Raw genomic sequence first — 105,258 nt, forward strand, 5'->3', positions numbered from 1 at the left:
ACTGTCCAACTACATGGAGAAGAGACTCGGGCTCAGAGACAATCAGCTAAAAAGTAGTATCCACGGGCATCACTGAGGAAGGCACGAAGCAATGATTTCTGAGTTTTCACTTTGGGGGTTTAATTTGGGGTTTTGGGGGGTTGTGGTTTCCAAGCAACGCCCACTCTGATCAGGAGGCCAGAGAGATCAAAGTTTAGTCCCAGGTATGCAGTGCTGCTCAGGTCCAGCAGTGTTTGGGGGCCAGGGCAACTATACCAGGTGGTTCTGGGTGGGGCGGGGTGGCACAGAGTACATGAGATAGAACCAAGGCATGTTCTCCAGCTCTCGAAGCTATTGCCCCAGCTTTTTCTGATTATATCAAATCTGCTTGGATAAGACTAAAATGTCAGAGGACTAAGAGATCTTGTGTCTTCTTGTGTCTTCCCAAGAAAGAGAGACCTTGCCCATTAAGCATCCATTATACTTTGCTGTAATCATACTGGTTTTAGGAGATGTGTCTGAACAATCATTTTCTGGCTCTCCTTACCCACCTGAGGAAGTAATCAGAATACAAACCCCTTCTGTCATTTGCAGCCAAGTTTTATTAATACAGAAAAGACCTCACCATTCTTTTTCTCTCACTTCAGGGAGTTTAGACCCTGTTTCAGTCAAGTTTAGCCCAGCACCATCCATGTTATATTCCAGGAATTTGATCACAAGGTGAAAGATTGAGGAGACACTGGTATTCACTACCATGAATATCAATATCTCCTCCCTGGAGACAAGTCCTTCACATCCAGAAAGGCTCAAACATACAAACCTGAAAATATGTCACGACATCTTACAATAAGACTCAAGTTTATTTTGTAAAATATGCCTTAAAATATACTGTCTCTCCTTCTCTTGATTCTCCAGCGATCAGAGATCAGCGTTTTTTTCCTTCATCAGTATTTTCAGTCACTTTCCGAGCACTTCCTCCTTGGTCCTCTTCTGGAGCAGAGCCCGAATCAGAGCAGATGCTGAGGCGAAACTTACAAGGTCGCCTGCTCCACAGCCCGCTTGTGCAGGCCCTGGAAGTGGCCCTCGCCACTGGGGGGTGCCTCCTTTGGTAGGCGGACCATGCTGGATTTTCTAGCACTTTCGATCCAGGGGTGCTGAAGAACTTGGTGGGCTGTGTAGCGCTTTTTGGGATCTACCACCAGCAACCGGCTCACCAGATCTTTGGCAGCTGTAGGGGTGAGAGGAGAGTGACATGAGAGGAGTGCAGAAGCTCTGACCTTCCCAGTCCCAAATTAAGGAAAAACATTCACACCAGCATCGCTTGCAACACTAGCCGGGCTGTGCCACGATTTATGGTGATGGAAACTTTTCAAATCTGCACTATCCACATGGGAGTCCTGAGCAGAGGAAATGTGCAGCTAACGTATCTGGGGAACCGAAAGTAGATTGTACTGATATGAATGCATTTGAATTTAAATAGCAAGGAATGCCAACAGGCTACCACATTAGTCAGGGCAGGCTGAGGAGATGTTTGCTCATTTCTCTAGGGTCCCAAGACCCACCACTTCCACACCAGACGCTCGCAGGAGAAAAACAAACACAGGCCACATGCTACACGTCTACAGAGTTAAAAAAAAATTAATGAAATTATCAAGCTTCCAAATAAAATATATTCAACCTTCCTAAGTTGATATATATATATGCCTTCAAACTGACTAAGCTAAAACACATGAGTCCTTAACGGTCATGATCCCAGAGACACACAAAAGAATCTCAGAATTGAGTAGCTTTTAGCAGAAATGCCTCTGGACTTTGCGTTAGGCCACCTTCACTGGGCCACCCCAGATGGGAGCAGGTGCTGTCCCTCCACCTGTTCCCTGGGAAGCCTGGCATCTGCCATCTTCTAGAACACATTGGAAAATTTAGGCATGGGCCAACAGAGATGACACATGCCTGGCCTCATGGGACAGGGGAGGAGCCGGTCCTTCTCCTCCCCGCCCCCCATCCCGACAGGACCCTGAGATGCTGCCCACAAACAGCCCCCGGCTACTTATTAAGCAGCTTAATGGTCATAATCCCAGAGACACACAAACAAATCTCAGAACCAAGTTACTCTTGGTAGAAATCTCTCTAGACCCAATTATTAAAAAATTTTGGAATTCCAAGATCGCACAGCCACTCTTACAGCTGTGCGACATCATGTGTTATTCATGACCAGCAATAGAAAACAAATTATCTAACATTGCCTTTTCAGGAGGCCTGAGTGTTGGGGGGAAATTCCAAATAATAATGGTGGGACTGGTGTCAAAATATTGAATGTTATCAAAGTAGAGAGAGAGAGTAACGTGGAAATTATTTGCCACACAGGCAGGGGCAGGGGTGGGATGGGGGGTATAGTGGTGTTGTTGGTGATGGAAAATGTGCACTGGTGAAGGGATGGGTGTTTGATCATTGTACGATGGAGATTCAAACACGAAAGCTTTGTAACTGTTCTCACGGTGACTCAATAAATAAATTTAAATAAATAAAAAATAAAACACATGAGTAAAGAAATTTAAGCAATCTAATAGCACACATTCAAAATAAATTTTGTTTTCTGCCCAAGACCATGACTGATGAGAGACTCGGTGGCAAATGGTGGACCGGGGCCCTCTGGCAATCCCAGGCCAACTCCCTGAGCCCCTTCTGCAACCACTCGAGCAGGTACAGGAACAAAGCACCCACATTACCTACATCTAAAGATACACCCACCTGTCACCCTTCCCTTTCCTGCCACCTGGCTACCTCATGAACAGCTACCTCCTGCCCTGCCTAGGATTCACAGGATTCCTCCAAGCGTACCCTGTTTAAACTCTACCACAAAGGCCCCAGCCCCTACCCCAAGAGCACTGCATGGGGAGAGGGTCAGATGGGAATGATGCTCAGGCTTGCATGTCCACAAAGAAATAACTGGTCCCCCTGCCAATGTGTCCCCTTAAGTGATGATTTCCTGGCCACTCTTTGGCACTTCAGGGGGGAGAGTGAGATGGGGATAAAAGAGGGAAAGTGGAAAAATCACTTCAACCTGAAATTTTGGGTTTCCAGTTAAGGGGGAACCCTGGCACAGAGGAACTCACGCCCTGAGACCTGTAAGTCTCCTGACTCCTGGACCAGGACAAGCTCTCTAAGGCAAGGGGCCTGGGGCAGCTGAGACTTCCACAAACTTTACAGAACCATTTCCAAACCAAAGCCCCCTCCCCACATTGCCACTGTCGTGATCAGCTCAGGACCCTCATGCACTGAGTTACTCCTTCCCCACCCCTTATTTCAGGAAAAAACTGATGCTTTTTAACCTTCTTTTTCTCACACACGCACACACATACATGCATACACAAAGGCTGGGGTTGCAGGCAATGCAATAACTGGTCTTAAGTGATATATTTATGAGAAGTGGATAGGATCAAAGACTTCAAACCCCCAATTATCTAGCTCTCAATTTCGTAGCGGTGAGGCAGACAAATCCATTAAAATAAGAGGCCAGAATCCCATTGTAAAAAGGTCCCAAAGCAGGAAGCCGCAGGCTTCTGTTGCTCTGAAAATCAGTGGGCCTTCATCCCTCACTTTCCAGAGCCCCTGCGGATCTCCACTGTGCCCCTTCCAGGACCCTGATTATTTACGTGCAGTAGATGAGGTCCAGCTGCCCCATCCACAGACACAAATATGACAGCTCCGACCTTCCCAAACAAGGGTTATTAACGCTCTGGTTTTTTTTTTTTTTTTTGGTTCTGTTGCTCTTCCCTTGCCTTAAGTCATTTCCCTGGTGAGTCATTTCATGGAGTCTCAAAGCAAGTCGTGTTTCCAAGTGCTCCAAAACCCCAGCAGGAAAGAAAGGAGGGAGCAGGGCCTGGCCACAGAGACCCTCCATGTCTGCTTGTCCCAGCACCCAGGGAGGCTCCCGCCTTCCCTCCCCTCCCGTCCCGCCAAGGAAGGCTGGATCTCACCGTCAGAGATATTGTCCCAGTAAGGGGCCAGGAACTCGAAGTGGCCCTGCTGGATGATGTTGAAGAGCTCATCCTGATCCCTCTCGGGGCTGCGGAAGGGGGGGAAGCCGCACAGGAGGATGTACAGGATCACGCCCGCAGCCCACAGGTCCACCTCCAGCCCGTAACCTGTGCCAAAGGAGGCAGACACGGGTAAGAATGAAAGCCACATGTGATGGGACCGATGGAGGGAAATGTTAGGTGCAGGTCACAGGGATGGCCGCTCTCAGAAGGATCCACTGTCAAAACTAGTCCTAGTGTCCAGCTCCTGCAAATGTGGTGCCTACTCCCGTGTAGACTGATCCCAGGACTACTTGACTTCCTTATGATGGGAGTCTGTTCAAACAAGCTCAGAAATGAAGAGTACGCAATTGGACATGGCCATAAGCTCCCACTGTGGGATCATCAGCTGCATCTCCCTGAGCACCACAGAGCTGATGAAAGAAACATTCTCAGGTACTGAAATCCTCCTTTGAATATTCCATTAATGTCCACGTGCAAACGCAGTACAAACTCACTTACTCAGATCTAGGACAGTTCCTTATTGAAAAAATAGCAACTACGAAAGGTCAGATATCTGCCACTGAAAGAGCCAGCATCCCACAGAGGATTGGCAACTCACCTTTCTCAGAAAGAATTTCAGGAGCCACGTAGGTCGGGGTTCCGCACACAGTAAATATAGGTCTCACCACATGTTTTGCAAGGCCAAAATCGGCCAGCTTCAAGGTGGTAGATTTATCCTCATTTCGCTGAACCTGGAAGAAAACAAAATTCTCAAACCACTGAGACTTGTGAAGAGAACAAAGAAGACTTGTTTCCCCACCCAAAGCTCTGTCTCTGTCAGGGAGAGGAGCAAGTTTCTCTCCGAGCACAAACTGAACCATTGAACCCACCAGCGCACAGAGCGGGTGGAAAGATACATTCTGCAACCGTGGCAGCATTGACGGCCTGCAGGGTCATCTGTCTCCTGCAAAAGGGGCAGCTTGGCCAATTCCACAGTCAAATCCAGTCGCATGCTCTTCCTAAGGAAAAGGACCACGCTGGGACTCCCAGGGGTCTCAAGCTGGAGGAGATTCTAGTCCCAGCAGAGTTCCTGACCGTGGGTCTGAACTGAACGATGATGCTCAGCTTGAGTGAGGGGGCAGGTGAGGGAGCAGCATTTGGCCTCCAGAATCCTGGTCAGAGCCTCTTTCTCCCTCCGGGTCCGGGCTGGCCTGAGACAGAAGCTGAGTTTCAGGTACAAATGCAAATGGGGAAAGAGCAACCGAGGAAGGCAGAAGCAATTTCCCCCCACAGAAACCTTTCCCTAGTAGCGGGTGAGCTTGCAGCCTGCAAGTCTGGCCAGCGCGCTCACAGAACTAAAGTGTAGAGACCTCTTGCCACCTCTTCTACTTTCTCCCCCGGCACATGGCCTGGCCTGAAGGGCAGGGAGGGAGAAGGGGATGATCAGAAGCAAAGGAGTAGAACAGAGGGCACTGAGGATCATGTGACACGGAACATAAGTTCCCTACTAAAGAAACCCATGATAGGTACCGTATTGTACCATGTAGATGTGGAATCTAGAAAAAAAAAAGAGTGAAGTTTATAGAAACAGAAAAGATCAGTGGTGGGAGAGGGAGCGGGAAAAGGAAGGGAGAGAGCCTGGTCAGAGGCCTCGTATGTTGGGTAAATGGTGGACAATGTCTGGGGCTGGGTAACAGTGCAATAGTTAGGGCATATGCTCAGTGAGCGGCTCCATTCTTGGCACCACGTGGTCCCTGAGCATCACCAGGTGTGACCCTGGAGGCCCCCCAGGCACCACCAGGGTACCCCCACACACAGGGCCTGAGCAGCACCACATCCTCTGGCCCTTGCAGTGAACCTCTGACTCTGTTGGTTGAGACTCACCAGGGGAGGGACCCTGAAGTACTCAGGGGTGAGGACCTCTTAGAAGTCCCTCCAAAAACATTAATATATATATATGAAAACTTCTGAGAAACTAATATACTACATGAAGCTATACTACTACTACTATAGGCATAAACTTTTCTAAGACTGTAGCTTTTTTTTTTTAATTTTTATTAGTGAAACACCATGAGGTAGAGTTGTAGACTTACAAAGTTTTGTGCTTGGGTTTCAATTATGCAATGATCAAGTACCCATCCCTCTACCAGTGCCCATTTTCCATCACCACTGATCCCAGTCTCCCTCTCAGCCCCAATCCCTCCCCCTCCCCCCGCCAAGAATGTAGCTCTTAAGCACTGGGGGGAAAAATGAGGTAAGAGAGAGATGATCCACGTTCCACACCCATGAAATCAAATCAAATCATCCCCATGCAAATTTCAATGTGGTGGAATACTGCCAATTATACCACATAGAGCTGAAGGGGGAGAGAAATTAACGGATCGCTAAAAAACATAAGCCTGGTTAAATAAGAATTAAATTAATTTCCACTACCACCCAGGAAAGTTCTCAAAACCTTTACCTTCCACTAAATTAACAAAAACTGGAAGCAGCCAGCGGCAGCCTCTATTGCTGCCTTTATCTTGAATCCAACCTGGACTTTGAGGAAGAAACTCCACAACACCCAGAGGGACCATTCCTGGAGATGCTGGCATTGCCCGGGGAGCCACGCACTTTTTAGAATGAAGAGGAGAATCCAGGTGCCAGGGCCTGCTTGGGCACTGCAGGTGGCCCACCTCTCTGGCCCACCCTCCTCTGGTCCCTTGGAGACATCTGGAAGAAACCTCCTTCCTTCTTCCAAAGGAACCAGCCCTTGACTAGAAGACCCAGTCACAGATCCCCGTTACCAGCACAGACTCTTGGGGTCAGAGAGATAGTACAGCAGGTAAGGCGCCTGCTTTGCACGCGGTATAACCTGGTTCAGTCTGCATCCATCTGGTCTCCTGAGCCCCACCAGGAGTGACTCTTAAGCACAGAGGCAGGAGTAAGCCCTGAGCATCCGTGGGTGTGGCTTCCAAACAAAACAACAAGCAATGAGCTCCCTTCACCGTAGAACCTGCAAGCACATGCCAGCTCTGTGCCTCAGTTCCCTTCGCTGCCATGTTGGCATGTGATTGACCCTCTAGGCCTGTTGGGAGGACTCAATGAGTAAACACTCGTTAGGCATTTTCAGGAGTGCCTGGCACCTAAGAGGCATGACCTGAGTGTTAAGTAAACTGCATTAGTTCAGCCTCCCCTCTGAAGGGCAGGGTGACTATCAAGGAAAGTGAGAAGGACAGCCAAGTGAGTGCTGGTCACTTTCTGCTCCTGCTTTAAGAGCACCTCACTGGGCCCCTCCTCATCAGACCCTCTATCAAGCCTGACCTGGTCCCACCTATACTGGCAATGCCTGATCTCTGCCCTACTCTCACCTGCCACATCCTGTTCCAAGATTTATAGCAACGAATGATGGAGAAACTTCATTGCTACAGAAAGCAGAGCACAGGTTCCCAATGCTCCCAACAGCCACCAGGGGAAAAGGTGGGGGGACTCAGCTTCTCCCTGTGCCCCAGATGGTCAATGAGCACTGAGATACCCCAATACGGCAGGTGCCCCCATTCTCCAGTCTTCTCTGAGTAGAGTATCCCTCAAAATGTGATTCCCGTCAGGAGCTTACCCCTCTGGAAGCAGAACATGTTTTAATTCCTGAGCCTGGGTCACCGCCAAGCTATCGAATCACATCTCCATAATTAACCGAACCCACATGGAATCCCATCGATTCCGTTTTGGTCTGCGCGTAGAGACAGACACCACCCAATAGGAAACAGGGGAGGTAATTAACAAATAATTTAGACTAGAAAGTCTAGTTGGGAGGGAAAGGACAGAAAAAAAAACATAGTGTGGTGCCTAGAATCTCCAGATGGATCATCTGCATTCATTGCATTTTCTGGGTAATTGCTGAGAAAAAAATAAGTCCCTCACAAATATTTGCAAATATGAAGCACTTGGCTGATTTAATACACCAATATAAATTGTGCATTGCTGTGTGAAATAGTTAACTACTCACTCCCTTCCTCACAGACCCTCCAACCCCCCCCACCTCTCTCTCTCTCTCTCTCTCTCTCTCTCTCTCTCTCTCTTTTCCAAAATCTGCAGGGAGGCAGCAGCAGTTGAAACATGGCAGAAACCCAACCTTTTATCTCTGAAATGAGTTTATGTCCAAAGGCCAGCTACTGATGGATGCATTTTCAAATATCAAATATGCCAACCTGCTGCTTCTGTTCTATGGGGGTTGAGACTGCAGAGTTCAGTCTGGCAGGAGGAAGGCAGACAGCAGGTCTGCACCCAGCAGGATAGCAGGCGGGAGGCAGTGCCAGGGGTAACTTGGGGTGTCCCTCGAACACTCTCTCTTCAGTCCCCAAATCCTTGGATCAAATGGTTCTGTGGCCTTTATGAATCAGAGGACCCCTCTCCACAGTCTAGCATTTCTCACTAAGCCACGACTGTGCCCAAGGCACCACTGACCAAAGAAAAGAACCCAGCAGGTAGAATCCTCAAAGAGCCCTTCCAGAAGCTTTCTGGCAATTCATTTCTCTGCCTACAGCCTCTCCTACCAGGACTTCGATGACTTTCCTCAGTGCTGACATTGTGACTCAGGGTGAGTGAGTGTGTGTGTGTGTGTGTGTATGGGCGGGAGAGGAGAGAATATGAGGTGTGTGTGTGTGTGTGTGTGTGTGTGTGGTGAGTGTGAGTATGGAGTGAGTATGTGTGTGTAAGTGTGTGAGGAGGTGTATGTGAGGGGAGGGCTGTGTGAGAGTATGTGTGATTGTGTGTATTAATGTGTGAGTGTGGAGGGGGTGTGGTGTGAGTGTATATATGTGTGTGAGTGGTGTGTGTGAATGTGTGAGTGTATATGTGTCAATGTGTGAGTGTGGAGGGGGTGTGGTATGTGTGAGTATATGTATGTGTGTGAGTGGTGGTGTGTGTGTGTGGAGTATGTGTGTGTCAGTCTGTATGTGTACAGAAGGGAGTTCATCATCTATCTCAGTCACATCAGCAATATCTCGTTATTTCAAGTCCCGTACTGACTATGGTTTGTTTAACAGGCACCTCACATTCTTGGCTTCTGAACTTCCTCTTCCTCTGAGAAATCAAGCAAGTGGTCTATTTCTGGAACAATTCTTCCTTCTAGAATCTGTGGGACTTTTTAACTCATCCCAGTGGAACCTCCACCCAAAAGGGCAGCTTCTGTCAGACATCCTGCACCAGACTCAGGTGGTCTCAGAGGGGCAGCTTGTGAGGAAGGCCGCCCCATGCCCTGCGGCCACCACCCCATGACCAATAGCTGGACCTGAGCATCGCACTAGTCGTATGCGGGTTCAGAATACTATCCCACTCCTGTTCCCCAAGTCCTCCCTGAGGGTGACATCAAATAAGGACACAAGGATGGGGAACAGCTGCATGACCCACCGGGCCACCTAGGGGGCTCTCGAAGCTCACACTGGAGAAGCTGCCGCCTCACTCACCTCCAATGCTCTGCCCACTCTCCTGCCAGGGCGCTGCTCTGGGCTCCCTCTCTCCCTCTCGCTGAAGGTCCCAGGGAACATGTGCAGTAAAGCTGCAAATGTGCAGTAAATGTCATAGTAAAGCTGTATTCACCTCCCCCTTTCCCAGTGACACCACGGTGCCCTGCTTTGAGTCCAGAAAAACCCAAATCATTTACATGATTTTTTTTTTTGGACATCTGGACGGCCTCAACACTTTAAGAGAACATTCAGTTCCTTGTCTCCACCAAGGAACAGAAGAGCGACTTAAATGTGATCATGCCCTTTTCAACTCTGAGCAGTAGAGGGCAGCAGAGTACAGGCAAGGAACATTCAGCTGGGTCAAGATTTGTTTATCTTGATCAGCTTCTCCCGTGATCCTGCAGGGTTCCCCTGGCCTTTACGTTTTGGTGCAGTTTGGGAGGTTGGGTCACACTTCCCACCAGTGCTCAGGGACCACGCCTTTCAGTGCTCTCAGGATTATGTGGTGCTGGGACGGAACCAAACTTAGCCACATGCAAGGCAAGCACCTGATCCCCTGATCTTTCTCTCCAGCTCTTTCTCTGGTCTTTACCCAGAAAAATTCCTCTTTTATTATTTTTTTAATTAACTTTCCTTTATAAGCCCAAGCTGTACTAAACGTTCATGGGCCCAAGCCCTGTTGTACATTAGGGCCCTGAGTCTAAGGTACTGCTTGGTCCCTGCAGTGCTAGGACCACCAGGGTCATCCCAGTGATGCTCAGGGGCTTGGGCTATACACTCAGCAATGCTAACACAGGGGAACTGGGGCTGTGGTGCAGGGCATCAAACCAAGGACTGCACAGGCAAGGTCAGAACACTAACTCCTTTACTATCTCCAGCCCCACCCCAAGATTTTATGTTTAACTGGCTATGAGGACTGAACGGAACTCAGTAAACAATTCACATTAAAAAGTCAATGTCGAATTCCAACAGGTACAGCCCGCCCCCAAGGGCCCGGGTTCCTCTCTGGGCACGCGCAGCTAGAAACAGCCCCGAGACAGCCGGTTTTCAACCCCTGAGCCGCGTGGGACGGGCACAGAGGCCCAGCTCTGGGCAACAAAGCTGAACGGCTCCAATTCCAACAGGTACAGCCCGCCCCCAAGGGCCCGGGTTCCTCTCTGGGCACGCGCAGCTAGAAACAGCCCCGAGACAGCCGGTTTTCAACCCCTGAGCCGCGTGGGACGGGCACAGAGGCCCAGCTCTGGGCAACAAAGCTGAACGGCTCCAATTCCAACAGGTACAGCCCGCCCCCAAGGGCCCGGGTTCCTCTCTGGGCACGCGCAGCTAGAAACAGCCCCGAGACAGCCGGTTTTCAACCCCTGAGCCGCGTGGGACGGGCACAGAGGCCCAGCTCTGGGCAACAAAGCTGAACGGCTCCAATTCCAACAGGTACAGCCCGCCCCCAAGGGCCCGGGTTCCTCTCTGGGCACGCGCAGCTAGAAACAGCCCCGAGACAGCCGGTTTTCAACCCCTGAGCCGCGTGGGACGGGCACAGAGGCCCAGCTCTGGGCAACAAAGCTGAACGGCTCCAATTCCAACAGGTACAGCCCGCCCCCAAGGGCCCGGGTTCCTCTCTGGGCACGCGCAGCTAGAAACAGCCCCGAGACAGCCGGTTTTCAACCCCTGAGCCGCGTGGGACGGGCACAGAGGCCCAGCTCTGGGCAACAAAGCTGAACGGCTCCAATTCCAACAGGTACAGCCCGCCCCCAAGGGCCCGGGTTCCTCTCTGGGCACGCGCAGCTAGAAACAGCCCCGAGACAGCCGGTTTTCAACCCCTGAGCCGCGTGGGACGGGCACAGAGGCCCAGCTCTGGGCAACAAAGCTGAACGGCTCCAATTCCAACAGGTACAGCCCGCCCCCAAGGGCCCGGGTTCCTCTCTGGGCACGCGCAGCTAGAAACAGCCCCGAGACAGCCGGTTTTCAACCCCTGAGCCGCGTGGGACGGGCACAGAGGCCCAGCTCTGGGCAACAAAGCTGAACGGCTCCAATTCCAACAGGTACAGCCCGCCCCCAAGGGCCCGGGTTCCTCTCTGGGCACGCGCAGCTAGAAACAGCCCCGAGACAGCCGGTTTTCAACCCCTGAGCCGCGTGGGACGGGCACAGAGGCCCAGCTCTGGGCAACAAAGCTGAACGGCTCCAATTCCAACAGGTACAGCCCGCCCCCAAGGGCCCGGGTTCCTCTCTGGGCACGCGCAGCTAGAAACAGCCCCGAGACAGCCGGTTTTCAACCCCTGAGCCGCGTGGGACGGGCACAGAGGCCCAGCTCTGGGCAACAAAGCTGAACGGCTCCAATTCCAACAGGTACAGCCCGCCCCCAAGGGCCCGGGTTCCTCTCTGGGCACGCGCAGCTAGAAACAGCCCCGAGACAGCCGGTTTTCAACCCCTGAGCCGCGTGGGACGGGCACAGAGGCCCAGCTCTGGGCAACAAAGCTGAACGGCTCCAATTCCAACAGGTACAGCCCGCCCCCAAGGGCCCGGGTTCCTCTCTGGGCACGCGCAGCTAGAAACAGCCCCGAGACAGCCGGTTTTCAACCCCTGAGCCGCGTGGGACGGGCACAGAGGCCCAGCTCTGGGCAACAAAGCTGAACGGCTCCAATTCCAACAGGTACAGCCCGCCCCCAAGGGCCCGGGTTCCTCTCTGGGCACGCGCAGCTAGAAACAGCCCCGAGACAGCCGGTTTTCAACCCCTGAGCCGCGTGGGACGGGCACAGAGGCCCAGCTCTGGGCAACAAAGCTGAACGGCTCCAATTCCAACAGGTACAGCCCGCCCCCAAGGGCCCGGGTTCCTCTCTGGGCACGCGCAGCTAGAAACAGCCCCGAGACAGCCGGTTTTCAACCCCTGAGCCGCGTGGGACGGGCACAGAGGCCCAGCTCTGGGCAACAAAGCTGAACGGCTCCAATTCCAACAGGTACAGCCCGCCCCCAAGGGCCCGGGTTCCTCTCTGGGCACGCGCAGCTAGAAACAGCCCCGAGACAGCCGGTTTTCAACCCCTGAGCCGCGTGGGACGGGCACAGAGGCCCAGCTCTGGGCAACAAAGCTGAACGGCTCCAATTCCAACAGGTACAGCCCGCCCCCAAGGGCCCGGGTTCCTCTCTGGGCACGCGCAGCTAGAAACAGCCCCGAGACAGCCGGTTTTCAACCCCTGAGCCGCGTGGGACGGGCACAGAGGCCCAGCTCTGGGCAACAAAGCTGAACGGCTCCAATTCCAACAGGTACAGCCCGCCCCCAAGGGCCCGGGTTCCTCTCTGGGCACGCGCAGCTAGAAACAGCCCCGAGACAGCCGGTTTTCAACCCCTGAGCCGCGTGGGACGGGCACAGAGGCCCAGCTCTGGGCAACAAAGCTGAACGGCTCCAATTCCAACAGGTACAGCCCGCCCCCAAGGGCCCGGGTTCCTCTCTGGGCACGCGCAGCTAGAAACAGCCCCGAGACAGCCGGTTTTCAACCCCTGAGCCGCGTGGGACGGGCACAGAGGCCCAGCTCTGGGCAACAAAGCTGAACGGCTCCAATTCCAACAGGTACAGCCCGCCCCCAAGGGCCCGGGTTCCTCTCTGGGCACGCGCAGCTAGAAACAGCCCCGAGACAGCCGGTTTTCAACCCCTGAGCCGCGTGGGACGGGCACAGAGGCCCAGCTCTGGGCAACAAAGCTGAACGGCTCCAATTCCAACAGGTACAGCCCGCCCCCAAGGGCCCGGGTTCCTCTCTGGGCACGCGCAGCTAGAAACAGCCCCGAGACAGCCGGTTTTCAACCCCTGAGCCGCGTGGGACGGGCACAGAGGCCCAGCTCTGGGCAACAAAGCTGAACGGCTCCAATTCCAACAGGTACAGCCCGCCCCCAAGGGCCCGGGTTCCTCTCTGGGCACGCGCAGCTAGAAACAGCCCCGAGACAGCCGGTTTTCAACCCCTGAGCCGCGTGGGACGGGCACAGAGGCCCAGCTCTGGGCAACAAAGCTGAACGGCTCCAATTCCAACAGGTACAGCCCGCCCCCAAGGGCCCGGGTTCCTCTCTGGGCACGCGCAGCTAGAAACAGCCCCGAGACAGCCGGTTTTCAACCCCTGAGCCGCGTGGGACGGGCACAGAGGCCCAGCTCTGGGCAACAAAGCTGAACGGCTCCAATTCCAACAGGTACAGCCCGCCCCCAAGGGCCCGGGTTCCTCTCTGGGCACGCGCAGCTAGAAACAGCCCCGAGACAGCCGGTTTTCAACCCCTGAGCCGCGTGGGACGGGCACAGAGGCCCAGCTCTGGGCAACAAAGCTGAACGGCTCCAATTCCAACAGGTACAGCCCGCCCCCAAGGGCCCGGGTTCCTCTCTGGGCACGCGCAGCTAGAAACAGCCCCGAGACAGCCGGTTTTCAACCCCTGAGCCGCGTGGGACGGGCACAGAGGCCCAGCTCTGGGCAACAAAGCTGAACGGCTCCAATTCCAACAGGTACAGCCCGCCCCCAAGGGCCCGGGTTCCTCTCTGGGCACGCGCAGCTAGAAACAGCCCCGAGACAGCCGGTTTTCAACCCCTGAGCCGCGTGGGACGGGCACAGAGGCCCAGCTCTGGGCAACAAAGCTGAACGGCTCCAACTCCAACAGGTACAGCCCGCCCCCAAGGGCCCGGGTTCCTCTCTGGGCACGCGCAGCTAGAAACAGCCCCGAGACAGCCGGTTTTCAACCCCTGAGCCGCGTGGGACGGGCACAGAGGCCCAGCTCTGGGCAACAAAGCTGGACGGCTCCAATTCCAACAGGTACAGCCCGCCCCCAAGGGCCTGGGTTCCTCTCTGGGCACGCGCAGCTAGAAACAGCCCCGAGACAGCCGGTTTTCAACCCCTGAGCCGCGTGGGACGGGCACAGAGGCCCATCTCTGGGCAACAAAGCTGGACGGCTCCAATTCCAACAGGTACAGCCCGCCCCCAAGGGCCCGGGTTCCTCTCTGGGCACGCGCAGCTAGAAACAGCCCCGAGACAGCCGGTTTTCAACCCCTGAGCCGCGTGGGACGGGCACAGAGGCCCAGCTCTGGGCAACAAAGCTGAACGGCTCCAATTCCAACAGGTACAGCCCGCCCCCAAGGGCCCGGGTTCCTCTCTGGGCACGCGCAGCTAGAAACAGCCCCGAGACAGCCGGTTTTCAACCCCTGAGCCGCGTGGGACGGGCACAGAGGCCCAGCTCTGGGCAACAAAGCTGAACGGCTCCAATTCCAACAGGTACAGCCCGCCCCCAAGGGCCCGGGTTCCTCTCTGGGCACGCGCAGCTAGAAACAGCCCCGAGACAGCCGGTTTTCAACCCCTGAGCCGCGTGGGACGGGCACAGAGGCCCAGCTCTGGGCAACAAAGCTGAACGGCTCCAATTCCAACAGGTACAGCCCGCCCCCAAGGGCCCGGGTTCCTCTCTGGGCACGCGCAGCTAGAAACAGCCCCGAGACAGCCGGTTTTCAACCCCTGAGCCGCGTGGGACGGGCACAGAGGCCCAGCTCTGGGCAACAAAGCTGAACGGCTCCAATTCCAACAGGTACAGCCCGCCCCCAAGGGCCCGGGTTCCTCTCTGGGCACGCGCAGCTAGAAACAGCCCCGAGACAGCCGGTTTTCAACCCCTGAGCCGCGTGGGACGGGCACAGAGGCCCAGCTCTGGGCAACAAAGCTGAACGGCTCCAATTCCAACAGGTACAGCCCGCCCCCAAGGGCCCGGGTTCCTCTCTGGGCACGCGCAGCTAGAAACAGCCCCGAGACAGCCGGTTTTCAACCCCTGAGCCGCGTGGGACGGGCACAGAGGCCCAGCTCTGGGCAACAAAGCTGAACGGCTCCAATTCCAACAGGTACAGCCCGCCCCCAAGGGCCCGGGTTCCTCTCTGGGCACGCGCAGCTAGAAACAGCCCCGAGACAGCCGGTTTTCAACCCCTGAGCCGCGTGGGACGGGCACAGAGGCCCAGCTCTGGGCAACAAAGCTGAACGGCTCCAATTCCAACAGGTACAGCCCGCCCCCAAGGGCCCGGGTTCCTCTCTGGGCACGCGCAGCTAGAAACAGCCCCGAGACAGCCGGTTTTCAACCCCTGAGCCGCGTGGGACGGGCACAGAGGCCCAGCTCTGGGCAACAAAGCTGAACGGCTCCAATTCCAACAGGTACAGCCCGCCCCCAAGGGCCCGGGTTCCTCTCTGGGCACGCGCAGCTAGAAACAGCCCCGAGACAGCCGGTTTTCAACCCCTGAGCCGCGTGGGACGGGCACAGAGGCCCAGCTCTGGGCAACAAAGCTGAACGGCTCCAATTCCAACAGGTACAGCCCGCCCCCAAGGGCCCGGGTTCCTCTCTGGGCACGCGCAGCTAGAAACAGCCCCGAGACAGCCGGTTTTCAACCCCTGAGCCGCGTGGGACGGGCACAGAGGCCCAGCTCTGGGCAACAAAGCTGAACGGCTCCAATTCCAACAGGTACAGCCCGCCCCCAAGGGCCCGGGTTCCTCTCTGGGCACGCGCAGCTAGAAACAGCCCCGAGACAGCCGGTTTTCAACCCCTGAGCCGCGTGGGACGGGCACAGAGGCCCAGCTCTGGGCAACAAAGCTGAACGGCTCCAATTCCAACAGGTACAGCCCGCCCCCAAGGGCCCGGGTTCCTCTCTGGGCACGCGCAGCTAGAAACAGCCCCGAGACAGCCGGTTTTCAACCCCTGAGCCGCGTGGGACGGGCACAGAGGCCCAGCTCTGGGCAACAAAGCTGAACGGCTCCAATTCCAACAGGTACAGCCCGCCCCCAAGGGCCCGGGTTCCTCTCTGGGCACGCGCAGCTAGAAACAGCCCCGAGACAGCCGGTTTTCAACCCCTGAGCCGCGTGGGACGGGCACAGAGGCCCAGCTCTGGGCAACAAAGCTGAACGGCTCCAATTCCAACAGGTACAGCCCGCCCCCAAGGGCCCGGGTTCCTCTCTGGGCACGCGCAGCTAGAAACAGCCCCGAGACAGCCGGTTTTCAACCCCTGAGCCGCGTGGGACGGGCACAGAGGCCCAGCTCTGGGCAACAAAGCTGAACGGCTCCAATTCCAACAGGTACAGCCCGCCCCCAAGGGCCCGGGTTCCTCTCTGGGCACGCGCAGCTAGAAACAGCCCCGAGACAGCCGGTTTTCAACCCCTGAGCCGCGTGGGACGGGCACAGAGGCCCAGCTCTGGGCAACAAAGCTGAACGGCTCCAATTCCAACAGGTACAGCCCGCCCCCAAGGGCCCGGGTTCCTCTCTGGGCACGCGCAGCTAGAAACAGCCCCGAGACAGCCGGTTTTCAACCCCTGAGCCGCGTGGGACGGGCACAGAGGCCCAGCTCTGGGCAACAAAGCTGAACGGCTCCAATTCCAACAGGTACAGCCCGCCCCCAAGGGCCCGGGTTCCTCTCTGGGCACGCGCAGCTAGAAACAGCCCCGAGACAGCCGGTTTTCAACCCCTGAGCCGCGTGGGACGGGCACAGAGGCCCAGCTCTGGGCAACAAAGCTGAACGGCTCCAATTCCAACAGGTACAGCCCGCCCCCAAGGGCCCGGGTTCCTCTCTGGGCACGCGCAGCTAGAAACAGCCCCGAGACAGCCGGTTTTCAACCCCTGAGCCGCGTGGGACGGGCACAGAGGCCCAGCTCTGGGCAACAAAGCTGAACGGCTCCAATTCCAACAGGTACAGCCCGCCCCCAAGGGCCCGGGTTCCTCTCTGGGCACGCGCAGCTAGAAACAGCCCCGAGACAGCCGGTTTTCAACCCCTGAGCCGCGTGGGACGGGCACAGAGGCCCAGCTCTGGGCAACAAAGCTGAACGGCTCCAATTCCAAACAGGAGACATTCCCAACTCCTCGCCCAGTGCCAGGGACTCTTTCCGGAGCCGCGGCCGCTAACGCGGCCGCGAAATATTTTCCCACTACATATGCCATAGGAACCATAAGCTAACTTCTTAGATGGAAACTTCTCTATTTTAGCTCAGCCACTAGAAATACAGTTGCCAATAACTCATAAGCCTATCTTAACTCACACTGCATATCAAGCAGAATAGTAACACTGAACGTGAAGGACTAAACCACACCTCTCACAATGGTAAAGCAACGCAAAAGCCCACCAAACATTCATATTGAAGAGTCTAGCCCAGATGACACCAACAGTACTGTAGTGTTAGACAACCTCTCTGACAAGGAATTCAGAAGGGAGCTACTTAGGATGCTTAGGGAATTAAAAGAAACAATGGAAACCAATGCCAATAGAAGACAAGAGGATCTGAAGGCAGAAATGAGGAAAATGCAATCAGAAATGTCAGACCTGAAAAATCTCGTAGGCGAATTGAAAAGCTCAGTGGAAGGCCTCAGCAGCAGAGTAACAGCGGCTGAGAACAGAATCAGTGAGCTCGAAGATGAAGTTCAGAGACTCTCCAGAAAAGAGCAGAAAATGGAAAAGAGACTCACAATTCGGGAACAGATGGCAAGAGAAGATCGTGATGAAGCCAAGAGGGGTAACATAAGAATTATTGGAGTCCCAGAGGGACAGGAAGAAAACCTCGATGAAGAAGAAACTGTCAAAGACATCATTGCTACAACATTTCCAGAGCTGAAGAAAACTTGTGACCACATTCAGGAGGCCCGAAGGGTACCAGCTAGAAGAAATCCGAATAAAAATACCCCAAGACACATTCTGATCAAAATGACCAAAACCTTAGACAGAGACAAAATTCTGAAAGCAGCAAGATCGAAGAAAGAAATCTCTTACAAAGGAGCATCCTTAAAATTCACAGCTGATTTTTCTGATGAAACCCTCATGGCCCGAAAACAGTGGTGGGACATAGTAAAAAAACTCAATGAAATAAATGCCTCCCCCAAAATACTTTTCCCAGCAAGACTCTCATTCATAATAGAAGGAACAACACACAGTTTCACAGACAAACAACAGCTCAGGAACTTCATAGACTCAAAACCATGGTTACAAGAACAACTAAATGGGCTACTTTAAGGCAAGAAAGGCCCCTCAAATACACCCAATTTTAACAGAACAATGGGACAAAATCCCATAACAATAATCTCTCTCAATGTCAATGGGCTAAACGCACCAATTAAAAGACATAGAGTGGCAGGATGGATTAGAAAATTGAACCCAACATTCTGCTGCCTGCAAGAAACGCATCTCAATAGTCAAAGCAAACACAGACTCAGAGTCAAAGGCTGGAAAACAATCCTACAGGCAAACAGCTCCCATAAAAAAGCTGGGGTAGCCATCCTTATATCAGACCACATTGATTTCAGAGTGAGGAAGGTCATAAGAGACAGTGAAGGCCATTACTTATTGATCAGAGGATCTGTACAACAGGAAGAACTTACAATAATAAATGTATATGCACCTAATGAGAGACCAGCAAAGTACTTAAAACAACTACTCATAGATTTGGAAAAAGACATCAATAGCAACACAATACTAGTGGGAGACTTCAACACTGCTTTGTCACCTCTTGATAGATCAACCAGACTCAAGCTTAGCAAGGACATACTTCATTTGAGGGAAACAATGGAAGAAAGGGACTTAGTAGATATATACAGGACACTTCATCCACAAAAAGCTGAATACACATTCTTCTCAAGCGTACATGGAACATTCTCCAAGATAGACCACATGCTGAGCCACAAAACATGCCTCCATAAAATTAAGAAGGTAGAGACTGTATCAACAATCTTCTCAGACCATAATGCGCTGAAATTAGAAGTAAATCACACACAAAAACAGAAAACTAAATCAAACACCTGGAAATTAAACAGTGCACTATTGAACAACGAGTGGATTAGGCAGGAAATCAAAGAGGAAATCAAAAGATTCCTAGAAACGAATGAAAATGAGAACACGAGTTACCAAAACTTATGGGACACAGCAAAGGCTGTGTTAAGAGGAAAGTTTATAGCTCTACAAGCATTCCTCAGGAAGGAGGAGCGAGCACACATAAGTAACCTAACCTCACAGCTTAAGAGCTTGGAGAAGGACCAAAAAAAGGAGCACAACCCGAACAGGAGAAAGGAAATAATAAAACTCAGAGCAGAGATTAACGAGATGGAAACCCAAAAAACAATCCGAAAGATCAATGAAACCAAGAGCTGGTTCTTTGAGAAAACTAACAAGATCGATAAGCCTCTAGCAAAACTCACAAAGAAAGGGAGAGAGAAAACCCTAATAAACCGAATCAGAAATGAAAAGGGGGTCATTACAACAGAAACCACAGAAATTCAGAGGATCCTCAGGGAGTACTTTGAGAAGCTTTATGCCACGGAACATCAAAACCTCGAGGAAATGGATAAATTCCTAGACTCCTACAGACTCCCAAGGCTGAACCAAGAAGACCTGGAATACCTGAACAGACCTATCACAATCAAGGAAATTGAAATGGTAATAAAAAGTCTCCCCAAGCACAAAAGTCCTGGCCCGGATGGATTCACTAGTGAATTCTTCCAAATCTTTAAAGAGGACTTACTCCCAATACTCTTTAAGCTTTTCCACGAAATTGAAATATCAAAAACACTTCCAAACAGTTTCTACGAAGCAAATATCACACTGATACCAAAAGCAGACAGAGATACCACAAAGAAAGAGAATTACAGGCCGATATCCCTGATGAACACAGATGCAAAGATCCTCAACAAACTACTAGCAAATAGAATCCAACTACTCATCAAAAAGATCATACACCATGACCAAGTAGGATTCATCCCAGGGATGCAAGGATGGTTCAACATTCGGAAATCAATCAACATAATCCACCATATCAACAAAAGAAAAGATAAAAAGCATATGATCATATCAATAGATGCAGAGAAAGCATTTGATAAGATCCAGCACCCCTTTATGATGAAAACCCTAGCCAAAATGGGTATAGAGGGGACCTTCCTCAACATAATTAAAGCCATCTACAACAAGCCTACAGCAAGCATCATCCTCAATGGGGAAAAACTGAGAGCCTTCCCTCTAAGATCAGGGACGAGACAGGGATGCCCACTCTCTCCACTGCTGTTCAATATAGTACTGGAAGTACTTGCAATAGCGATTAGGCAGGAAAAAGATATTAAGGGCATTCAGGTAGGAAAGGAAGAAATCAAGCTCTCACTATTCGCAGATGATATGATACTCTACTTAGAGAACCCAATAACTTCCACCAAAAAACTCTTAGAAACAATAGACTCGTATAGTAAAGTTGCAGGTTATAAAATCAATACCCAAAAGTCCATGGCTTTCCTATACGCAAACAGTGAGAGAGAAGAAAGCAACATGAAAAAAACAATCCCATTCACAATTGTGCCCCAGAAAATCAAGTACCTAGGAATCAGCTTAACTAAGGAAGTAAAGGACCTGTACAAAGAAAACTACAAAACGCTACTTCAGGAAATAAAAGAGGACATGAGGAAATGGAAAGATATCCCCTGCTCATGGGTCGGGAGACTTAACATTGTCAAAATGGCAATACTACCGAAAGCATTGTATAAATTTAATGCAATCCCTATAAGGATACCCATGACATTCTTCAAAGAAATGGAGCAAACACTCTTGAAATTTATATGGAACAATAAGCCCCCACGAATAGCTAAAGCAATTCTTGGGAAAAAGAAAATGGGAGGAATCAACCTCCCGAACTTCAAACTGTACTACAAAGCAGTAATAATTAAAACAGCATGGTACTGGAACAAAGGCAGAACTGCAGACCAATGGAACAGGGTTGAATACACTGACATCTCTCCTCAATCATATGCTCATCTAATCTTTGATAAAGGTGCAAGTAATGTGAAGTGGAGTAAGGAAAGCCTCTTTAATAAATTGTGTTGGCATCACTGGACGGCTACATGCAAAAAAATAGGCTCAGAACTCTGCCTAACACCATGTACAAAAGTAAGATCAAAATGGATTAAAGACCTCAACATCAGACCAGAAACCATAAGGTACATTGAAGATAAAGTTGGCAAAACCCTCCATGACATTGAAGCTAATGGTATCTTCAAAGATGCCACGCCACTGGCCGAGCAAGTGAAAACAGAGATAGATAAATGGGACTATCTTAAACTAAGAAGCTTCTGCACCTCCAAAGAAACAGTGACCAAAATACAAAGACAGTCTACAGAATGGGAAAGGATATTCACCGAATACACATCTGACAAGGGGTTGATATCCAGGATATACAAAATACTGGCTAAACTCCACAAGAAGAAAACATCCAACCCCATCCAAAAATGGGGCAATGAAATGAACAGAAACTTTCTCAAAGAAGAAATCCGAATGGCAAAAAAGCACATGAGAAAATGCTCTACATCATTAATCATCAGGGAGATGCAGATCAAAACCACAATGAGATACCATCTCACACCTCAGAGACTGGCCCACATTCAAAAGAACAAAAGCAACCGATGCTGGCGTGGATGTGGCGAGAAAGGGACACTCCTTCACTGTTGGTGGGAATGTCCACTGGTTCAGCCCTTCTGGAAAACAGTATGGACGATTCTCAAAAAATTAGAAATTGAGCTCCCATTTGACCCAGCAATACCACTCTTGGGAATATATCCCAGAGAGGCAAAAATGTATAGTCGAAGTGACATCTGCACTTGTTTGTTCATTGCAGCCCTCTTTACAATAGCCAGAAACTGGAAGAAACCTGAATGCCCAAGAACAGATGACTGGTTAAAGAAACTTTGGTACATCTACACAATGGAGTACTATGTAGCTCTTAGAAAAGATGAAGTCATGAAATTTACATACAAGTGGTACAATATGGAAAGTATCATGCTAAGCGAAATGAGTCAGAAAGAGAGGGATAGACATAGAAAGATTGCATTCATCTGGGGGATATAAAGTAACAAAGTATGAGATTAATACCCAAGAATAGCTGAGATCAGCACCAGGAGGATTACTCCATAACTTAGAGGCCAGTCTGGTATCCTAGAGGAAAGGGCTATTCAGATAGAGAAGGGAGCACCAAATAAAGGATGTTTGGAGGATCCTCCCAGGAGGGGAGATGCATGTCGAAAGTAGACTATGGACTGAACATGTTTGCCACTCAATGCCTCTTTTGCAGACCACAACACCCAAAAGGAGAGAGAGAACACAGGGGATTGCCCTGCCACAGAGACGGGGGGATGGGGGTGGGAGGGATATTATCCTTGGTGGTGGAAAATGGGCACTGGTGGAGGGATGGGTATCTGATCATTGTATAATTGAAACCAAAGCACAAAAAATTGTAAACCTACAACTTTAAAAAAAATAAAATAAAATAAAGGGGAAAAAAAAAAAAAAAGTCAATGTCTCCACCATGGCAAAGATAGCTGGAAATGATCACTCTGGATAATAACTGTGTGCTGAGGGGCCACAGCAATAGGGTGTAGGGTGTTTGCCTTGCATCCAGTCGACCCATATTTAATAAATTCCTGGCACCCCATATGGTTGCCCAAGCACCACCAAGAGCAATTCCTGAGTCAGATCCAGGAATAACCTCTGAACATCCAGCGCTAGGTGTGACCCAAAAAGCAAAAAAAGGAGAACTGCGTGCTGAAAACTGGTAAAGGAATATACATGATTACCTCTCCGTACCTGAGGAGAGAGACAGAGACAGAGATAGACAGAGAGACAGTGACAGAGACAGGAGCAAGGAAAATTGGGACATTGGTGGTAGAAATGTACACTGGTGGAGGGATGGAACATGGTATGACTGAAACCTGACCTTGATCAGCTTTGTAACTGTTTCTCACAGTGACTAAAAAAAATAATAAAGTTTAAAAAATTAAAAACAAAAATTTTAAAAAGTCAGTGTTTGAAATCAATTTACTTTTTAACAGCAAAAGACACCATAACAGAAAAGACTGGGAAAAATCAGCAGGGACAAGCCTTCCCTGGGAGCTGTCCCAGGATAGGCCCATGAGAGCCTTTGTTATCTACTGGGACAGTTTTTTTCCCTTTTTTAGAGTTTCATATTCATTTAGCCAACAATCGATGATTATCAGGTGCCACCTTAGGCTAAATTAGGCAAACCCAAAAGACAAGCACTGAATGTCTATTAGATGTGAAATTAGATGCTTGCCTCGCACGCGGCCGACCCAAATTCAATTCCTCCGCCCTCTTGGAGAGTCCAGCAAGCTACCGAGAGTATCCCGCCCACACGGCAGAGCCTGGCAAGCTCCCTGTGGCTTATTCAATATGCCAAAAACAGTAACAACAAGTCTCACAATGTCGACATTATTGGTACCCGCTCGAGCAAATCGATGAACAATGGGAGGACAGTGCTACAGTGCTACAGGTGTGAAATGTAAAAGGTTCTGAACACGGGAGAATGAGGTGTGCCTCATTTGTGGATTATAGTGCTACAGTGCTATGGTGTGCTATCGCTCCAGCCCTTGTGGATTATAAAATAACATAATATGAATCTAACACCCAAGGGCAGAAGAGACAAGGGCCAGGAGGATTGATCCGCGGTTTGGAAGCCTGCCTTGTGTGCTGGAGGATAAGGCAGTTGGAATAGAGAAGGGACCACTAAGTAAATAATGGTTGGAGGGATCACTCGGGATAGGTGATGTGTGGGTAAAGGATTAAACATGATGGTCTCTCAGTATCTATATTGCAAACCATGACGCCCAAAGTAGAGGAAAAGAAAAAAGGTGCCTGTCACAGAGGCAGGGGGTGGGATGGGATGGGGGGGCGGGGAGGGGGCGGGAGGGAAACCAGGGATATTGGTGGTGGAAAATGCACACTGGTGGAGGGATGGGTGTTCGATCCTTGTATGACTGAAACTCAACTATGAAAGCTTTGTAACTGTATCTTAAGGTGATTCAATAAAAAAGAATTGTTTAAAAAAGAATGAGGGGTACCAAGTTAAGACTGATGCTGTTTAAGGAGGCAAACTTGCAAAGAACAGCACTTCTGCCTGTATCTGGACGGGAATGCAGTGGCTGGAGCCGGCAATGCAATGCCCTGTGGTACACTGTGATGGAGGTGGCTCCTGAAGCAACTTCATCCCAAATACAGATGGGCTGGGGAGACACAAATACATCCAATACAGCCAGTGAAGGATGCCAAAACGACATGAAAGCCCAGTCCAGAGATGCTCAGACAGGGTCCAGGATCTCATGGGTGAGAGCACAGGGGAAAGAATCACTGTGACAGTCCCTAAGGACAGACCAAGGTCCCCCACTGGACACAAAACTCACTCTTACTGCAACCCAGAGGCCTTACCTGGGAGCTGACGGAAAATGCAGCATCTCAGGCCCTCCCCAGACCGACTCAATCCATAGCTACACATGAGCAAGAGTCCAGGTTATTCCAGTACACACACAAGTCTCTGGACATTGACTTACAGGGCTCTTTCCGGGACCCGCTGCCACCGTTCTCTCACCCTCCCAAGACTCTCCCCAGCCAGCCCTGCAAACTCCTTCTGCTGCCTTGGAAGCAGGAACTGCCCATCTCTTCACGGGTGGCAGCTTGATATTCCAGTTTCCAACTCCCTCCTGGGGAAGTCAACGAACCTGCACAAACACCAAGCCCATAATTACACGATCATGCATGTAATTTGTCACAACTCCCAAGGCCAAGGTGCTCCCCAGTAAAGTAATAAATAGAACTATTTGGGTCATCATTTACTCTTCATGAGTCTCCACTGGAGTCTAAGATCTGAGAAGTTTTAAGCATCAGACAGGAGGTTCCAAGAGGGGAAATTTACCGTCTCAAGCGAGTATCCTGGGCCAAAGGTCCAGGGCTAAACTCACACAAGATACTTAGATTTTTCTAATTTTCTTTTGGCCTTATTCTAGCTGACTGAAACTCTATCTAATTTTAAGAGTTTTGTCTAAAGTAGAGGGAGTATCCTTGCCAAAAATGGTACGGTAGAAATTCAGGATCGGGGAAAAGTGAGGATTATATCCAGGTCGACAGAGAATGTCCACTTCTACTGCCCACCATCAGAAAGCAATGGGAATATTGCAATCCATTTGACGATGAGTAAAAACCAACGCTGAACCCCTCCTTTCCTTCTTCCTTTTATCCTTCATCCTTCCCTCCCTCCCTCCCTTCCTTCCTTCTCGACACCTTACATAATCCGTAACATGTGGGATGTCTGAAAACAGAAAGGGGGCACGTTTGTGGTATTTCAGTTGAACAACTATTAATTAGACAGTTGTGGCTTCAATTACACAATTTAGGCCTTGAAAATATCTTGAAGAGATTAACTGATATTCCTTCTTTCAAATGACAGGCATTTTGAAAATACTTTTGAAAAACAAACCTCGAGGGACAGGGGATGTGGCTCAGTGGTAGTACCTGCCTTGCGTGCATGGAAGGAAGGAATTAAGAAATTACTTTAACCCTCGACCTTCAACAAACTCTCAGAAATACACTCTCTTAGAGAGGTGACAACACCCATACAGTCAGCAAGAGAACAGCAGGAAAATGCTGTTACTTGCCTTTACTAACAAGGAAGGAAAATTTAAAGCATTATTTACACATACCATACTTGGTTCTTTTAGGGAAAAAAATCTCTTTCGAGATTTATTTGAGTCTCTGGAACAAGGCCAGTAGATGAGCTTACATGGTGGCAGTGGTGGAGTGTGGGCGTGGCTGCCAGGGCTTCTGAGGTAGAGGGAAGTAGGGGGGAGGTGGCCCATCCCAATTCTGAGAGTGTCTGGAGTACTCAACCATCACGACAGCCAGCGTACCTGAAGCTTTCAGCAGACCAGGTTCTCCAAGGGGCTCAGTCCTGCGGCAAGGGTTTCTACCAGAGGCATGGCAGCGGCTTTGGAGTGTGGGAGCGGCTGTTGGGACTTTGTTTGGGCCAGACTTTCTGAGTATCTTCTAAACGTATGACTTCATTCCCCCAGGGAGTCCCTGAACTTTTGGACATCTTGGGGAAACAGAGTCACAACATTGGAAGAGATTCAACAAGTTCAGGAAGTATGCTTGAAAGTTGACTTTCTTGTCCACTGGACACAGATGGGGATTATCAGACATCTACCTTTTTGGAGAACTGTCCAAAATAAACTAACAGAACAAGGAAAAAAATCTAAATTACCACGATAACTCAGTATTGAGAATTTTGACCACACACCCCATCCACCACTTCCCCTCCATTCCGAGATCTCTGTTCCAAGCTCTCGAGCTCTAGTGCCTGGAGGGGCAGGTGGGAGATCTGGGGGGGGATCGCCCTGTATGCCCAGGCATGGAGCAGCCACCTGCTCCCCCTCTACTCCACCAGTCCTATTTCCAGAGAGGGAACGTATCTCTTCTCAGCCCCCATGTTCAGAGAGACAATTTTTTGTTTCCCTCTGAATCTTCACTCGGGTGTGAACTCTCTTCCATCTCATCCCCCGTTGCATGCCCCCAGGTCTCTTTGCTGTACACAGCATCTCAGCCCACTAGCTGTCCTTCACCTAGCCACTCCACACCCATCCTGTTTGGGTAGATCTCTCGGGGTCCCTCTGCCCAGGGCCCAGCCACCACACAGCACACTGCAACCCCACCAAGGGAGCAATGACTGGCAGCCAAAGCAATTAATGCCGGTATTTCTGCAAGCTAAAAATTCTCATAATTAAAACTTCTTTTTACAAGATCTCAGGAGTCCAAATAACCCGAAGGGAAGAGAAGTGCTACTGTCTTATCAGGAAATGTGATGCAAAGAAATAGAAAAACTCAGCAATAGAGACCTAAAATTTTACTCTGGGGCCCAATTATCAGATACAAATATTTATTTTGAGTAAAATAACATGATAAGCTTGCTATGTTCATTAAGAGCTCTAGCACATTTTAAAAGTCTCCCAAATCCCAACAGTTGCAATCAGCCATGTCATCGAAATTTAGTTTTAATATCATCACTTTCCTGAGCTTAGCAATGACAGAACTTAATCCAGACAACTGCCATCCATTAAAGGAAGAAACAATTACTTCACAACAGAAAGATTAACACAAGTGCTAAACACAAAAATTAAAGGCAAATGAAGAACAGTCATTGGGGAGGACAGCGGTCACTATGGTGACGTTTACTGATGGTGAATCTCACAAGACTGAGGAGACTGCAGAGTGACTATCATATCACAAGTTTTCGCAATGTCAGCTTTCAAAACCCAGATAATGAGCCTTTTGTCCAATCCAGATCTTGGTCTGAAAAACTAGTGTTCTGACATTAGATAACATTTAGATAACATAACAAAATATTGAACTCTACTCACCCAGATTTTTTTTAAAAAGTAAAAAACAAAGGCTGATTATTAATAAATGCAAGTTGGCAAATTATTTGCCAGAGAAAAGATATATGTAGCTCTTCCGAGGCTCCGAAGGAGACATACTACCACAAAATAAATTTTCTCTTTATTGAAGTGGGATTATTTAAAGTGAGAAAAAATATAAGGAGGGTATCAGTTACAAACTGCACCAATAAGCTAAGGTATCTGGGCTGGAAAATCAGACCTACTCTACAGTCTCTCTCTCTCTCTCTCTCTCTCTCTCTCTCTCTCTCTCTCTCTCTCTCTCTCTCTCTCATGCTGCCATTTAAATCCAGAGTTGCCAAATGACTGAACAGAGGCAGGTAGCTTGACCACACTGAATGTATTCATTGCGCTTTTTCTCATTCCTCAAAGTTCTTTTTTTTTTAATTTTATTGAATCACCATGAGATAGTTACAAGCTTTCATGTTTGGGTTATAATCACACAATGATCAAACACCCATTCCTCCACCAGTGCACATTCCCCACCACCAATATGCCCAGTATACTCTTTTCACCCTCCCCCTGCCTCCAAGGTTGATAATATTCCCCATACACTCTCTCTCTACTTTTGGGCATTATAGTTTGCAATAGAGACACTGAGAGTCATCATGTTTGGTCCTTTATCTACTTTGTGCCCACATCTCCCATTCCGACTGTTTCCTCAAGCCATCATTTTCTTAGTGATCTCTTCTCTATTCCAGCTGCCTTCTCCCCTTTGCTCAGGAGGCAGGCTTCCAACTATGGAGCAATCTCAAAGTTCTCCATGCAATCAAAACCAGTGCTGATTTTCTCCATTAAAAAACAAAATTTCCAAGACTGTCTTAACACTAGGGAGAGCCTGAGGTCCAAGTGAGCAGGCTGTCCAAGCTGCTCCACAGACTGGTTCCAGGATCTCATGGAGAAAACCAGAGTCAGCTGGAGTGATTGTATAGCACGTACCTGCCTTGCACACAGCCAACCCGGGTTCAATCCCCCACATCCCGTCTGGTCCTCCAGCACTGCCAGGAGTAATTCTTGAGTTCAGAGCTAGGAGTACTCCTCAGCATCACCAGATGTAAAAGCCACCCCCCCACCAACACTACCACCAAAAAGCCAAAAACAAAAACAAAATTCTGTTCAGAAAACCAGAGTTAGCCTGCCGCCCCTCAAAGAAAATGATCCGAGAGCATATATGATCTCATTCCACACACTGGCATGATGACTGCTCAAAGCCTTCTGAGACACACACCCCAGGTGTTCAATCATGAGGCCTACACATACATCCCACCTGCTTAGATAATTCAGGGAAACATCAGAAGTTAGGGAAGGACTTTCTCTGGAGGCTGGAGAGAGAATACAGCGGGTTAGGTGCTGGCTTTGCAAGCGACCAACCAGGGTTTGATCCCCAGCATCCATTAAGGTACCCCCCGAATACCTCCAGGAGGGATCCTGAAGTGCAAAGCCAGGAGTAACCCCTGAACACTGCCAGGTGGGGCCCCCAAAAGAAAACAAACAAGAAAAAGGACCCTACACTGCTGCAGTTCCCAGGCGGCCATAATAAGCAGCACACACAGAGAAATTTGGGGTGGGCATCCCAATGATAGAAACAATTTGAAAACGAGGGAAGAGAAAAAGAGAAGGGAGGAATGCACAGCTTACACCCAAAGGAGCTCTTCAAAAGGAGCACTGCTGAATGGTAATTCAGGCTACCCAGAAGACAAGCAGTTGCTTCTGCAGGTCTGTGAATTTGAGCAATAATTTGAGCAGGTTGCTTGACTCTGTGATCAAGGCAGGCCTCATTTCAGCACCTGATGAGCTTGACTCACTCAGGGTTTCATCCTGCTTTCAGGCCACTGAATGCACTGGCATGATGTCTCCAGGCTGAGTCACAGCCTCAGGAAGGAAAAAGACTTTTCCCTCCTTCCTCCAAGCCTCCCCCAACACAGGGCTCTCCCATCAAAACCACTGCCTCGGGTCATTACTGTTCCATCAAGCACTGGCTTAAGTGCTTCCTGTAGATATCCACCTTAAGATCAGAGTTTTTTCCTAATGTGATCAGAGTAATAATAAAGTGCCTTTGCTAATGGAATGCTTGCTCTGTCCTGGCGGCAATGCTGGGGTCTAGATTTGCTCATTCGTTCACCCAACAAGTATCTACTGAATCTCCAAGCTTGTGGAAGAACCGATTTTAGGTTTCAGGGCACAGTGGGAATAAAGCAAACTCGGGTCTGTTGTAGAACTGTCTGCCCTGGGAAAGAAGAAAGAAGTTAGAACCATCAATTTGGAGTGTGTGCTATTTGGGACTGAGACTAAGAACAGTCAGGCTCACAGGGTGACCATGGGGAGTGTTCTCTACAAGCAAAGCCCACGTTTGAATTCAGGAACATGTTGGATTTTGCTCTGAACTGGATGGTGTCAGGGAGAGGAGAGAATTCTGTGACTGAATTTTTCCTCTAGAAGATTTTTCCTCTAGAAGATAGGAGAAATGAAGTGAGGAAGACACTATACAAGCCAGAAGGGGGCTTATGGTTGTATTTTGGGGGTTTGGATAATCTTATTCTGACCTGCATTTGGACCTGACTATCGAGGGGCCTTGTTTTAATCTTGATCCATCATGGTCAGAGAAACTGAGAGGTTCTTGTTGATTCAGCAGGGGACTTAAAGCCACACCTGAGGTGCCAAACGTGTCCCACTGGCCATCTGGGGCTGCTTCTCCCTTTCCCAGGGTCAGTCCTCACTCACCCTTCCAGGAAAGATCTCGCTGCTATTTCTCATCCACAAATGAGAAAGTGAGATCTAGTGAGGGGAAGGACTTATGTTAGAGTAAGCAACTAAAAGTCCAAGGATTCTAACTCAAACGATCTGCTTCCACAGCTAGCCTCTTCGCCAGACTACACACCCGGGGGAGCCTTTGGAATTCCCTGGACAAGACCTCCCTAACCCAAGGGCTAGAACAGATCTCAGGGAAGATGGATATGAAGCCCCCAAGGGAAGTAGCTGCCCACAGACATCCCTGTCACCTAAACCAGAGGCGGGGCTGATGCCCCCAGAAACCAGACCCATCTGGTCCTGTCAAGGTGGAAGCTCTTTTGCCTCACGTGGGATACACATTATCCAGTGGCTGTAAGGCAGTTTTCTTTCTCCCAACTCCCATCTTCCCGTGACCACTTACAAATGATGACCAGAATGTTTTTGTTTTTGTTTTGACTTTTTGGGTGACACCGGCGATGCGCAGGGGTTATTACTCCTGGATTTGCATCCAGGAATTACTCTTGGAGGTGCTCAGGGGACCATATGGGATGCTGGGAATGAAACCCGGGTCGGCCGTGTGCAAAGCAAATGCCCTACCCACTATACTATCGCTCCAGCCCCGATGACCAGAATTTAAAGAGTGGGAACTGCATCCCACCACCACAGAAGAAACGTCAGAGGCCCTTCTACTTCTCAGGCACCCCTCGCCCCCAGCAGCAGATCCGGCGCTTACCAGCAGGTTCTCCGGCTTGAGATCGCGGTGGACGATGCCCTTGTCGTGCATGTGGACGAGCGCCTGACACAAGTCCAGGAGCATGAGGGCGGCCTCGCGCTCGGGGAACTTGACGCTCTCCATGATGGCATCAAAGAGGTCCCCGCCCTGCACGTACTCCATGATCAGGTAAATTTCCTTCTCCGTCTCGTACACCTGGTGCAGCTTCACAATGTTGGGGTGCGAGAGGCTCTGGATGATGGAGATCTCGCTGTCCACGATGTCCTCCTTGCCCCGGAGCTTGGCCTTGTCGATGATCTTCATGGCGTAGGCCTGCTGGGTCTCCCGGTGCCGGCACTCCTTCACCACGGCGAAGTTCCCGTCACCGATGACCTTGCCCGTGTCGTAGTGCTTCTCCACGTCGGCCGCGATGATGCCACCGGGCCTTGGCTTGCGCCCGCTCGGCCGCTCAGCCTTGCTCTCCTCGGGCCGGGGCCGGGGCTCCTTCTCGGCCTTGGCGGGCTGCTCCTCCTCCCGGGATGCTGCGGTGGCTCTCCTCCCTCCGGAGGCCGCAGGCCGCTTCTCCTTCTCGGCCTCCAGCTCCTCCTCCCGGGGTCTAGGTGGCTTCTCGGCCTCAGCCTGCTGCTCCCTTAGCAGCCAGGTGCTAGGGCGGCTGCGTGCAGCAGCGCTCCGGGGCTCCTTCCTGCCCTCCCTCAGACCCTCCTCTCGCACGGGCCGGGCTTCCCCGGGATCCTTCTTCACCTTGGTGGCACCAGGGACAGGGACACCCCCTTCCGCAGCCTCCAGCTCTCTGTCCTCTTTCTTCCCCGAGCTCCTGCCGGGCCTCCGCAGCTCCAGCGCGGGATTCCTGCCCCGGGGCCCGTCCTCCGTGGTCGCCGCCTCCGGCGACCGCCTGCAGCTCCTCGTCCTCACCAGTTTCTCCACCTCGTAGCTGTGGCGGGTGCCCAGGTCCAGCTCGCTGGTGCCCAGGGACAGCCGCTCCCTCTGCAGGCCCTGCTGCTGCAGCTCCCGCTCCCTCTTGCACTTCTCACAGCGGATGATCTCCCCCGACGTCTTCTCGATCTCCAGGCCCAGGTGCTTCTCCCCGCTGGCGTGCCTCTCCTCCAGCGTGGCTTCCCGGGGCAGCTCGGGCTCCCACTTGCCCCTCACCCACTTCTTCTGGACCCGGGTCCTGTCCTCCGAGGCCGGCCCCAGAGGGCTCTTGCCCTCCTGTCTGACGGTGGCCGTGGGCCCGGCTGCCTCGCTGCTGCTCTTGAGGGTCTCGGCATCCCCGCAGTGGTGGCCCCATCTCAAGGCCCGGCTGTAGAGGCGGCTCCTCAGCCTGGGAGACGGTACCCGGTTATGCTGGGTGAGCGTCAGCGAGCGGCCCTTGCTGGGGTACAGGGCCTCGGCGGCCACCTGCATGCTCTTCAGCGTCAGCGGGTCTTTGCCCATGGCGATGAAGGCGTCCCCTTCGCGGAAGAAGTCAGACACGCTCCTGATCTCCCGTCCCTTGAGGGTGAAGAGCTTCCTCACCCGGTCATTCTTCCATCGCGGGAAGCCCAGGGCCTCGGAGATGTCGGCCAGGAGCTGCTCGAAGGTCTGCACGGAGCGTCTGTTGAGCAGCAGAGTGATCTTGCGAAGGGGGTGCGCCCCCAGCTTCACCACTGTCACCACCCGGGGCTTCAGCGGGCTGCTGTCGGGGTGCACGGGGTGAAGGCCGTGCTGGGGGCTGAACACGGGCATGACGGCGCCTCGGGGGCCCGGGAATGGTTTCTCCAGAGTCCCTCGGCCCGCGGGCAGCCAGGAGCCCTGCAGCTTCCGCTCCGTGATCCTGGAGCTGAGGTATTTGAGAGAATGGTCACACAGGCCTCGGTGTCCTGCAACGGGAAAGCAAGAGGGCAGAGTGTTAGACCAAAACGTGGCCTCAAGAGCGCCCCCTCTAGCCTTCATCAGAATGTTACAAAAAATGATTGGTCTTGTGACAGGTTTTGTTTTGTTTTGTTTTTGCAGGGGTTACTCCTGAATTTACACTCAGGAATTACTCCTGGTGGTGCTCAGGGGACCATATGGGATGCTGGGAATCGAACCCGGCTAGGCTGCGTGCAAGGCAAACGCCCTACCCGCTGTACTATGGCTCCAACCCTGATCTTGTGACAGTTTATGCATGGGATCTCCCGTGGATCATCCTGAGCCCACAACACCTTTCGATCTAATCATCACATAGTGGGACTCCTCTGTGAGAAACCAGGAGAGCAGAACAGTTCCCCCATGGGCCTGCAGGGGCTACTCTCAACTTCCTGGCCACTGCTCCCAGGATGGGCCATGCCTCAGGGCTCCTTTCTCAGAGAGACCCGACCCTCTCAAGAACACAGCCCTAGCTACCCTACTCTTAGCCAGCTTTCAAAGATCTGCAACTAAGAAGATTTGCTGTCCAGAAAATACTAACAAGAGGGCAAAACATTCTGGAACATTGAAGAACCCAAACCATTTCCATTTCTTTGCCAAGTTTTCTCAGTTCAACTTTTAATCTACTCAAGGTGAGACAATATATGAAGAGGTTACAATCAGAGAGCTGAATTGGAATTCTCCCAGGGCCTCTATTTGTGTAAACCTGGGTAAATTACATTTCCGCGTTTTTCATTTGCGTGGTGGTCATGATAACACCTTGCGGGGGTTTCTGTGAAGCATAATGAGAAAATAATTACAGTTCACTCAGCAGAGTGAATTCGCCAACCCTGACAGCACAATCAGTGAGGGCACAGTAATTACCAGTTATTCACTCTGTCTTTAAGATCTTCGAATCTCTTTTGTATTATAATTTCATTGTGGTCATAATGTAAGCTATTGATAAAGTAGAATGCTATTGTGCAGAGCTTTATCATCTGATGTCAAAAGACCTTGCAGACCTACGCTGGCTATTCTTATTTTATTTTTTTAAATTCTGATGGAGCTGCTCTTGCCAGAGAAAATTGAAGATCACAGAGTTCAGGCACAGAAATGTTCTCCAATAGTTTTTCCTTTCTTTATCACAAAAGGGAAAGAAAGAACGAGGCCATCGTAATGAAATGTTCAGAGCTTTAATAATGAGAGTGCGTGCACTTTCACTGCACTCCCTGATAAACTGCATAAATGAGTAAAACCAGATCAGCTGCACACAGCCAGAATAAAGGAGCAAAAGCAAGAGGCCAGGAGACAGCACAGTGCTTAGGGGTATATGCTGTACATGCACCAGGACCCAAATCCAAACCCAGTCCCATAGCCCTCCCTGCCCCAAGCACCCCCAGGAGTGGTCCTGGTGATCCCCAAGAGCCGCTAGGTTGTCCAAGTGGCCCCCACCACTGCTGGCCCCAAGTAAGATCACAGTAGTGGGCCTGAACATGGAACTGTCTGGCCTGGTGGCCGAGTATTGTCAGGGGTGGCCTGGGCACACTGGGCTTTGCTTGGGAGCCCCCACCCCCAACACACACACACACACACACACACACACACACACACACACACGGGGGCAAACTGATCCACTTTCTATTTCTGCTCAGATCAGAAAAGGAAAGGGGAGAATGACAGGAGAGTGAACCAGGGGATGAGAGAGGGTTGGGTATCATTAAAGTTACCTTCACAAGGTCCACATTTCCTGCCCCCCACAAGAATCCATCACATGCTTCCTTTGAAAGGCTTCAGAGAGGTCCAGTAAGGTGTACTGGTGGATGTAGCATGGTCACATAGAACCATGACCCCAATAAAGATATAGTCCAGTGGGGAAGGCGCCTGCCTTGCACATGGTCAGTCTGGGTTCAAGTCCTGCTACCACATATGGTCCCCTGAGCCCCACCAGGAGTGGCCCCTGAGCGCTGTCAGGTGTGCGTAAAAACCAAACAAATAGCATTTCATTGCCTTTCATAGCCAAGATTAGTTTGTTATCAGCTCCTTTAAAAGAGATTTGCTCAACTCAGAATTCCCAATTAGACCTGTATACAAAGGCTACCCATGCAAAAAAAATGAAAACTCATCACAGGAAGGGGCTCAAGGGAGAGTGCAATAGCATCAAGTGCTTGCCACCGGCATAAAGCGCGAGACAGCGACTTCAATCCTCGGGTCAGCCCACGGGTTCCATGCACGGGCACTGACACCACCACTAAGAAGTGTGTGCCCCCAAGTAAACACTGTGAAGAATGCACAATCTCCTGAGAGCACTTGCCTGAGCATCAGAGACCCCCTGCCCCCACCCCCACGCCGGCCCCTGCCTCCTTGTCGCTGTGCCAGGAACACTGTCACCACAACACACACTGCACAACAAGAAGGTAGTGGGACCCCCCACCCCACCCACCTTGAGTACTGCAGCCAGAGGGGCAACCTCAGCGACTGCCACAGGTCCCTGGCCAGGCATGTGTGTGAGTCCCAGCATCACACTGGGCAGGGCTGGGGGATGATGACACGCTACCTAGCCCCCTCTTTTGAAGGTAAAAGGAAGTTAAAAATAGCTGCCTCCAGCACCCTGGGAGGGTGCCAGCCGGGCAATGTGGCCCAGCGTATTTGCACACAGACGTCCCTGCTTTTCAATCACGTCGCGCAATCTGTTCTGAGATGATTCTCCTCTAGACGCAGGTGTCTAGATGAGATGGCAAGGGAGGCCGCTCCCGCACCAACACAGGGGCCAACACAGGGGCCTCACCATCACCAGCAAGATCACCGGCTAGGCTACCTCTCAGCTCCTTCTTCACTCACAGTCATCGGCCACTCCTTTCCTTCTAAGTCCAACTGATGGGAGAGGGGCCCAGGGGCCACCACAGTACTTCCCGTTGGGGCTTCCATGCCAAAACTGAGGGAGAGAGCCCAGGAGGCGACTTTCAAACACTCGTGGGTCCAAGGGGGCATCTGCTATTCTTTCTTTCTCTTCTGGGACTTTTATCCAAGGAGAACCCCCTCTCCCCCCACACACACACCCCTATACAGCATGCCAGGCCTAAGCCAAGAGGAGCCAAGGTGGGCTCCGAGAAAGGGATGCTGGCTGGTCGCCCAGGATGAGGGAGGGCAAGGGTCGGAGAGGGCAAGGCCCCAGAGAGTGACCACTGCTGAGGTCAGAGACGCCGGATCTGCCAGGAGATGTGAGAGGCGGCAAGAGGCACACAGTAGCTGTGGGCCAGGTCTCTCCCAGAAGCGGCAGGCCAGGTCAGGAGTGAGCACAGCTGCTTTGGGCACTGGGCTCAGATGGGCTTCCAGCTGGGTGAGCTGCGGAGCCGCCAGTCTACAGAGATCAGTGAAGTCTGGGGCGGGCAGGGTGGGCTGTCCAAAGGGAGAGTGAGGTGGCCACAGCTGACAGCTAATGCTCCGGAGTAGAGAAAGCCACCATCGTGTGGGGGCAATGACTGTGCTAGTCACTAGAAGCCAGAGCCGTGCCAGGGCTGCCGAGAGCTGCCCCCTGAGGTATCTGCTGCAGGAGAAAGACCAGAGAAGCTCAACTCTGAGCCCGGCCTCGAAGAGCCACAGCTCTGGCAATGGGGCTACTCTACTCCCGGGGCAGGGAGAGGAGCAGAGGAGAGCCAGGAGGACAGAGGCATCAGATGATGCCATAAGGGAGTCAGGAGGGTCCCGGAGCCAAGTTCCGTATGGGCATCAGGGAGGCACAGAGCAATTATGAGCAGAGCTCGTAAGGACAGTGGGATCCACTTGTGGTGCGGTGACCCACAATGGCAGCAGAGCCTCAAGCTCCCACACAGGGAATGCTTAGAGGATGATTTCCTCCCCAAGGGATACAGAAACCAGCGGGACAGAGAGAGAGAGAGAGAGAGAGAGAGAGAGAGAGAGAGAGAGAGAGAGAGAGAGAGAAAGAGAGAGAGTGCAGGTGGGGGGCACCTTCTGGTCAGGGCCTCTGTGTGGCTGTGTCCAGCCACACTCCAGCCTCCAGCTGTCTCCCTCTGACATTGCCTACTTCCTCGGGCAGAGGGGGGGTGCCATCTGGGGGAGGCCCCTCCCTCAATCCAGGAGAAGCCCAGTGACCGAGGTCTCTGGGCAACACACATAAGCCACAGACTCTGTTGCATCTCCCTCAAACACACTTGGACGCCCAGGCTCTCATTCTACACCCCCATGGTCTAGGATAGGATCCCATCTCTCCAGAGTAACTTGGAGCTATAGAACTTGGGGTTCTAGCTGCATCACACTTACTGGGGAACATCAAGGAAACAACCTGCAGATGTGAGTGGGGAGAGGAAGGGCTGTGTTCAGGGAACCTATAACCCTGTGTTCGGGGGCCAGGCCTCCAGATGAAACAATGCAATCCAGCCCTTCAAACCTCAACTCCAGATGCAAATATTTTTTTTCTCCTCTTCTACCAACTCTATAGCCTCCTTTAATATTCTTGGTGCAGAGCTGGAGAGAAAGTCCAGGGGTTAATAAGGCACTTGCCTTTTTTTTAAATCCAACCTGGGTTCAATCCCCAGCACTGTCTATTGGTCCTCCAAGCCCAACAGGAGTGACCCCTGAGGACAGGGACAGGAATAAGCCCTGAGCACAGTCAGGTGTAGCCCCCCTGCAAAGGAAAAATAAATAAAATACAATTCTTGGGCCAGAGGAAAAATGTTTACCTTCAAAGGTAAATAAAAAGCTCCTTAGACTGAGTGACTGGTAGAGACTCAGGGAGGATGGGTGGGGCACAGAATTGCTCTCAAATGAAAGGCTCCATCGCCAGGACTCATCAGAGAGCAAAGCCTCACACCTGCACCAAGCTCGAAAGCGAGCAGTGCTCCCCTGTCTGGGCCCCGATCCACCCGCCACGGCAGCCAAAGGCCAGCCCACACCCACTCAGCTACAATAAGGCTGAAATGTTTCCTGGCATGGAGCCCTGTGGGATTATCAAGAGCTCTGTGCCAGCTACTGAAACACGGAGACCATGTGTGGTTCAACCTACCGTCTAGGTTAAAGGCCCCACTCTCCTGTAGATCCACATCACAAGTTCATGAAGGCCTAACACTTCACTCTGTTTATTTCTAATAAAAATTAAACATTCTGATGCCCTGTCCTCAGTCACTATGCCAGCAGATTCCCCTCAAAAAGGACACAAAGAAAGACCCTCTTGGCACCTGTTTTTTGGCTCACTTCTTCCTGGACTTGTCTACACGAACACTTGGCCTCATACACAGCCCAAAGAGAAATGCTCTGGTACAGGAGTTTTGTTCCAGTACCAATCTATCCTTCCACACAGAACAGGCTCTGTTTTTTGAGTTGTTCTTCTGGTCAGGATGGGTCCCTATTACCATGCTTGAGGGCTAAATTGAACTTCTCAGTTGGATCCTTAAGGTCTCCATAGTCCAGAGGTCCTGCCCATCCCAATCCCATGCCACTTACCCATCCCTTACCTTAGCCCCACACCTGCCACCAAACTTTCCCTGCCCTCACAAAGTGACAGTGATAACCGCCTCCCCTGAAGCCCACACTCAACATAGGCTTGATGAGCATGGCCACTTGAGTCCAATATCAGCACTGGCCACACATCACCTGAGCTCCACCTTTAACCCACCTCATTGTAACATCATCTTCATAGGTGTAAATATTTTCCTCTTAGTTAAATGATGGACTATGCAAAGTTCTCTACCTAAAGAGAGCACAGGACACTGGCAAAGTACATCATTGTAAAACATATCTATCAAGTCTGAGCCTTCCAACTCTTGTAAATAACAGAATGGAATGGCAAAGCCTGGCAAGCTACCCAAACACGTATTCAATATGCCAAACACAGTAACAAGTGTCACAATGGAGACGTTACTGGGCCCACTCGAGCAAACTGATGAACAATGAGAGGACAATGACAGTGACAGTGACTACTTGCAACACTGGTAAACACCACACAACAGGCCTCCTAAATAGATGAAATCACTGAGGAGAAAGAAAACATGATCAGAGACCTTCGTTTTCTATGAGAAAATCTGCCAAAATGGCATGTGTAAAGAAGGACTGTTCCGTGGAGTAATGGTGTTGAGACTGGTGTTGGAACACTAAATGTAATAACTCATTATGAACAACTTTAAAGAAAAAAGTAAATTTTTAAAAAAGAATATCCCATCTTCTACCACATCAAGTCACCATGTTTTTAATGTTTACTCACAAGAATTTTGTGCACCGTCGTGTGGCACCATGGCAATTTACTAACAACTGATTCTTAAGTAATACTTACGCTATCTTGCTAAGTGTCATATAATAGTAGCACCCCACTTCTTTGCAAATAAAACAAACAAACAAAAATAACTGGCACTAAATAAGAGTAAGCCAGACCAGATAGTAGAGCGGTGAGGGCACTTGCCTTGCATGTGATCTACCCAGATTCAATCCCTGGCACCACATATGATTCCCAAGCCCTTCCAGGAGTGATCCCTGAGAACAGATTCCTGAGCATTACCAGGTGTGGCCCTAAAACAACCCAAAACCTCTTCAAGAATCATGTGGTAATATAGGCGTAAGGCGGGGAGGCAGGGAGTATACAGATCTTTGTCTTGCGAAAGATTAATTTTAGAATTCCATGAAGGGAATACTGGATGCCAGGTGAAAGGCTTAATATATTATTAACATAGCTATTTTCTTTTCCCCTTCTCTTTGTTTTTTTCTGTGATGAGGGTAGGAGGAGTGGGGGAAGGGAGGTCCACGCACTTTTGGCTGTAGAACTCCACAGAGGTCACACACTTAGTTATGAAGTTATACATGTTTCCACCTGGTCCAGGTATGCTGGAGATGGTGCATCTTGTACAGCCACCGACAGGATGGCATTCTGCATATGGGGAGGTGCAGGAGAACTCAGGGCCTCGTGCCCATCAGGCCCCTGTGGAGATCTCATTTAAACCCTAGTTACGGTCCACTCTGATTAGCTTCGAGCTGGGAATGTGCTCTGATGTGCTCGGAATCTTGGTTTCTGCAGCTGTAGGGAGGAGGCCCCACACAGGGTGGGCACTCAAACCATTTTCTTTAGAAAAGAAAACGGGTCTTCGAACCTTGGATTCCTCCCAGTCCTGTGCATCTCTCAAGGCAGAAGAGCATGCAGGGATGTCGAATTGGACTCTGCAGGGAGACTCTGGCGCTCAAGTAACAGATGAAATGGGAAGCTGGCAGGTACAGGATAATAAGAGAGGCACTCGTGCAAATCCAAGCACGCGGCTCCTCTGGGGAGATAAACTGACACACGGCTCTCTGATCCTTGGATTCTCAGGCCGCGCCAATAACCTCAGTGACTACAGCATACTCTGCTGTTATTACCTCTAATGGGTCTGCCTCCAAGCGGCTCGGCCTACTGTCTGCTGCCACAATTCAGATGAATTAATACAATCCGGTCCCACAATAGTCAGTGCCACGGTTTACTATTCTGAAAAGCCTTCCCAAATGATTAGATAGCCCTCTCCTGTCTAATTAGGCAACTGAATGTCAAATCTAGGATTTAAAAAAAAAAAAACATAAACTGCTAAAATTAGTATTTTACTAATCTCAGCACTGAGATCATACCTTTTTCTTTCTTTTTTGAAATTCAGAATCCACATGTCTAATTAAAACACAAAGAAAATCTGCCTGATATCAGCAATGATTTTGAAATTATCTCCACAGCTCCTAGAAAGCTATAATAAAACACTAGAAGAGGAAAGGGAAGAATCATATCCAAATCACTAGAGGACACAGTTATACATAATCACGCTTTAAGCATTTACAAATTATCCATATAAAAGAAATGGAAATTGGTGTTTTATAATGTCTAGTAATAGGCAATACAACACACACACACACACACACACACACACACACACACAAAAATAGAAAATAAAAATCTCTGCTTCTAATGGTATGTGATCTCTTCTTTCGGGCAGGGAAGCAACCCTTGAAATTTTTTAGCAGCATCACAGCTCTTGGTGGATCAGCCAGATTGATCACTTGCGGTCTCTGTGGGTGGTGCTGAGAGCCCACTTCTTCACTGCTTGGAAGCTGGGGAGAAACTGGCGAGAATTCTTTTTCATGTCTCTGAGTAATCCTTTGCGATGGGGGTTTTCCAGGGGCTGTTTGGGAACAAATGCGTTTTGATCGTATGCAGATAGTAGGCAGGAGAAACATTTTTCGAGCTTACATTTAAGGACGCAAACATCCCAAGGAGAGTTTCTAAACGAATCAGGAAAAAAAAAAATTGGCACGCAGCCACTCACTAGGCTTCAAAATCTAACCATTTCATAACTCAGAAGCCAGGCCCAGGCCTGTGATCAAAGCTGGAGAAGTTAAAAAGGGCGAGCTGTTACCATGAAACTGTCTGGCTCCTGTCATATGCCGGTCTTTAATTAACACCGTCCCTACCTAATCTCCGCTGCCAACAGGACACCAACCCAGAGAGAAACAGTCATTAAAAAGACCTTTCCCTGGGGTCTGAGAGATAGTTTGAGGGTTGGGGCATAGGCCTTATGTGCAGTTGACTGCAGTTTAATGCGGAGTACCACATGGTCCGCTGAAGACTCCCAGCTGAGCCTAGAGGTCCTCAGCACCTCCAGGGTAATCTCTAGCACCACAGGGCCCAAACAACATGACATCCTTGGATCCTAGAACTAAACAGCAGCCTGGCTGGCTGGGAGTCACCAGGTGGGGCCTCCAGGCACCTGAGACCACCCAGAAGACGCCCCTACCCCCCAGTAAAAAATACCTTGACCTTCTCTCATCTCAAAAGTGCCCCTGTAGGAGCCAGAGCGATAGTACAGCGGGTAGAGCGTTTGCCTTGCACATGGCCAACCCAAGTTCGATCCCCAGCATCCCATATGGTCCCCAAGTGCCACAGGAGTAATTCCTGAGTGCAGTCAGGAATAACCCCTGGGCATTGCTGGATGTGAAACCCTACCCCCACCCCACCCCCCAAAAAAGAAAAAAAAAAGGTGCCCCTGTTTAGGGCTGTCTTTTTTTTTTTTTGGCTTTTGCTTTTTGGGTCACACCTGGCAATGCACAGGGGTTACTCCTGGCACTGCACTCAGGAATTACTCCTCGCGGTGTTGGGGGACCATATGTGATGCTGGGAATCGAATCTGGTCGGCCACGTGCAAGGCAAACGCCCTACCCACTGTGCTATCACTCCAGCCCCTGAGGGTTATCTTTCGTCTGCTCAACTCCTCACGCACACTATTTTCTAGAGTGCAGGCTATCTGCCCGCCCTCCTTCCAGCACACCTGACGGGTACCTCATACTTCTACCCAGCTCTGCTGACTTAAACATGACTATCCGAGTCACTTGTGAGAAGCCATGACTTGGGGTCCTTACGAATAAAACTACATGGCACCGGAGCATGTAAGATTAGTGTGTAGTACAAGAAGTTCCCCCTTCATGGTCCAGTTCTGTTCTTCACTCACTCATCTCCTTTGTCCCAGTGACCCCTCCGCAGTCATCCTCTCCCCCATACACTCCTCCACTGCTGACAAGAGCACCTGAAAACCCATCCCCAGAGAACTTACCACCTTGGCCTCAGGTCAGGACCCCTGCAAAGCGAGCCTGGCACCCCAGACCAGACCTCAGCTCAACTTGGAAGGCCCAAGCTAGGCCTCAGGGGGCCCCATGCCCCCCGGTCCTAAGAACTCAGAGTGTCTAGGAAGTAACCAAGAAGCTGCACTTAACAATTGCCATTTCGCCCCCAGAGAGGACCTTGTGAAGTGAGTCTGCCACTAAGATGGCCGTGCATTTCTTAATACTTCATACCTGACAGCAAGCATACAAGGACATCTTGGCCCTACTCACCTAACCACACTACAGCGCATAACACCTCCTCCAAACTCTAAAAGTCCCAAGAGGGAAGTAACACAGAACTCCACCACACTTACTGAGAGAAGATGGCAGCCCCAAAGACCCAGCCAGAAATTACCAGCTATGTAATCTTTCTGATAAGGTCTTTAGAGAGGAAATGTTGAAGATGTTTAGGGAGCACAAAGAAACAAGGGAACAGACAGTAAAACACAAGAGTAGAAATTAGAAAATTATATGCAGAAATGACAGAACTAAACAATTTGGTAGGTGAAATGAAAAACTCACTTGACGGCCTCAGCAGCAGAGTAACAGCAGCTGAGGACAGAATCAGTGAGTTCCAAGATAAGATGCAGAAAGCCTTTGGGTAACAGCAGAAGATGGGGGGGGGAACCCAATATAAATGAACAGCAGACAAGAGAACTAACCGTGGGATGTATTCACGAGGAACAATATAATAATAACCAGGGTCCCAGAGGGCCAGGAAGACAATCCCAATGAAGTAGCAACAGTGAAAACCTTAACCCTGCCCCTCAATAATTCTCCCTCTCTTCCCCAGTCTCCCACTTAGCCATCTAATCTCGTACCTGCTACCCTTTATCACTCATCCTGCTCCACATCCTCCTACCCCTTTGGCACCTTTCCTTCTATCTGAAGGACTTTCGTGCTCCATTCAAGTCAGAAAGTGTTTTCCTTTCTGCCTGACATCTGAGGACAGCCACAACAAAAAGGAAGGATGGATTACCAGGAGTGAACTTTTCCCTGCTATCACTGTCAGTGCCTTTTTTGGGGGGTGTTCTGAGGGCCCAACTTCCAATAAAATATGGATTCTGCCAGGCTAATAAACATACACCCTGCTGGGGAAAAGTTGGAGGAGGAGTGGTAAATGGAAGTGCTGACTCCATCAGCCAGGACCAGGGCCTGAGATCCTACATACCTCACAATGTCCCAAGCCCTCCAACAAGATGCTCCCAAGCATCCTTTCTGGAGTGAGGGTCACCTACAAGCAAGTTCAAACAAACCAGTTCCTTCATGTTGGAACAAACAATGTCTTGATTTCACAAGGAGAATATGAGACATGCCATCAAAACACTGTATGACCAGTCCGGTGTGGTTAAAAAGTCCAGTCACGACTCCCTGCCAACATAGGGTTTTCTTATAAGAAATGCAGGGAGGTGGGGTCTAGAAATTGATTTCTGAGTTCTGGGTCAGAGAGCTGGCTAGAGCAGTGGGTAAGACACTTGCTTTGCACACGACCAACCCCAATTTGATCCTTGCACCCAGTATGATTTCCTAAGCACTGTGAGGCATGATCCCTGAGCACAGAGCCTGGAGTGAACCCTGAGTACAGTCAGAAGTGGTCCTCAAGTACCAAAACACACATACACACACACACACACACACACACACACGCATGCACATCCCTAGTGAGGCTCTGGGGCCTGAGGGACAGGTGTAACTGAGAATAGAGGACAGGTCCCTGGGCCCCAGGTAGCTCCAAAAGAAGAGGGCCACGTGGGGCCTTGGGGACACACTGACAGCCAGGGGACAGTGGCGGGGGGGGGGGGCGGGGGGGGGAGAGAAGTGACGTAAGGACTGGAGGAACAGGAGCCAGATGTACTGGGGCACAGGTGACATCCTGCCCTGGGGACTCTGAGGACACTGGCTCAGGTCCTGGTGTGCAGGTGGGGGCCACTGGAACTCCGAGCTGGGCATGAATATTAACTGTGGCCTTGTTTGCTCCTGCGGCTGGCAAGGCCTTGAAGGTTGCACTCCAGAGAGCCATCGCATTTTCCTCCCAAGGCTTCCCTGTCAGGTGAACCCTCCCGCTTACCCAGGATTTCGTCACCCGCCCCCTGACCCCCTTCCCCTGAGGCTCGGTGCACAAGGAGGGCATCCTCTCCAGAGACTGCGCTAGACCTCCTTGCCCTTTGTGACATCTGATGCCGCTTTGCTTTGCCCCAGTCTTCCCCAGGGACACTTCTTGTTCCATCTCAGCCCTGGGTTTACTGTTTCCTGACAACACATTCCCCGCCTCCCCCTCCCCAAGGTAGCCACCATCTCATCCCTGGGGTATCACTGCTTACTCGGTAACATTCCAAGAGGGCCCAGGCTGGGCTGTTGTTTCCTCTGACCTGAATCTTGAATCCCAATTGCCCGCAGTCACTAAGGGACACACAGTAACCTTGATTTTCTTGAAGCCGAGTTCAGCTTCTCTCTGTGCTGTTCCGGGAAGCTCTTTGGTGTGTTCTTTTGGAACAGGGGTGGGGTGGGAGGGGGCAGTAAAGTGCAGCCCTCCTTGGGAACAGTGTCTGATGGACTTGGTGCTCATACGACTTCACTTGTCTAGAGATGGCGGCCCCGGGCTTCCAAGCACTGTCATGACATGAATAAATCACACTGGGCAAGAAAGGTGATCACTCTATACCAGCCTCAAGGTGAGGCTGCAGAAATTAGGCTAAAAGCCAAACTCCTCCTTCTGCTCATGTCTAGAAGGTTGGAGCACACCCACTTCTACAGCCCCACACATGAGTTTACAGAGAGCTGAGACTGGGGCCGAAATGACAGTACTGTGGGTAGGGCCTTTTCCTTACATGCAGCCAACCCAGAATCAATCCCTGGCACCTAATATGGTTCCCAAAGCACTGCCAGGAGTTATCTCTGAGCACAGAGCCAAGAGTTAGCCCTGAGCATGGCTAAGTGTGGTCCAAAAACCAAAAACTTAAAAAAGGAAGAGAGAAAGAGAGCTGAGACTGACATAAAGACACTTGGGGTATTTGAACCATCTGGCAGAGACTGGTCCTGAAGTCAGATGCTTATCTCAGGGGTGAAGGAGAACCCCACTTCTTCGGTACTGAACAAGGCAGAGGAGGCACAGAGTGTGGGGGCCCTTTGGAAAGCAATTCTGAAACAATTCTGACTACTTGTCTAGCCAACCTCCATGTATAACATATCATTAAATGGCAAACTAGTCAGATAATTTAAGCGGAAATGTTTCTCCCAAATACATAGCTTTCATTCATGTTGAAGAGATGACACATTTTAAAAACATAGACTATTTATGTAAAATAAGAAGGAAACGCTATGAATAATTCTGTGTCAATAAATAAGGCAACACAAATAGAACGGATGGAACCCATGAAAGATACACCTTACCCAGATCTAGAGGAAAAATCTAAATTGCTCCATGGGGCACTTTATGAGATACAGGTATCTCAGACTAAGAAAGACCTTTCCATAAATATTTGAGACTTGGTCATTCATGTGATAACTGGATTTACAGCTAAAAAGCTCACAAATTACTTGTGTTGGAATCGGCATTCTTCACAAACACAAGTCATTGCCATAACTCTAATCTAAGAAGGATGCAAACAAAGATCAGTGTGTTTGGATGCAAAAACTCTATGGGTAGATATCATTATGCGTTAGAACTGAAAGCACCAGGGGTCCAGCATCCTCAATTTTCAGAAACAACGATACACCAGAAGTGGAAAGCGAATAAATAACCCAAGGCACCGCATATCAGTGACAAATGAAATCCGCAATCAAGCTGAGTTCACAAGATCAGCCAGAAGAAACAGGACTCAGGCGAGGACACCATGGCAGGATGGACTCCGCTCAGGGCTGCCTGACTGTGTAGCTAGCCAACATCCCAACTGGGCAAAGTACAGTCGCATAGTGTTCCTGCAATGGCAGTAAACAAGCAAATGTTCCTCCCAGATCCCTGGAGACCGGATGATCTAAAAAAAAATCAGGTCCCCAAAGTATATTAAGATTCCAAACAAAGAAGAGCGATCTTGGGGGAAAGTAGAAGAAGGTGTCAACTTTTCTTCTTTCAGGGAATTCAGACTGGATCTGGTTTTCCTCTAGAACAAAAAGTAGCCCCAAGGACAGTAGAGACAAGGGCCAGGGGATTGGTCCATGGTTGAAAGCCTGCCCCAACTGCTGGGGGAGAGAGCAGTTGGGGTAAAGAGGTACCATTAAGTCAATAATGGTTGGAGGGATCGCTCGGGAAGGGAGAAGTATGCTGAAAGTAGACAAAGAACCAAACATGACGACCTCTCAGTATCTGTGTTTCAAAATGCCCAAAAGGAGAGACATTATGGAGGAAAGTACCTTCCATAGAGGCGGGGGTAGGGGTGGTGGGGAATGGGGGTGGTGGGAGGGATACTCGGGATATTGGTGGTGGGAACTGTATACTGGTAAAGGGATGGGTGTTGGAACATTGTATGACTGACAATCACAAAAGCTTTGGTACTGCATCTTACAGTGATTCAATTAAAAAAAAAGAAGGGCTGTCATGCTACCAAGTCCTTGCCTTGAAGAGGGATCCCGCTGGCACAAATACCCACTCTGGGTACCAGAGGCAAGAGGGGCTTGCCTAACACTCTGCTGGCTGTGCCTGGTAGTCCTCACTGCCCTCAAAGCCTGCATGACCACCCACAGTCCACTCTGCCAGGGGGGCTGCAAGAACCAAAGCATGGTCACCTGCATATGGCAGGCACTGAGCACACAGGACCGAGTCAAGTCAGACTGACAACAGTGGCACCAGGCAAACCTGCTCTTCTGCTGAAAAGCCGAACGTTGCACGTGTCCCTCCAACAGCCCAGCCACTGCGTCGAGCCCTCTTGGGAGCGTCGTGCTGCAATGTGCTAACCAAGACTGCTGTCTTCAGAGCCTCGACAGGCTTCAGCCTCTCTCAGGGCTGAAGCTGGGCTGAGGGTGCCCACAAGGAAGGGCACTACTTTCCCCTGGCTGCTGGCTACCGGAAGAGTATGCCCCACCGGTCATGGCACGGTCCCCCCAGGATAAAGTCAACCCTGTGACCACCTCTGAGAGGGTGCCCATCCCGGCTATTGGTCAGCTCAAGACTCTGCCACTGGTCGGAGACCACCAGTAAACCTTGAGACAGAAGGTCCCCACCTCAGGTACTGAGGGGCAGTGGGGACCAGCCAGCACAGGAGCTCCAGGATGGAGCAGAGGCAGGTTGGGGTGGTAAGGGTGGCAGGGAGAAGGCCGGGTGCTGGTCTCTGAAGGTGCCTCCTGGACCTCTGGGGGTATTTCTGTTTTGCCAAGACTGTGTCCACCTCCCAAAGTCTGACTGGGCCCAGAGCCATCCTTCTTGGTGTCCAGGGATGCCACGCCTGCTCCCATTCTACAGGTGAGGGACCCAAGACCCAGGGGGTGGAGTCCCAACCCTGCTTCCCACTCAATGTGGGGTTTTCATCCCACACCCAATGATGCTCAGGGGCTACTCTTGGCTCTGAGCTCAGAAATCACTTCTGGTGGAGCTCAGGGGACCATATAGGATGCTGGGGATTGAACCTGGGTCGACTGTGTACAAGGCAAGTGCCCTACCCGCCGTGCTATTACTTCAGCCTCACCTCCACCCTCCCTCCCCTCCCCACCCCGTCAGTGTGAGTATTCTGCCAGTGTGGGTACACTTCTCTCCTACAGGGACTCGGGGCAAGAGCCTTAAACACTTACCCACCTTTTCTATGTGGAGATTATTAGAATCCTGAGTCTGATAACATCCTTCTTCATTTTATTTTGAAATGCTGTCTCTTGTTGTTGTCCCAAAAAAGGTCTATAATTTGAAGTGTTCCCAGTAAATGGATCTTGCTTGGCAAGATTCCAAATAAAGACTTAATGTCAGGCACACTTAAGGCTGGCTGGCCCACCCAGATGCTGCATGGAAGAACTCAGAAAACCTTTAGCCATGTGGATGGAAAGAGCAATCCGTTGGGCTTGAAGTCCCTGGAATATGCTGAGTGATAGAGCAACGCTGTATGTAGAACTTCTGCTTCTGTCTCCCACTCCTAAGGCTTTAGCACTATTCAGCCATCAGAGCCCACGGGCTGGCACAGAGAGGGATGCCCTGCCCCAGGACGTGGTTCTACCCAACCCACTCCTAGGAATACTGGCTCACTTCTCCCAAGAACTACCCTCTGGGGTTTCTGCCCCAGGTCAGACCCTCCACCCCCACCCCAGCTCTTATCATTTGCTGATCTAGTGCTGCCTGGAGTGCAGAACTGCCAGCCTGGGACGGGGAGGCTCCTTCCTGAGGAGGAAGCACCCCCGCCCTGTGGGGCAATGTGTGTGCCAGCCCACCACCCACTCCTTCCCTGCACCCCTCCCACACCTCTGAGCTCAGGCTGAAGTGCGGATCCAAAAGAACCCACATCCTGGCTTGGATACATCCAGTGTGCTTTGTTCCCCAAACTCTCTTCCAAGGACAGTTCTCCCCAAAAACTCCCAGGCACAAGAATGTCTACTCTGATAGAGGGATGTGGTCACTCGGACAAGGACTGGGTGCTGAAAAGAGGTAAAGTGATATGTATGATGCCCTACCAGGAAGAGTATTGTAAACCACAGTGCCGAGAAGGGAAAAAAGCAAAACAATGTCTGCCAGAGAGGCAGGCTGTGGTGGAGGAGGGAAACTGGGCGCATTGGTGTTGGGAAGCGGAAACTGGTGAAGAGGTTGAGGTTTGAATATTGTATCCTGAAACTCAATCATGAATAACTGGAACTAAGTAATTCACAGTGTTTTAAAAAAATGCTTCTAGGGAACGTGGGATCAAACCACTGGCCCCAAATTAGGAAAGTCCTTCCATGTCTTTGAATAAGAACGAGCACTGGCCACGTGGTGATTTGATTCAACAGGAGCCTCACCCAGCAATGCTAGGGTGTGGGAGAGAGCAATGAGGTGCTGGTGAATGAACTTGGGGTCTTTTACTTCTGGGTGTGTTCTCTACCATCTGGCTAGCTCCTTGAGTTGTTTTTGTTTGGGGGCCACACCCGGCAGTGCTGAGGGCAGACTCCTGGCTCTGTACTCAGAAATCACTCCTGATGGTGCTCAGGGGACCATATGGGATGCTGGGGATCGAACCTGGGTCAGAGGTGAGCACCCTACCTGCTGCTCCACCGCTCCAGCCCCTTGAGTTGTATCTTAGTAGATAGAAAGAAAGGATTCCATCTCTCATGATTCATTCAGAACTAAAGTCCACTCAGTGATGCCTGGAGTGTTTAAAGTGCTTCCCTCATACCCACCCATTCTACCTTTGATCGGGCCTAGAGTGATCCTAACATTAAGTCACCAAATGGCTTTTTCCTGACTCTAGAACCACTCTTGTCTTCTCGCTTGCCATCCCTGCTTCTTCCTTTCCTCCAGAGCACTTACCAAGACTGTATTTGCCTGATGCTTTGATCTCAGTCTCCTGAGTCTGATACCATCGCCTCAAGCTTACATGTGTTTTGTGTGTGTGTGTGTGTGTGTGTGTGTGTGTGTGTGTGTGTGTGTGTGAATTCATTAAGATGGCCACAACTATCACATGAGGCACACAGTAGACACTCATTAACATGTGTAAGTGAATCCAAGAACAATTCAGGTACTTGGTGATTTCCTAATATCCCATTGTGTGGCTTTTACACTGAAAATGGGTATTCTCATGAGCTGAGGAAAAAAAGGGTCTTTGAGAAAAAGTTCCATAAGAAGCTATCAAAGGATGTAACTATTGTTGGTTGAATTTTCAGTGGCTGCTAGTTCACTGTAGGGTTAAACAACACTATGCCAACCTCCAGATGGAGACAGCTAGTTAGCCAAAAACTCTTGAGTTTTTGACAATCATTCAAAAGCAACATGGAAAATTAAAAAAAGAAACAAACAAGTAAAGAAATACAAAACACTCTCCTTATACCACCCTCTCAACAGAATAAAAATCCAACACATATGGTCTTGTTTTTGGGGGTTTTTTGGGGGGGAGGGGGAGGCTAGAAGAGTCAGTGTCTCCTAAGTGATGCTCAAAGGATCCAGGAAGCCCCTTCAGGAAATGCTTGGTCAGTGCAAAGATCCAAAGATGCAATGTTGCCTGGGCTCCTGCCACAGTCAGGGATTACCTAGGTCCTCCAAGCAGTGCTCAGGAACCTCTGGGTCCCACATGCTGGTGAATGGGGACTTCTGGGGGCTTCCCCAGCAGTGCTTGAGGGAACCATCAGACCTACTGGGTTTGATCCCCTGTACTTTGAGCCCATGCAAAGCATGCTCAGGACTGACTCCTGGTTCTGTGCTCATGGGTCATTCCTTGTGGTGCTCAAGGGGCCATAGGCAGTGCTAGGGATCGAACCCAGCTTAATAACATGCTAGGCAAGCACCTGACCACTCTGCTGTGCTATGCTACAGCATATCCCACCAACTTTGATTTTTTTTCTTAATTAACCCCCTCACGTAAGACTAATAGAGGGCTGGAGAGAGTTCAGTTGGCACCACATGGTCCCCAAGTACTGCCAGGAGTAACTCCCAAACACCAAAAGAGAGATACTGATCTGGGTGGGGAGAGAGCTCAGGAGTGGAGTACAGCCTGGAACAAGCAAGACCCTGCATTCCATCGCCAACACCACCAAGCACTGAACTATAAGAGGGTACCAATGAGCTCAGTTCTCTGGGCATGAGTCTGATATTTGATAACTGTTTTATGATTGGCGGGGGGCATACACAACAGTTTTCAAAGCTTACTCCTGGCTCTGCACTCAGGGATCACTTCTGGCGGTGCCTGGGGAACCATATGTAGTACCAACCTCAAACCCAGACTGGCAGCATGCCAGACAAGCATCTTTATTTCCTGCATTATCTCCCAGGTCCTTCTGTTTTTTTAAAAAATATAGAGAGAAGAAAGAATTACCAGACTATCTCCTTATCCTCCATAAAACCCCAACCAATAACACTACTTTCCCTTCTGCAGAAACAGCTTAACAGGGACACCTGCTTTGTACAAATGATTAAGAAAGCACAAATAACAAAACACAAAAGAGAAGCAGGCAGCTACTGCTGTCTTTGCTTTGTAATATAGACAAAGCAACTGGGAGAACGCAGATAACTAATAAATGTTCCTGACACCATGGGAACCACAGGCTCTGTCAGTAGGTTCTAGGAAGTGGTTTTTTTTCCCTGTTGTTCTTTTTTTTTTTAATTCCCTATTTCTTTTCATCTTATCTTATCAGGACATCTTTTATGACATCTTATTATCTCATTCCTACTTTGGACAAACTTGCAGGCTATCGAATGTAGCCTGCCCACAGGGCAGAGTCTGGCAAACTCCTCGTGGAGTACCAAATATGCCAAATACCAGTAACAATGATGGGTCTCATTCTCCTAAAGAGCCTTGAATATAATCTCAGGGTTAGGATGAAAGAGACGTTACTGGGGCCTGCTCGAGGCAATCGACGAATAACAGGATGATGAAATGAAATGAAAAAATGAAAATTTCTTTTCATGGGAGTTGTGGGCCACTGCTCTGACACGGTATCTTTGCAAAGTACCATATTTAAAACAAGTCAAACAACCTTAGCTAAGCCATTTTTTTAGAGACAGTGATGAGGTCCTTGGAATTCTAAGTGAAAATACTGCATTATGGAGTAATCATCACGCTCAAGGACTCAGCATAATACATACTTAGTACTTTCAACACTTCCCATAGTTAGGTGACTGGGGAAGCCTGCAACCCTTAAGCACCAGCTGATCCCAAATTCCAAAAGACTCTAGTGCTCTTGGTTTCTTAAGTTTTATTAAATTAATAGGCCCAGGAGTTTCAGTTTCTTAACCTACAGACAGGGTAGGCCTCTGATGTCCTTTTATTTCATTGCAGGTGAACCAGTTCGCCCTGCCAGACCTGTCTTCTGCATCACAGAAAAGCTGGAGTCCTCTGACATAATCTTTTATCATCCAGACTCAAAAGACAAACACATTATTACTAACATGTGACAGTCACTTTAGGGAAGAGTTTGATGTGGGGGCTAGTAATGACTAGGACTGGAGGTGCCGACAAGAAAGCTTTTGATTTGTGAAAGATTATTCTGGAGTAAACATGATGAGCCCCAGCTGTTTTCAGGGCTTCTGGAACTCTGCTCTATGAGAATGGGAATCTTACCCAGGAGTTCAACATTTCTGTGGACACCTTCTCTCTATATCCTCCTGCCCACCATCCAGAATTTAATTCTAGATTGTATCTGTGTATTATGAGACACCTAGAAAAGAAATTAGAGCACAGGAGATCTCATGGAATGTATATGTGTTTTCTTTATCTATTTTCACTTCAAAATACAGTATTTATCACATATATAGTTTGTGTATATATATATATATATATATACATATATATCTCCCAGTTTTTCTATATAACAATTAGCAGGTGGGAAAATATAATTTAAAGAGTAATTACTTTATAATGTCAACATATGGGAGATTCCTAAGAATAACTTTAACCTTCAAAAAGTATGTGATCATCATTAAGAAAGACTACAAAATGAAGAAAGAGAAGATCCATTTAAATACACAAGCCATTCCATTATGGGAAGTTCTAACAAATTAAACCTATCAATTTGTCTCCTATCAGAGAAATTTTATCGTAGCAGTGCTCAGGGGAGACTCTGAGCTTAGAGCTCTGGGGTCACTCCTGGTCTGGTGCTGATGGGTGAGGGTGGGTTTAAAGGGATGGGGGTCTAAGCCTGATCTCCTGCATACAAGAGATCCAACCCTCTGAGTCATCTCCTCAGCCCAATCCTTCCCTATAATAATTTATCAGTTTGATGCCATTTAGACACTGGGGGGAAGGGGTTTGGAGGGAAGACAAGCGAGAGAAAGAGTAATGAGTAATCAAGATAGTAAAATATATTACTGAGCTATAATTACAATGGCTTGGTATTTATGCAAGAATAGCTGGATTTAAGGAAAAAGAAAACAGACGTCCCAAAATAGAGACTATACACTTGAAGATTTAAAGGACCATCACAGTGGCCACGAAGATAGCTCATGGGCAAGAGCACTTGTCTTGAATGCAGGAGTCCAGGTCCAATCCCTGGAGCCGCATGGTGCACTGGACCCAGTTGGGAGCCACCTCCAAGCACAGAGCCAGGAGTATTCCCTGAGCACTGCTGGCCCCAAAACAAAAAAAGAAAAAAAAGAAAAGATCATTACAAACTGAATAGGAGGGTCAAAATAATTTTATTTAACATTGTCACAATAAGTTCATCATTGGGAAACAAAATGAATTTGCATGGTTATAAGTATCAGAAAGATTAATTAAATAAGTCACAGAAAAACATAAAAATAAATGGTACTTTGATACTGACCCAACCTCAGAAGAAATGGCAAAGCCTTAAAGTCGGAAATGCAAAACATTAAAGGAGACCACAGAACAAAGACCACCCCCCCACCCCCCGGGGCTCTGGGGAGGTCTGGGGGAGGTTGGACTGAGAACTGACCCCAGGGCATCCACAGGGATGAGTGACAGTGTGGACACAAAGGCGGGTGTCTCCAGTCATCCGTGTCCAAGTGCTGGGTTTCCTTTCACTCTGCCTGCAGCAGGCCCAGCCACCCAGCTCCACCCTGGCTCCTCCAGCTGCATCCGGAAGCTTCCAAGGCTACCAAGTAACAAATGGGCACAAAGGCAGTGCTCTCAGGGACCAGTGATGGCAAGGGACCCGCACTGTTCCCAGGGTCCAGGGGCCCCAGCAACAACCCCCGCCCCAGGGTCTGCTGGATCGGATGCTCCCCCAAGGCAGAGCCTGGGGCAAAGATCTGCATTTGTAAGGTCATCACAGGAAATACTGCAAAGGGTGAAGAAAGGAGGCATTGTCCGAGCTAGCTTCTTGCATGGGCGCCCAGGCACCCTCAAAGAGAATGGGGAGAACATGCCACCACAGGGGCAAGGAGACGGTGACACCCCCCTCCCCGTCAGCAATGACGGCTGCTCCCAAGGTACAGAGATGCCCCCACACTTCTGGCTTTCCTCCAAGAGGCAAACAGAGCGCTGCAGCAGAAGTGAGCTGCAAGAAGGAGGAGAGCTCAGGGGTGATGGACTTGGGCCGCCCGCACCTGCCCCAAGGGGGCAGAGGGGTGGAAGTGGGTGGCAGTGGTATGAGGTCGGGAGGTGAGGGAGCACCTGCTCTCTCTCTCAGCTCCAGATTCCGGAAATTCTGCCTCAGAACTCACCTGAGCCACTTGCTTCCTGCTCCCCATTTCTGGATGACACACTCTGGAAACCACAGCAGAGAGATCTGCCCTTCCATCCCATCAGCCCTTGACACAGGGGGTCCCTGGACTCATGTGCGGGTGCAGAAATGGCCATTAGCAAAAACACTCCCCTTGTTTGAGGGGAACTCTGAGCTGAAAAGTCCCCAGGATGCAGTGTGTGTTGGGATGGTGGATGTGCCCTCTCTGACACACCCATCACACACTTCCACAAGAGTCGGGATCCCCGGGGAAACACACACTTCCCTGGTCAGTGGAGCCATCTCCACTATGGGGCAGAGATGCCTTGGAGCAGGGCCAGGAGTCAAGGAGAAATCTGTCAGGATGGGAAGACACAGAGCCACACCACTTCCGGCAGCGTGCTCAGGCCCCGGCCATCTGCTGGCACATGAGGTTAATAGTCTTTCCTGGCAGAAGGACCGGGCTACCTTTCTGGATGTTTGAATGTCCCGAACTTCACAACTTCAGGGATTTGTGTTCTGTGTGTGACACTTCTATCTGTTTGGATGGTTTCATGTTCTCCACCCTCCCCTTCTTCAAAGCGCCAAAGTTTCCACGTGCCCTGTTAAGTAACTACCTAGAGATCATTTAACCTGCCCCAGACCTGCTCGCTCCTCAGAGACCTTTGAGCTTCTCTATCCAAAAAAAAAAAAAAAAAAAAAAAACAGGGTCAGGGAGGTGAGACTAAAGCAAAAACACAGTGGAGAGTTGGATTACTTTAAATTTTAATTCTTAAAAACTGAAGGCAGTAGGCCAGAGAGACAGTACAGGGGTAAGACACTTGCCTTCCATGGAGGTGACCCTGGTTAGATCCCTGGCACCACATATGGTCCCCCAAGCACTCCCAGGAGTAACCCTTGAGCACAGAGCCAGGAGTCATCCCTGAGAGACGTTAGGGGTGGCCCCAAAATACCCACTAAAAGAAAAACCGAAGGCAGATAATGAACCGACCACCTTCTGGTATGACACCTACCTCAGAACTAGCTACAATTTTCTCCTTTCAATTTCCCCTTTTTCAAACATGGAGAAGGCCAACAGATGAAAGAAAAGAAGAAAAAGAAAAGAAACCATGTGCTTAATTATGTAAAGTGCTGCCAGAACCCTTCTAGCAGGTCAGAAGCAGCAGGCACAGAAGAAAGGCCAACAGAGCCGCTGGCATCATTGAAATGACACTAATTAAATAAACTGGAGAGGAAAAAAAAATAAACACAAGACACAACAGCTCTGGGGGGAACAGGCTGAGGAAGCTCCCGTTGGATAGACAAGGGGATGATGCCAAGCAAAGGGCTGCACACGCGGCTGGAGCTCCTCACCGCCTCCTGTGGAGATGTGAGCATCCGGACCCCAGGATGAAGATCTTGATCCTCTCCCTACCCTGTCCCCCACACCCAGTCAGCCTCTAATTGCCCAGTGGACTCGACCTCCTAAATGTCTCCCTACTGGGCTGATCTCCTGTTCCCACATTTGCACCAGCTCCTGCACCAGCCCTGGGAATCTCCACTCCCTCCCATCTTTGCCCACCTGCCTGGACAAAGAAAACCTAAGCTATGAGGGTCTCTGCCCTCCACTTGTTAAACATTCCCATTTCGCAAACCCTAGGGGAGCTTCAAGCAGATTCAAGGAGACTCACAAATTCTTTTTTTTCCTTTCGGTTTTTGGTTCTGGGGGCACATCAACAATGCTCAAAGGTAAATCCTGGCTCTACACTCAAGAATCCCTCCTGGAGGGCTTGCGGGACCATATGGGAGGCCAGGGATGGAACCCAGTAAATTTTATTACAATAAAAATAATTTAAGCTACCACCCGGAACCTGAAAAACTTCAGTTCCTTTAAAAGAATTAATCTCCTACTCTCATTGGAGAGACCCTGGCCTGCAGGATGAGGCTTAACTCGGTAACAACCATTTGTGGGTGAGGCAGTGAAGTTCTCTGATCTGCCCACCCACACAGGCCCCTTCCCGTCCCAGCCCTCACAGTAAGCTCTAGTCAATGGGCCGGAGGGCAAGCAGCACTGCCCATGCAGTGCCAGCCGAGCATAAATCAGAGCCCAAGAGCAACATTCCCACCATCTCCTCCACCATCTCCTTCTATGCTGGTGGCAACAAAAGCAACACTGTCCAAATGGCACAGCTGCAAGCAGGGAGTGATCTGTCCCTTCAGCCCTCCACCCACCTGAAAGAGAAACAGTGTGAGCAAGAGTAAATCTTTGTTGGGGTAAGTGCCTCAGATTAATAAATAAAGTGAACTTGTTACCGAAGTTCCACTTCGCCTATCCTGATGTCTTCCAATACCGAGTTCTCCTTCCCCACCATACTCCAGGCTTCAAATAATTCTTAACTCATTGGTCTGAACACATCCAGCTACCTCGTGACACTTCCACTTTGCACACAAACCAGTGGTTTTCAACATTTTTGCAAAACTTGGAGCTGGAGGGCCTGATTGTGCATCAGTCAGGGTGCAAGATTAGCTTGCATCCGACCTGGGTTCTACCCCCAGCACCACATGGTCCCCGAGCATCACTGGGTAAAACCCAGAGGCCCCCAGGTACTGCCAATGTAGTCATGGGAATTTCTGGCACCAGAGGGCCTGTGCAGCAAATCTGTTCTGTCACCCCAGAATGCCATTTCCTGAACCCTTTTGCCCTCTCCCCAGCCCTCTAGCCCAACTACTGTGATTCTTCCTTTAAAACTCAATTCTGATATAACGGTCACCAGGAAGCTGTGCTACCCTTCCCCAACCCTCCCATTCCTATTACCCATGAACTCCACAAAACGCAGAACTCACGAATAATCATCACACATGGCTGGGCTTGACCCCTCCCCACCCACCATCACAGTGTTGGGATGAAGGGCTTCTTCCTTTCTGCACCTCCTCGGCCAGCCTGCAGAAGTGGACTGCATCTGGCCAGGTGGCCGGAGGAGCTTCCTGCAGGGGTCTGTCCTAGTGCCTCTGAAGGAGGCTGAGTTAGTGCCAGGATTATCCTTGGGGAGCACACCCAACAAAACCCAGCACCCCCCCCCCGCCCCAGGCTATCTCCCCCAGGCACAGCGCTCCTCAGCCCCCACTACAGATTATGAGTTTATACTCAGACTATAGTCCCCACACAGCAATACCCACAGAACTTTCTGAGAAAAGCAGAGCGTCAGAAACACCTAAACTAGCATCTGCATTCTAATAAGATCCCCAAAGGAGTCATATCCCCAAGAATAAAGGAGATAGCCCCCACCCATGGCATCCCAACAGATTCTCTTCAACCTTCAGGGTAACTGGAATGAATAGCGTTGATAATGACATCTGCTAAGTGCTTTCTGCAGAGGTACTCAACCTTTTATGCCTGTAACTGGCATGAGTCTGCACACACTCTACAGACCACACAGTGGAAAATCACCGAGACAAACCAACGGCTTTCAATATTTTTGCAAAAAATGGAGTTGAAGGACCTGATGATCACCATATAGCAGTTAGGATGCAAGAGTAGCACACAACCGACCTGAGTTCTATCCCAACATCACAGGGTTCCCGAGCATCACTGGGTACAGCCCGAGAGGTTCCCAAGCACTGCTAGTGTGGTCCAGGAAATTCCCGGCACCAGAGGGCCCGAGCAGCTTCGCATCCTCAGACCTCTGAACTGAAGTGCCTGCCCGGTTTGCCAGAGAACTGCCATAAGTTCACAGAGCCCCCTGAGTACCACTCGGGAGGCCCAAAATAAATAAACAGGAGCACTTGGGCTCTGGCAGGTGCTATTTGGGGGGGACCCTAAATTAGCAAGGATTGAGTTCAAGATGTCCCACATGCTATGCTATGTGCTCTACCCCTTGAGCTGTCTTTTTACATATTTTCAACCTTCTTATATAGCGAAGTGGCAGCAAGCCTCAGATCAGAAGTTGAAAACCACTGCTCTGCATTACTGAATCCTCAGAACAACTTGATCCCATTTTACCAATGAGGAAACTAAGCTCAGAGCGGCTAGGTAGCTTGCTCAGAATCATACAGTTCTGATGGACTCCAGGGCCACAAGCCCCCACACACCATAATGCATCCTGCCTCCTGCAGCCTTCTGAAAACACTCATTCAGCCTTCCCATCTACTCGGCCAGCTCCAGACACCTTCCACCCTTTCAGACAGCCGCTGACCGGGTGCTTCTCTAATTCCACCCCTTACTCCACACAACACCACCTTTCCACTTACACCCCATCCCCAAGAGATTACCAAGAGCCACTCGGTAATCTTATGGGCTTGCTCAATCGTTGTTTGACGTGTCAATGAGAGTATTTCCCTTCTGATCATCAAACACCCAGCTGAGGTGGGTGGGACAGCTGTGATGAAGTAAAGAAGGTGAGAAGATGGAGGTTCCCAGCTAAGGTCAGCACCAGACCGCACGCAGGCACCAAGAAGCCTAGGCATACAAACGGATTCCTGGACTCCCAGTGCAGATCTCCTCCCCCCCCCATCCTCCCATTCTCCCCATCTTTCCTGCCTTGGACCTCTACTACCAGGCACTTCATAAAAGCGTTACTTTCATATAACTCCCCGCAATAGGCATTTTCAAAAGGGGTTCTTCTCGGCTACCAGATTGGCCAAAGAAAAAGGTAAGGGGGAGGGTGGTCTGCACACCAGCTCCACTGGGACCCCGGAGTTCAAGGAAAGGCCCTGCAAGAGTCTTGATGACCGAAGCTGGTCCAAGCACTCACAGTCCAAGCCAGGAAGGCCCAGCAGCTGGAGAAGCACCCATACTTCTGCCCAGGAACACCTGACCCTGCAACCAGCAGCCCTGTTTCCACTGCTCAAGACAGCTTTTCCCTTCCTTTTCCTGGTCTTAGCACAAAGCTTAAGGCTTTGAGCCAGTGGAGGAATAGGTCGGGATGGGAGATGTGTGCAGAAAGTAGATAAAGGACCAAACATGATAACCTCTCAGGTCTGTATTGCAAACCATAATGACCAAAAGTAGAGAGAGAATATGGGAAATCATGTCTGCCATGGAGGCAGAGGGAGGGTGGGAAAGGGGGGTTATACCGGGGATATTGGTGGTGGGGAATGTGCACTGGTGGAGGGATGGGTGCTTGATCATTGTGTGATTGTAACCCAAACATGAAAGCTTATAACTATCTCACGGTGATTCAATAAAATTAAAAAAAAAAAAAGACCTTGAGCCAGCTCCACAAAGGAAAGCTGAGCTTGAAATGTGCAAATGGAGGGTGGGGGAGGGGAGGTCTATTTCCCTCCCATGAGAAAGGCAGAGTCCAGAAATGAGATGCTCAGCCCTATCAGCAACTCTCCTGCCTGGTTCTGCTTTCCTGAGACACCCAAGCGCCATGCCACCCCTTCTTTGGGCACTGTGTGTGCTGCCCAGTCCCCCCAGGACTGGGGGCCTGACTGCAAAGTGCGGTTTGCTAACACCACAGAAGGAAGCCCCGGGCATACGGATCCCAGGCACATTCGGGGCCAGCACAGGCTGCTGGCGCTGATGGCATCAGAACCGGAAAGGGAAATGGTGGTGCCAGTGAGAAGAGAATCGCTTTAAGGAAAACCTGGTTAACGGAAGGAAGCCAGACATCACAGGGCAACAAGGGGCTGGGGAGATGGCTTAAGGGGCTGGACTTCATACTCTCTGCATGCGGGTGCCCTGAGTTCCATCCCGAACATCAACAGGACTGACTCTGGAGCACCAAGGCAAGAGTAAACCTCGAGCATCACGGAGGTGTGGCCCAGAAACCCTCCCCCCAAAGTGCCTTCAAATAAAATATTAAGAAAAATATCAAATGAGAAAAATGCGCCAAGCACGGTGCAGTGGAGGTCATCGTGCCACGCCACCATGTGAATCTCAGGAGACAATGAATGTCACGCCCCGAGTGTCTCCATCAAGGACAAGGGAACGGACTATTTATACTCAGGCCAGTGGCTCTCAGTCACGGGAATAAGTGCTCCCAGGCAGACACTTCTCAGCTCAGCTGCCGAAGCTCTGTCCTCTGAAGAACAGCGGCTGGCAGCTGGGAGAGAAAGACTCCTGAGCACCAACGTGCACAACGGCAACGGGGTCCTAGGGGCCTCTGCACAGTCCTGCAGTCCTGCCGCCCCTGTGTCCTTCCACAGCTGCCTTTGTACCCAAAGTCCAGCCCTGCCCCACTAACACACCTCACCAGCCCTTAGGCTGCCTGGAGTCCTCAGCACCTCTTTCCTTCCTCCTTTTAGTTCCCCATTAAAAAAAATTATATATATATATATATATATATATATATATATATATATATGCTCCAAAGACCTTTGCAGCCTACTAAGAATGGCTGGCTAAGACTCTTGCAGAAACCGTTTTCTGCTGCTCCCCCACCCCCACCCCCAAACACACAAGCGTCTTCTGCCCCCGCCCTCCCCCCACCCCCCAGCCATCCACACGGTACACCGAAAGGCTTTTCTGCAGTGGGGCTGCCCTCTCCTTTTCCCCTTCTGAGGTCTCTGCTTCTTGCTACCTTGGCCCTTTGAGGACAAACCCCATGTCCAGATGCCTCATTCTCAGTGATCCAGATTGTGAGCCCCAAGCCCCGTTCTCCGTAAGCAGCAGCAGGGACCGACTTCACAGCACCCAAAACACTCCTCCGCGCAGAGACCGCCTAGTGGCAAGCCGCGTCCTAAAAGACGGGGGCTGCGGGGGTGTTGACAGGTCCAAGGTGAGAGCAGTCGCCTCGGGCAAGGCATCGTCAAATAATGAAGGGGAATGGGATGCACAGGGATGGGGGAGTGACCGTGGTCGGGAGGCAAAAACAACTGAGTTCCCTCCACAACTTCTCCTCGCCCCCCAGTCCCAGAAGCCCGATACTCTCGCAAGCGGAGGGCGGGGTGTGTCTCCGGAGAGTCTGCCCAGCACCGAGACTGTGTCCTCCCCGCCTGCTCAACACCTGCCCCGGGCCGGGAGCGCACGGCGCCCCTGCGACGCGACCTCAGAGAACCAGCGGACCGGCGAGTTCACCAACTCCTGTCTCCGGGGCTCCGCGGCTGGCGCCTGACCCTGCGTTTTATTCCAGGCGTCTCCTGGGGTCTGCGGGGTGGTGGGGGGCAGGGGGTGGCTCCCTACGACTCCTCCGACCGCGCCTAGCGACCACCCACGAGGAGGGGGAGCTCAGGCTCCGACCCCCGCTCTCGACAGGTGCGCGCGCGCGGAAGACGCGGCGGGGGCCCGACCCGGGACACGCGGCCCCCCGGGAAAGCCCGCACCCACGCCGGCTGGACGCCCCCGCGTCTGCCCGGCCAGCAGCCGCTCGGCTCTGCGAGTTCCGCAGGTGTAGACACACATACACACACGCACACGAACCGGGAGGCACCGACAGCCACGCACACACGGCGACCCCGAACGGACGCTCCGCACTTACCCGGGGCGGCACGCGCGGGGCCGCCGGGGAGCGGCCGGGCCGGGGGCGCCGGCGGCGGCGGCGGCTGCGGCGGGCGCGGGGCGGGCGCGGCGGCGGGCATGGTGCGGGCGGCAGCGCCGGGCGCCGGGCTCGACGGCGAGAGGCGGGGCAGGCGCGCGCGGGGCCGAGACGGCGCCTCCCTCCGGGCCCGCCCGGGGACGTGTCCGGGGGCGCGGGCTTAGCAACCGCACGGTCGCCCCGCCTCGCCCCGCCCCGCCGCCAGCCGCGCGCGCCGCGCGGGCCCCCGGAGTCGGGGCGGGGCCCGCTGCAACCTGCGTGGGCGCCCACCGCTCCGCCCCGCGCCCGGAGCGACCCCCCCGGGGCGGGGACCGTCGGGGATCCGGCTCCGACCCCTGCCGCAGCAGCCCAGCTGCCAGTCCTACCTTCCCAGATCCCGCAGGGCTCACGCCTCCCCGCAGGTGCACGCTGGAGCCCGCGGGGATGGAGTTTGAACATCCCTGGACCTGAGCGCCGCTCCTGGCAGGTCAAAACTCGGGCTCTTTCCCTGTCCCTCTACTATTTCCCCCCTTCCCGCTCACGCATCCCCGCATCCTTGGGACCCCGAGATCCCCAGCTCCCCGTGTGCTTGAGGAGCCTCCAGGTCCGCAAGCCCCGTGTCCAGGACCCCGCGCGATTCGCTTGATTCCTCTTAAAGGTCCCCTGAAGACCCAGCCTCTTTTCAGGTTTCCAAGCAGCGTCTCCGACTCTGCCGCCTCTTTCTCCTCCCAAAGGTTGCAGAATGGCCGCGGCATCCTCCTGAAGCCACTGTGTGGAAAAGCTTCAAGCTGGTTTGATGATCAGACAACTAGGGTGATCAGGTTGAACAAAGTGTACAATAAAATGCCCCCAAGTCACCTCTAGAGTGAAGAAAGACAGATCTTGACACTATCAAAAATGGTGGGGAAAAGGGGGAAGGAGGAAAACGAAGCCAAGAAGGGGAAATGGAGAATATTGTTATTTTAAGTTGGGAGTCAGGGATGGTCTCCTGGGCAGGATGACATTGAAGCAAAAGCCCACCGAAAGGGCTTATTTGGAAATTAATCTTGGGGTTAGTATCTCCCGCTACTGAAGTGCTTGCCCGTTTGGCTGGGAGCACACTAGACGGTGCTCAGGGCTTGCTCCTGGCTGGGTACCTGGTCAAGGGTCACTCCTGGCGGTGCTCAGTGACCATCTGTGGTGCCAGGAGTAGAACCTGGCTCTGCCGATTGCAAGGCAAGCACCTTAGCCTGTATACTATCTCGCCAGACCTGAAATGTATTAAGAAGACTTTTCCAGACACTCTCTCTGGCCTAATCATTTACATCTTTTTTTAATTTTTATTTTATTTTATTAGTGAAGCACCATGAGGTACAGTTGTAGATTTACAAATCTTTGTGCTTAGGTTTCGGTCATACCATTTACATCTTAAGAACAAATAAAACTTAAACTGCTTTTTTGTAAAAGAATTATTAGTAGAGTTAAAATGGAGTGACTTATATTTTCTTTCTTTCACAAGCTGCAGACAAGAGGTATTTAATTACTAACCGGTTTATCATCATTTAAATGTGCTTAGAGGGGTCTGGAGAGATCATATCGACTTAAGGCCTTTGCCTTGCACATGGCCCACCCAGATCCTAGTTGACACAGCACATGGAGTAAACCCTGAACACCTTAGGGGTGCCCCCTCCCCCTAAATAAATGCTAATTACATACACAAGGTGAATGCAAAGAACAACTTGTTTAAGTAACCAGATTACCTGACAGCAGTGAGAGGTCATTGTGAAGCAATATATAGGAGCACCTGAAAGAAATGTCTAGTCACAGACAGAATACCTCATTTCCCTTTCTGACCTGGTAATGGTGCTCAGGGGGTTCAAGCCCCTGTCCCACTTCCCCATCCCAGTAATTTTCGGTCATCCCAGCTGGTGACTCAGTGCAAGGATGTGCTGCTGTGCTAGGGATACCTGAGCCACACCCAGGGGTGCTCAGGGGGGCTTGAGGGCTACATCCTGCCATGTTCAGGGGACCATATAGTGCCAGGAATCAAATCCGGGCCAGGTACATGCTTCTTAATGCTGTACTATCACCTATCCAGATTGCAGTATTTATCTCAACACACAGCAACTGGAATAAAAAACATATTTCTTAGCTTTTCCTGCAGGCAGGAAAGCCAGTGAAGTTTCAACTCAATGAAGTAGAACTAGAATTGTGGAAAGTTTCAGAAGGGGTCCTTAAAAATGCAGATGAGTGGGGCCAGCGAGGAAATGCACTGAGGGTTAAGGCACTTTCCTTGCATGTGGCCAGCACCGCATATGGTCCTTGAACACCAAGGAATGACTTGGGCACAGAGCCAGGAATAATCCCTGAGCACCGCCAGGTGTGACCTAAAAATAAAAAAAATTAATAAAAATAACTAAAACAATTTAAATGCTGATAAGTGCATTTCTTTTTCCCTTCTTTGAGTCTCTGGGATTCAGACAAGATGTCTGAGGTAGTTTAAATTGCTACTTTCAACACTTCACTCCACCTCTGGAAAAAAAAAAGAACATCTTTTGTGATACCTTTGTGATACATGTAGTATGTATCTCTGACCTTGGCTCTAGATATGGCTGACTTACTTTGGCTTATGGATACTCTTGGACATCATGTGAACAGAGCCTCGGAATGTAGAAAGGTGGTTTTTATAAAGGCTTGTCTCCTGCCAGTATCAGAGTCTTACTGGTCTGAGAAGAAGCAGGAGAAACACTCAGCTGACAGGAGTATACAGCTGCAACTAAATCCAGCCATCCTGTAGCCTGATGCACAGCCACACCATCTATGGGTGAAATAAGTATCCACTGTTAGAAGCTGCAGAGATGGGGCTGTCTTATTTCTCAGACTTATTGGAGCAAGAGCTAGCTAACATGGTGGACTGTGGCTCCCGGAGCCAGTTTGGCAATCTTGAAGGCAGAAGTCAAGTCCTCAAGTTGGCAGGGCCAGAGAAGTCTGAGTTCCATCTGATCTTCAGTTCACAACTTTGGACTTCTCTTTTAAGAGAGAGAAATTCTTTGTATATTTCCACTATTGGAGTCAGTCTCCTACGATTCCTTGTTCTAAGATGTTTTGAAGCACTGTCTATGAAAAAGCACTTCTTTTTCATATTAAGCAAGACATCAATCCCACACATTTGCAGTACTTTAAGGTAAAATGTGAGACTGAAAAGAAACTCCTGCTTGTAAACTGAGCCGCTGTACAGGCAACTCATGCTGCAAAGCTGAAGCCTGGGCAGTCCAGCCCAAGTGTCAGAGCTCTTTGAGGTTGCAAGTGAGCAAAATTCACTCAAGCAGGCCAGGTTGATTGTCAGGCAGCACAGGGTATTTTAAGAATCGCTAAAGAAATCCCCCAGACATCTGAAAATAGATTGGCTACCACCTGAGACATTATTCCTCCACAAATGTCCCCCACCGTCACTCTTAATCTAGTTTCCCAGGGAGAGGATGTATTAGATTCTAAGCAGCCCACGTCAAAGCCTGGCCAGCCACTGGAGTAGATGCTTTGGGGAACTGTCCTTTCTCTGGACTGAGAGCCCTGGCTCCGTGGGAAAGAGGCTAGAAGAAATGAACTTGAAGCCTGGTACTCTGAGGCTATGCATAGGACATTGGCTGCTGGGGGAGGGGGGGGAGAATTACTTATGGATGACAGCGAAATTGGCGTATCCAGGACAGTTAGGTAAACTTTGTTGAGGGGGCTGGCAAGATTTTTCAGAGCTGGAATCTAGATAGACTATCACGGGGGGGGGGGGGGGGGGGGGGGTTAGCAGAGGCTTGGAGAATTGTAAAAGGATGATGGAAACATCAAGAGAAACTCCCTGTGATTAGCAGTAGCAGAGATAACTCCAGGCAGATCTAAGGAGACACATCATCATTCTTAACAAATTCGCAATGTGTTTTACTCAGTGACACTTTTCATTTCTTCCCATCATATTATGAGAACATTTCTCCATGCCTGTCTGCCACCCTGTTGTCTACATGTCTCCCCTTCTTTCCCCAGCTAGGCCTCTTGAGAAAATGTCTTACATTTCCTTTCCTCTGTGGAGCTTCCCAGGATCTTGCTTGTTTCCTTCCTGCAATGCTAATGACCTCTTATCTTCCAGAGTCTGGGAGGGTAATCCAGTGTTTGCTTTCCTTCATCTTACTCCAGCCTGTGACTAATCTTCATATGCTCCTTGGAATTCCTTCCTCTCCTGACTTCTATAGCACTAGTTGTACTTGAGTCTACTTCATCTTTTTGAAGCAAACATTTACATTGCTTTATGGGTCTGCCTTCTTTTTTGACTAGACTTCAGTTGTGTTTTCTCAGGGCTTTCTTATCGTCTTCATAAGGCACTCCCTGGTTGATGTTATCCTGTCCCTTGGATTCCAGTCGTGATGGGTTTTCTCTCATTGTTGCCAATAGACAACTCCTCTCAGACCTCTCCAAGGCGCCTCTTTCAACGTCTAAAACAAAACACATCATCTTTCCTCACAGATTTGTTCCTCCTGCTACATTCTAGGTATTTTTTTTTAACTCACCCGCACAAGTCATAAAGTCTGGGATGAATGTCAATTCCATATCTGACATACCATATATTTGGAATGTCAATTCCAAATCTTCCTTCTCCTCTTCCTTTCTCCCCAACTCTCAACCCTTGTTTGAAGTTTCACAATCAAAGCATCTCCCCCTTACATGATTACATTCTATCCATCCTTACTCCTGCTTCATTAGCCTTGCTGGAATAAAGGAAGTATTTCTCCATATTTATCTAGATGATTTAAAAATTTTTGGTATTTAAAACCCTTCAGTGACTTCAGGTTTCCTGCAAATTTAAAGGATTTAAATCTAAATACTTTAGAATGATCCTCGGCTTCTGATTCTTTACACTTGTCCACTCTCGTATCCATCCATTCCCCCATGAGTGGATGCTCTGGGTTTCAGCAAGTGCAGATTCCACACTTTAACTTGGCCATCATCTCCTTCCAGATACTGCCCTCCCCACCCCCCACTCCCAGCCCCTAAGCAACTCTTGGTCCAGCATCACCTCCTGGTAGTCAGTAAGTTGCTAAGCAACCATTCAAGCCCTGCCTATTCTGCTCTCTCTCCCAGCAGAAAATTAGGAAAGTAGAGTTTGGAAATGACTAAATTGTGACCAGTCTGATCAGCTACCAGTGCTAACAACTAACCCTCTCAGTATCGTACTAGCCATTCTAGCCTGTGATTTGTATCAACATTGAAGGCAATCAAAATGCCTCCATCCGGTTTAAAAGACCCAAGTCCACACTAGTTAGGTAAAGGTAAAGGTAAAGGCCCTCCCGTTGATCGTCGATTTGCTCGAGCGGGCCCAGTAACGTCTCCATTGGAGACCTTGTTGTTACTGTGTTTGGCATATCGAATACTCTCGGTAGCTTGCCGGGCTCTCCGAGAGGGGCGGAGGAATCGAACTCGGGTCGGCCATGTTGGCCATGTTGGCCGCTTGTAAGGCGAACGCCCTACCCGCAACAGCGATAACACTAGTTAAAGAAAAGAAAATTTCTATCTATAAGGGAAAAAGGAAAAAACAAGATTTCCCCAGTGTCTGTCATGAGGGAGTCACCAATCCATGGAATCTCTCTTCTCTGACTCAGATGACTATCAGCTCTGGAAAGACACAGTTTAAGGAATGAATTGAAAACACATTACACTCTTTCTGGATACAAGCTCCTGCTTTTAAATGAATCTGTTTAGTTCCAGTGTCTTCTGAAGCTGCCATCTGGGCCCTCCTGATGCCTATCAATATGGCACCTGTGTTCTACAAACCACATTCAGATCACTGGTTCTATGTGAGCACAGCAAAACAAACGTGTTTACACAGCTGCTGGTCATGTTCGGAAAATAATGCGAAGAAACTCCTAAATATTCTTAAACCCTTTCAATGATAGAATAGTAGATTCCAGACAAGAGTTCAAGTATCATGGGATACTGTGTTACTTAGAAAACTTGATCAGCATTTCTCAAAACACTGCCTATAATTAGTATAATTGCTAGAAATTATATCTAATCTCAGAAGCTGAGATTATATCTAAAAAAACTAGACTATCATGCAAAAATATTTCTCGTCTCTACTGAACATGCCAAACTTGCCCTCAAAAGGAAAAAAAAGGAAAAGAATTAAGTAAATGGTATCTAATCCTGAGATTTCAAAATAAGACATGGCTATGTTGTAATCTTTAAGTTGGATGTTATTATTTAGTAGCATGATCTTAAACATTCAATTTTTCTAATGCTTATTAAAAACTGGAAGTTTATTCTTCAGCTCAGAACATCATAAATTTCTAATAGGAACTTTAGTTCTTTCAGAGATGGTCATTTTATTTCTTTCCACTGAATGTTCACAGTCATATAAAACCTCTAAGAGAAGCCTAAAAGTGGCAGAGAGAATAGTATCACCATATTCAACCATATACTCATTGCTACATCACCACCACCCCCATTTTTTTGGTCCAAATCTCATTTTCAACCCTTTATCCTGTAAACATTGCGTAATATAATTCTGTTTGTCCTGCCACTTAAAAGTAAACAGCAATAACAGATACACTAGTGACATTTGGATGTACATTTGTCTTCTTGAGTACTGAGAGCCTAGAATTTTCCAGTGTACATCCACTGTCGGTCTATAGAAAACAAATCCTTGAAAGAGCACTTGTGCCTTTTCTCCAAATGAGCAGATGAGGAGAGGCAATCTCCAGTTGATGCCTGATGGAAATACTAAGCTCTGTCCTTGGAAGTGTTGTGCTTGAGAGTAATTAAAAGTCTCCATATTACACAAAAGAGTCATGTAAAGCTTCAAAAAGATGATGGTTAGAATGTAGTAGATATATCTAAAGATGACAGAGTAACCACATCTTACATTCCTGGTGCTGAGGACAGGCACCAGATTACAAATCCAATGTGGGCGGTGCAGAATCTCCCAACAAAGATAATTCGATTTTGAGAATCTGGACTCTGAAACATTTTAGTACATTTAATCAACTTGTATGTTGACTCTTTTTACCAGACTGGAAATTTTAGCTAAATTGTCACAAAAAAAACTATCACAAAGAATTGATGAACTGTCTATTTGAATTATCTGATTTTAATGTATATTAACAGGTATCTTGCACCAATAAAGCTTAGAATAAATTATCTTTTGAGTAATACCTACACATTTTTACAGTTTCACATAATTGTCACACCCCACTGTTTTAATCTGCAACAAATATGTAGATAAATATGGTATAAACATTGCAGCTTTTTAAATATTTTTAATGTAAAAAAATGAAGAAGATTCTAGTAGAAGTAGAAATGTGACATGTGGTTTCACATAAGAGGATATTGTTTATTTCAAAAAGCAAGTGGGAGTTTCCACAGTGAAGATATGAAATCTGAAGTTCAGTGGATCAGTCATCTACTGGATCCTGTACTCAGACAATTTCTCTCTTGAAACCATCAAACCAAGCTGGAAGTCATCTCTGCTTTTCATCATTTTCCAACTAAACACAATTCCAGATTCACAGCTAAAAATAGAAACAATGCCACAATGCCTCCTCCTTGGAAGAAATCATGTGTTCCTGCATAAAACTGATATTCACTAATGGCCGAAAAAGTCAAAGGCTACAGGTATGTCACTTCCATATTGGACTCCATACAGCAGAAGCCTCTTATAAAACCAGCCACGACCATCAAGATTAAATAATGCCTACCAAAAAGGCAGAAAGGGTTATTGGCCAAAGCCTCTTATTCAGTGATAAGCTATGTGGTCACATCAGATCCTTGGAGCAAGGTAGGAAAGAGCCATCCATTACATGCATGTACATAATAAAATTGACTGCAGTTTAGATTTGCACAAAGCACTGTAAAATATAGCCCACTCTTGTTACATGTCCTCCATAGGTGAGAGGGAGTCATGCTCAGTGATTTTCATGCTCCAGGAATAGAGCTTTCAGCAGCTGTTGTAAACTATAAACAATGTTTCCCCACAACTGAAACTAGGAAGACTATCCCTGTAGCTAAAGACTTGCTCCCGTAGGCTGCCCCACACTGCCTTGTGGGCAGAGAACAGTCCAGCTGGGCGATCACTGGTGTGCCAGAGAAGCCAGTGAGAGTCAGCAATATGCTCAGATCCCAAGGACTCGGGTCTGTCTTCTCAGCAGGCTGCACAAAAACAGCTCTGCATTTCCCACACTCGAGTATGATTACAATCAAGAAGTCAAATGACATTAAATTAAGGAGATGTGGAGGAGATTATAAAAATGGGTTTTTCATGACAGTGATTATATATTTTAAAAAAAAAAAGACCTGTGACTCCAAGGAGTGTCAGTGACATTCAGTATTAAAGAGATTGAGCTTCTAACTTGAAGGCTAATCTGTCACAATTGTAAATGGTGTAGATGAGATATCCATTTCATAAGGAAGTTGAGCTGTGGGTCAGATGATTCCATCAGTGAATAGAGCAGTTTTAAAAGCTACATTTCAATACTACACCAGATAGTAAGAAATTCTTTATTGGGCCCAATCAACCATGTGCAGAATAGATATGTAAGTAAGGTTTTCTTCCAAGTTCAACATTCATACTTCTGGATTTTGAACACAATCATTCAGCCTGACAGATTTGAAAGTGGGCTTCCATCAGAAATTTCTCTTAGAGTTCAAAGAGATAGACAGAAGTTCAGACACTTGCCTTGCATGTAGCCAACCCACATTTGATCTCTGATACCATATGCAATCCCTTGAGCCCCATCAGGAATGATCCCCCAGCCCAGAGTCAGGAGTAAACCCTGAGCACAGCAAGGTAGAAAATGCTCTCAAATTCTAGGTGATCATTTAATTCAATGTCCAAACCAACAGTGCTTTCAAATGTCTGCTGGCATCCTGAGTGCCTGTACATGTGACCAGAAAAGAAAACTGAGGGTGCCTGACCTATGTTCAAACTTGCAGAGACAGAGATCCTAGTGAAGAACAAAACAAAACATTTCTCTTAGATGACCTGGAGCTACCATTGTTACACTGACGTTTTTTAATGCCAAGTTTTCAGTAGTTGAACTGCACGATTTTTTGAACCTGAAGTTGGTTAATTGCATGATCCGAACCCCCAGAAGTGGTCTAAATTGAAAAGTAATGCAAATGAGCATGTTAAGATAAAATGTAGTTGCAGCGCAACTGTGCTTTGCAATATGAAAGCAAGACAGCCAAGGGCTGGGTTTTGAGACGTGTTGTCTTTTGTATGTAGTCCTTGTCTTTGTCTTTTATTCTTGCATAGAGTCTTTCTGGTTTGAAATTTCAAGAATTTTGCAAGTGTTCCATGAATCTTTAGACTATCCCACTTACACTGAGAGTGGGTGGAAAGCATGAGACGCAGAGAAATGAAACAGCCTCTTCTGTGTCACAGGAGAGAATAAGAATTATATGCATGTATATATGTGTGTGTGAGTGTCCTGACTTTATTTATGATACCTTTTCTTGTATATTTTAGCTACAGGAAAACTGGACAACACACACACAACCCCCCTCAAATCATTCCTGAGTTTCAGAGAGGGTAAGAATGTAGATTTATTTTTTAAAAAGCTAATTTTCAAGAAGGTATTTAAAAAGCACAATTATCTAACAAAGTCAAACTGATAATTATATAATTCCAAAGCACTTGACTGCAGGAAGAAACTACCTTTGTTTAAAGGAATGGGTGGGACTTGCTTTTTTTCCTTCTTGTCTGCTGAGTTTTGTGCCTTCAATCTCTAGAGCTCTCTAGAACAAAACAACGAGGTTATCTATCATCAATCAAATGTCTTACAGGGACAGATGCTACTTAGTCTTTAGAAAAACAGGAGTTGAAGAGTGCAAATGGAAGTTACTAGTGATGAAAGTGTCAAGATACAATTTTAGGAATATTTCCTCTGAAATAAAATGGAAGCAGGCAGTAACCAAAAATCATGGCTCCCAGAATGATGGCACTTCATACACCTTGAACTTTAAGAGAGTAACACCTTAGGATATCTGAGAACCTCAATTAAAGAGCACCTCTTCTGTCCTAAACTCTAGGCTCTGACTTTATAGGAATTGTTTTACTTCTCACACCTGTTATGTGGAAATCACGATGTCCTGTTTGTAAATTAATCAGATGAACTGACACTCCAAGAGCATTGAGCTAATGAGCAACAAAGATAGGATCTGAACCCAGGTCTGCCTGACACCAAAGTCTATTTTCTTTTACTCTGTGATGTTGTTGCCAGCTGGGAAATAAGGTAGTAATTAGTGTTTTACTGCATAATAGGCAACACCCAACTGTAGTGACTTTAAAAAAATCATAACCACTTATTACTTTTATTTCTGGGTGTTTTGAGGTCACACCCAGTGGTGATCAGGAAAGTGCTCTGGGGACAATATGTGGTACTGGGGATTGAACTCAGGTTAGCCACACAAGACTCATGCCTCACATGGGCAGCTCAGTTTGTCTTGGCTGTGCTACTTCATGCACCTGCATGATCAGTTGGCTGAGGGCATATGGTGGAGGGTGGCCTTGGCTGGCATAACTGGGCTTTTCTCTAGCCTTCTTAAATAGGTTCACTTGTGTCTGGACCCACGGTAATAGGGCTGTGTAGCAAGAGAAGCTGCAGGTGTAATACCTTTCAAAACCCAACCTCCAAATCAGCTTAACAGTATCTCCATCATATTCTGTGGTCCACAGTGTGTCACAAGACCAGAACAGATTCAAGTGAGGAAGATGCAGGCTTCATCTCTGGAAGAGAGGGGCTGCAATGCTACCCGCACATCTACATTGTGATTTTCTTCTCTGAAAGAACCTTCCCGCTCACTCTAACCAGGCTTTAACACTTCGGAGAAATCCACTGAAACCTGACATGCTCTTCAAAAGTCCCAAGATTGTGGAAGATCAGGAAGGACTAAGGAATCCTTGTAGTGGGAAAGGGTCAATGCAGGGGTCGTGACAACTAAACATAATTCTGGATTATGAAATGGATTCTGAGGCAGGACATTGGTGGAAAGCCTAGTGAACGCCACGGATTGTCAAGGAAATTAAAAGTCAGAATAGCAGTAAAATGCCACCTCACACCAGTGTGATTGGTCTGAATCAAAAAGAACCACCAGGGCCTGAGTAACAGTACAGTGAGTATGGGGCTTGCCTTTCATGAAGCCAAGCTGGGTTCAATCTCTGGCACATTGCATGGTACCCCAGAGTCCTGCCGATTGTGATTCCTGAGCACAAAGTAGGGAATAAGCCCTGAGCACCACCAGGTATGACCCCAAATCGAAAACAAAACAAAGAACCACAGTGCTAATGGGACTGTGATGAAAAGGGAGCTTTCATTCACTATTCAATATTCACTTTCATTCACTATGTGTATAGATTATAGTCAATGAAAACAAATCCTGAGATATTGCCAATACAACCGATCTTGCCACCCAGCAGGGTGGATGGGGGAGTGAGTAGGGATAGAGGACAGTGATGGAGCAGTTGGCTCTTTAGTGGTGTATACAGTATAGTAATATCACATGCCTACAGAACCAACATCAGCATTAAAATATTGATAATACTATAAACAGTATTTATAATACTATTATAAAGCATGATGCCTCAATGGGGGAAAAAACAGAAAATTGAGGGATATTGTGAGAGAGACTTACACATGTGAAGTTGAGTTTTGATATCATTTTGTTTTTACATAGGCTATGATGTAAGATTAGGGCTGGAGCAATAGCACAGAGGGTAGGGCATTTGCCTTGCATGCAGCTGACCCGGCTGACCCAAGTTCGATTCTTCCACCTCTCTCGGAGAGCCCAGCGAGCTACCGAGAGTATCTCGCCCACACAGAAAAGCCTCGCAAGCTACCCGTGACAATATTCAATATGCTAAACACAGTAACAACAAGTCTCGCGATGTTACTGGGCGCGATCGAGCAAATCCATGACCAACGGGAGGACAGTGCAGTGCTACAGTTCTATGGTGTAAGATTAAGTAAGAGAGTTTTGTTTTGTTTTCAGCATTTTGGGGATGGAAGGGAAGATTTGGGCCATACTTTACTGTACTCTGGGCTGACTCCTGACTCTGCACCCAGGGATCTCTCCTACCAGGACTTGAGGACCATATTGAACTTAGGGGATCAAACCTAGGTCTGCTGTAGGCAAGTACATTTTTAGCATTTAAAAGTATACTTTATACTTTAATATGACTGTGTATGGGTCAGAGGGGTAGTATAGAGGGTAGGTCACTTGCCTTGCTTGGCAGGCCCAGGTTTGATCCCAGTATCTCAGATGGTCCCCAAAGCCCATCAGAAGTGATTCTTGAGTGCAGAGTAACCCCTGAGTAACCCCTGAGCACTGCCAAGTATGGTCCCCAAACCAATAACATATACATAAATATATAAATATAATATATATGATTATGCAAACAGACTAGTGCAATATCTCCAAAAACAATTTTTGTTTTAATATTTAATAGGCTAAGCAGTGAAAAGCACTAACTATATGTAAAATTTGTTTTGGTTTTGGCCCCAAAATAGAAATCTCTTTGATAGAGAGATAGCACAACAGGTAAAACACTTGCCTTGCATGAGGTTGACCTGGGTTCTATTCTTGGCACCCCATATGGTTTCTGAGCCCCACCAAAAAAGATCCCTGAGCACAGAAACAGGAGTAAGCCCTTAGCTTACCAAGAGTGACCCAAAAACCAAAAAAAGAAAAAGAAACAGCTGAGTGCGGAAGAAGTAAAACTCTCATTTTTAAACAAATACTGGGTCAGAAAAGCAGTACAATCAAAGAAATGCACTCTTCTTTCCTATATATGGAATGTGTAGTAAGCCCTCCCAGCTGTGAGCAATTGGGTTGCATCTGCACCTGCTCAGATGGATTATCCTCATTGTCTAATTCTTCCCAGAAGGGAGATCCCTCTGTAATTGGACAAAGATATTTGATTGTTTTTTTAAATTATTACAATACACTGTCCTCCCCTTGTTTATCCATTTGCTTGAGTGGGCCTAGTAACGTCTCCATTTTGAGACTTGTTACTGTATTTGGCATATTGAATACGTTACAGGTAGCTTGCCAGGCTTTGTGGAGCGGGCGAGATACTCTCGGTAGCTTGCTGGGCTCTCTGAAAGGGGCGGAGGAATCGAACCCGGCTCGGCTGGGCTGGCTGCACACAAGGCAAATGCCCTACTGCTGTGCTATCGCTTCAACCCTTTAAATTATTATTATAGTTTAATAGTTGGAAATGATCATGCTGGACAAGAACTGAATGTTAAAAGTAGGTAAAGGGATAAACATAACCTTTTAGTGTCTGTATTACAAACCACAATGACCAAAAGTTAGGGAGGAGAGAGAGAGAGAAAGAAAGAGACAGACAGACAGACAGAGACAGAGACAGAGACAGAGAAAGAAAGAGAGAAGAAAAGTGCCTACCATAGAGGCAGGCTGAGGTGGGATGGGGGTGATGGGAAGGACATTGGTCCTGGGAAATGTACACTGGTGGAGAGATGGGTGTTGGAACACTGTATGACTGAAATCTAATCATTAACAACTTTGTAAGGATCTATCTCACAGTGATAGAATAAAGTGCCTAGAACCTTCAACCACTGTCCTTGTGTTAGTTTCCTGCCTGATCTGTCATTCATTTCCTCATTGGTTGTTAATAGACTCTGTGATTGAAGGATTTGTTATAATTTGTTATAATTGTTATAAGCCAAGGATTTGTTATAAATCAATATTGTCTATCACCTTGTTTTGTCTCTCTAGATTCTATAGATGAGATCTTTCAGTATTTGTTCTTCTCCCTCTGATTTATTTTGCTTAAGATGATACCCTCAAATTCTATCCAAATTGCAGCAAACTGCATAATTTCATCTTTCCTTAGAGCTGCATTATATACAATTGTGCCCATACACCACAACTTCTTTATCCATTCATCTGTCATTGGGATGTTTTTTCTTATCCCGGTTATTGTGTTAAGCACTACAGTAAATGTAGGTGTGTGCATATATGTTTCTAAATGAATGGTTTTGTGTTTGGGGGAATAGATGCCAAGAAGTGAATTCCTGGTGCCGATGGGGGAACTCTCTTGTTCTGTACTGCTGAAGTGAATGATTAGTATCCCCTACATACATAGGGCTTTTCACAGCAAGGGCCAAAGGAATGGTATTTGTGGAAGGATGAAATTTCTGCAATTTCATTTGTCTCCAGGAATTTATATTGCAAAATGCTATCTCTTTTAATGGAAGGATAAAGTATTATACAAGTCCCAGAAGCCGAAAGGCGATGTGTCCCAGTATAATATACAGAAGGGGGGTAAGCTCGTTAAGTATCATGTGTCAAAAAGCAAAGGGAAAATGTTCAAGTACAACTGCTATTGAATCTATGCAATGCAGTAAGAAACAATGCAAGAGTAGACAGAAACTCTTTCTCCCCAAAGAACTCAGTGCTGCAATTATGTAGGGAACTGGATACTCATAAACCTTGTTCTGATCGGGGCATGATTCGGAAAAGTAGCTTCTCAAGTCTATAAAAAAATGTTTATTTTCTTTTTCTTAGTCATTTCCTTTCTAAGCTTCTGTTGGAGGAAAATAATTTTAGATAAGAAAACAAAAGATGAGAACTACTCAGATATTATTCTAGGGGGTTGGGACATTAAAAAAAACTGTGAGTTTGATATAAAATAGGTAATGATAATTACACTACTGCAACATCCAGGTAACGTTTTACATATCGGGGCTGGAGTGATAGCACAACGGGTAGGGCATTTGTCTTGCATGCAACCAACCGGGTTACATTCCCAGCATCCCATATGGTCCCCTGAGCACCACCAGTAGTAATTCCTGAGTGCAAAGCCAGGAGTAACCCTGTGCATAGCTGGGTGCGACCAAAAAAGAAAAAAAAATTTATATATCATACTGAGACATTGGAGTCCTGCTTTTTCAAACTCTGAAGACCTATTCTGTGTTGAAGTATTTTTCTTTCTTTTTGCTGGTGGTGTTGGGGAGGGGGTTTCTCCAGAGCATTGATAAGGAGGTGCCTCCCAGGACCCTTCCTGGTCTTTCCTGCAACCAAGCTGGCAGTTTAATGTGAGGACCTGAGGATACAGTGTTGCTACTCAGACTCTGTGACGCTGAGAATTACTTGAAGCAGGGGAGCTCCAAGGTTTTCAGGGCCACACCTAGTAGTGCTCAGGGGAATGTGCAGTGCTGGGAATTGAACCAAAGTCCATCACATGCAAGGCAAGTGCCTTCACTTTTACGCTGACTCACAATTTCTTGATGATTAAGAATTTTGTACTCAAAATGACCAAATTCTTCATATTTCTTATACACCATTCTATTTCATTCCCTTCACCTACAATGACAATGGCTGAGACCAAGTGAGAATTTGAGGTTTTAAGAAACACAACATAAACCCTCCACTAGAAAATCATGATTAGATTCTAAACAAATGTCATCAGATGAAATGTTTCCTGCTTTACATTTGGGACATGGCTAAACAGCCAGTTCAAACAGGAAATTCCAAAGGAAACCTCAGGATGTAAGTGTGGGAGGGAGTGCACTGTGAAATTCCCAGTGAAATAGACCATCTTTCAGGGCCTAAAAGACAGATGTCAGTGCCCCTTGGGAATTGCCCGCCAGAAATCAATTTAATGGGAAAAATGTGTCGAGATACATAAAAATAATGCTACTCTATTAATAGTCACCAGCAACTCCTTTGAGACCCAAATCATGACACATTCAACATAACGGAGGGACATTCTAGGGAATAGCTGAACATCCCAAATCCACTTCTTTCTGCCTACTCTGGTGAGCAATCTGGTTTAATCATGCCTTACGAAGAAGGTGGTGCCCTCAAGAAAGGGAAACAAGGACAGAATTCACAGATGGTGGCTGTCATGAAACATCCTTCCACCAGGGACTCTATAGACAAAAGAAAATAGTAATTTGGGGCTCGTTAAAAAGAAATAAAAATGTGAAGCAAAGTTACAGCCACTCACAATCATAACCTGTTGAAGCCTTTACCAAGAGTCAAGCTTCTTGTGCTCTTCTTTTTTCCCCACTTTAAACACCACGGTTTACCAAGTTGTTCATGTTGATTTGTTTTAGGCATTCAATACCAATCCCAACACCTTCCCACCACCACTATCTCCATTTCCCCAACCACCCCACAAGCCTACCCCTACAGCAGGCCCACAGTGATTTATTTTGTAGTGGTCATTACCACTAAATGGCTAATGGAATGATCCCAAAATATTTCCGCAGAACAAAAATTGTGAAAATTATTGTATCTCACCATAGGGACATTGTCTGAGGGTTCACTAAGCTGTTGTTGCAAGTTTAGTAAGCTAAGCCTTCTGTTGTAATGTTGTCATTAGTCAAGATGGTTTTCATTACTCGAGATTGGTTGTCTTCTGCATTGCATCCCATCCAATATGGTGTGCTCCTACTGGAACGTCAGTGTCGTAGAGTTTGGAGATGTTGCTCCAGAAAATCCAGAATATTCAACTGGTCAGGGGTATGGCAGTGGCTTTGGGGTGTGGAAGTAGCTACCAGGACTTTGTTTGGGTGGAGGTTGGCCTGCTTCCTCCAAGATCACCCAGGAGGCCCCAGCCAGGAATGGTAGTCTGAGAAATTTTTGCAGCTAGTTGATCTCTTTCAAGATTTATTTATGAGGCTCTGGAACAAGGCCAATAGATGTGCTTATATGGCGGCAGCAGGGGTGGGATCTTTCTTTCCCTAGTTTTCTGCACTTTCCCTTACTGTACTTCAGGACTAAGGCCCCCTTCAGCCCTGCCAACTTTGGACCAGGGTTTTCTCGAGATGGTTGAATTTAAGCTCCTTTGAATTCCCATAAGATCCACATCCTATCGAAAAGTTATGAAAATGTGAGTCTAAAGGCGTATGAAATGCTTAGCCCACCAGTCAACCCTCTCCAAAGGTCTGTCTGTGTTTAGAATTCTCTCACCAACAACAGTCTTGTTTTGTTCTATTTCTGAGTCATCTGAAATCTAATTCAGAAACAGTGGTGAATAAGAAAGAAGCCAGACAAAAGATGAAAAATTAAAAGGTTGCACTCAATTATCATATTAATTATTTTTCTTTCTCCAATTAAAAATTTCTTTAGTCTTTTGAAAACAACAAAGAACATCCTGATGGAAAACAATTTATATAATTATAGCAACCTAAATTCAGAACAGAAAAAAATTGTGGATTCACCAGAAATATATCACAATTTTTTATTCCTCTCCATTTCTCAGTTCCCCATGTAATCTACAGATTATATGAGATATAAAACAAATGCACGAAATCCAAAATCTGTTATACCCCTTAAGTAGCTCATATTTATGTACAAATTTCCATCTTAACTATCACCATCCTCATTCAAGCTATCATCAAAGACTTTTAGACTATAACCATAATCTCCTAATCTTACTTTTATTTGGAATCTTGCTTTTCACCTGTTTATTCTACACCAGTAACTAGAGGGGATTTCTGAGAATGCAAATATTATCTCACAGTACTCTTACATAAAAGTCCGCAGTGGCCAATAAACATTTGGAAAAATGTTCCCCTCGCTACTCATGCAAAAATGTAATTAAAAAACACAGTGTGATGTCTCTATAAAACAACCAGAATAGATACTTAAAACTAAAACTATGCAAGGTACCAAGTATAGGTGAGTATGTAGAGACTGTATTTCTCATACTTTACTGGTGAGGAGGGGAAATAGAACTACTACTTTGGAAAATAATTTTATGATATCTGCTTTTTATTCTTTTCTTACAGACACATCTTCCACCCATCTGTGATCTTACAATAGTACCATTGTCTTTATCCCTACAGAAATGCATAAGTATCTAGATATGTTCCCCACAGTAAGATTATAACAGATAAAACTAGATACTTCTCAATCATTATTTGTATTTGTATGAATAAGCCAATTAGGATAAGATCATGCAATGAGAATGAACAATCTTTAACTATAAGAACAGAAAATGGATCTTTACTCATTATCTTCGGTGGAAGAAGTTACATACCATCATATTTATCTTTTAATTCCATGTCCATCATGTACAAAACCAAGAAAACATACATATTATGAAAAGTCAAGCTGGTGCTCACTCTTAGAAGGAAAATCAGAAGGAGGTGCCGCCAAGCCTTCTTGGTTTCTGACAATGTTTAATTTTCTGATCTAGATGCTTCCTCTTATAGATGCTCAGTCTGCAAAAGTTTCAGTTTGTGTCTTTATGCTCTACATACAGCGTTTTTAAAGGACCACACCCAGCAGTGGGGTCAGTGTTGAAACCACCGCTAGAAATACCCTGCCTGGTAATGTGGGCCTGCTGATTTTCTGACATCAGTCCAGCGGTGCTGGTGTCCACCAGGGCTATACAAGGTGGTGCTTGAGAGGCTATGTGACATCAGGGATAAAACTTGGTATCTTATACATGTCAGGCATGTATCTCATGGAGTCATATCTCCAGCCCTTCAAGTATTTTTGAAGTTACAACAAAAGAATTTATTTATTTTTCTGTTTCTCACAGATGCTAATAAAGGGTCTCATATAAATAAAAAGTTATAGAAAAGGTTTACTAGCAACCTTATTTATCGCAAAAGCACTCACTTCTTTGGAAATATATCAATATGATTTGAATAAAAAAACTTCTCTCAAAATCCAAACATTTTGTGTTTTTTTTTCTTTTCTTTCTTTTTTTTTTTGACTTGGGCTGCACCAGGTGGTGCTCATGGCTCACTGGTTTTTTGGCTCTGTGTTCAGGGATTACTCTGACCAGGCAGTGCTCTGGGGACCATATGGAATGCCTGGCTTCAAACTAGGGTGGCTGCATGCAGGACAAGCACCTAAACCCCTGTACTATCTCTTTGGCCTGAACAACTCAATATTTTGTATCTTTATTATTTTTAGAATTATTAAAGTTTAAAGGGTTTTTTTTTTTTTAATAATGTAGGAGTGGGTTGGACAGATAGCACAGCACAGCAGGTAGAGCATTTGTCTTGCACACGGCCGACCCAGATTAGGTTTCTCCGTCCCTCTAGGAGAGCCCGGCAAGCTACCAAGAGTATGCCGCCTGCACAGCAGAGCCTGGCAAGCTCCCTGTGGCGTATTCGATATGTCAAAAACAGTAACAACAAGTCTCACAATGGAGATGTTACTGGTGCCAGCTTGAGCAAATCAATGAGCAACGGGAGGACAGTGCTACAGTGCTATTAAAGTGGTTTTGTTTTTTGTTTTTTGCTTTTTATGTAGGAGTACTGCTATTTAGTCAGCCACTGATTAGGCTGATTGAATTATGCATTAACTCCACCTTACTTTTTTTTTCCATTTTTAATAAATTTATTTACTGAATCACTGTGAGAGCAGTTACAAAGCTTTCGGGTTTAAGTCTCGGTCATACAATGAAACACCCATACCTTCACCAGTGCCCATTCTCCACCACCAAAAACCCCAGTATATCCCCATCCCACACCCTCCCCCTACCTGTGGGGCAGATGATTTCCAAATTACTCTCTCTCTACTTCGATTACATTCAATATTTTGACACCACACCTACCATTATTATTTGGGATTTTACCCCAACACTCAGATCTGCCGAAAAGGCAACAATAGACAATTTGTTTTCTAATGCTGGTTATGAATAACGTATGATGTCACGTGGCCGCAGTAGTGGCTGTGCGATTTTGAAATTCCAAACACTGTCCACTGTCCTCCCGTTGTTCATCGATTTTGCTTGAGTAGGCCCAGTAATGTCTCCATTTTGAGACTTTTTGTTACTGTGATTGGCATATTGAATACATCACGGGTAGCTTGCCAGGCTTTGCTGTGCAGGCGAGATACTCTAGGTAGCTTGCCGGGCTCTCCGAGAGGGACGGAGAAATCTAATCTGGGTCGGCCGTGTGCAAGACAAATTCCCTACCCGCTGTGCTATCTGTCCAACCCACTCCTATGTTATTAAAAAAAAAAACTTTAAACTTTAATAAAGTTTAATAAAGGGGCAGAGGAATTGAACCCGGCTTGGCCGGGCTGGCTGAGCACAAAGCAAATGCCCTACCACTGTGCAAATTCCAAAATTTTAACAATTAAATCTGGAGGGATTTCTTGCCAAGACCTGGTGGGTTCAGAGATTTGTTCCTGAGTCTCTATGATCACGGCCATTAAGCAGCTTGATCACGAGCCAGAGAGGTCGTTTGTGGGAGGAGACTTGGGGTCTCAATGGGACAGGGAAGAAAGGACCAGCTCCACCCCTATACCATGAGGCCCCGCGTGTCTCATCATTGCGGGCCCAAACTTGATTGTCCATTGGGCTCTAGCAGATGGGGGCCACCGAGCCGCCAAGGGGGAGCAGGCAGAGAGATAGCACCCTTTCCCTTATGGGGTGGCCCAGCAACAGTTACCTACTGCGAGGTCCAGACGCATTTTTGCCAAAAGCAGCTGGGTTTCGAGATTTGTTTCTGAATCTCTGGGATCATGGCCATTAAGTAGCTTGATCAGAAGCCAGAGAGGTCGTTTGTGGGTGGCTACCTGAGATCTCATTGGGTTGGGGAGGAAAGGGCCGGCTCTACCCCCATCCTGTGAGGCCCTACGTGTCTTGTCACTGTGGGCCCAAACCTAACTATCCAATGACCTCTGGAATATGGCGGCCACCGAGCCACCTAGGGGAAGCAGGCAGAAGTACTATTAAAGTTTAAAATGTGTCTGGCTGACAATTATTTGAAGGTACACAATAAATTAAATTATGTAATTATATGTGATCAGTTACTATATCAGCCAATCAGCACAAATGTATCGAATTTGTAAGCCTGCCTGATAATCAGAAAGGAAACTCGATCCTAGAGAAATGCTTTTGGATATTTTGAAGCAGAAAACAAACACAGTTTAATCATAATTATGAATAAATACATTCTTATAAACTTGTATTTTAAAGTGATCACACATAAATACCAAAAGCATTTAAATTATGCAATGATCCATTAAGAGAAAAGTCTCAACTCCTTCACATGGGTCCCACATCACCTAGCACCAGCCTGCATTTTCTTCCTTGCTTAAAACCACTTTCCCAAAGTCCAGTATACTGACCCTGCCTCAGTCCCTGGGTTGAACCTCATTCTTTCCCACTTCAGTGCTTTTGTACCTGTTCTTCCCAAGGCCTAGAATAGCATGGACAGAAAACTAGACAGCCTAGAGGCCAATCCTGCCTGCCACTCATTTTTTGTAAACCGCATCTATTGGAATGCAGTCATGCTTATTGATCAGGAGTTGTCTTTAGAAGCTTTGTTAACACAACTACCACAGACTGCATGGCCCACAAAATAGGAAATATTTACTCTCTGGCCCTTCATAGAAAAAAATTGCCAACTCCCACCCTAGAACATTCTGACACACTAACTATCCCCATCTGTTTGACTCCTGCTCGGATTTTAGAATCCAACAAAAGCTTGCCTTTCATTCGAGGAAACCTAGGTCTATATTTGTGTATTCCTGGGCCTTCTTTTGATGTCTCTCCCTGACTTCAAATCATCGAATGACTTCCTTTGCTTTGGGGATAAAACACAAAATTTTTTTAGAGTCAGAAGCCCCTGTGTGATGTAGACCACTAAGTATCTCTATAAATACCTCCCTTGCCTTTTCTCCTGTACTTGGCTTGTTTTGTCTCTGGGCCAAAATCTCAGTGGTGTTCTTCTACACGGCCTTTGCCTGTTCTGAATCTTATACCTCACAGACTCTTTTCCAACTCATATCTGGGGAACACTCGTTCCTTCATCACGATAGCTAAAGATTATGCAGCAAGGGGCTGGAGTGATAGTACAGTAGGTAGGGCATTTGCCTTGCATGCAATAGACCCAGATCCCAAGCATCCCATATGTTCCCCCAAGCCCTGCTAGGAGTGATTCCTGAGTGAAGAGCCAGAAGCAAGCCCTGATAACCACCAGCTGTGGACCTCTCAAAAATCACCCAATAAAAAAAATAAATAATAATAACAATAATAATATTACACAGCAATAACCAAAACTAGATGAAGAGAAATCTAACAAAGAGTCATGAAGGGTGAAGGGTCTTCCTCAGGAGAATGGCGATAGTCTATCTCTTGACCGCAGAGGTGGTCATAAATGGGAGATATTTATCAGCCTCACCCAATTCACGCACACCTCAATGAGCTAGATTGTGCTGCATGTAAATTATATCTCAATAACCCACAGTTTTTTCAAAGGCAAAGGAAGAAATATGGGGTAGAAGAAGAAATGCTGGTTTATTCCTTCCAGCAAGTAGGTCTTTTGCAAGAAGGGTCTTGTTTATTATAGATCTATGAAACTGGACTTCATACTTACCCCTCTAATGAAAGCAGTAAAGGGAAGAAGTGGGCCTTGCTGCATCACTTCAAAGTAGCAGTAGCAAGTGAGACTAGAGACTGGGCTAGTTCTCTGTGCCGGACAACTGTGGACCTTCAATGGAGCCTCAGGCTTAACTGATGTTTCCTAAATGCCAGCCCTCCCCCAACACCCCTCCCCCAAGATCTCTCTCTCTCTCTCTCTCTCTCTCTCTCTCTCTCTCTCTCTCTCTCTCTCTCACACACACACACACACACACACACACACACACACACACACACACCATGAGTCTCTATCAACTGTTAACTACATAGCAGCATTGTGGAAATTAGAAAACAAAGCTTGAAAAATGGTGAAGAACTTGAAGGAAACACATTTTGAGGCTGAAGCAAAGATATCTTTCGTGTGGTTGGTTTTCTTACACCAATCCAAAGTTAATCAGAAGACAGTGGTTAACTCTGAATGATGAGGCAGTTCTCTCTTTCCTGGGGGGCCAGGAGAGAGGTGTACCTAGTGATGCTAAAGGGCTAGTCTAGGGGACCTGGGAGTGCTGGGGATGCTAGCCACCTGCTCCAGTCCTTTGAATTATCTCCCTAGCTCAAGTGAAGGGATTCTTATCTAGATCAGAAAACAAACATATTGAACTACATAGGGGCACGAAAATATTCTTAGGCTCTAATCTAAATTTTTTAATGAAGGGAAATGTTTCATTAACAAAGACATGATAAAATTGACTGTTAAATGTGTTGTTGTTTTTTAAAAAAAAACACAGTTCACCAGGTGTTTAACAAACATGGCTAACATAAAAATGAATTGCAGGGAACAGTTATTCCTTAATGGTTATAGCAATAACCATCTTTACAAGAAGAGAGTAATAAAACTAGATACTGTGGATGGCTTCTCAATATTGTGGGTATATGTAATAACACATAACTGTGCTTTTAAAATGGAGTAGCTGGCAAATTTTGTTACATATTTTGCTACAGTTGTTTTAATGGAAGGAAAATCAATAGCAAGTTACCATATTGGACAGATCATTTGGTATTATCTGGTAAAAGTGAAATGAATATATGAAAACTATGATGAAGCACTTCTACTATATATAGCTAACAGAAATATACACGCACATACATTCACTAAGAGATATGTACAAAATATCTATAAACCATACTATTCAATAGTAATAGCCCACCATGCTATAAACTAACCAAATGCCCATGAAATAGACTGGGCTTAATAGATTCTAATGTGTTTATGAACCTTCATGCAAATGAGTTATTTACAGGACCAAGTAGCATATGTAGAAAACTCACAAATGCAAGAAGGAGCAAAAAGAAACTAGCTACAAGAGAGTGCTATATCCTGAGTTCATTTACATGAGGCAGAATTAATTAATTTCACTTATACAGGCAGAATAATTCAGGAAGCTAGAGGCTGAGACAGGAGCTGTCAGCAGGGGATCTGGGCCCAGCAGGGATCACAAAACTGCTTCTGGGGTGCTGATCACCTTCAGATTCTTCACCTGGCATGCCTGGTTTGTACAGATACATTGAAGACATGCTCCCATCTCTGTATGGTATGTCTGAAATGAATAGTTCCCCTTCTCAGCTGAGCAAAAACTGAATCTTATAAGAAATAAAACATCACTGAGGCAATCAGAATATGCCTCCCTTCAATAAGCCACTTGCACATAAGGGTTATTTTGAGCTGAAGTCAACGAGAGAACAGATACAAAGGATGCCCCCTGCCTCCCCCGCCCCATCCTCCCAGAGGCAGGAGTAGAAATTTCCCTTTGTAAAGGCACATAAATTTCCATCCTTAATGGGGGTTCCATCTCTCCTACCAGGAAGAGGAGCTTGACGCTTAGTTCTTAATCACCACCTCTGATCAATAGGCACTGCCCTGGTCTGCATAACAAATCTTGCTAAATAATCCTTATCTCCCAAGTGTTTCCCCCATATAGTTACCGCCCCCAAAGAGAACAGTTAAGGGAAGAAAGAACAAAAGCCACCACTCACCTCACCCTGGAGAACCCAGGGAGGCCCCTCCAGCTGAGCTGGGAAGCAGAGAATCCTGCAGGGAACCAAACAATAGTTTCCAAATTAAAATCTGGGCAGCTGACAGAAGAGCCTGGGACAGCGCTGGCAGCCTTGGAACTGAAGGAACCAGCATGGTGAGCGGGCTGCCTGGAGGTGGTGTGGCCAGAGATCTTGCTAGCAGGCAAAGACGATGACAAAGGAAAGACTGTGGCAGGTACTTTGGTATGTACTAAGAATCCACAGAGGACTGATACTGATGTCGGTGGGCCCTACGGGTGACTTATGTGAAGCGGGGAGGAGAAAGACAGTCACTTTCTCCCCACCCTCCTCTGCCACTCGGGACCCAGGGTTGCTGGGTTCTTGTCTCACCTCGCAGAAAGGAATTTCAGGAGTAGACAAGCAGTGAAGTAAATAGATTTTATTTGGAGGATTTTTAGGTATGGAGGGAGGGAGAGAGAGTGAGAGAGTAAAGTTAGACACGAAAGCATGAAAGTACACATCTCAAGAGGGGAGATGCGGGCGACACATGTGCTCGGGAACCACATGTGCTCGGCCACGTGGGCGCAAGCAGCACATGGGCTCGGGCAGCAAATGCGCGCGCTTCCTTTGTTCAAGGTGGCCTTTATAGGGTTCCTCCAACCTGCCCACGTGGGGCTTCTTCCCAGGTAAATGTCCCGTTGCTAAGGAGGTTGCCAGGGAGGATGGGAGTGGTGATGGTCTTCTTTGAAATTCCTTTCCTGGCCTTTTGTTCCTAGAGGAGCTTCTTTGGGTCTGTTGCTGGAGCCAGGTGAGGGTCTTATCAAGCCTTAGTTCCTGTTTTCCTGTTTTCTGCAGGGCTGGCTTTTGTCATTGCCCAGGAGGGGGCCCTCCCTGTCTACCTGCCTACATCAATACGAAGAGCTGGTATTTTGTTCGAAAAGATGCCTTGGTAGTCAGGTACAGGAGGGGCTGAGACGAATAAAAGCAGTAAGTGTCGGAGCGAACACAGGGTTCTTAATCCTTAAGCAGCAGAATTGGAAGCAGATTGGAAGCAGGAGACCGGGGACAAAATGGCAAAATTCTGGAAGAGATTTTTATTCAACAGAAAGAGAAGGCGGAAAGAAGGCAGAGAAGAAACTCCTGAATTATGGGAGGGGTATCTCCTGAGGCAGGATTCCAGAGAAAATCAGAAGCCACTTTTCCCCTTTTCTACTATTTTAACAAAGGGGGGCAGGGGTGAGCACTTCCCCCTGAGCAGGCAGGCAACTTCGGCAGGGACAGGACTCTGGGACGAATGTCTGACATCTTTTGGTGTCAGCCAGGTCATTCAGACCTGGGTGACATTCCATAGCAGTAGTCTCTTCCTCGGGGCATATTTCTCACCTTCCCTGTCCTTTCCCCTTGGTCCCTGTCATGCCTTTAGGTGGCAGACAAGTGACAAAGCTGAAGATGCAGAGACACTGTGTCACCATAACAGGGCAGCCAGGAGTGATGCGGGGAGCTGTCCCACCTCGGTCCAGCGCCTCCTGGTCTGTCTGAAAATCTGGTGGAGAGAGCTGTGTGTCTGCCGGGCTCCACAAAGAGGGAACATGCCCGTCTCTGGGTTTTCTGGTGGGTTCACTGAGCACATGGACCCCCTGGACCATCCCACCACTTTCTGCTTATTCATCAATGTGTGTTTCTTCTTTACCTTTGCAAAGAGGATTTCTGGGTTAGACGATCTGGTGTTTAATCTGCTGTCCCCAGCATGTGATAGTGGGGTGGGGGGGGGGCAGGAATGAAGCAGGCCCTTCTCTCCCACCCCCCATGTGTTCTTCTCCCTTCAGGTTGACTGAATCCAAGTTTGCAGAGTGGCTGGCTGGGAAGACATGTTTTGCTCCGATGCACTCAGCCACACGGAGAACAGGGAACGGTTTGAATTGGGGGTGGTGCAAAAACCCAGAAATATTAATTTCCACCAAAGTGACAAGAAAAGAAAAAGGAACTTAAGCTTCTAGAAGCAGCAAATTGTGGAAGGGAAAACAATGAGAGAGAACATTGCTTGCTCTGGTCTGCAGAGGTGGGCCCTCCATGGGCTGATGAGAATCTGGAGTTGTATCTAGGGATTATCCTCTGTTATTCCTGGAGAAAGGGGAACAAAGGTGTGTTCTGCTTGTAGACACTAGAGGATGGCAGAGTCTAAAGGCATTTGCTTCTTCTCAATTGCCCTCAGTGCTAATGAATCCTTCATCCACATGACCGATTTGGGAATGGCAAATTGGAACACCCTTTCCCTGGACACTGCAGGAGACTGAGTTCACCAATCGCACTGGTAAGCAGACTTGCTTGAGAAGTTTATGTGTGCCCAAGTGGACAGTAGCTTGTCCTGAGAAGGGAAGTCTTTATTTGTGTTTGTTTGTTTTTTATTGAATCACTGTGACACACAGTTGAAAAGCTGTTCATGATTGGGTTTCAGTCATACAATGTTCTATCACCTCTATCCCTTCACCAGTCTCTCTCTCTCTCTCTCTCTCTCTCTCTCTCTCTCTCTCTCTCTCTCTCTCTCTCTCTCTCTCTCTCTCCCCCTTCAGGAATTATGGTTTGCAATACAGGTACTGAGAGGTTACCATGTTTGGTCCTTTACCTAATTTCAGCATACAATTCTTACTCAGAGTGTCCATTTCTGACTATCATTGTCAAAGTGGTCCCATCTTTATCTCAACTGCCTTCTCTCCCAGTACTTGAGGCAGGCTTCCAGCTATTTACCAATCCTCCTGGCCCTTTTTTCTGCTGTCCCTGGGTATTAGTCTCATACTGTGTTTTTTTTATATTCCATAAATGAATGTAATCATTCTATGTCTGTCTCTCTCCTTCTGACTCATTTCACTCAGCATGATACCTCCATGTCCATCCATTTATAAACAAATTTCATGACTTCATTTTTCAAGACGGGAACTCTTTGCTCAAATGAGCAAGCAACTGAAAAAAGTCAGTTTCAGGAATTTCCAGAAGCAAACAACAGACTTATTTGATAGTGCATGATCTTAATTTCACAAGGATAGTATGCTGGCATAAATGGGTGGCCTCAGGATTCTGTCTTAATTGCTGAGCTCTGAGGACACCTGGGATTTCGGTTCTAGAAAGGAGAACAGTTCCACTTGAGCTTTCAGTCTGGCTAGGTAGTGGTCCCAGAGACCAAAACTGAATCTAGAATGCCCAGGAATGAAGGCAGGGACAATGAAACAGGAAAATCACCACTCTGGGCATCACTGCATCTCACCTAGGCCAGTTATGGCTGTATCTGTGCTGACTGGTTTTATCCTGCTTCTCTGGGTAATTTCTCCGTTGACCAAGCTCTCAATAAAACACTCATCTTTCTTTCCCCACCCCATGCAAGTATGCAGGAATGGTCAGGGCTGGCAGCAAGGGGCGGGAGGGGGGGGTTCCAGGACAAACCTCATTTTCCAGAAATGACAGAGCAACACATCCTGAAAGCTTTCTGGATTGATCCACATCGTCCTTCTGAACAATCGCTATGCGAACAGCCAATGAAAGCAGTTTCCAAACACATGCCTCTCCGCAGTCTGCATATATGTGCTTGCTCAGGTCTCGTGCTCCCTTTACAAGTTCTCACAAGCTCTGTTAAAACAAGAAATTTGGGGAGTTTGTTCTATCTTGAATGAAGACCTGCTGGGAGGAACGTGAAAGAACCATGAAAGGAAGAGTTAGGGTATTTGCGGGGAGAAACTAACAATATAAACCCAGAGATTTGAATTCAAGTAACAAGTTGAAACAGTTAATTTGGGGAATGAATCAGAGATTCTGGGAAACAAATTAGCAGAAACTCAAACTTTTCAAGACATTCCTTTTTTCAGGAAAGTCAGCATTTCTCTACCTCTGCCCCTTCATTGTCATGGGGGGACAACCAGGTATCACACACTTTCATTGCAGGGCTCAGCAGTGCTGGTGACACCCAGAGGGTCAAAGAAGGTAGAGTTTCCGGGATCACGTGTCATGTAGGAGGGTGCTGGGGATCGAACTTGTGTCCTCTTGCCTGCCAGGCTGTTGGTCCACCACTAAGCTATCCCCAAGTTCCTCCTTCCAACTTTTAGAAATGGCCACATGCATTCTGCCTGGAGCTTGCCTAGTGCAGTCTTTCAGCCCAGGTAAGGAATTTGGGTCTCATTTTGCAGGAAGGGAGAGCAGAATTCTTACTCTTAGTGGAGCAGAGAACCTAAGACGGAATCATTTTGTCATCACAACAGTGTCTACTGAGTTTTTTCATTAGCATCAGCATTGAGTTAAACCAGTCTAGAAACAGTCTCCATTGATAGGACTGGTCTACCAGTATCTGTCCCAGTTTCTCAAAGAACGGCCTATAAGAGGAATTGGAGTCCTTGTAGATGGGAGGGGAGATGGCCATGCTTGGCTCCCAAACAGAGAGACTCTTTCCTGTAGAGTTTGTTTGTTCATTCATTTATTCATTTATCCAAGGAGTGTTTAGTGAGAGGTGAAGATATGAAGAAAATCAACAAAATCCCAATTCAAGGAATTTACAATTTTCTAAAGAGTTTTTCTTTGGTGGGGGTGGGGGGGGGGCGGAGGGGGCGTTTAGACCATACTCAGGTCATCCTGGATCTATACTTAGGTGACCATGCAATGCCATGGGTCAGGGGATCAAATCCAGCTCTCCAACAGGCACTGTAGCACTGTCCACTGTAGTACTGTCCTCCCGTTGTTCATCAATTTGCTCGAGTGGGCACCAGTAACGTCTCCATTGTGAGACTTGTTAATGTTTTTGGCATATGCCACAGGTAGCTTGCCAGGCTCTGCTATGCTGGCGGGATACTCTTGGTAGGTTGCTGGGCTCTCCGAGAAGGATGGAGGAATCGAACCCGGGTCAGCCACATGCAAGGCAAACGCCCTACCTGCTGTTCTATCGCTCTGTCCCTCCAACAGGCAAAATAATAATAATGATAATGATAACTTAACCCTTTGAGCTATCTCTCCAGCCCCAAATTTGTATTTTATGGGAGGAAGGGGTGGGAGGAGAAAAACAGTAAGAAGCAAACAAGATAACTTCATTTGAGTAAACCCCAGAAAGTGAAGAAAACTGTAGAGTGACTGCAGAAGGGGGAGCCTCTCAATGCTTCAGGCCAGCATGGTCTTAGCAAACAAAAACCATGATCCTCAATCTCCCAGGGAAAAGAAAGAAGTCCCTTGAGGGTGTGGGGGTGGGATGTGGGGTGGATGGATCAATCTGTCATTTCAACAGATTGTTGTCATTTCAGCTCTGTTGCCTGGCAACCCAGCCCCGCCACAGGCAAACCTGGCAGAGTTGGGAACGCAGGTAAGCAGAGGCATTTCTGCTAAGCAGAAAAGCAGCCACCAAAACCTCTTAGAGTCGTGTGGTCTCACTGAGAAGGCTCTGGAAGGAGAGGAGGAAGAGGAGATGTGGGGAGTCAGAGCCGCCGTCCTAACTCTTGACCCACAGACAACACTAGACTCAGGGTGTAGACTCAACACTAGTCTGCATCCCTCCCTCTCAGCTAATTGGTCTTTGTTTTCACTGGGTAACTTGGCCCCAGTACTCCTCCTGATAACTGATACCAGGTGGAAGAGGTGCTTTACTACAGGGGCTTTCCCTGGTGACCCTGTTGCCCTAGGCTGGGAGACTTGTATTGAGCAGGAGGGATGCACCCCTGCCTGCTCTTCTATTCTGACTCTTCTGAATCATGAACATCTTGGAAACAAGTGTTCAGCCTCAGTAGAAGAACATGCAGGTTTTGCAGGTTTTTACCACTCGGAGACTCTCTTCCTACTTGTGATCTGCCTGGCCAGCCTTGTGGGGTGCTTGCTGATGGCAGCCTTCTCCACACTTCTCATCTCCCCTGGGAGTGAGCACCTTGAGGTCATGTGACTTGACCATCTGTCCTAGCTCCTTGGACCCATATGTAGTTCTGCTGATTGTGCAGCACAGCTTAAATTTGAAAATAGGAGAAATTAATGGCTGAGTCTCCATTGGAGATTTTGTTGTTACTGTGTTTGGCATATCGAATACATCACGGGTGGCTTGCCAGGCTCTGCCATGTGGGCGAGATACTCTCGGGAGCTTGCCATGCTTTCCGAGAGGGGCGGAGGAATCGAACTCGGGTCGGCCATGTTGGCTGCGTGCAAGGCAAATGCCCTACCGCTGTGCTATCGCTCCAGTGGAGACATTACTGGGCCCGCTCGAGCAAATCGACGAACAACGGGAGGGCCTTTACTTTTACTTACTTTACTAATGGCTGAGTACATGGCCAGATCTCTGAGATAGGATGGGAGCTCCAAATATGGGGCCCCTCTTCTTTAGGTGGCAGATGCCAATTCCAGAAGGCCTGCCTACCTTCTTCTCTCCCTCCCGCCTTCCTTCTCTTCCTTCCTTCCAGTTTTGCACCTCAATCAGTGGTGCTCAGAACTTACTCCGGGCTCTGCACTCAGGGATCACTTCTGGCACGACTCAGGTGTGCCAGAGATCAAACTCAGGTAACCAGGAGTGAGGCAAGCACCTTGGCTCCTGTTGCCATTCTTTTTGTCTTCTGTTGATAATTCCACCCCACCCCCACCCCCAACTATAAGACTGATTATAAGATATGTCGATAAGGTGTTTCTTGGATTGTTTTGTGGGTTTTGTTAGTGTTAGTTTGTGTACACTTGGTTTTCACTGACTTTTTTTCCTTTTGATGGAGGGAGGGGCAACACTCAGCAGTGCTCTGAGCTTACTCCTGGCTCTGTGCTCAGAGATCCTGGCATGGCTCAAGGACCGTATGTAGTGCTGTAGATCGAACTGGGTGGGCTGCATGGAGGGCATCCTCAGCCCTGTATTATTTTTCTAGTCCCAGGTTTAACTGACCTTTTTGAGTCCATGGGCACCACCTGTGTCCCAGGGCTGCTGGGAAGATGGACTTCAGGACAGCCATTGGCTACTTGGCCCAAATGCTGCTTGGTGGATGAAGTAGATTCAGACCCTGATGCAATGCTTGATTAGCTCATGAACTATGTTTACTTTTCACTTTTGTACCACATCTGGCAGTGTTCAAGCTTTCATCCTGGCTCTGTGCTCAAGGATCACACCTGACAGTGCCGAGGGACCATGTGTGGTACCAGGGATTAAACCCAGGTCGGCTATGTGTGAAGCAAGTCCCCTACCCACTGTACTTGCTTTCTGACCCTCTGGACATTCTTTTTGGTTTTTCTTTGCTTGTTTTTGTTTTGGGGCCACATCCAGCAATGCTCAGGGCTCTGCACTCAGAAATCACTCCTGGCAGTGCTTGGGACCATATGAGATGCTGGGGATTGAACTCGGGTTGGCCGCACGCAAGACAAACAAGCACCCTCCCTGCTGCACGATCTTTCCGCCCTTTATGAACTTTTTTTTAAATTGAATTACTGTTAGATACACAGTTACAAAAGTTGTTTATGACTGGGCTTGGGTTTCAGTCATACAATGTTCCAATACTCATCAGTCCACCAGTGTACATTTCCCACCACCAATGTCCCCAGTTTCCTCCTGCCACACCCCTCCTAGCCTTACTCTACTCTATGGCAGACACTTTTTTTCTCTGTCATGTTCTCTCTGTCAAGTGCTCCCCCCCCCCTCTCTCTGCTTTTAGGCATTATGATTTATAAAGGTTATCATCATGTATATCCCTTACTTTCTTTCAGCACTTAATTCTTGTCCAGAGTGATCATTTCCAACTATCATTGTCATAGCGGTCCCTCCTTTGTCCTAACTGCCTTCCCCACCCCACCACACCCACCTCCACTTGAGGCAGGCTTCCAACCGTGGACCAGTCCTCCTGGCCCTTGTTTCTACTGTCCACACGGTAGGGCGTTCGCCTTACAAGTGGCCAACATGACCGACCCAAGTTCGATTCCTCCGCCCCTCTCGGAGAGCCCGGCAAGCTACCGAGAGTCTTCGATATGCCAGACACAGTAACAACAAAGTCTCCAATGGAGATGTTACTGGGCCCGCTCGAGCAAATCGATGATCAACGGGAGGGCCTTTACTTACTTACTTACTTACTATTTTTTTATATCTCTTAAATGAGCACAATTGTTCTATGTCTGTCCCTCTCCCTCTAACTCATTTCACTCAGCATGATACTCTCCATGTCCATCCATTTATAAGCAAATTTCATTAACATTCTCAATGGGAAAAGGAAGAGTGTCCACTTTGAAGTGAGTAGATTGATTTCCAGGTGTACATATCATCTTGTGATATTAATTTCTGGAAGCATTTAGTGGCAAGGCCATGAGCATGATGAGGGAAGTGCTGTACCATTCCAGATTTGAGCTGGACAGAGCTGGGAGCCTGCCCTCACCCCACGGCCCTGTTTGTTGGCTTTCCTGGAGAAACCAGCACTGCTGCTGCAGGAAGGCGGCTGTGTCTGAGACTGGCAGAACCTGGCCCTCTCCTCTCGCATCAGTCCCTGGTCAATGTCTACCATCAGAGGCTAGCTCAGGGTGACAGCGCTGGGGTGAATTCAGCTGTGTAGAGCAGGAAATGAAGAGAACAGCACTCAAACACCGCAACCATCAAGATACACATACTCACTCAGGACACACACACAAGGCTCAGCTTCTGTGTGAGCTAAAATGTATTCAGAATAGCAACTAGCGGGCTGGAGCAATAGCACAGCGGGTAGGGCGTTTGCCTTGCACACGGCCGACCCAGGTTCAATTCCCAGCATCCCATATGGTCCCCCAGCACCACCAGAAGTAATTCTTAAGTGCAAAGCCAAAAGTACCCCCTGTGCATCGCTGATTATGACCCAAAAAGAAAAAAATAAAAACAGAATAGCAACTGGCTACACCCTACACACACACACACACACACACACACACACACACACACATGCACGCACTCAATACACATCACAATCACAATCAATCACAACCATCCTGTTATTCGTTGATTGCCTCAAGCAGGCCCCAGTAACGTCTCTTCATCCTAGCCCTGAGATTTTTTTTTTTTAAAGTGCCATATTCAAGGTTCTTTCAGAGTTAGGAGAATGAGACCCTTCTTTGTTACTGGTATTTGGCATATTGGGTACGCCACAGGGAGTTTGCCAGACTCTGCTGTGTGGGCAGGTTACATTCCATAGCCTGCCGGTTTGTCTAAAGTAGGAATGAGATGATAAGATAAACTTCCGGGAGCTGGGTTTTATAGTCTCTGAATCTTGGCCGCTGATGGGATTACACGGCGCCAGGGGGCCAATTGGTGGGTGTGACACCCCCCCCCCCGCCCCGCCTACTGGAATTTGGAGGATCTGGGTGGAGGATGCTCAGCCCCAATCCGAGTAGGCTTGGAGATCTCGGCCCCGGAACCCGCGTGGTTTTGTCCCTCTACCGATACCTTCATGTGTGCGGAGAGTGGTCTCAGCATGGTGGTGACTGGTCCTGGAGGTCTTCGGCTGCCGGAGCCCTGGTCGGGGCAGGTAGGAAAACTGAACCGGCATCTAATTTAATTTAATTCATAAGCTTGTTTTGAGGTCCTTAGTCTAGAATATTTGGTTAAAATATTCCAGACTCAATACACATAAACACACACAATATATTCATGCATTTTCATATACACTTACACACATACACAAATTCACACACACATTCGTATACACTCATATACCCACACATTCACACATACATCCACACATACAGCATACACATACACTCACATATACACACATATTCACATACATACTCACACACATATATGCTCTCACACACATTCATACATACACTCTCATATTCATACACACTCGTATACACACACTTGCACACTCATACACACAAACACACCCTGCCAGCCTTGGCAAACTGGGTGCTGAACTCCATCCCCCACCCCCCATCTTCCCTCTGCCCCTCAAGGGAAGTTTTCCTGAAATCTCCAAGTTTGCTTGTTTGTTTTGGTTGTCATACTTCCTCTATCAGGTGTTCAATCCTTCTGATGGGACACACCCGAGCTCAGTGCCAGAACTGACACCCAGTTGCTCTCAAGTCTGGAGCAGGGCTACCCAATAGAATATTCTGACAACGGAAACGTTTTCTGCCTGTGCAGACCCAGCAGGCACAGGTGGCTACAGAGCATGAAAACTGCCGCTAGCAAGCCTGAGGATTAGCACTTTGTGTTATATTTCACTTCCGTTTCATTAATTTTAATTTCGTCCATTTTAATTTGAACCTGGCAACTGCTATGGTGGTGGGTGCCGCCTAGAAGAAGCAGACACATGCGCAGACACCCACCTTCCCTTGTGAAGTGCTGTCCTAGAGGCACGGAAACCCCATCTGGGGAGCAGAGTGTCTGCCCCCAGCCCCTCAAAAACGCTGGTTAATTTCTACAGGAGAATTAAGGAAGACTTCTTGGAGGTGGTGGCTGGGAGAATAGAATTCAAGGAGGGAAAGGATTGCAATGGTGACTTAGGATGGACTAGAGATTTGCAGGTGGAAATGAGCACTGAGCAAGGTGCAAGGCTTTAAAGGTAATCATGGATGTGAGGAGAGGAGCAGAGGAGTGAAAGTGGTTGGGGGAGCAGAGAGTGGGGGGTCCTGGCTATCCTGCTGCTTCTGGGGCAGGAAATCAAACCTTCAGTGGAAAGCAGATGGCTCTGAATCTGACCCCAAGGATGGGGGCGGCGGGTAGACTGAGGGAGGAGTGCAGTTGTCCGACCGAATGAGACAGACAGTGGTGAGGGTGTGGGGCAACCAACTGAGAACTTATCTTTCTTTCTTTTTTTTTGTGCTTTTTGGGTCACACCTGGCGATGCACAGGGGTTACTCCTGGCTCTGCACTCAGGAATTACCCCTGGCAGTGCTCAGGGGTAATTCCTGAGCTGGGATGCTGAGAATCGAACCACAGGTCAGCTGCGTGCAAGGCAAATGCCCTACCCACTGTGCTATCACTCCAGCCCGAGAACTTATCTTTTGAGTCCCCCCAACAGGCTCATTCCTAGCACTTGGCCAAGTTTCAACCATAAAGGATTGGGGAAGGGGGGTGTTAAAGGCACAGGGAGGATTTTTATTTGTTTTGTTTGGGGTTTTTGAGCCATGCCCAGCTGTGCTCAGGGAATTTCCAGCTCTTCTTTCAGGGAACACTCCTGGTGGGCTCCGGGGACTCTATGGGATGCTTAGGATAGAACTCAGGTTTGTCATGTGCAAGGCAAAAGCTCTACCTGCTGTACTATTTTTCCAGCCTTGCACACGTGGAGTTTTATGGGAGCAAATCATTTTTTGGAGGAAGCTGAGCTATCTCTCAAGAGAGATGACTGATTGGAAATTATGGGAGTAGAGGGGGTGGGTCATTCCAACCCTCCACACTGTTGGGCACCAGCTCAGTGCCACCCACAGAGCCTATGAGGAGCAGCTAAGACCAGAGTTGCCCTGAGACATCCCAGCGGCTTCCTCCAAGGCTGGTGACAGAGTGAAGGGGGGCCCTTAATGAAATTGGAGACAGCAGGGAGAAAAGCCTACCCTGGAAAAATATTTTTATCAGAACTCCTTGAGTTTAAGGTGCCATTGAGATATCAGGGTAGAGAAGTGTTGGGGCACAAAGACTTAACCCCCAGTACTTTTGAATGTTGAAACATATAGAGAAAGTACCTTAATTAAAGAGGTCACTGAGAGCTTGGGAAATGGTTCAAAGGGCTGGAGCACATGCTAGAAATGCAGAGGTCCTGAGTTTGATCCTCGACATTTCCCAACCCCCTAAGCCCTGCCCGGTTTTGCCCTGGTGACCCTCGTCACCTGAGCAGTGATGCATTGCCAGGCTCAAGACCAAGGCCAAGTACTGCAGGGATGATCCTAGGGCCCCTTTAGCACTGCTCAGGATCCCCAAAAAAAGGTTACTGATGAAATAAGGTTGTTAGAGTGAGCTCTGCTCTGATACTCCCATGTACTTCCAAGACTGAGCAATGTGGACACACACAGGTGAGACTACAATGAACTCAAGGCAAGATGCCGAGGTATATGCCAAGGGGACAAACCACAGGAAAAATCAAACTTCTGGTACCTGCATCTGTCTCTTTCAACTTCTGAAGTACTGAGAAAATAACGGTATGCTGTTAAGTCACATGATCTGGGATCCTTTGTTACAGCAGCCAGATGACAAATGCACACAGCAGCTGTCATCGACGGAATTATAGCTTTAGCAAAGGCCTCAAGTCCCTCATCCTGGGTCCCCTCATCCCCACGAACCTCCCCTCAGTATTGAATGCAGAAAGAATCCGTGGTCCCGTTCATGGTCAGGCTCCACTCAGTGTTTTTCAGTATCTCCTGTAACAAAGGTAGAAAAAGAAGTGCCAAAGACTTTTTCTAAGATATACCTGCCAATGGCTGTTCACTCAGATTCAACTGTAGTGTCTTCGCTCCACCTGGATGCCCCCACCCCTGATCTTCCACCCCACAGCCCCACAGCCTGTGCACTGGTTTTGCCTTTTGAATTAAATACTAAGGAATAGAAAGGGATGAGAAATTGAGACATGTGGACTCTCATCCTGCGTGTCCCAGACCCAACACACACACACACACACACACACACACACACACACACACTGATACCACCCCCTTTGAGAATTGTTCTGATATTCAAAAACTGGGCACCCTTAGGGCTCAAGCCAAATCCTCCCTCCTCCAGTACAGAAACCCCCAACTGCAGGGGTGGAGCATCCAGCTTAGGAAATCATGATTCGAACAGAACTAGAGAGACACATATGCTTCTTGTTAGCTGTCCCTACCCAGCTGCCTAGATTATGTGGCCATCAAATGATGTTCTAAATATCAAAATGGCCTTGGAGGGAAAAAAAATTCCTAACCCTGGATCTACTGGATCTGCAGTAAAGTCTACTGTTGTAAAGGATTTCTGCTTTTAGGGCCAGAGAGATAGGACGGGGGGAAGGCACTTGCCTTGCCCATGGCTGACCTCAGCTTGATCCTTGGCACCCTATATGGTCTCCAGAGCCCCTGCCGCTGGGAGTGATCCCTGAGCACAGAGCCAGGAATAAGTCCCAAGCTCTACCAGGTGTGGCTCCAAAACAACAACAAAAAGGTTTCTGGTTTTGAGGTGTTTTTTTTTTTTTTGGCAGGGGGTCTTTGGGTCACACCCAAAAGGTGCATAGGTTCTGAGTGCCTGGATAGCTCCTAGCACTGCTCAGTGGACCATAAATATTGTTGGGGATCCAACTGGGGTCGGCAGTGTGCAAGGCCAGTGCTTTGAAACCTAGCCTACCACTCTAGCCTTTGACTTGAATTCTTAAGAGGTGAGTTTTAATGAACCAGAACAAGTGATAGTCCAAGGTCAACAGCCAAAAGATAATTTCGTAGACTTGGACTTTTGGCCCAGAAAAGTCCAGGGTGAAAGAAGGGAGTGTGCTTTTCATCCAGCTGTTCTGGCATGTCACAAGCCCTCAGAAAGCAGTGAGGGGTCATCCCCAGTTATGACCTGGAAGTTCAGGGTAAAGCTGAAAAAGTCACCAAAGCTGGCCTGTTCCATTTCCTCCTTCATGCCGTCATGAACATTCCTGTGGGAGAGAGCTTGTGCCTTTCTCAGATGTCATCCAGCCCTGAGCTGTCCCAGCATGTCACACCCAAGATGTTAGAACCAGTGATATGACGGGAAAATATCCTATCCCATCCTAGGTCTCACCCAGAAACAGGGACTCTGTGAGCTGCGAGAAGAGTCACCACTCCACTCCCATTGCCAAATTGGCCCCTGCAAGGCCAGAGCTCAAAACAGCCAAAGGCCTTCAGAAAATTGGGCACATGCTGACAACTGCTTGAAGGAAAACTGCAGGGAGGAGGAAATTGGGGGAGCAATAAGATTATCAAGAAAAATTCCCTGCTCTGTACAGTTCAAACCAATTAACCTGAGTTTTTTTTCATGGGCTTGTGCTGGAGGGGCCATCCCGAGGCTCAGGGCTACTTGGGGCTCAGAGCCTTGATTTCCATCGGCACAGTGGCCATTGTCCTGACAGCATTCTGGGTAGGGTGGGAAGACATTAATTCTCACACGCTCCTCTACACACACACACACACACACACACACACACACACACACACACACACCACATTTGGTATCTGTGTAAAACACTTTGCTAAATGTAGCTGTGATTGTTCTTGTTGCTGTTGGCTTGTCCCAAGCTCCACAGCTCCATGCCACGTGTTTCCAGAGTTTGGGAAGAAGTGAGGGCAGGTGGCAGAAGAGTGCGTGAGTTAAGAGACTCAAAGCTGAGGGAGCTCACAGGTTGTAAGACAGGAAGTCCAGAGCCAGATTACTAAAAGCAGGACATGTAAAGACCTTGTTATCATCTTCCAGGAAGGAAGGGAGGCTGCCCTGGGAAGTGGAAGTTCCCTTCACAGACAACTACCTGCAGTTCCCCGGCAGGCCAAGGGTTGGTTGGGCGAGAGGCACAGAACTGAGCAACTGAACTAGACCAAGTGGGACTTATGAGGATTTGGAGAAGAGCTCCCTTCCCTGCTAGACTATCTTGGCCAGAAAACACCCAAACTAATGACATGTGTCTTCAGACCAAAAAGATACTAGTTGTCCATGTTTTTTTCCTATGTTGTATTTTTCAATTATTTTTAAAAATTATTGATTGGGTACAATAGCATGGATACAATAGTGTTCAAAGTTGGTGGTGTTGGTGTACACAGTCACTACACCCTACTCCTACCCAGTGTCAATGACCCTCTACTACATTCCCTATGTCACCTCTGGTCCCATCTTCATCCCTCTGCTCATCTTCCCACTTTTCGCTCATCAGTTTTGTCATCTAAGGCCAAGGGTTTCCAACAAATATGTGAACCTTTCCATTTTGGTATCTAAGAATATCTCTATGGTTCCTGTGACCACAAATGTCAAACTATTTTTAAAAATCCAGCTCACACAAAGTCCTTTAGGTCACCACCACTAACAATTTGGGCATATCTTTGTAAGCTTTATAAAATTTGCAATGCTTGGAAGTGGACTGAGTCAATGAGCTTTTATTTTAGCTTGAGTTTTCAGTGGGTGATTGGACTCTCTCATATGACCACTTGGGCACTTTGAGATCTTTCAAAAGGCAGAACTGTGTTCATGATGGCCCATCATGTCCCTGCCTTATCGCCCGAACCAGCTCCAATTTTGCACACTCCTGATACTCTTGACCTGAGTATTTACTTGGATACTTGTAGAAATGTTACTTTGGGTCGGGAGAATGGCACACCTGCTGTGCACAGGGCTTGTTCCTGGCTCTGTGCTCAATAATCACTCCTGATTGTACTTGGGAAACCATATGCAGGGCTGGGTGTTGCACTGGGCTTCGTTGTGTGCCCTAACTCCTGTTCTCTCTTCAGTCCCCCACCCTCCACCAAAATTTTATGAGAGTCATTCCCAGTAATAGTGCTTGGCCTGACAGTGCAGTCTTCACGGTTTGGGTCCATGGTACAAGGGTGGGCTGGCAAGATGCTGTGCCAGGATCAAACTCAGCACCTGGCACTAGCTATCCATGTCCTCTACCACCCAAGCCATCTCCTGGCTCATCATTTTCTATTTTCACTGACCTTGTCTGAGTCAGCTTAGCGGCTCTCCTGCTTCTGCCCCTACTGCACTGCTCGTCTGTTCTCCATCAGGCTTTAGTGGTGGCAGAAGGGCACTAGTAGTGGGCAGATGTTGATGCTCAAGTTGTAGTGTAACTAGAGTATCAAAGCTCAGCCCTAGCCAGACACTCAGCAGTGGCCCCCAAGGAAAGGTGGGTGTCAGCGTTCTCGCAGGTAGACGTAGATATGTCTGTGAGTGCCTCTGGAAATCCCAGAGTTATTCTTGTTCTCTTCCCCCCATCCCACTCCCTACCCTGAAGAAGATGACTCTGAACATCACAGACTGGCCTATATATTTCCTCCAAACAGCTGCCCTGCAGACTCTGTCAAAGTAGGCTTAAAAATAGTCTTGTCTCTAAGGAAAGGTTAGGTCCCTGGGAACAGTCCTCTTAGAAAAGTCCCCACAGCCACAGAGGGCACAAAAAGCTGAGCCAGCTCTGTCACAAGAGTTTGTCATGGCTCGTGACCCCACACCCTCTTCGCCCTGGAAACAGATGGTACCTCAAAGTTTTCCATAGCCTTGGGCTCTTATGAAAGGATAAAAGAGAATAAAGTTACCACTATACTGTGAGTTTGTACTCTTCATCTTCTCCTTCTCCTCCTTCTCTTTCTCCTTCCCCTTCCTCTTCTTCCCTTTTCCTATTCTTCTTTCTCTTCTTCTTCTTCCTCCTATTCCTCCTTCATTTTTGGGGAAGCACCCTCAGCAGTGCTCAGAGCTTACTCCTTGTGGGGTTCAAGGGACCATATAGGATGCTAGGGATCAAATTCACGTCAGCTACATGCAAGGCAGCCATTCAACCTGCTGTATTATCTCTCAAGTCCCTCAATTTATATTCTTAAATTTATTTTATAAATGCCCAAATGGGGTTCTGAAACTTGAAATGACATGTTTGCATTCCCATAGTCAGTGAAAGAAGAAAAATGTCCTCAAGCATCTCTCCACAAAGAGAGCATGATAACAGCACCCTATTTCCCTAGCACACCCCATCTCCCCAGAAATTCTCTCAGCTAGTTAGGTCACATCCCCACAGAGGAGGGAAGGATGATGGGCGTGAAGTAGAGTACACGATTCTGCAGGAGATAGGTTCTAGACAATCACTGTCATCCTATTGTTCATTGATTTCCTCCAGCAGGCCCCAGTAACATCTCCTTCATCCTAGCCCTGAGATTTTAGAAAGTGCCACATTGAGGCTCTTTTAGAGTCGGAGAGAGACCCATCATTGTTACTGGGTTTTGGCATATTGAATACACCACGGAGAGTTTGCCAGACTCTGCCATGTGGGCAGGATACTTTTGGTAGAAAATACCCCACCTGAATAATGCCCTTCTACAAGCTTCTCCCTCTTCCTGAGCAGGTGAAAAACAGTTGTCTTTCCAGAGTGGCAAACCTGGTTTCCTGCCCAAGGAATACAAATCGATCAAGTGAAACAGGAAGGCATCCCATATGTACTTAGACCTTGCGCCATTCTGACCCTTTATTGCCTCCCATCTAGCCTGGCACAGGTCAACTTTCGGATGCGTGCCTCTTTGTTTCTTTCGTCTTCTTTATTTTTGCTTTCGGATCCACACCCAGTAGTGCTCAGAGCTTACTCCTGGCTCTATGTTCTGGGATCACTCTTGGCAGTGCTTGGGGATCCTAGGCAGAGTTGGGAAACAAACTACAATTGCGTTAACCCCCAGACCTATTTCCTGGTTCTCTGAGGCATGCTGAGAGGGATGAGAACAGGCCGAGTCTATCCGCACTGCTTAGAGAAGATGTTTAGGGCAGAAGGGAGAGCCGTTCCATGCTGCATTGGTTGGCCTACCTTCTGGGTCATGAACTTAATGAGGACCAACCTAACGCCAGAGACCCTTCTGGCATTTACATGCCGTTATCCCAAATGCCTAGATCAGTTAAGGGGAAGTGGAGAGGGGTGGAGGAGGAGAGAGGGTGGGAGATGGAGCAGGAGAGAGGAACAAAAGGCCTAGAGAAGACTAAAGGAGACCCACTGGAGGTGGAGACTGCTGCAGGATTCCTGGCTGGCACAGGTCCGAAGAGACAGGAGCATGAGCAGAGTGAGAGCGCTTCAATACCGTGCTCCCACAGCTGCAACTAATTTTCATGCTCTCAGCCCTGCTGCAGATCTCTTTCTAGTTCCCCATGAACTCACTGCCGTGAGCCTCTTCCCTGCTGACCAAAAAGAACTGTTTGGAGAGGAGACGGTGCCGATAAATAAATGAGGAGTTCAGACGTGTTGCCGGCATGCCCATGCACAAGCTAGGCAGGTCCTGTAGGGTGCTCGATGAGAGAAATGAAGGGATGGGGGAGAGCCCCCACAGAAGTTAGGGGCAGGCCTGTCCTTATGTGACATGCTGCAGTGTTGGCACTTAGCAGTGTCCCAAGGAAACCAGGAGCCAGGAGCTGAGTAGAGAGAAGCTGGTCAGAGTAAAGCCTCCTGCAGGTTGCCCTGACAACCAATTCTCAGGGCCTCTGAGGCCAGCACCAGCAGCTGAATGTCAGGGTCCAGAAGGGAAGTGCCGGGTGCCGGGAATGGGTTCTATGATCTGTCAGCGGGGGGGGGGGGAAAGGTCAGGTGTTAAGGTACTAGGGTTCCCCTCAGGGCAGAGAAACGGGGGTGGGGGTGGCAAACAAGTAATCAGGTTCCGGTAGACTCCGGGGACTTTGTTTCCCTGAGCTCAGGGAAGCTCACTTTCCACACACAGTGAATTAGTCATCAGCACAAGATTCAAAAGACTTGCAGTCAGGTTTGGACATCGTAGATGTGACATGCTTAATAGTACCTGGCACATGGGAGGTCTGTTTGGGTAACAAAGATACCCTCCAATTTAGTAGCTTCAACCCATTATGTTTGGCTCATTGGGATGATTCTGGAGATCAGAAATGTAAACACCTCAGCTGACAGAGGTTCTGCTTTACGTGGCATCTACTAAGGCTGGTGACAGGACATGCTCAAGCCATGGGCATCTGAGCTGAAACATCCCAGATGTTTCACTTACAGGACGGTGCCTTTGAGACCCTCCTCCCAGCATTCCTGTCTCTACCACGGTCATC

General features: G+C 48.2%; 1 protein-coding gene across 1 annotated transcript; it reads right to left on the bottom strand.

The window, feature by feature from the left end:
• Nucleotides 1–993: 993 nt before the first annotated feature.
• On the bottom strand, nt 994–62,283 carry DCLK3 (doublecortin like kinase 3). Its single transcript, XM_056129302.1, has 5 exons — nt 62,225–62,283; nt 31,128–32,986; nt 4,621–4,753; nt 3,960–4,127; nt 994–1,207 (listed from the first exon to the last, which is right to left on the bottom strand). The coding sequence occupies exons 2-5, from the start codon at nt 32,850–32,852 to the stop codon at nt 1,011–1,013; spliced, it is 2,223 nt and encodes a 740-aa protein (XP_055985277.1). The 5' UTR covers nt 32,853–32,986; nt 62,225–62,283; the 3' UTR covers nt 994–1,010.
• Nucleotides 62,284–105,258: the final 42,975 nt, after the last annotated feature.

This window comes from Sorex fumeus, unplaced genomic scaffold (assembly GCF_029834395.1).
Source record: "Sorex fumeus unplaced genomic scaffold, SorFum_2.1 ptg000072l, whole genome shotgun sequence".
Classification (NCBI taxonomy): Eukaryota; Metazoa; Chordata; class Mammalia; order Eulipotyphla; family Soricidae; genus Sorex; species Sorex fumeus.

What these genes read in the sequence shown, in the direction of transcription:
- DCLK3 (XM_056129302.1), bottom strand. Translation starts at nt 32,852, where the DNA reads ATGCCCGTGTTCAGCCCCCAGCACGGCCTTCACCCCGTGCACCCCGAC. An exon ending in TCAAGCCGGAGAACCTGCTG is followed by an intron (nt 4,754 to 31,127) that starts GTAAGCGCCGGA and finishes GTTTTCTTCCAG; the next exon opens with GTTCAGCGAAATGAGGATAA. An exon ending in CTGGGACAATATCTCTGACG is followed by an intron (nt 1,208 to 3,959) that starts GTGAGATCCAGC and finishes TCACCCCTACAG; the next exon opens with CTGCCAAAGATCTGGTGAGC.